Raw genomic sequence first — 143,058 nt, 5'->3', positions numbered from 1 at the left:
AAATACCAGTCTGGCCGCCGATGTGAAATGTAAGACATGAATAGAGGCCTCTCTCACTTGTAAAAAATAGCCCAATTCTGTACAGCGAAGAGGAAAGTAGAGCCATACTGGTACTGAACGAAACCATCTCTCATTCACAGCCATGTTCCACTTCCATTACCTGAATGCTTTCAACCCCCCTCCTCCCGCAAAGAACAGCACTAACTCATTTATACCACAATCACCTTTGTTCACGACTCCAGGGGAGGGAGGGGGGGAGAGAGCCAGAGAGAAAGGAAATATGGACAGATAGAGAGGGTGGAAAGGAGAGGGAAAAGGAGAGACACAGGGTAGGGGTGAGTGAGTGAGTGGGAAAAGGAGAGACACAGGGTAGGGGTGAGTGAGTGAGTGGGAAAAGGAGAGACACAGGGTAGGGGTGAGTGAGTGAGTGAGTGAGTGTGAATGAGTGACTGAAAGAGAGACATAAAAGCAGTGGAATGCCAGCAATGCCCCTGGGCCATCTCTACACCTGGCATCTGGACTCCTGCAGCTCAGTTTGAGTGGACCGAGCCTGCCAACAGGAACCAGAATCAGAACCAGAACCAGAACCGGGCCTGGTCAGGAAGCCCTGATCCCTGATCTGTATTAACACTGAGACGGAGCCAGGAGCCATCTCCACATTCCCAGCAGCCCCGGCTGCTCTACGGTCACTCTACACCTCTATAACACTGATCCATCCGTCACACACATACACAAGTGCGCACACACACACACACACTTGTACACACACACACACACAAGTGCACACACACACACACATATACAAGTGCACACACACACACACTTGTGCACACACGCGCACGCGCACACACTTGTGCGCGCACGCGCGCACACACACACACACACACACACACACACACACACACACACACACACACACACACGCGCGCGCACACACACACACACACACACACACACACACAGCTACTAAGGGTCTCATGTCCCTGCAGTGCACATCCGTCTCTTAATGGGACTCATAAAGCTGGGGACGGGGGGTGGGTGGGGGTCTCCAGAGGCACTTCCTGTAACCCCATTAGCACAATGACAGTAATTGGGATAAATGACCAAAGTGACAGAGGTAATAGCCTCTACTGCCCCAAAGAGTCGGGGTTGGGGGAAGGGGGCAATTGCCCAGTGAGGCCTTGTGGGGGTCAGAGAGAGAAAAGCTCCAGATTAGAGCAGCGTCACTCATAGATTAAAGATGTCCGACTTAAAGAAAAGAAAAGCAACAATTCACACGATGGTGTGAACGTGTAAGTGGAAGAGGTGAGGAAGAGGATGGATCCACTTCCAGCCCCCATAAGAGCTTCAGGGGTGGACCGGGGGAGGGAGGGGTCTGGCAGTCGTGAACTTCCTGCAGATTCAAAGATAGAGCACTGGGCAGAGATGCACACACAGGCGTATGTTGACACGGCTGAGGGCTGGGAGCGGATAATCAGGGATACCGTTACCAACGGTTCTAACGGCCAGGGACTCATCTGTGATAAGCGCTGTAATGCGAATAAGGCGTCCCTGTAAACAGCTCCTCACAGCGAGGCATACTGACACCATGAGGACCCACAGCCTCTTCAGAGTAAGGCCCCTGTCTGCACCTGTGTGTGTGTGTGTGTGTGACATACCCACTGCGTTCAGCGACTGGCCTTAACACACTGAGTCACGAGCACAAATCCGACCGGAATCCCTTTCGGGGTAAGTGAGTTCAAGCCTGCGTCTTCTTCCGTGTCTCCAACATCCTACCGACAAACATCCCATAATAAGCGCGCGGCATCACGGGCTGCCCTGCCGTAGAGCCGGTCGTCGGGTGGGATGGAATGCGAGGTTATTATGCGCATTGTAAATCATCTGAACAGACGACCGCGTGCATCGCATGAACAGAAGACTGATGCGTCACAAGAACTGCATTCGAAAGTTACGAGAGGCATAGTTCAGAACAGAAAACAACCTGAACTTTAACGCTTGTTAAAATTCAGATTTTGGGTTTTAGCGTGTCATTTTCCCATGCCCTACCACGCAAACCTCTAAACCAATGACTGCTAAGAAACCTGCTGCAATACTGCTGATCTAGTGGCAGTGCTGCCGTCATACATTAGCTTCATCTAATAATATTTTTGCCTCTGCTTTTGTTTTCAAAAAAAATAATAATTTCGATAATAAACAACAAAAAGCGAAAGTGCCGCGTACAACATTTAAAATATTTATTTTTTAATGTGCCGTCCCAAAAAGCACTTAAATTGACCTGAAAGACCTGGTTGAGGGATACGGGATGTTGAGAAACCAAAATAAACACTAACTGAACAGAAAGCCAATGCTTGGCGAGGAGTAATGGCACCCTTCTCTGCCTGCCATTGAGACAGTGAGAAAGCAAACGTTCGGCTCCTGGCGGGAGATTCTGCTCTTCCCACACAGGCCGAGAGAAGCAGCTGGGAGCACCGGGGCTGGTGCAGCGCGTCAGTCCTGAGTCCTCCCCAAACGACCCTGTGTCCCGACGCCGAGGCGTCCCTCTGTTCCGCCCCGCCCCTCAGATACGCGTCTGCGCGCTGTGCACGCACTTGTTGGTTGCTTAGCTACCTTAGCTGCGTAGCGGTGTGACTGCGCCCCTTTCTCGCCAGTGAAGCGAGAACACAATGGGCGTAAGCAGAGAGCCTCCCGGGGGGGAGGGGCTCGCGCGGCGAAGGGGGCGGGGCCGGCTGGGGCGGAACCAGGTGTGCGAGTATCAACCTGGGAATCAGGTCAGATGACATCAGCCAGGTGCAGAGGGAGAAGCGAGAGAACAACAGCAGCCTGCCTTCAGACAAAAAGAGAAAGAGCGAATTCCCATTATTCCTTCAGCGCATTGTTCAGAGGAGAAAAGCAGACGTCCACAGCTCCAACAGCCTCTTTAAATACTGAACGTGACATGGGGAAAGAGGAAGTCTAAAAAGACCTTTATTAGGCGCTGTGCAAGGGGAAGCTGATATCTGAAAGACACCTGCGATGTTGCACCTGCATTTCAGTGCCCTTTATGGGCCACAGAGACCTTGTGTACTTGTAAAATAGAGAAATACATAAAACAGAGCAGCCGGCAGAATGGCTTTTCTAGCGAGGGTGCTGGGGGCAGTGGCACGGACAGCGACACAAACAATGAATCACACATTACATGCAGATGGGGCCTGTGCCTTTTTGGAGAGGTTATCACCTTCTCTTCTCCAGCACCCAAAGCCCCGGTCCCCTTTCAAGATGGGGCTGTGCTGAACCAGCAGCACCCCTAGCCTCTGCATCCATCAGACAAAAGGCTAAAACACTGTACATGGGGGGGGATCTATGGTAATCTAGAGCAGGTGAACGAAACGCTGCCTCTCTAAGCGCAACAGGGACGCGCATCGTTCATTACTGCCTGAAGCACCGCTACACCGCTACACCGCCACGCCCAAGCACAACGGCCTCCGCTAACAGTCGCCAGCGCTCTCAGACCGAGGGCTCGTACCAACTCCTCCACAGGGGGAGGCTCTCCCAGCAAAGGAAGACAGAAAGGGGGGTGAGGAGGGAGGGATGGAGGGAGGGAGGGGAGGCAGGGAAAGGGAGGAGAGAGGAGAGGAGGCAGGTGTGGAGTGTGGAGGGGAGTTGTCAGGGGAAACGGCGTGTGTAATTTCTCTCTGTGCTGGTTGTGAGGAGCAGCAATGCTTCTCACAGAGCCGCACGCTGTACCTGCCTCTCAACAGCGCTACAGTAACCTGCACCACACAGGACACAGGGAGCCCGCCTGTGTGCGTGCGTGTGTGTGTGTGTGTGTGTGTGTGTATGTATGTACATGTGTGTGTGTGTGCGTGTGTGTATGTATGTACGTGTGTGTGTATGTATGTACGTGTGTGTGTGTGTGTGTGTGTACGTGTGTGTATGTGTGCATGTATGCGTGCTTGTGTGTGTATATGTGTGCATGTATGCATGCTTGTGTGTGTATATGTGTGCATGCATGCGTGTGTACGTGTGTGTGTGTGTGCGTGTGTGTATGTATGTACGTGTGTGTGTGTGTGTGTGTGTGTGTGTGTGTGTGTATGCATATACGTGTGTGTGTGTGTGCGTGTGTGTATGTACGTGTGTGTGTGTGTGTACGTGTGTGTATGTGTGCATGCATGCGTGTGCTTGTGTGTAGGGTAAAGTCCAGGCGGGTGAGGGATTCTGGCATGGCACAGAGGGCATCTGTCCTGGTGTGATCCTGGGCATCCTGCAGCATCATGGGAGAGGGACACTGGGGAAACTACAAACACACCACTGCCACGCCCCCTGGACAGCCCCAGGCTCTGAGACACTGTTACTAGTCTATACCCCCTCACACAGAGGAGGGAGGGGGGAGGGAGGGCACAAAAGCACAGAGAAAGGAAATGAGCAAAGATTTAAAGAGAGACAGAGGGATGAAGAAACCACCACATCTACAGAAGGAATGCAGTACAGTGACTAAGCTCTAGATCAGATTCTGCCCTCTCTCTCTCCCTCTTCTGTTTTTCTTGTCCTTCTCCTCCCTCCTCCTTCCCTCGAGCACTTTCTCCCTCTTCTGTGGTCAGGTCTGTCTGTGGCTGTGGGATCAGCTGCTATTCAGCCACAGCCCCTCATCTGCCTGAATCCACAACTCAAGGAGGGGCGAAGGAGGGGAGAATGAGAGAGGGAGAGAGAGAGAGAGAGAGAGAGAGGGAGGGAGAGTGTAAGAGAGCAAGAGAGAAAAAGAGAGTGAGAGAGAGGGAGGGAAAGTGAGAGGGAGCGCAACAGGGAGAGAGTGAAAGAGAGAGCCAGAGGGAGAGCCAGAGAACTAACACTGCTCTCCCTGTTTCCAGGTCCCAGTCACACACACTGTGAGGGATTCATCCTGCAGGCAGCACAGAGCGGGCGAGCGCGTGAATGAGCGTGGCCATCCAGTACCCGCGTCCTTTATAACTCAATCACACTGACAGCGTGTGCCGCCTGCGCTCCCTCTTCTGCAGTGTAATTACAGCCCCATACGTCTGCCTGCCCCGTTTCAAGGCAGAGGGAGTTTGTGTGCAAGCAGGGGGGGTGGGGTGAGCTTTCCTGGGACACAAGGGGCACGGAAGGAGGGCACATGCAAACAGGAAGTTCATCTACCTCCAGGACGTTATAAGCATAGACCTACTCAAATATTAGAATACACACTTAGATATGTGCACACCTATGTACACAAAAATACACGCATGAACGCTTGCATACACCCACACACATTTTTACGCCAGCAGTTCATTCCTCATTACTGCCTGCTCGAGGACCTATAAACTTCTTGCAATGAGAATTAGAGGGAAAATATATGTAGAGTGGAAAAAATAGGCAGTGAATGTTGGTATGCTGGCAGCAGGGTCGCTGATGCACAACTAAGAGGGTGCAGTGGGTTAGAGGTGTGAGCGTGCCAAGTGCGCACACACACGCTGGACACTAACATGGACACGTACACGCCCACACACAGAGCTCTCTGACACATAAGAACTAATACACAAGTGTAGAGACAGACAATCACTGCCTACACAAGCCCACACAGACATATGTGGAGAGATACACACATATGCATACTCTCTCTCTCTCTCTCTCTCTCTCTCTCTCTCCCTCTCTCTCACACACACACACACACACACACACACACACACACACACACACACAGAGCTCAGTTTGTAATTACTGGCAGGTGGATCAACAGCAATTACATCCCCAAATGACTTTGCTCCAGGGCAGGCTGGGCAGCACCATCAAACAGCCATAATGAAAGCGTGGGAGAGCCAAACCACAGACGCTACAACCAAACGAGTTTCCTCACAGCAACCAGAGTTACCAGCAGCCTCATCCCCCCCATATCACCACCATCCTCATCCTCGTACCCCACATCACAATGCTCATCTTCATCACCACCACACACAGCAATCAGTTATCATCAGCCTCATCCTCGTACCCCATATCATCACCATGCTCATCTTCATCATCATCATTGCACGCTGGGGTAAGCTCTAGCACCCCCCGCGACCCTGACCAGGATAAGTGGGTATAGATAATGGATGAATCGACGGATGTTACAGCACTTATTGCTCATAGGTAATGCAATCATTTAATTCTAATTAGTAATGGAATACCATTATTAGAGTTTGCCTATGGGCACTTTCACCCTCTTATATCATACAATACCTCACAGCAGTAACCTAACCCTAAGTGCAGCTCCCATCTCAGTGCTCTAACACAGACTGAAACTGTGAGCTGAGCTCAGTGCTCTAATACAGACTGAAACTGTGAGCTGGGCTCAGTGCTCTAATACAGACTGAAACTGTGAGCTGGGCTCAGTGCTCTAATACAGACTGAAACTGTGAGCTGGGCTCAGTGCTCTAATACAGACTGAAACTGTGAGCTGGGCTCAGTGCTCTAATACAGACTGAAACTGTGAGCTGGGCTCAGTGCTCTAACACAGACTGAAACTGTGAGCTGAGCTCAGTGCCCTAATACAGACTGAAACTGTGAGCTGGGCTCAGTGCTCTAATACAGACTGAACCTGTGAGCTGAGCTCAGTGCTCTAATACAGACTGAAACTGTGACCTCCTGTTTCTTTGAGCTAACCATCACTTAGTGCCTGACATTTTTGTTGTTTATTGATAATAATACTTACATACTTGTTGGTAGCACTGAGAGATTCAAAGAGAAAACCCTTCATTTGAATGAAAAGTTGGAAATACAATGTCACTCCCAAGCTAACTTGCTCAACCTGAGCAAATTAAAAGAAAAATCGCTCCAAGGGTTTTAAAAAATTTTATTGGCCTGTGTCGTGCCAAACCATTACTTGTAGCATGTAGTTGTCAGGACAAAATTCCATTATTTGTGTGTTCAATAGCTTATCACTATTTAAATTGTACCAGCAATAATACAAAATTATCATATTGCCGAACCCTAATAAACACACACACACGCACACAAACCCACTTTTGTCTGTTCTCAAGCCCAAAAGGCCAGATGCTGTGGAAAGCATATATTCATCACAGGAGCAGCTCCAAAACCCAAAGAGCCTGAATGCTGCTGCGGACTGCACCATCCACCACACTGGAGAGCCACCGTAACCCTGCCGCCATCTCTTAAAGTAATAGCATCTCTACATGAAAACACCCTCTGGCAGCAGCGTCATAATGCAAAGCGCCAGCTAAGGCCTTCATCTCTGGCTCTGCCGCTCTCTAGCCTGTTAGCGTCCGCTAACCACAGCAGAGGGGTCTGTCTGTAGCGTCCGCTAAACACAGCAGAGGTCTGTCTGTCTGTAGCGTCCGCTAAACACAGCAGAGGTCTGTCTGTCTGTAGCGTCCGCTAAACACAGCAGAGGGGTCTGTCTGTAGCGTCCGCTAAACACAGCAGAGGGGTCTGTCTGCCTGTTAGCGCCCGCTAACCAAGTTAGCCTGGACGTTAGCCGCAGCAGGGCCGCTCCCGGCGGAGCTGAAGAGGCGCTCCGGGCCCAGATGGCGCATGTTCTGGCGCGGCCGGCTTGCTGAGGCCCGGAGCCTGGCGCCAGCTGCCCGCCGGGCCACGCCCACCCGAAGGGGCGGGCACTGAAATATCGCCATCTTGCCCTTCAACATTCAGCTCCTGGCACCTCCATTTTTGTCTCTGAAGTCCCTGAGAACAGACGCCCTGTCGCCTGTAACAGCAGCTCTATGCATTCATGGATTCTGCATGTTATTTTAAACGCGTGACTTCCTAAAGGTGATTCACTCTTTCATGCAAAGCTAATTTACACGCAATAAAGGCAATAAACACAAAGTGCTGTCTGAAGACCTGCCTCGCTATTAGTCTCAAAATGTCTCGGTGCTTCCCAGCCCAGTTTCTGCCCCAAAGGACTCTCGGCCCGTCTGTCTTTCTGTCAGTCTGTCCCTGCTTCAGCGCAGTTCTGTCCCGCGGTGCGTAGCGACTCTCACATCAAGCTTCTTGTTTGGGCGGGACGAGTCAGAGCGGGCTTCGCACAGGCATTTGCATACAGGTCGAGCCGGCTCAGCCTCTGACTCCGGCTCCAGCACTCCCTCCCTCCCCCCCGAGCCCCACAGTGGCTTTCCCAAACAGCCGTGCTCCCCCCACACGCAGTGAACCCCTCTGTGCCCGCCCCATTAAAACCTGCTCAACTTTCCAAGCAGTGAGAAGGAGGGGGGGAGGGGCAGGGGGGGAAGGGGCGGCACACAAAACTGCGCCGACCCAGGAAAAGTCACAAAGGCACGCAGGGGCTCAATTAAGGCTTTGTCCCCTCCGTTAATTAGTCGCCCTGGCAACGCTCCTGCAGGCATTCCGCTGGCAAGCGCATAGGAAGTGGTTTAGGGGCCCTCCTCCGCTACCCCCACCCCCAGCAAAAAAAAGACATCCAGAAATAAAATGAAAGGTAGGAATTGTTTTCAGAGCTCTGGGGAGCGAGGGAGATGGAGGGGTGGAGGGGAGGAGGTGAGGGAGCGCAGGTATGCGGGAGATAAAAATAGGGAGAGAGGGGTGAAAATAAACCAAAAGGGGCTGAATGGGGAGCTGTGTCCTCCCCGAATCTCTGCTGAATGAGTGACAAATAAGGGGGCGGAGCCTGGCATGAGACCGCCCACTTCACACTGCGCCTCAATGGGAGGCAACACCCAGGCAACATGTACACACACACACACATACACACATAAAGTTACCCACACAAACACGCACCTGCGCATGCACACACACTGGTAGCTACACAAACACGCACAGATGCACAGGCACGCACACACACACATGCATACAAACACACGTACAGGTGCCCACACAAACACGCACATGTACGCACACACAGGTACAGGTGCCCACACAAACACGCACAGATGCACAGGCATGCACGCACACATACATACAAACACAAATACACACACGCGAAGGAACAAGGAACAACAAGTTGTTGGCAAACTCAAGTCCTTGGTCCCGGCCGCAGGATTAGAAACCCTAAGCAGCCTGCAGATTTTGGCCAGGTTCCCGGGCGAGTTTGTGCGTTAAGCAGGATAATGTACACCCCTGTCCTCCTAATCACAGACCCCCCCCTCCCCCCAAGCCCTCCCCCTTGTTCCACTTCTCTCAGCGAGCTCATCAAAGGAGTCTTTTGTGAGGTGAGGGGTCAAACAGATTTAAGAGCGCGGGACAGGCACTGGCTCTTCCTTGCTCGCGGGTGCTCTGGATTTTTTAGGGGTCAGCTCGTGCGCCTGTCTCTCGCGTGTGTGCAGGACCGTGCTCAGGCTGCTGCCCTCACACCCCACTAGCCCTGCTCTGAAGGGTGTTCAGACTCACACTGCCCCACCCTCTAAACTCACTCTGGCTCACACAATATAACAGCCTCACGCCACTTCACTTTGCCCATAGTCTACAGCAGTGGTCTCCAACCCAGGTCCTGGAGAGCTACAGGGTCTGCTGGTTTTTGTTTTCACCTTAAAATCAGCACCCAATCGAGATCCAAGACACCAGGTGAGTTGAGTTAACTGTAATCAACTGCTCTAATTGATTCATGAAGTGCAGAGTCACTATGAAAACCAGCAGACCCTGCAGTTCTCCAGGACCAGGGTTGGAGGCCACTGGTCTTCAGCCTCACACTGCTTTACTCTGTTCACACTACACACACCTTAACTCCGTCAAACACTACAGACTCCAAATGCTGTACAAAATAGCAAAATTGTACCCATTTGAAGAGCAGGTTTTTCAGAATATAAGTTCTAGAACTCCATTGTTTTCAAATACCAGTAGTGATTGTTACATCAGCATTAGAACAGTCATTCTAATCACATATTTGTGATGTCACACCTTAAACTATGTACAGAAGCTGGTTAGGTCCATGTAGCCTAAGGGTTAAGCACTATGGCTGAAAAAAAGTGCAGGTTCACTCTGCTCACCAATTCTGTGTCTATACAGAAAAAAAAAAAATTTCACAACAAAAATAAAAAAGCTTAAGGTTGAAAATTGTATGAGCTGGGCCATGATCTGAGTCAACGTAAATGAAACATTTAAGAGTTTTCTTCTAAATAAAAAGTCTAAAAAGCTCAAGCAGATTTTTTTAAAACAAAGCATGTTAGCAACCAAAATGAGTTTTGTTTTAGAACACTGTTGAAAGCAAACTTTTTCTAACAGTTTAGTGCCAATTCAGGATTCGGGCCACACCCTATTCTTTCACATGAGCACAGATGTAAACGTAGCGCACATCGCTAACAGTGAGGGCCCCTCGGCCTTTTACAAGTACTAAGTAACCCCACAAGCATCGTGTTACATGAACCAGCCCAGCCTGCATTCTGTCTGGACCGCCACACAGACATCCCAGGATTCCACACTCTAGACTAGGGCATGATCTGGGGTCTCTCTCCCTCACACACACACACACAAACAGACGCACGCATGCACACAAACACACACACACAAACACACATACGCAAACACACACACACACACACACCACACACACACAAACACAACACACACACACAAAACACACACACACACACACAAACACACACACACACACACACACACACATGCACGCACACAAACACACACACACACAGCAGAAAGCACTAAGCCATCGGCCGTTCTCCAAGAACAAGGTAAGAGAGAAGGCCCCTTCAAGCGTGCGTACCGCTTTAAATGCTGCCCTTCATTAAGTCCGGCTCCCTCTCCCAAACCCCACACAGCCTCCCAGAAGAGCAGCCTCGCTGAGGAGGCGCCGGGAGGAGCAGCGTTTGAGCAGGCCTCTTCCTCCGCCCCGGGGCCCGGGGCCCGGCGCGCAGCGGCGGTAATAAAACGTGTTTTTATGGCTCATATTTACACCGTTACCGTGGTGCGTGCCCTGCGGAAGCCAGCCAGAGCCCAACAGCAGCGTTGTGCAACGAACGGGGGAAGGTGTGTAACAGGGCCGCCTGCTCCAGCTCTGAACCCAGCCTCACTCTCCGGCGTGACACCCGGTCCGAGAGCGGCCGGGTTTTGGGTGGGTCCCGTGACGGAGGGTGTGGCCCTGCGTGGACGGACAGCGCGTCCCGCAGGCAGGGGGCCTGGGGGGGCAAAATGCATTTAGTATTGGCCTCTGGGACAGTTAGGGGAGGAGTGATTGGCAAAGTGAAGGTGAGAGAGAGAAAGAATAGAGAGAATGTGCGTGTGTGTGCGTGTGTGTGTGTGTGTGTGTGTTATGTGCCGTGAGGCACCCCGTTGGCCCAACAGCATTCCTGCAGGAACTCAGAAGAGAGAAATAACACTGCAGATGAGGTCATAAACACTGTGTGAGTGAGTCTGTGTTTGCGTGTGTGTGCGTGTGTGTATGTTTGTATGAGCGTGTGCCTGCGTGAATGCCCATGTACAAATCCATTCGGCTGAATTGGGTGAAATGGCACCGTGTCTCCAGGTTACTGTGGGGGAATGTTTATTTACGACTCTGCCCAAACTGCTTCCTTGTCGGTGCAACCTTTGACCCCATCCACTCCCCCCCCCCCCCCCAACTAGAGTGAGGTATTCACACTGCATCGCGCTGACAAGCCAAAACCAACAGATCAGCCTGACTGAACCTGGGACACACCCCAGAGAGAGAGAGAGAGGAAGAGAGATTATTCACAGGCCTTCACTGAACGCCAACACTTCATCTAAAACTTCTGCTTGAGCAAATGTAGGGAGGAGGAAGAAAGGGGGAAAGGGGGAGCAAAAGAAGAGGGGAAGATAAAGGGGGTTCTGTCACGGAAGAACGAAGAGGTGGGAAATGCTGGAGCCTGCAACGGCACTTTGGCTTCTTTCATCTATATCTCCCCTCATCCCTCTTTCTCTCGTTTACCTGTGCAATCTTAGTTTATCTCTCTCAATCTCTCCTTCTCTCTCAATCTTTCTCTCTCTCTCTCTCTCCCGTGCTCTTTCCACCCTCTCTCCTTCCCTCACTGCAGCAGGAACAGAAAAAAGAAAGAGAACACCTCTTTCCTGTCTCTCCCTCATCCTTCTGAAGGTTCTGGAGCAGCCTGTCAGCAAGACGCACCAGCGATGAGCTTAGAGCCCACCTTAATCCACAGCTACTGAGCATGGACAGAGCAGGCCACAGCGCTATTACTCACTCACTCACGTACGCAAGGGGAAAGAAAAGGCAAAAAAGCAGGGCTAAGCCAAACTGCCAGACGGCTGAAAGGCTCCTGCTGAGGGACGGGCATCAGCGGAATGAAGACAGGACCAGGGCATTTCCCGCAAAGAGAGAGACTCCATGCAAAGCAGAGGGTTTATGGGTTAAAAATGCTAAACATGCACATAAAGGGACCCCCGCCTCCAGAAAAGCATTCCAGAGCCCCGAAAGAGCAAAAAAAGAAAAAGAAATTCCACTCCCGGGGGGGTGGAGGGGGGTTAGAGAGGCGCCCAGCGGCCAGGGGAGCGGGGTCTCAGCCCTCAGCCCCGCCCCCCCTCCCCACGGCAGCCCCTCCCTGAAGCCCGTCCCGGCGGGCGGACGGCGGGCGGAGCTTTAACTCTTGGCGTGGGCGGAGGACGGCGGGAGTGGGGATTCCTGCGCCGCGCTGACGCAGGGCCAGGGGCGGGGCCCGCTGACGCTCTGCGGGTTTGCGCGTCGTTGAACGTCCATCGCCCGGCAACAGGGTTACCAAAACAGGGTCAAGACTGCCTGTGACGCTGACGCGTTTATGACAAAGCGGAAGTGGGCGGCTCCTGTTCTCTCACGTGGCTGGGTCATTCAGCTCCGGGTCTGGCACCGCGGCGTGGGCGTGTCACGGTCCGTCTCTGACGCAGGGCTGTCACACCCGAGCCCCGGAGGCCAGCAGTGTCCCTGGGGTTTCGGGCACCAATCGGCGGCCAAATTAAGCAAGGTGGAAACAAGGTGTTTGGACTCTGTGACTTAACTTGTAATCGTAAGTGCTGAGGTATTTAGAACCCTGGCCTTGGTAATCTCACTGGCCAGCTGTTGGCCATAGCCTCGCCATGGTAACCCAAGACCCAATCAGCTGGGGGAAGCGAGGCATCCGTCCGCTTGTTGTGCAGACCAACAACATTTTGGTCCCAAGACCCAAAGCAATTTTGCTGTGATCACACAAGACAGAATGGCAGCTCTTTTCTCTGTGATTCTGCCATGTTCCCTGGTTGGTTGCTACCGCTTTGCTCTGATGCATACCCAAAGACTCATGGCGCTTGGCCAATGGGAGGGAGCTGAGGTGGGAGGCGCTTGGAGGTGAAGCGGCAATCATGGGATCTTGTTCATTTGCTTAGCAGACTGGATGCTCTTTATCTTAATGAGAGCCAAGCTGAGCAGGGTCATGTGCTGACCCCCAACAGTGCTGCATTCAGTGTGTCTGCATGCAGAGAGAGAGACCCATGGGCACACTCACACACACGCACATACACACACGTACACACACACACAAACGCGCGCACGCACACACAGACACACACAGACACACGCACACATACAAGAGCACAAGCACACACACATACACGCACACGCGTACACACACACACACACGTACACACACATACACACACGTGCACACACACACACAACGCGCGCACGCACACACAGACACACACAGACACACGCACACATACAAGAGCACAAGCACACACACATACACGCACACGCGTACACACACACACACACGTACACACACGTACACACACGTACACACACACACTCACACACACACACAAACACGCGCGCGCGCACGCGCACACACACACAGACACACGCAAGAGCACAAGCACACACACACACATGCAAACACACACACACACACACACAAACGCACGCGTGCACACAGACACACATGCGCACACACACAGACACACGCAAGAGCACGAGCACAAGCACACACACACACACGCACACGCGTACACACACACACATACGTACACACGCAAGAGCACATGCACACACACACGCACACGCACACACACACACAGGAAAGGCCTCTCCATGTGCTGTGAGGGTCGGCGGGACAGGCATAAACCCCGGGCTGACCTTGCCTTCCCTGCATTCCAGAGGCTGAACTGTATTTCCGCCGCTGGTCCGCGGGCGCGCTCACACTGAGGGATGATTCAGAGCCTGTCATCTCCCAACGCTGGGACTCATTTCCTGTCCCTGCGTCTCCCCCCCCTCCACTCCCCCCGGGGTCCACCCTGACCCCTGGCCCCCACTCACTGGGACGGCAACAACGGCTCCGACAAACAACTTTACAATCTAACCTCAGAGCACCACGGGAACAGAGTCAGAAACAAACACAAGCACACCATCAGAAAGCCAGCCACTCCCCTCCTATAACCCACTACAGCATGATACTGCCATTAGGAACGCCGCTCCCTCACAGATCTCTCTCTCCTTCTCTTCTCTCCACCCTTATCGTTCCTCTCTCTCCCTGTTATCTCTGAATCTCTCCCTCTCTCCCCCCGCCCTGTCTCGCTCTGTCTATCTATGGCACAATCTGAGATACAGAGGAAGAGGAGAATGCAGTGCTGAAAAGACAGAGGCTTCAGAGCCAACACTGTGAGTGTAAAAGAATGTGCCAGGGTTTGATCTTTTGATCTTCTGTAAATGTGGTCGGTTTACATTACAGTTTCTCTTTCCCAGACACTGTCCTTTTAACAAGCCTTATATAAAGGGCTTGGCCCAAGTCTCTCTGTAACAAGGCCCGGGGAGAGGGCCTAAAACTTACACTCAGGGGTGCTGAATGGGGGGGGGGGTGAGGGTTAGGACGATTCCAAGGGCCCCGACTGACAGGGGCCCTCAAATAAACTGTGCTGTAATTGTGCAGGGATGGGGTAGCCTGGGGTGGTGGGGCCCAAAGTCCCTGGCGGCACCCCTGCTTAAACCTCCCACTGTCCCCTAACTGTGCTTTTGTCCTTTATACTGGGAGCCTGTTTTTAACCATTAGTTTAAGGGGGAAATCGAATTTAAAAAAGCAAATGAAACGATGGCATCTTACCAATTCAATTTTCTACTTAAGAGCGCTTCTGAAACGCCGCGTGCACAAAGCAGGGAGGCAGGAGAGCAGGGGCGTGGCCAGTCAGAACCGCTGCACGCTAAACACACATTAGCACAGCCTCCACAGGGCACTTCTGCACAGGGCTGACAGAGGGTACCCATGATGCATTAGGCTCCTTCGCTGCAGGCCGGCCCGGAATGTCACACGTGAACTTGGGAGAATAAAATGTTTCATTTAAAGACAAAAGATGTGCCATGGGCCTGGGGCCCAGTTCATAATGATTGGTATAGTAAGGCCAAGTTAAAGCACTCTCTCACTACCCCCCCAGTCTCGTCTCCTCCTCTCTTTCTCCATTCTCATTCTCCCTCGCTCTCGCTCTCTATACGGTAGAGTGATGCTGGGAGAGGCCTGTGGCGAGGAGGAACCCCAGCCTACTTGACATCTGTGTTTATCCTCCAGCTAAAACCAACAGGCTATATTTACACAGGCCAAACAAACCCAGCCATCCTGGGGCGAGGATCGCAGCGGCCAGAAGGGCTCCCTCCTCATTTGCATACCGGCTCCGCCTCCTCTCCGTGCCAAACTCACCTTCAGAGTGGAGTTATCTTACGGTGTGACCACAACACGATTCACTGAAATCCAGGCGCAGGGCTCCGCACCAGATCAATCCAAATGATTTGCTCAATATTACACTTAGCAGCTGGATTTTAACCTGGGCTAAAAAACAGTCTGAACCACAGCGAGGCCCTGGGAGCATTCCAGCGTTCGACTGCCAGGAAACACCAGCGCTGTACGCGCCTCTTTCACACGTTTCAAAACTTGACGAAAACATGTTATCCAAGAAGAAGGATTATGACGACAAGCACACGCGCTACTGAAATACTCACTTCTGGCATTTGAAAGGCTTACATTTTTAAACTGTAAGCAGTTTGACCAGGTTGGCGCAATGCTGAAGAGGAGTCATGCTCAGTGAAGTGTCTCCCACTGGTCTGGGCGCACTTGAGTCAGTTTATTTTACGTTTATTGGTCAGCTGGATCCAACCGCCACAAAGCTCAGAGAACATACCATTCACTCCTTGCGTGCCTCACTAGGTCAATAATTCATTTCGCTGCATTACTCACCAGGAAAAGCGTGGATAACTATGGAACAGTGTGCAAAGCACAAAAGACTCCAGCTTCCCTAAAGGCATGCTTATTTGGCAGCGGACGTCGAACGAGGTGAATGTAAGACCGTCCTTTTCTTCTGTGAGAATTAGAAACAGATGGACTGCGAGAGCTAATGCAGGATACGCTTCTGTAAGGATATACTCGCCAATTAATCAATAAAGAACTCACACGCTTAAGGGAGGCGATTAACTTTAACATCACATTTATGGGGGGAAGCCAGACCAAAGTTTCTTTTTTTTTGTCACAGGTAGACTACTTGCCCTGCGTTGGATTCCTTACGCCAGTTCGCCAGACCGAGAGGAATGCCAAATGCAACAGCACGAGGCACAGCAGGACGTGTGCGAGAGCACAGTCATTCCATATTGTGACCTCGCCTAAGTCACTCCATAAAGCTCCCCAACTTCCTGGTCCAGGGATGCACAAGGAACAAGGGCTGAGCCGTTTCAGGACTATGCGCTGACTTCTGCTCTTATTTAACTAGCTGATTCATATCTTGGTCTGACATTTGCATAAGCACTACAGCCACAGACTACAAGTGTATCCTAAAGATTTTACTGAGCTCAAGTACAGAAGCGAACCAGTGTAGTTCATAGAGCTGTCAGAAAACTAAAGCTAAGGTAATCGGTTGGAACAAAAACCACCACGCAGACCAGCCTTCCAGGACTGGAGTTGTGCGCCACTGCCCTAGTCCATTAAGCAACACAGCGTCATTCCTGCGACAGACCTTGAGTTTAACTTACAGGCATTTTCCCTCTGAATTAATTTGCATGTATTTAAATCTTTGCTTGTTTATAAGCCGTGAGATTTTTAGGTTAGAGTACAACCTTAATAAACCAGTGGGACTAAATGTGAAAAACTAAACACATTTCATTTGGCAATGTCATTTGTTTATCAACAGACAAGTTACCTGCAGTGTAGCTCTAATTTGCCTAACTGTCACTTTTCCAGACGATCACTTAGGCCTACTTATTTCAGCCAAGATACAAAAATATATAAATCTCAAAATCACCAGAAGATACATTTCTCTGTAGGTTTCCAGCTTTTATTTCCAATGGAGACTTTGGTGTTGAGCACTGAAGCCGAGTTAAACAGACATAGCATAGGCCCGCAGATGGATGTGAGAACTCCAAACACCCGCCCTTCCCAACAAGGAGTATAGAAAGCATTAGAGGCATTCGGGCCAGTGTATTTTTACATAACATCAATTAGCATACTCAAAACTTTCCAAACAGAAAATGACAGCAGATAGACGCAAAATGTCTCGGAATTAACTATCCACTACTTCCAGTAGTTGCATACCATAGCGTTACACTTGCTAAATAAAGCTATTTTTCTTTTTCTGTTCGTCTAGACTTAAGCCTGCTTAATCATCATCGTCAACTGTACTGCTCTCATTACAGTGTAGGCTAATTATTCGCAAAGCGGAAGACTGGACGAAATCCATGCTATGGACTGCGCGCCTGCCGTGTTCAATCATGAGGGGCTGATATTAATATTTGACGTGTTATTTCCTGGGGCGCCGTAAGCACGGCAGTTGGGCAAATACTTAACGACACCCCGCCGCTTACACGCAATAACAACACGCCCCCCACCCCGCCCCAGCCAAACTCAGACACTCACACTCTCCATCCCTTCTATGAGTTTCCAAAACTCGTTTGTCAGCTTCTATGCCCCGAGCATGACAGAGATTTTAAAGACATGCCACACGTAAATTTTGGTTCTAAACAGAAAAGAATGAGGAACACAGTTAAGACTATCAACACGCATCATCATTCAGCATTAGGCTAAAACGAATAAATGCTCCAGCAAAATACTAATTGAAATTTGCTTGACACTGTACATCGCATCATAGGAAGTTTGTCACCTAATTTGGACCTTCCAAACATAGTTTCACAGTATGCCCAGTGGAATCATAAAAAACAGAAACGAGCGCAACAAACAACTGAATTTCTCCTATTTGTTTCAACAGATACAAGAATGTTGGTCATTAGCAAGTATATTGTTTAATTACCTTAATGGCCAATACTGTTATTAAAGAAGCATTTATGCAGGCTACAATGTATGTACCTGGAATTTACCTGGTAAGGTAGCCTAGCGTGTTTTATACGTCGTGAACTGCAACTTTCATTGTTTGGAAAAGAAAAACATAAATGGTGGACAAAAGGAACCTCCGAGAGTGATTAAAAACTTTTCGCTTAAATTGCTTCCCTTTGCCGGACCCCAGAGAAGCACTTACACACTTTTTGTAAGGTTATTTACATTAACAAATAAGAACATCACATATGTCGGGTGGGGGCGCATTATTGCATGGAACATGTAGTTTATACGTTAATAATGTCAGTCAGAAAGGTAATTTTCAAACAAGTAAGAACTACAAAGTCCCAGAATACGCAACAGCGTTGCGCGTGCGTACTGAGATTACGATGGATCAGGAAGGACTACAGCAGACAGTGTAGTTAATAAAACATAAATAAGGCTAATGTAATCGAAAGCGAAAGCCAATTTAACAAAATAAAGTTGCAAGAACCACAACTTGTTATACAATCACACGCATATTTAGCATGAAAACATGAACAATAAAGGAGAAAACAGACCTTATGTAGCTCGCTTGAGTGAGCGTTTGGGTTAGCTAGATAGCTAACTGGCTAGCGTACTCCCGACTTTAAAGCGTTGCTAACAAATTCGCTAGCTTGCAGGCTACCGCTTCGGAGAATTTACAAAATTTAGTTTTAAAAAGGAACCGTTTGGGTTTATATCTTACCTTACAGTGCTCCCGGGGCCTTAGACTAAAACTTATATTCCCTTTCGAAAGAGTCGCAATCCTTTACAGAAGCATCTCATTTCACCGTTTGCCGACGTTCGCAAACCGCTGTTCTGGACTGAGGCAGCTCCCCCTTTCAATCGCCAGTCGCTAGTCCTCTCTCCCGACCAACCGAAACCGCGGCGCCCCGGTTGCACGCTCTCTCACACACACACACACACACGTACACCGCACTGCGCCTGTGCAAACTGCTAGTTGTACTGTCTATTTTGCGCGATAGATAGCGATTGTTCTCTGTGCCATTGACAGAAATGTATTTAATCTTAACAGCAGCGTATTCTTACGCATTTAAAGGAAATAATTCTAAGCCTTTATGTGAAGACAGAGAAGTCTATACACGAGAAGTTATGTTATTAAGTAAATAAAAAAGCGTGTAATAAAGCGCGTAACTTATTTTTGTGCACGTTTCAAATGTTTCAGCAATTTAGTTATTGTAATACGTTTGTAAACACTTCATTTTCTTAACATGTTAAATTGATATATGTATGCTACATATTTAAGACCAATGACGTTATGCTAGCTAAATACCACTGTTGCAACAGCTGAGACTTGACTTAAGAGAATATTAGTTTGGTCAAGCATCGTGTTACTGCACCGTGTTGCGTACCCAAGCCCACTAATTAAGATATCTTATTTCTTTTATTAGCTAGACGTGTAGGCTATCCTAATACAAATGCTGTAGACGTGACTCCGATTCAACAGACATGTACAATTGTTTTATGGCGCCCTCATGCGGTTGCATTTATACACTGACGTGGAAAACATTACGATAGAATATATGTAGCTTTCCTTTTTCCATTGTTAAAAACTTATTTTAAAAAAAAGGGTGATCCTGAAGTATTTTTATATCGGCATTTTTAAAGCAAAACAACCACTATACCGCCTTTCTATGACATTTTGTGTTATGCCGTCTTGCATGTAAATGTATGCATCCGCAAAGCGCCCTGGTCAACAGTAAGTGCATGCATTTGAGTAGCCTTCAAGGTGAATATACGATGAAGAACGTGATGGCGTCCATGATTTAAATTGCTTGATTAAATCCCAGAATAATTTTCTGAAGCTGAAAGCTGAAACTATTCTGTAAGCGGCTGCTTATTGTTGGGAATTCGATTTTGTAACGTGGCGACGTTGGACAATACGGCATCGATTACTGGTAGCTAAAATATTTTATTATGCGTGGTGGTAATTAAATTAATCGAAATGCACACAAAAGACTCCACACTGATTGTAATTTGGCTTTTTATGCATGCGCAAAGCATGAGCTCTTTTAGCGCAATCCAGTTGAGGGGCGTGCCTTGCATGTGCCTTTTTTATAATCATGACATTTCGCTCGCATTTCTTTTAATGGTTGTGATTGTTCTGACAATACTCTGTTTTTTTTTATTTTAATTGGCTAAGAATACCGTGTATTGTTTAATTATACGTTATCGTTGTCATCCCTTGGTTATCTTTCTATTACTGATCAGCATGGCTAGATTTTCCTGCCATTTTACTTGAACCACACACACACACACACAAGACATGCAACTTTAATGGAGAAAAGGCTCTGCAGATGGTAGCAATAACAATTATATATTTTCTTGTTAATCACATCAGGCACAATATTGCTGGCACCAGCTGTTATAACTTGTCATAGTGTATTTCAGGTCTGATATGTACAAAATGGTGCAAAGTGGTGGGTGTGGTCAATGGAGTAGTGTGCAGTAGTAGCCTGGCTCAGCTGCTCAGCTGGGGGCAAAGGTCAGGGACTTTTAACTTTGATGGTGGGAGTGGGGTTAGTCAGAGGCAGATTTCCTTGGATCTGAGTTTCCTGTGAAAAACACTCTGAAGCCCGATCCCTAGCGGGTCACTTGGTTATGTGCAACATGTACACAGTTCAATTTTTCCATTGTTTATCTTGCTTTCCCCCCTTTTTATATTGTGCAAGATGTTGTCTTCCATTTTGGCTGTTATGATCTCCTCAATAACAAACAACACCTTTCCTCTGGTCTCTCCCCTTCAGAGTTCTTAGATTAGACAGAGAAATCTTGGAGGCGTAGAACAATGAATATACTATTCACAATAATCTTATTGGAGTTGTTAAACTATTCATATCTTTTATGTACATATGTATTTTCTCTGCACAATATCCAATGGTATTCATCAGTCAAGCACTTTCCTTGAGAAAGCATGGATTTCCCCTCGCTGTACATGTTCCTCAACACCTGTGATCTTGTGTAGCGTTGTGTTGGCCATTCTGATCCTCTGGATCTTCAGTCTATTTTATTTCGTCCTGCTCTTCCCCATATCCCCAGGTTCAGGCACATACTTAAACTATTTCTTCCATTTCTGTAATCTCCCATTAGCCAAACTCTCTTGAATACAATTTATTTGCCTTTTTTTGTGGTATTCTTACATTTCTGTATTTTCACTAAAGATAAAGTGCAAAAAACCTTTCTTTAAATAAAATATTGTATACAATATTGTCAAGTGATGAAAAGTGCACAGTGTTTTGATTGTGTCTTGCCCTAAATGTCAGTCTCTTCATTTCAGAATGAAATGTACAAATGTAACTCCTAGCCAGTTTTTTTTTACAAAATGTGTTTGTCATCTGATAAGGCCAGTCTTTTTTATTTTTGCTAAAGACGACACACCCCTTTAAACATTACTTGTGCATTTCATCTAGTGTGTAATTTTTCTTCCATTCTCTCCACTCTCTTAGTGCCTTTATTTTACTTGACTTTAATCTCAGTAACCCTAACCAATGATTTTTCACTTCATGTTAATTATCTACACAATGGGAAATGACCTCATCCACTGTAAGTCGGAGAATTGGGGGATACAAAAAGACAGTAGCGCAATTTACCAAAAAAACAAAAATGTGAAAACAATACTGTCACATGTCACAAGGACTTGAAAGATCCTATCCAGCAGCATTGCACAGTTCATTGCACAATCTAAACCAATCAGTGCTTGCTGCAGAGAACTGTCCAGGAAAGATCTCAATTATGGGTGCCACAGAAGAGTTTGAAGAGGTAAAATTCTTACTGAGTTTATTATGCATTATCAGTCCTCCAGTCCTTCTCAATTCCTCCAAAAACACAGTAAAAGCAACATGGTGAAGTGTGCAAAGGCCATGCTTAGGTTATGTGCATGTGCCCTGATAACCCTTATGTACAAAGGCAAAATTCAGTATACTCCCTCTTCTCAGTTTTGTGATATGCAAGAACAAATTCAAGATAAGGAGAAATTCTGTGCTCCACTTTTGAGCTCTGGTGACAGATTTGATTAGCATGTACATATATACACACACACACACTCGCAATTTTGGCAGTAAATCCCTTGCATGAATGTCATTTTTTGCACCTACTACATACATGTGGACACATCGGTGCTTTGTTTATGTTAATAAATATCCACACATGATCGGGCATGGACGTAAATGGAAAAGGTGACATTAGTTGAAAAGGAGCTTTTCTATGGGACAGTACAGTTTGTTCAGTACTTGCCCTCCCCCACCCCCATCTTCCTTCAGAATTCCTTTCTCCGTGAGAAATATCCTCTTTTTATCTGGAGAGTGGTAGCTGAAAATACGCACTGTGCAGACCCATAAATTTTGGCACCCAGCACGAGGCTGCACATATCCAATTCCCACCTTTAATTGTAATGTACCGTTATCTGCAACCACAGCCAAGTTCAAGTGTGAACCCCATCAGGAGAGTACAAGCATCCGCAGTTCTCCTCCAAAACATGTGGTGTCACTACTGCTTTTGTTACACTGCAGACTGCAGCTAAGCACTCATAGAACCAGATGATTGTGCATTTATATAATAGTAGATTCTTTTTTTTACATTCCATTGCTATCAAAATGTTGGTATCTAGGTATTTGACCCTTTGTCACACACCTTGATAGAACCGTAAGGCAGCGAAATAATATTATTTGTTACTTAATGCAATAATCTAATATCACACAACTGGAGTTCCGACAAACAAAAGCAGAGTTTTGGCAGCAGGAAGTGAGCATCATTCTGCACCATGAGTGCCCCATCTCTTCTTCTTTATCCCCACCAGTAAGAAAGCTTTGAGACAGCTAGTTTGTCCAAAGATTTTGGCTTATTTCAGTGCCCCATTTGCCCTACCACAAATGACCCATTAGCTACAGAGGCTCTTTCACCCCCAAAAGTTCAGGGAAGGGTCGCCTCATCCACCCCAACGCCACATTTGTAAATGCAAAGTCACCCAGCAGCTATCTTCAGTTGCTCCTATGGTCACCACTCCTTTAACATCCTACCTTTTTCTTCTCCTTTTTGCTGAGTCACTCCAGGATCTGATATTATCAACTGTTGGAGATGCAAAGTCCAAATCAAGGCAACTAGTTACAGTGCAAAGCTGCTCAGCACTGCGTAACATACAATAGTAACTGCTTTAGTATACACTTTCAGTAATGCAAAACAATTATCCTATAATACTCACATGCATAAAAGACTTGATGAAGGAACAGAGATTAGGAAGATTGTGATTGGGGACCAGGGGACCTTTAATTCTTGGGTGTACCAATCAAAAACTGTGTGTGTACGTAGGGCACCCAGGACACAGTGTGCCATTCGCCTGTGAATCTCACACAGCCACAGAGTAATACTCATGCCAGAGTTATTATACTATATGATGGAAAAGAGCAACGTTACCGTGCTCATGTCATTGAACAGTGGTCCGTAATATCAACAGTAATCTACGCCAAATCAGATTTCATTCAGGATCAGGCACTAGGCGATTGGTAGAAGACATGAAATGATTCTGAAAAGGTGTCTTTTTGATCAGCATCAGATGATCACGTGTGGCTCCAGATTCACTGTTTGGATCATTACATAAATGACCACATAGCTTGACTGCAAGAGAAAGAGAAGAGATACGAACTGACTCCAATGTGCTGACCAACACGCAGGTAGTTCATGTGCCAGTGTTCCAAAACTCCCAAAGAAACCCTTGTGGAATCGGTCGGCTCCTGAGGGGATGAGTCAGTTGACACACAGACTGGTGATTACTAAGTCAGAAAGCAAGCAACTGGCTCCAGGTACCTCCAGCATCACAGCATGCTCCAGCCCTTTAATGCCAGCCATCAGTCTCCAGGGAGAGTAGCCATCCGAAATAACTAAAGTCAGAAGCATTTACGACCTGAAAGCTCTGGCTCTGTTCAAGAGTATACAAATGCTGATTTTCTGCCCTAATTAATAACTGCCACTGTTATATGGCAAGAACCTTCCAGAAATCTCCAGCAGTGGTGGGCGAATGGCTAATGTGGAGAGGGGAAGGGAGGTGGTCGTGGGTCTGGGAGGTGACCCTGTATCCACTGAAGGGCATTTATACTACAGAGCAAAGAGAATCATTGCTCCTACCTGGTAAGCAGTTTGGTCTTTCCAATGTTCAAGGAAAGTCCTGAAATAGCACACTGTTCTCCATCTGCCTGGTAATGAAGACTTGACATGCAAGCTGAGATGTATTGAATAGAGCACTACGAATTGTGGCATCTCTCTTTCTCTCACTCTCTTATTCTCTACCTCTTTCCTCAGGATAAAGTGGAAAGATTATGCCTGGACATCTCACCTATTCTTCTTCAGGACCTTTTGGAGGAGCCAAGAATCACTTCCTAATGTCTCCTTCCTAAAGCCTTCTATACATGTCTGTGCAGCTAATTAACTTTTTTCTTATCGGTACACCAGGACACACTGCCACTGCTCCTGCTCCCATTGTCACAATAGAGGATAAACCAAAAAAAAGTCCAAGCCCATGGCCAAGCTCACACAAACACGCAAATGCATAAATGTGCGCACGCTCAGCACATAAGAATGACACTGGCTGGGAAGTCCTCCCTCTGTATGGGCAGTGATTCTTCTCCCACTGGAAGACAATAGTGAGTCATTCAGCCCCCGTCCCCCTCCATCCCTGCCTGGTCCCCAGCCCCTTGCAGTGCCCGCAGCTGCCCAGGCACAGGGAAACAGAGACCAGGCTCCATTATCTCAGCAGATGGCAGACTGGCCTGGCAGGGGTTCCTGTGTCACCATGCATGCAGCTTGAGAGAGGCGGTACACTGACTGGGAGATCAGCACCACTGACACAGAAACGTACTGATAGATACACAGTAGATATAGGGAAATGAACATGATGGAAAATATCACACCTCCAGATGAACACACAAACACACACACATGCACACACACACGCACAAGCACATGCACACGCACACGCACATACAGGCTGAGGCAGTTTGAACTGTTTAAAATGAAATGAGCCCTGACCAGCAGAGGGGCTCCAAACGCCCACAAGAATTTTTGAAAAATGGTGATAGTAAGGGCTGGAAATGAAGCTCACCACTCGTCAGAGATGGGTAGGCTAGTTTATGTGTCGGGCGAATCCAATTTTAAGGTGAGTGATCGGTCTACCTACCAAAAATAGGTGGGGGTTGAGTTAAGGTAGTTGAATGACACCTGTCTAATCTGTAGCCACAAAACGTGTTCTCATGGCAACATGAATCTCCTCAGTATTTCAGAAAATCACTCAACTACGCTTTTTATTTCCAAGGACAGCTCCAACCTCATGTGGAGCTCCAGGCACATCATTCACATTTTCAAATGTGACATGTTGTATTTTATAGGCTTATGTTTCACATGGGGGCAGCATGGTGGTGCAGTTTGCGCTCCAAAACTATTAATTTTGGCAAGGTCCTGAAAATAAATGGAAGTAAATTGACAGCAGAATGGGAGTCTGGAGGTGCCAGTATACTCAAAACAAAACTGAAAGAGACAAACAAAAAGACGTGGTGTTTTGAGTTTGTTTGGCACGGTGTGTGCAAGGCCCCAGGGCAAACTATTCACAAGCAGTTCGTAAGTTCGCAGATCTCCCCCTGTCTGCAATCGGTCCATCCAAATATCATATGGTTGGTTGTGTCACGGTTGACTGGCCAGCAGGCAAAGTTCAACTTTATTTTTCTGGTCATCTCATCACTGTACTGTCCTGCAGTAGGTCGTGCCTGGATGGGCACAGGCAATTTTGGGAAATGGTGTCCTATCCCATAGGTTCGTCATGATAGAAGAATTAAATGTACATGTAGACCAGTGGCTCTTTTTCAAAAAGTTTGTATGTCGTTTGGAGTATAGTGCCTACTTGCCCCTTGCATTTCATCGTCGTTTGTGTAATGACCTGGAAGAAAACCACCACACCACACAAAACACACATTTTTAGATGACTGAAATTTCTGTTGATGAGTTAGGCAGGGACATTTCGTGTCCAATGGGGGCCCATTTCAAATTCTATGATGAGGCTCTCTCCTCTCTTCTCTCCGCTACCCCACCAGACAGCTGCCTATGTAGGCCTACAGAACACTGGAATGGTCGATGGTCTTTTAGAGGATCCTGATATCAAGTTTATCCCCCCATTTGTGCCATGTCCTTCTCTATTGATCTGCTTGTGCTGCTCATTCTGAATTTAAAATCAGTAATAAGGTATTTCTAGTTTCCTCATATTGTTTCTCTTTCCTGTAATACTGCCTGAGCTTAAAAAGAACTTATGGTTAATTATATTCTTGACTTAGAGATATGGAAAGATTTCTTTATTATGAAGATTACTTTTAATTATGAAAAGGGGATAATTTAATTGTTATATTAATTGTTATACCTTTTCCCTTCCTTTCCATGAAGTCTGTGCTAACGGCTTGTTTAGAATGGCTATCCAGGGATTATCCCATAACCTGGTCTTTTGTGCTGCAGTTAAAGGCTTTTTTTCATTTTACAAAAGCTTTGAATGGTATTATGAATGGTAAAAAAAATTCAGAAGAAATTCTACAATTGTCTTTTGAGAAAAGGTGACAAAATTGACTTTTTGATTGTAACTGAATATTTTCTATTTGAATCCATTTTCCTCATTACTGTTTTGTACTGTATAATGTTGTACCAATAAAAACAGCGTGGCTACTTGATAGATTTGAAAATTTGGTAGATTAAGACCCCCTTCAGTCGTGAGTACATGAAACTGTTTTTTGTGATAACCTATGCGTTTTATTGACCCATACAGGCTTATTATAGTGGAATAAATTACGTCAAGTTTTTGTTCCCCCAGGACACACTTGTCGTCGACATCCTTCTGCGTTTCCCTTACTCTCCCTCTTTTCCGATCGCATCACGGCCAGCCAACCAGTGAAAGCTATTGCAGTCAAACTGAGCCAACCATTTGGTGTGCCCCTTTAGCCCTGAGTATGCCTGTTTCACTATTGTTTAAGCATCTGCGCGTTGTTACACCCACGGGGTGAAAGCAATAAGGTTTAAAGATAAGCTAACCCTCCATGTTTAAAGGTAGGCTACTCAAATACACTGATGGAACTGGAATGTGTTCTTTTGTAAATGTAAATGCAAATGTAACAGGTGACATCCGGAAGTTGAGCAGTAGGAAGTGACAGGTGTGCTGTTTTTGTGCACCAGTGGATGTGGGTGAATTCGCTGCTTACAATAAACGTGGCGATCACAAATTATTCGAATTAACACGACAGTAAGACATTGACTTTGTAATTTGGTGACAATCGCACCATCGGATGCTATCGAAACATGAAAGAGCCCTCACCTTTTATTAGCACGGAACGCCCTCCGTGTTGACGGCACTGGTCCTTGTTGACGTATGTACTGCGCTGCTGCCTACTTCGGAATCCTGTAACTACACTTCCCAGCAGCCATCACAGTCCTCCACCCCCGAGTCCAGCCGGTGTATTTGGATACAAAGTCAGCCGTAGCCACTGACAGCTCGGTCCACTGAATGGAATATATCTTTGTGTGGGAAAATGTTTTTGATCGTAATGGACAGATGATCTTTCGAATGACCACGACAGGAAAGACTCAAACAAATAGCTCTCCTTGTGTATTCTAATTGGTAGGTTTATTGCATTGTTATTGTAAAAAAAGAAAAACAGTGGACACCTTCGGACATATTCACACGCCCATGCGACGAGGATATGAGATGGATATGACATAGCATAGCAAACTAGGCTATACATGTCATACAAAAATAATGAGAGTTTAAATATCTGTCATCTCTATTATTAGAACAGTGGACAGTAAACTTAAGGTAGGCGTCGCAGTTGGATTATAAGTGGTTGTCATTTGTCGTCGGTAACTGTTCTTTTTTATCCTTATTACAATGAAGATGGTGGATTCTTCTCCCACGGACTTCGCTACAGCCAAAGGGAACACATTTCTGAAGTGGATTTCATGTAATGTTCATTTCGCTGTCGCGATTCGTAGCGACATCACCGTCGACGCTGTACCATCAAGATACATTGATAACAGAAATAATAGCTACTCATTTCTATACAGATAATAGACTTGCATCCGTCTTGTCGTTACGTGGTTTGGGTAGCTATAGCTAACGGGCTAGCTGGCTTTACGCGGCTGTAAAGGAGAATAGGAACAAGAATATAAGGCAATGATATGTGCAACGGCGCTATCTTGATAGCTAAAATGAATGGATGATGATACATCTTACCTCCGAAAATAATAGTAGGCTAATGGGCAGAACTACTGTAAATTAGGCTATATCATATTGATTAGGCTGTAGTGACAGCAAGAGCGACTGTTCGCAGAGTGTTGTTGCGGTGGCTAGGCTTATTTCTGACATGGTTCTAGCTCAAATAAACCATTTGAAATATTAGGTGCACTTCATGGGTGTCGTTGGATTAACGTATTTATTCCGCTTAAGGGCAAACACTGGGATTCGTGTGTTCGGGTGCCCTACTATTTGCTTACGATGTCTGTAGCTCCAGGAAAAGAAACAAACGCATGCAACGTACATTGTGGCTGATATGCAGAATGAGCTATCAGTACTCAGTTCTGATCATGCAAATGCGAGATATTTAGAAACCGAACTGTGCTAGCTAGCTAGGTCCGGGTGCTTTTCAACGGATGTTTACAGGCATTAAGCATGCTTATACGTTTCGTGATCATTAGGATTTATCCAAGGAAGCGACAAGGGCAATAACACCCAACTAAAACATTTGAAAACATACGCGTCACTTCACAAGACTGGCTGTTTTTCGCATTCTGGCAAGATGCATCCACTGCCAGCCAACTGAGCCAATGTATCCCAACTTGGTGGGGGAACAGCCAAAACAAATCGAGTCCGTCAGGACTGTGCTCCAGGCAACGTAGACAAGCCACACAGCTGTTAGCCTAAATATATTTTTCTTTTGATACATCTCAAATACACACTTTGCCTAAAGACTATGACATAATTTACTGTTATAAGCTAAACCAAATCATTCGACCGAGCGCGCTCTCAGATTTGTGCGGGCCACCTGAAGTAATAAATGTAGGCTAGATGCTTCGTTTGGTACAATGCAATCAATTTAAATGTCATCACACACAGCGAGGCTGGATGAAGAGTCTCTAGTTATGTAAATTAATTAAATTGCGAAGTCTGACATAAAAAGGAAAACACCGCAAAAACACAAGCCGTTTCTTGGATGAATATTGCTCGCGCACCACCAACTTATATAGCTAAATAATCGTAGGGGAGGGGTTGTGGGGGGGAAAGAATAAGCACGTACTCGGTGGTCTTGTGGACAGACAGTAAAGCAAAGGACTACTGCATGTTACCTGTGCAATGCAATGCGGAGTAGGCTGTTTGTCCCATACGACTGAACACGTTGGGTCAGTTGTAAACTCAGTGAAGGAGCATTCATCTGTCAGGACAGTTGCAAACGCAATGTCCGTACCTTTATCTTTAACAAGCCAGCTGAGCTGTCGGTAACACATTTATTCTTTTGCATTACAATTGAACTTGCACCAGACTTAGGGGCAGGTGCTCGGCAGGCTCTTGTTTGCGGTAAAGACAATGGAAAAGCTGGAACCCTTTGCCTACTGCCTCCCGGATAGCTATAGATTTACAGTAAGCACGTCGTCTCCTGACAGACCAGTACACTCAGGAAACTGCTTATAAATGATAATACTGGGTGCATCAGCGGCAGCAGTGACTATCCCCCCACAGCAGCAAAAATAATGGAACAGAGCAACTTCTGATTTACTCATTGATATCTCCCCACACACCCTCCTTAAGCAAGGTTGGACTCAGTGCATGGATTCTGTATGGAATTTGTGCATGCCGTGAGACAGGGCCCGATCCAGCCTCTGAGCCCACATCGTTGAGCTGTGGGCCACCGCCGCCATGGACCCCTATGGCAGAATGAGCGGCACCACCGCCCCATTGCCCTGTGCGAGCTGCGGGGGCTGCCTGCCCCCCTCCGCCTCCTGTGCCCCTCCCCCCAGCGACGCCCAGCCACCCTGCCCGTCGCTGGCAGAGAACGGCAGTAGTTGGAACTCCTCCACGCTGTCCTCCTCCGGCTCGCCTGACTCCCACCCCCACCACCTCCACCAATGCGGCCCCAACCCCTTCTGGACAGCGGTGTTTGACTATGAGGCCACCGCAGATGAGGAGCTGACGCTGCGGAGGGGGGACGTACTGGAGGTACTCTCCAAAGACTCAAAGGTGTCTGGGGATGAGGGCTGGTGGACGGGGAAGATCCAGGACAAGGTCGGCATCTTCCCCTGCAATTACGTGACGAGGCGGGATGGCGGCTACCAGCCGCCGCTGCCCCCAGAGGGCCTGGTAGGGGGCGGCGACTGCCCCCTGGAGATCGATTTCGCGGAGCTGCGACTGGAGGAGGTGATCGGCGCAGGCGGGTTCGGGAAGGTCTACAGAGGGGTTTGGCGGAATGAGGAAGTGGCGGTTAAGGCGGCGCGGCAGGACCCGGACGAGGACATCAGCGCCACGGCGGAGAGCGTCCGGCAGGAGGCCCGGCTCTTCTGGATGCTGCAGCACCCCAACATCATCGCCCTGCGGGGGGTGTGCCTGAAGGAGCCCAACCTGTGCCTGGTCATGGAGTACGCCCGCGGGGGCGCCCTGAACAGGGCGCTGGCTGGGAAAAAGGTCCCTCCCAGGGTGCTGGTCAACTGGGCCGTGCAGATCGCCACTGGCATGGACTACCTGCACAACCACACCATCGTACCCATCATTCACCGAGACCTGAAATCTAGCAACAGTGAGTACCCCCCCCCCCATGTATGGTACGTCATTGCAGTGACAGTGAGTACCCGCCCGCGTACGGTCCTTCTGTATAGTGACAGTGAGTCCCCTCTGAAACTAGTCCTTCAGTGTAGTGACAGGGAGTACCCCCCCCCCCCGGTTATGGGTGTCCAGGGCCCTTGGCAGGGTTGGGCTGTCCTTTCTGGTAGTCTGACTTGTGGGGAATGTTGAGCTGCTTTTATTTAGCCGTTTGTGGTGTCCAGTCAGGTGCTTTTCCCAGCTTGTCTTAAGGGTGATGTGAAAAGCCAGCTTGTGCCCACAGAGAAAAAGAGAGGGGGAGGGGAAACCCCTTAGACTCCAGTGCTGTATTTCCTGCTGGCAGTTTAACAGTGTCTCAATCCAGGAGGGCAGGACAGGTTTCGACCGGTTTATACCCTGAAATATTCCCGGGCTGGAACAGCGTAGCTCCATCTTCCTCCTGCCGTTCACAACCTCATCCTCTGCCTCGCTCCATCTCCCGCCCCCCCCATTCCCCCAACCCCCTGGAGGATGGCTGCTCTGTTCTGTCGTCTGAGTCTTGAGCTATTTCAGTTCTTTTGTGCTACTCGGTGCTCAGACGCAACTGCGGACCGCGTATTGAAAAGCTGAGTGGTGATGAAGATGGAGAGGGGTGGGGGAGGGGGGCAGGATGCTGAGCCTCGAGATTTTGAAGTGGAGCTTTATACAGTATAAGTGTCTGGCGTGTGTTGAACCCAAAACTCCCAAGATTTGTCCCACCGCACCTCTTAGTCTCCAATTTTCACCTTCCTCTTCATGCTCCCTGAGATCCCTAAAACTTGTGACCCCCCCTCCAAAAGCCTCATCGAAAAAACCTGAAAATGTTTTTCGCAGAGATAGCAAAACGATGTACATATTTTGTCTGAAATGCTGTAAGCAGAAGCCCCTTTGTCTCCGGGAAGCTCTCTGCATCAGGGATGTTGAGTCACGCAGATGTATTCTTTGCCAGAAATGTCTGCAGCTTAGATAGATGGCTGGTGTGTGTGTACATGCCTATGTTGGGGTGTGGAAGTGCGGCCTTTCTACCGTGAACGTTTTCTTTGCCAATAGCAAGTGAGAGCCCCTGCAAAAGATCACTGTGGGACAAACGTTGGTCCACAGGCGAGCCCATATACCAATAACCCAGCTCCCTGTCCCAGGTAACATCTAAACATTAGAAGAAAGAAAACAGCGTTTAAAGTTTCACTCCGGTTCATTGTACAGGTGCGCGGGTTTCGGGTGTCTCCTGGCTCTGCACAGCCATGATGAGCGAGCAAGCCAGACCCCTGGGGCCATAACATCAAACCGCCACCCCCTTCCCCCCACTCCTCTGTCCTGTTCCCGTCACCCCCCCGGGTGGCTGGGACATGGGCCAGGCTCATGCCAACCCCTAGTGACTGTCAACACACACACACACAGATGCATGCATATGGGGGGCAATTCCCTGTTTGAAACAATTGCCTCCGTATCAGATGGAGGATGCCTAGCCCTGATGGAATGTCCAGCGATTTGGTGACCACTGGAGCCCTGGAAGTAGCCCAGCACTGGCAGTCATGTGTCTTCAATCAGCACTGTGTGTATGGGATTCAGTTCAGGAAATGTATTAATTTAAATGTTATTATTTAATTTAAAAATGTTCTGCATGGTTTCTTCGAAGAATGAATTGAATTTATTTGGCTTAATAGAAATTAAATTGACTCCATCTCTGTTAGGGCCGACTCATTAATGTCCTTGAATACATTTCTCGTAATAAGGACAATAACAGTGAACTACTGCTGCTGCTGTGACTACATCTACTACTATTAACATGGTGATGGCAATAATAACAGTAGCAATATTACTCTTTTCTTGCCTGGTTTATTAATGCTCGCGGTTGGGATCTTTTGGGGCAGGGAATTTAGCAGTGGTCCTTAGCCTACCTTGCCTCTGCAGAAGGATGCTGCCACTTCTGATTAGACTTGAGCACATGCTCAATTCCCACCTCAGTACTGACAAGCAGCAGCCGGGGGTGTGTTGTGCTATGTGCCCCGTCGTAGCCCCCGGCAACCGGGCCATGACTCAGCAGCAGGTAACGCGATCTCACTTGTCTCAGTGGCCCCCCCTCCCCCCCTCCCCCCTTCACCTGAGCGTGTGGCATGCCAGCTCCTGAGGAGGAGAGCATGGTGAATAAGGCATTAATCATTCCCCGGATTGTTCCAGAAAACCACTTAATGATGAAGGAGTGCGAGGGATACGACCCGCAGCCATCGCCGTTGGCAGCTCGGGTGACAGGGCGTTCCACAATGGGGCGGCAGTCGCCGTGGCGGTGGCCCCTTGCTGTCCTCCTGTTGGGACTGCTCAGGGACTGAGTGGAGGTGATGGGGGGGGGGGGTGGATCTAGGGATGTGATTGGTCCTGTGCCCTTGGTTGAGAGTTTTAGGGTCTGAAAATCTGTTTTTATCATGATTACCTGGGAAGAAGAAAAAATCACATCGGTGCCAAGCTCTTCGGGGGTTTCAGCAGTGTGGCTTTGCGTTTGATCTATAAAATCCATAAAATTTTCTCAAGCTGTAAATTAAAATCCTGTGTCAGCCCTCAAACAATGTGCTTTACCTGAATTTCCTCAGCACATACATTCTAGTGTACGGATATATGCTTTATCAGTACATACAACGAAAAAGTCAGGTGTCAGCTACTCGGATGAGTAATGTGGCGTGTGGTTAATGCAGCAGTTAAACCCTGCTTTATTAAAGCGTGTCGGAGGGGTCCTCGGTGTTCTCACGGGTGGAGGTGTTGGGGTTGTCCTCTCGGTGGCACGGGAGCAGCTCCGACGTGCTGCAGCAGTAGGTAGAGATGTGTGTGTGTGTGTGTGTGTGTGGGGGGGGGGGGGGACAGTACTGGGCGCACCAGGACTGCCAACAATAACCCTATTTATTGCCCTGCTGGAGACAGGGATGCATGGACAATGGCAGGAGTCACAGGGGGAGAGAGAGAGAGACAGGGAAGGAGATAGTGAGAGGGACAGAGAGAGAGCGTTAGAGGGAGGGAGAAAGTGGGGGAGAGAGAAGGATAGAGGGAGAGAGCGAGAGAGAGAGAAATACTGCAGACCTTGTACTCTGGACAGAGAAACAGAAAGTAAACACACAAAGGAATGTACCATTGTTATCTTTGTGTGCCGTGTGAATTTTTCTGCGGTCTAAAGGGTTAATGTGTTGAGTAATTATTTAAACCAGGGGTGACCTGCAGGTACTGTGCTCCTGGGTGTTCAGGGAAGTACGCTCCTGGGTGTTCAGGGAAGTGCGCTCCTGGGTGTTCAGGGACGTGTGCTGCTGGGTGTTCAGGGACGTGTGCTGCTGAGTGTTCAGGGATGTGTGCTCCTGGGTGTTCAGGGATGTGTGCTCAGCATGGTGGCAGGGGGAACACCTCCGTCTCTTTGGGCTGGCTGGAGCAGCAGGAACCTGAGAGCACAGCTGTTTCTGTCCCCTCCTTAGTTACTGTTGTCATAAGTAATTGATGCACCCCTGAAAAATGCATCAGGGCAGTGATCGGTGCACTGCTGTGAATTTTGGGTAGTTGGCAGCTACTGGGGCAGCTCAGTGTCTCTCTCAGCTTAAACAGTGACACAGATCAACGGTTAATCAGATAGCAGCAGCAGCCACAGACACACACACACACACATACACACACCTATGCGTGTGCCTCCATACAAATAGTGTATCAGCTCAGGATAAGAGAAGATACCAATAGCGGTCACTACACAGCATGACTCCACAGCAGAGTCCCAGAAAAACACACCTAAGAAGAACTACATTACCCCAAATACATCAGAACACATCAGCCAGGTGCCAGGCAGATTTGCTGATTGGTCTCTCAGTGTACGGAAATAAGTTGGGCCATTATACTACATCAGGGTGTTGCTAGGTGGTACTGCCACAGCTTTTCAGAAACACCATGAGACCCAATATGCCCATCTACAGAAGTCTACCCACACACCGGAGAGGCAACATGGAGGTGTCGGGGGGCATCTCCACAGAGCCAATGTTCAAACTCTCATTGGCTAATAAAGATCAGCATGTGCAGTATGACTAAGGTGATTGGTTCTGGGTTCCTGCCCTAGGCCCTTAGCCCTGAATGCCTCAGGGGGGTGGAGGGATCACATGCGGTAAAGCATATAAGTGGCTCTGCACAGATGGATTAGCAGGAAGTGTGAGAGCACTGAGGGGTGGGAGGTTAGGGAAATGAGAGCGGTGACTCACTGCAGTATGGCTGAGTGAGGGAGGCTTGGCAGTGCAGTGGGTTCAAGCACATCTCAGACAGGAAGTGGTAATGGCACAGTGGCATGGGTACTTCCTGCTCTCTCTGCATTGGGTTGCATTGGATTTATGGGGGCCTCAGGTCAAGTTGTAAGGTGTGTGTGTGTGTGGTTTGAGTGAGCATATTTGGATGTGGGTATGTGTGGGGCTTAAGGTGGTGCACAGGTTAAGCAGTTGAGTTTATAACCCACATGCTGGAGGTTGATTGATAATGAACCCGAGTGGCTTCAGTGACTATTCAGTACATTACATTACGGGCATTTAACAGACGCTCTTATCCAGAGCGACTTACATTTGTTACCGAAACCACAGTAATGGCAAGTAAATTACATTAACAAAATAAATAGCCTAATACTGTGTGTGAATGAGTGCATAATAGGAATGCATGATAATATTGGAGTTGTGTCACTGTCAGCCAATAATGGCTTAAAATGAAATGATCAGCATTGACTTGATACTGTGATTACGGCCGATATGATTATGCAACATACAAGTGCCAGAGATGTGACGCGTTTGATGTGCTTATACTTAAATTAGGTGAAAATGCCATTGGCTCAAAAAGTAGCCTTACCATAGTCATCTTATTTATTATTTATTTTGGTTTTTTACCAGCCAAAGCCACAGGCAAAGCTATACAGAGACTCCCTAGCTCTCTAGACTCATGCTCTCTGCTTATTAATAAAGTAAACAAATTAAAATATTGTGTCATACAATTTCATGCATATTTCCTTCATAAGTTCACCTACTTCTTCCCTGAATGTGGAAACTGTTTAAGTTCACATTTATGCTCTAATGTAAAATAGTCCAGCATTAGCATCAGCATCAGCTAATTTGGCCAGGCTGATATTGGTTAATTATATCAGCCTAGAACTTCAACATGGTGTATCCTAACGTATGCATATGTGCATTGTTCTGTGCATGCCTAATTGTGGGGTGTGTGTGTGTTTGTGTGTGCATGCATGTATGCATGCGTTTGTGTGTATGTACTGGAATGTGAGTTCCTCTGTGTGTGCATGTGTGTATATATTGATGTGCACTGTTATGGTCAGAAGCGCATCTCACAGAGCCATCCTGTGCCCTTGATTCAGTGCAGGCAAATGCTTATGCACATTTCCTGGACTTGGTGGTTTGCATTCCAAATAGCCTGAGTGAACACTATGGCACAAGAATGCTGCAAGCATGATACAAATATATAACTTCATTATCAAAGATTAATTTGATATATGGACAGCTTCTCAGCAATGACGAGGAAAGCAATGTGAATGTTGCTATGATAGTTAAGTTAGAAGCCTGATGAAAAAAAAAATCCCACATCAAAGTGCAGGTATATATTTCATAAGTCAAACCACTGGCATAATAGGAGATATTCCAGGGCCAAAAAAGAGGATCTCTATTACGTTAGCAGCTATGGATGAACTTGACTGAACTCATGGAAGAGTTTCTGGTAACAATTATGAATAGTTCTATGGAATTTCTAATTTTGATGGGAAACTTTCACCAAGAATGATGCCAAAATGCTTTTGTGAAGAAATAGGCTACAGTTGTTGACAGAGTAAAATATGAAATCCAAAATATAAGGAACGCATTCTACAATTGTCAAAATATATATGGTGTACATTAGAAACTGACATTTAGGCTATTATTTCTCAAAAACACAAGGTATATTCTATAAAATAGATTTTATTACAGTGAGCACCATAATGGTCGGCGCAAAGAGGATTATGGGTTTGCACCTTATTTAAGGGTATTTTTAAACATACTGTGGTTTCACTTGGTGGGTGCCATGGTGGTGCAGTGGGTAGCACTGTCGCCTCATAGCAAGGAGGTCCCGAAATACGCCACTAATCAAGCAAAGCCGAGAAGTGTTGATCACCAAAATTTGCATACATGAGCAAACATGATTGGGCTGACCAAAATGTGGAAAACAAACTGATGTTACTTTCAGACATATCAGTTTATGAACCACCTTCTGGTTAATAATCTGATAAGCCAGTTCAAACGTGCACACATCTCATTGGCGCGGTAAAACACCGGCTAGCAGCTAGCTATAAATAGCGGTACAAGACTCCCCACTGTCTTGCTGCCAGTGTTAGTGCCAACACTGTGCTAAAAAATTATTCTCTGCTGTGAAAACCCACTTACACCTGAAATGACATGAGGAACTGCAGAATCAGGTGAGCTTCAAGAGTAAAATGTGCAGGGTTGGACAGATTTATTGATTTCTCCCATGTGCTGATGTCACTCTGCAGATCTTAAGTGCTGGGGTGATCAATGGGCAGCTGCTACAGAGCAGCTGATTACAGAGCGAGAGGGAGAGAGAACGACAGTCATCACTTAGAAAACATCACCAAACCGTCTCTCCATGCCTCCCTTTCTCCAGCTCTCCATTCCGTCTCTATAGTTACTCCTCTCTCCTCTCTCACACGTCTCCTCCTTTCTGTGAGAGAGCTGGGATGTGGGAGAGAGGTTGGGTGGTGGATTAGGGGTGTTGTCTGTGCCGCAGCAGCAGTGTGAATCTCTCCAAAACTCCTGGGGGGGGTGGTTGGGGGAAGTGGGATGGTTGGTGAGTGGGGGAGGGGCAAAGGACAGGCAGCCCAAGTCACTGCACCCCAGTGCATTACTGTGTCCTGATGTCCGAGCGCTGAACATTTAGGCCTGCGTGACCTTGCTCACTGATCCACCAAGTGACCGCCATACCTCTCAGCCGCACCTTTACCTCCCAGTAACTGCCCGCCATGTTAGATGAGCTGGCTCCCGCAGTGTCGCGTGGCCTGGCATGGCTCAGCAGCACAAGCGTTTACGTAGCAGTTTTCAGCAGCTTCGCTCGCACTGAAATGTGACGCACACGGATACCCATCGGGTGGTGTTACCGCCATTAACGCCTTCTGATGCTGAAGTTGCGCTGAGGTGATCTTCTGTGCCTGGGCGGCTTTTTTTGGATGGTAAAAACTGTCAGAGGCACACACTCACAGCAAAGGTGATGTCCCCACTATTACTGGTAAAAGTGACTAGTTTACAGCAAAGAATGCCCATTGCTACAAAATATGAAATTCAAATTAGCAGTAAGGACGACTTTAAAGTCTAGCTGTCATTTCTCACTCATTTAACAGTGCTCTGTGTTAAACGCATATGTAAAAAGGGAAACAAAAACGTTAATAAGGTCATACACTTGCCAAGTGTCCTGTCCCAGATGGAGCAATATGATGAGGTATGCCGGGGGTGTTGCATAAAATGCCCCCGGTTTTTAAGGTCATTTTTGAAAGATAAATGGTCCGCTTTTTTCTATGGATTTATGGTCTGTGGATGTGCTCTCCTTTAAACAGAAATGCATCGTGGACACTCTGGTTAAGTGGAAGCTAAAAATACAGTTGCGTGGTACTTTTTTCCCCCAGAAGGAGGAGAGTTTGCTAACATAGCTGCTGTGATTTCAGAGCTGTAATGTTAACATCAATCACAGATTTCTCTTTTAAAGTTCACACGCAAACGCTGCAGTACATTGCATTACTGCAGGACAAGCTAAAAACGGTACACGGTATAAACCAGAATAAAGAATGCCTGCCATAAAAGATGAGGTTCGTGTTCAGGCCAGCACAATAGCGATGTCAGGCCAGGCACCGGAGGGTTGGGGATGGGGTGGGGGGGCGGTGTGTGGAAATTGACCCCTTGGGCAAGATACTCTGCTCCCATTTCGGTGATGAAAACCCAGGCGCATGAAAGGGTTTTCCAGCCTGGGAGAGACGTCCCACTGGGCCTGGGTATAACTGTGAGAAATGTGTGAGAAAATCTAATTAAGCAGAGCGGTGAGGCTGTGAAATACTTCCTTTCCGGAATTTTCCTTTAGATCAGGAACGGCAGTTATTTTCCTTTTGGATGAGCTGCAGGTATAGCACAATCAATGGACCAAAAGCAGAGGAAAAAGTAAAGAAGCAGAATGTTAACCGCAAATGTGGAATCACGGAGAATATGCCCCTGTTGTTATACGTCACAGTCCCTATACAAAAAAATCAGAGACACATTTTACCCAATGCAGAGCCATCCATGTAATCATTAAGCTGGGGAAGTCATTCTACTGAATACAGTAATCAATGCCCAAACTCTGCCAACCTATACAAAGCACAAGTCAAATTGGCTCTCTTATAAAACAAGGCATGCCATTTACTTTAGGTTTACAGACCCTAACACAATCATTTTAAAAAGGTTAAATTTGCTTGTTTTGTGGACTTTCAAAAAGGATTTTTTTGGATACACTGTTACCGATTATCGGTGAAGCATCTGACATTTTGAAACCAATCTACTCCAAATACCAATTTTGATTTAAAAAATGTAGCAATCTTTACAATGTGGTATGAAGTAAAACAGGACCAGTCCAGAATTCACTATCTACGTTGATCTGTTGACGGTGATGACCTGGCACCACGGTGCCCAGGGATTTTAGCAGAGTGAGGATCTGGACATAAACAAAACTTAATCTTTAATCCCAGGAAAACTTTAATGTTCCCCAGACCTCTGTAAAACACCATCCTTTCTGTTCTGTCTACTTACTGTGCTGCTGTTGATAAGGTTAAGCTGTTTCTTATTGTAGCTGGGATTGCCTGCTGTTTTTATTTTTGTGCTCATAAATGCATTTGTTTTGTAGTATACATTTTGATTTCCATCAAAGCCAACCCTATTATTTACCCATGTTGGTTCCGCTGTCATTTTTGTGGTCAGATCAATAAAGCCAATTTGAGCTTGAGAGAGAGAGATTTATCAGGTGCGAGTCTGATAAAATGTGAGGAGGCGGGAGGGAGAGAAAGAGTGACAGAGTGAGAGGGGGGAGGCGGGGCGAGGGGGTAGATCTGAGTAGATGAGGTGCTTGTTCACATTAAACCCTGTGACTATGTACAAGCTGCTTTAGTGACGGGGCCTCCAAGGTCACTGGGCCACTGTCCCACGTAAGCTCCTGGCTAAGTGAGCTCGACCCGGGAAGGCCCTGTGCCAGCTCTCTGAGGGGGAACTCCCAGAACACACACACGCGCACACATGCACATGCACACACGCACACGCACATGCACACACACACACACACACACACAAGCAAACACGCACACAAACATGCACACACAGACACACAAATACAAACACATACATGCATGCACACAAACATACATACCAATACGAACACATGCACATGCATGCACACAAACACACACAAGGCACTGTACATTCAGCCAGACATATATGCGTGTTCCCTGCCTTGGCATTAACGCACACGCACTCACACAAATACAAACACATACATGCATGCACACAAACATACATACAAATACGAACACATGCACATGCATGCATGCACACAAACACACACAAGGCACTGTACATTCAGAGTCAGACATATATGCACGTTCCCTGCCTTGGCATTAACACACACACACATACGCATTCAAGCACATACACATACACACACACGCGAGCAGTTGTGCCTCAAAATGACTGAAATAGCAAAAGAACAGGGGAAAAACAATGGTGTATTATCATGCCCATTCTTATTTCCTTATTTCCACACACATTGAAACATGCGCACACACTCTCTCACGTACACGCAAACATACACATACAAACACACAGTCTAGTTTCATGTCACAGGCCAGTTACACAACGTTTGCCCAAAACTGATGGCCCAACTGATCATGCTCTGGACTACATACAAATGAGAACTGAGTCTAAGACGGGCTAACTGCACTGTGTGTACATTAGCACAGTCACGCAGCAGTACGTGGCTATGAAACACAAACAAATGTATCTAAGCTGGCTATGGTCAATAAAGTCACCACAAAGGTACTGCACGCGACTGCCAAAAGCACATACCTGCCACATGAGACAGCTTAGCTGAAGGTCAGCTCTACCTGAGTCGAAGGCGTTTCTAAAGCAAGCTAACCAAGGCCGACCGTAAAGAAGGTCAGCAAATCCCACACACATTATTAGTCTTTAAAGTTTTAAACCTGTGCATTTCAAGCCAAAATGGACTTCTTTGTTCTGCGCAAAATATTATAGCCTGAAAGTATCTCAAACAGTGCTGAATCATATCTCAGCAACGTCGTGTTCAGATCATCACTGGTTGTTGTCATCTCCAGTGCTGTCCATCAGGTCTGCATATCGTCAGCAGAGCCTGATGTTTTTGGTGTGGTGTCTCCAGAAATAAGACTAACAGAAACGCAGGAGTCAGAATGCCTTCCTCCATTATACCTTAGTGAGCTGAAGCACACTCATTTGCTGTGCTGTGCATCAGACACAGTAGAGAGCGGGTGTAGTAGCTACCACAAAAGCACATTTTTTAGGGTATTTCACGTTCACTTTGAGAAATAAGGAGAGGCCGAAATTTCCCAGCTGATTTAGAACAGCCCGGTAGAGCAGGGGTGGGTCAGAGTAAACATGGGTTGTGTTTCCCTAACATATCACCTGGAGGAGATAATATGTCCTGCCCAGGGCCAAACCTTGCGTTTGGGCAGAATTCAGGTACTACAGAAGTGCTGCTTATTACAATGTGCCAAACCAGAGATTTTGATACACCTTCATTATTCATTTAGAAACACCTCATGCGTTGTTGGTTTTGTGTGTGTGTGCTTGAGACAGCATGTGGGCAAAATCGGTTCAAATAAACTTGTTGGGAGAAATCGAATGCGGTTCAACCAAAATACCTGTACGTGATCCGTGGTGATCCTTTCTGTCTCTTTTTAGTTACCGTCGGCGACGGCGAGCGAGACACGCGATTTACTAACAGAGTGGCGACTGAGTGGCTGCGTATGTACGCAGCGTTAACCGGGCAAACCCAGCGCAGCAGCGCTAAAACTCACCTGACACCGGTCAAACAGTGCGGTCTTGTTCAAACAAAAGCTTGACTGTGGACTCCGGTGTTCCTTTTGCATACGCTCAGAGATAAGGGCAAACACGAAACCTCGACTAAGCCGCCCCGCCCTGTTAACACTCCAAACTTTCCCACAGCCAACCAGTGCATCGAAACTGACTGGGAAGCGCCGTGTCGGCACCGGAACACCGACGGTCAGGGCTTACGAGCTTCCGGCTCAAACTGAGACCGTAAACGACTAATTACAGAGTACGCGGTTATGACATGCCCTTCATTCTTTTCAACCAAGCAACTCAGAAGCATACAAACTATACGTGTTACCATGCTGCGTTCCATATTTGATTTAACCTTTAATTGATGCATTTTATGATGTGGATGCGATGAAACAATAATTGGCAAGTTTAGAAGGGCAACATTTCCTTGTATGAAGTACAATATTCAGATAATATTTAAATAGTTAAATATTATCTTTGTACTTTTTGGTCTAATAAAAATATAGTATTGGTCTTTGTTTTATCCTGACATTAGCTAGCTCAACTACGGGCTCATAACTGTTCAGAATCGTAAAACATCTGTTTTCTGGAAAATTATCCACGGACTTTGCTTTCTGTGTGACTGTAAAGGCGTACCTCGGACTGAAAGCATTGCGCTTGCCCTTGTAAAAGCTGAATGCTGTTTGAGGTGCTTTTGTTGTCTCTGCCTTTCACCTACCCATTCAGAGCTTCTGGCTACAATTTTCTACATGGTCCGCTGAAGGGAAAACCATCAGCCTGGTATCATTAAACTCACACTAGTCGCAGTCAGTTCATCTCCATTGCCAATTTCAAATCACGTGGCCCAGAATGGCACTCATCCCAAGGAGGAGTCAATGTCCCCACGGTCATTTAGTGATGTGGTGGTCAGCATTTATAACCCCGCAAACAGTTTCACTCAGTTATAAACTGTGTGGGCGTTGACTTGAAAGCAGTCCCCACAGAAATCAATTACTTCCATCGTCCAAGTTGCACTTGAGAGCACCCCCTTGTTGCACTGCTCAGCCGTTACAGCGATGTGGTGCAGCTCACATGCGGGGTAATGGCCCCATTAGCCTTGGGTAACGGCCCCATCTGCTGCCTTCCTGGTGGGGTAATGAACGTAATGAGGGAGGGAGTTTTCACAAACCCCATAATGGGCGGGGCCACGACTCTGCTGCTGTCAATCACCAATTAGCACAAACCAATCAAAAAAGCTGTCCCTCGCAGCATGAAGCGGGGCGGTAATTGACTGGACGTGAAAGACCCCTGCGTTGATTTGAAGTCCGCAAAGTGTCTCAGTTTCACATGGGCTGTGAACAGTAAGTGGAGGCAATCTACAGGCCAGTTGCACTGGCGCAGGGGAGTGCTTGGGGCTCGACGGGACCCTGCATGTTTGGAACAAGTGCACTGCTGTCTGATTAATATTTTATCACAGCGCAGTGTGTGTGTTTGATAACACTGTGTGTCTGTGTGATTTACCCTAATGAAAAAGTAATGCAGGCTAAAATTTCAGCTTTAAAACGCAAAGATGATTTTTAAAAAAAATGCTTTCTCAGCACCTAATGTCAGGTGCTTCACAAAGTAGGAAACTTATTAATACAGTATGGTAGTGATCGCTAATTCAGTTATGTTGTGCATACTGTTGTGCATACATATACTGCATACTTTGAGCACTGCATATAGGCCTATTTGTCATGTGGTGATTTTCAAATATAGGATATGTTTCATATGTATATTTCCCTTACAGTATGGATTATATATTGTACTATGATTTCTACACATACATTGTATCAAACTGTAGCTTCAGTTCCAGGGGTTGTACAGTGTGAGGAGGACAGGCCAGCCTGCATGCAGAGTTAGAGCCTTTACCTCCCTTTACCCTCCCCAGTTATCAATTACCACAAACCCCGCTATCGATTTGAGAGAGCACAGACTAGCATGCACTGCAAGAACCAAAAGAAAAGTCTATTTTAACGAGTATTTTGGTCATATATTTGCACCTAAAATCTCACTCTATTATTTTTTTGATAAAAAAGACAAAAGAATTGCCAATGAGGAGAGACAGTTTTACTCATTTCAATGTTTTCATTGGGGTATGACATTTGCACTTGTCAGGCAAAAAGTAACTTAAAACAAGCCAACATTTCCTGCTTGAGAGAGAAAAATAGGATTTTAAGTCTCATTACTAGACTAAAACACTTGTTAAGACAGACTTTTTTGCAGTATGTGCTCTCCTCAGAAGCATGAGCCGCTGTATATTGTCGCGCCACAGTTCACAAGGCACGCTCGCACACACACACACGAGGAGGAGGAGGACACTTCACATCTCCACAGACCAACTGCATGCACCTGTTCCACCAGCAGAGACGCTCTCGTCCAGGCCGACTGAAACTCTCCCATCAGTGGGTGAGACGAGGCGAGTGCGTGCCGCCCTGTGGGGTTCTGGCCCTAGCTGGCACTGGCACGCTGGTGTGCATCTGTTACTGGAAGTTAAAAATAAAGCACAATGTGGAGCCCTCAAATGGAGGGCTCTGTATTAAAAGTGCTGTAATTTCTACATTGGTGAAACCAAAATGTATTCAAAAAAATACACTTAAATAAAAGCCGAGAACGTGCACTTTAACCAGGAGTGAATTGTTTGTTTACAAATCTAAAATTGTGGAGTACAGAGCCAAATCAAGAAAAAAATTATTTGTCCCAAACATTATGGACGACACTGTATATCATGAGTACAACTGCGATATACAGTCCATCACTCGTTTTTCTGTAGCAGCTCTGTGTAGGTACCTTGTGGGTTCGAGCTCAGTTCATGTGACCTCAGGTCCTGATCACATGTCTCCTCCAATGGGGCAGCTGAAAAGGGGGGGGGGGGGGACACAGTTCTGTCATCTTCCAGGAAATTTTCCTTTCAACTCTCACCTTGCTTTGTGGGGGTGAAAGCCAGGACATATTGTGAAGTGTATAGTCACAAATTATTTTTAAAATGCACCATAAATAAAATTTGATTCATTGATCGGAGTAAAATGTTCCCAGCATGCCGACTTTTAAAACAAAGGACTTTCCTTTAGAAGAGAATTAAAAGAAACAGTGTTTAGTTGGTACATGCTTGGAAGGTCTAAGAATTTACTTAAGAATCTTTTTCAGGAAGTGAAAATAGCACAGCAAATACTACTGGAAGGAGCTTCCTTATCAATAGCAGGTATGCCTGAATTACTGACTACAAAGAGCAGCAGCTGCAGTAAAACATCTTGACCACTAGAGGTGCTAGAGGATTAGTTTCACTCATTATCCATGTCAGGCGTGCCTTGTTTGATCAGCCAGTCTTGTGTACAGTGGTGACAGCTGCGCATGTCACTGAGATTAGTGTGTGCAAACCCATCTTAATTACAGGGAGGAGTTTCCCTGTCCCTTCTATAATGCTTATCATGTTCTGACAGAGCAGGTGAATCATATGATGCTTTTGTTTCTTGGCTCTACATTTGAGCATACATAGAGCTTGGATTTTCAACATGGGTCCATGGACCCCTGGGGGTTTCTTGAAAGTACTGTCGGGGTCCCTGGCCTGCTGACACTTGCACAGATAGAATCTCGCCCCCACGCGACTCTCCCTGGACCATGATCACAATGTCAAATTCACTTTATTATTCGTAATATGTTTTCTTTACCTAGCAATATGAGAAAATGATATGTTGTTATTGTGTTACTCATATACATTGCTCAGGGCAAACACAAAATCATTTTCAGGGCTGGGTGGAGTGTGCTCTGATCATTTTCTGAAGATAGGAAGGGGGAGTTCCATTTGGAGCCTGTTCTGCTGGGGGGGGCACTTCGAAATAATAAAATGCAATTTTATTTCCTCATTATGCCAACAGAACACAGGAGAAGAACCTGTGCAGTAAAACCAAAAGGTTTTTATTAGTGTTGAAAAAATGGCAAATTGCTAAAGAGCACTCCCACGGGCTTACATTAGTGAAGGTCAAGTACTCTTGTTTTTTAAATATTTGACAAGACTGTTTCTAAATACTTTTCTTCGTCTGTCGCTTTCCCCCTCTGCCCCCCTCTCCCCACTCCTCCCTCCCACAGTTCTGATCCTGGAGCAGGCGGACAGGGAGGACGTGTGCTGGAGGACGCTGAAGATCACGGATTTCGGGCTGGCGCGAGAGTGGCACCGCACCACCAAGATGAGCGCGGCGGGGACCTACGCCTGGATGGCCCCGGAGGTCATCAAGCTGTCCCTCTTCTCCAAGAGCAGCGACGTCTGGAGGTGAGGGCCAGGAGCAGGGCTGTGTGAGGCTGACAAACAGACCGACAGATTACTAATACTGCTGTTTCTTTGACAGACTCCATTATCTGATTTACAAGGTCATGATGGTTAAATAGTCTTTTAAAAGACATTCTTTTTTTAGCAGGCACTTATATGCAGAGCCATCAAAAATATGAATCGCACAAGTGAATTCAATATGTTTACAAAAGCAGTATTAACTACAGAGAGAAAGTATAATTAACACTGTTAGAGCCAGCACCAAGTGCTACAACCAACTAATGCTGTCAGGTAATAACTAATGCTGTTATTATCAGGTAAGGTGTAATGACAACAAGAGCAAAGAACAGCCAGTGACTCAGAACGCAAATTGCTTACATAACTTACATAAATGTCCATAAACATCAGTTGAACAGTATAAATTCAGTCAAGATGTCACTGTATGAAACAATGATAAATATATTGTTATGCAAGTGCTTGAGTGAATTGGTGACATAACACAAGCCAAAAGTAAATGGTAAATGGTAAATGACCATGGTAAATGCCAAAAGTAAAAGCTTACACTGTTATAATATATAATTACATCGTATACCAATTAGAAAGGGCACTAGCACTTACACCTGGCTGAGTAAGTGCATAAACTCTGTTTATAATAAATTCTAGTTCAACAGGACACCCCCATTCAAGACTCAAGATTACACGGTCGACTCAATATAATGCAGTGCAGTGCAGATGTCTCGTTCCAGCAGAAGTTTAATCTGTGTGTTGAAACAAAGTCTATGGAATAAACTGAATAAATTACAGGTTTATGAAAGACAGGTGGAATATTTAAAAGCATGAGAATGGTGTTGCAGCACTGGTAAAGCACACGATTTGTAGCAGGAGTTAGAAGGTTAGTTAGGGATGTTTGATAATGGAGGGAGGATCCGATGAGAAAGAGCTGACAGAACAAAGCAGAGAACACACACACGTTCTCCTAACAGCTTTGGAACATGAACATCCTTAGATCATATTCACTGTTCCAAAAAAGTTCTGTCAAAGTCACAGAATAACATTCCAGGCATGTCATAATATAGCTATACTGGTGACACCTGCTGATGGTTCTAATTTAGTCATGAAGATATACCCACGTGAGGATAATGTTATGAATGTTTCGAATGTGAGTATTGAAATTCCAGCTCCATTGAACATTGCCAACTTTCCTGATAAATGTCCAACCACAACTCTTTTAACCGGAATAATACTCGGTAACATTCCCAGACTGTTCCTGCAACATTCCCCCTGACTTAAAAAATGAACAACGCTGAAAGGACATTCAGAAAACTGGACAAATGTCAGATGTATGCAAACTTTCTGGGGCTGCCCCAAAAAAAAAAAAAAAACAGATAGATGACGTAGGTTCCATAGGCCATCTGGGGAGAGCAGCACCTAAGCCAGAGAGGGCAGATGGTGTATGGTACGAGGATGCAGTTACACACGTCTACACACTGCATCAGTTTTGGGTGCACACCGTTTGTTGGGTGTTAGTATATCACTTTCATGGGTGTGCCTTGTGTTCAGTAGTCCATCATGTTTGTGGTGTGAACATCCCTGGTGAGGTGTGTAAGACGCAGAATCTAAGTTCCTCCCCCTTCTCCCCCCCCCCAATATAGTTTTGGCGTGTTGCTGTGGGAACTGCTGACAGGCGAGGTGCCGTACCGGGAGATTGACGCCCTGGCGGTGGCATACGGCGTGGCCATGAGCAAGCTGACCCTGCCAATCCCATCCACCTGCCCCGAGCCCTTCGCCCGCCTGCTGGAAGGTACGACCCCCCCTGCTCGCCTGCTGTCCTAAAAACAGTCCTGGGTGTCTGTAAACTTTAGAACTTTATGTGCTACTGAGACCCAGACATTTAAAAAAACCCTGAAACAGAGCTTGAGGGTCTTGTTTTCTGTATTATTTCAGGAGCTATGTTTTGTGTTTTTTGTCTTGTCAGTGACAAATGGGGGGGGGGGGCATGAACTTCTTTCAATAAAAAATCCCCTTTCTCACTGAATATCCTTGCTGATCTCTCGAGACAAGCGCAAAGCATTAAAGGACATCCATTTAATCTGTTTCTTTACCTCTTTTGCCATACCTTCCTTGCCCCCACCCCCTGCCTTTCTGTGGCCTCAGAGTGCTGGTGCCCCAACCCGCATGGGCGCCCAACTTTTGATAGCATTCTGAAGCGGCTGCTGTCCATCGAGCAGTCGGCCATGTTCCAGATGCCCCTGGAGTCCTTTCACCTGCTGCAGGAGGACTGGCGCGTGGAGATCCAGCAGATGTTTGACGAGCTGCGAGCCAAGGAAAAGGTCGGAGGACATGGAGTGACAAAGGGGCCCGGGGTGGGGGGTGACTTTAGCGTGCCTGACTGTTAGCCAGGTCCTCACTACTGTCTGTGGCCTGAGCCCCAAGGAGGCTCTGTGGTTTCCTGGTGGACTGGAGTCTAGAAAGTTCTATTTTTTCTCCAGATTCCCAAGCATCTGAATCAAATAATTACCACCTTAATTTTATACTCACAGACCAGGGACTACTCCCTGACAAAAAAAATGCTGGAGAACCTGTTGTCTTGGGACCGGGATTTAGCATGTCTGGTCTAATATTTCTTTTGTATCTGTTCGTGTGACCTGTGCACTAAAGCACCTTCTATAAAACTACAAACTACATCTTATTTGTACGGATTTGCCTTACGTTTCTCACTGCCGTTCCCTGGTGTACATTCCTTTCCTAACCTCCCTGAAGGAGCTGAGGTCCTGGGAGGAGGCGCTAGCACGGGCAGCGGAGGAGCAGCGCGAGCAGGAGGAGCAGCTTAGGCGGAGGGAGCAGGAGCTGGCGGAGCGGGAGATCGACATAGTGGAGCGCGAGCTCAACATCATCATCCACCAGATGTACCAGGAGAAGCCTCGAGTCAAGAAGCGCAAGGGCAACTTCAAGAAGAGCAGGCTGCTCAAGCTGGGCCGCGACAGCAACCGCATCAGCCTGCCATCTGGTGGGTGGAGGAGGGAACTGCATGCAGTTATGCATTATATCATAGATTCTCTACAGCAGAGAACTCCTTTGGAACTGTGGATATGTTCTAATGCCGCTTATGTTGTAAGGCAGGGGTGTCCAATCTTATCCAAAAAGGGCTGATTTGGGTGCAAGTTTTTGTTTTAGTCCAGCACTAAGACATCTAATTCAACTTACCTAATCATGGTCTTCAGTAAAGTAGAATCAGGTGTCTTAATGCTGGGATAAAATAAAAACTGCACCCACATCAGCCCTTTTTTGGACACATTTGCTCTATAACAACCAATCATGCTCACACTACAACCTCATGACTTTCTTCATTGTCCATTTAGGAGAGTTTAGACAAGCATGTGCTCTCCTCTGAAGCATGTGATGTCAGTGGCTGCTTCTTATCACAACACTCACAGACACCAGAGGTTGTCACTTAAAGAGCAACTTAGTGGGTGGATTTGCAGGTGCCCCATTGGCCAGCAGGGGTCACTGGTCCGCGATAAGACACTGTCATCCTGCCTGACTGAGACCCTGCCTTCTCTAAGTGAAAGCCAACAGTTCTGATCAGACCCCCTCCCTCCCTCCCTCTCTCTCTTTCTCTCTCTCTCTCTGAAATGTTCCTGCTGGATTTGAGCATAAGATCAAAGTGCTGATCAGACTCCTCTCTCTCTCTCTGAAATGTTCCTGCTGGATTTGAGCATAAGATCAAAGTGCTGATCAGACTCCTCTCTCTCTCTCTCTCTCTCTCTCTCTCTGACACGTTCCTGCACGATTTGAGCATAGGATCACAGTGCTGATCAGACCCCCTTCCCTCTCTCTCTCTCTCTCTCTCTCTCTCCCCTCTCTTTCTCTGAAATGTTTCCTGCAGGATTTGAGCATAAGATCACAGTGCAGGCCTCCCCCAGTGTGGATAAGAGGAAGCCACAGGGCAGTGAGAGCACCACCCCTCCCGCCAGCCCTGGAATCATTCCCCGACTGAGGGCCATACGCCGTGAGTCTCTCTGGGGGGTAGAAAGAGTGTTTTGTGTGCTGTGAGTCTGTGTGGGGGGCAGGACAGGGGCAGGAGGGGTGTTTTGTTCCCTGTGAGTCTGTGTGGGGGGCAGGACAGGGGCAGGAGGGGTGTTTTGTTCCCTGTGAGTCTGTGTGTGGGGCAGGGTGGGAGCGGAGAGGGTGTTTTGTTCCCTGTGAGTCTGTGTGTGGGGCAGGGTGGGAGCGGAGAGGGTGTTTTGTTCCCTGTGAGTCTGTGTGTGGGGCAGGGTGGGAGCGGAGAGGGTGTTTTGTTCCCTGTGAGTCTGTGTGTGGGGCAGGGTGGGAGCGGAGAGGGTGTTTTGTTCCCTGTGAGTCTGTGTGTGGGGCAGGGTGGGAGCGGAGGGGTGTTTTGTTCCCTGTGAGTCTGTGTGTGGGGCAGGACAGGGGCAGGAGGGGTGTTTTGTTCCCTGTGAGTCTGTGTGTGGGGCAGGACAGGGGCAGGAGGGGTGTTTTGTTCCCTGTGAGTCTGTGTGTGGGGCAGGACAGGGGCAGGAGGGGTGTTTTGTTCCCTGTGAGGTCTGTGTGTGGGGCAGGGTGGGAGCGGAGAGGGTGTTTTGTTCCCTGTGAGTCTGTGTGTGGGGCAGGGTGGGAGCGGAGAGGGTGTTTTGTTCCCTGTGAGTCTGTGTGTGGGGCAGGGTGGGAGCGGAGAGGGTGTTTTGTGTGCTGTGAGTCTGTGTGTGGGGCAGGGTGGGAGCGGAGAGGGTGTTTTGTTCCCTGTGAGTCTGTGTGTGGGGCAGGGTGGGAGCGGAGAGGGTGTTTTGTTCCCTGTGAGTCTGTGTGTGGGGCAGGGTGGGAGCGGAGAGGGTGTTTTGTTCCCTGTGAGTCTGTGTGGGGGGCAGGTGGGAGCGGAGAGGGTGTTTTGTTCCCTGTGAGTCTGTGTGGGGGCAGGACAGGGGCAGGAGGGGTGTTTTGTTCCCTGTGAGTCTGTGTGTGGGGCAGGGTGGGAGCGGAGAGGGTGTTTTGTTCCCTGTGAGTCTGTGTGGGGGGCAGGAGGGGCAGGAGGGGTGTTTTGTTCCCTGTGAGTCTGTGTGTGGGCAGGGTGGGAGCGGAGAGGGTGTTTTGTTCCCTGTGAGTCTGTGTGTGGGGCAGGGTGGGAGCGGAGAGGGTGTTTTGTTCCCTGTGAGTCGGTGTGTGGGGCAGGGTGGGAGCGGAGAGGGTGTTTTGTTCCCTGTGAGTCTGTGTGTGGGGCAGGGTGGGAGCGGAGAGGGTGTTTTGTTCCCTGTGAGTCTGTGTGGGGGGCAGGACAGGGGCAGGAGGGGTGTTTTGTTCCCTGTGAGTCTGTGTGTGGGGCAGGGTGGGAGCGGAGAGGGTGTTTTGTTCCCTGTGAGTCTGGTGTGTGGGGCAGGGTGGGAGCGAGAGGGTGTTTTGTTCCCTGTGAGTCTGTGTGTGGGGCAGGGTGGGAGCGGAGAGGGTGTTTTGTTCCCTGTGAGTCTGTGTGTGGGGCAGGGTGGGAGCGGAGAGGGTGTTTTGTTCCCTGTGAGTCTGTGTGTGGGGCAGGGTGGGAGCGGAGAGGGTGTTTTGTTCCCTGTGAGTCTGTGTGTGGGGCAGGGTGGGAGCGGAGAGGGTGTTTTGTTCCCTGTGAGTCTGTGTGTGGGGCAGGGTGGGAGCGGAGAGGGTGTTTTGTTCCTGTGAGTCTGTGTGTGGGGCAGGGTGGGAGCGGAGAGGGTTTTGTTCCCTGTGAGTCTGTGTGTGGGGCAGGGTGGGAGCGGAGAGGGTGTTTTGTTCCCTGTGAGTCTGTGTGTGGGGCAGGGTGGGAGCGGAGAGGGTGTTTTGTTCCCTGTGAGTCTGTGTGTGGGGCAGGGTGGGAGCGGAGAGGGTGTTTTGTTCCCTGTGAGTCTGTGTGTGGGGCAGGGTGGGAGCGGAGAGGGTGTTTTGTGTGCTGTGAGTCTGTGTGTGGGGCAGGGTGGGAGCGGAGAGGGTGTTTTGTGTGCTGTGAGTCTGTGTGTGGGCAGGGGTGGGAGCGGAGAGGGTGTTTTGTTCCCTGTGAGTCTGTGTGTGGGGCAGGGTGGGAGCGGAGAGGGTGTTTTGTTCCCTGTGAGTCTGTGTGTGGGGCAGGGTGGGAGCGGAGAGGGTGTTTTGTTCCCTGTGAGTCTGTGTGTGGGGCAGGGTGGGAGCGGAGAGGGTGTTTTGTTCCCTGTGAGTCTGTGTGTGGGGCAGGGTGGGAGCGCAGAGGGTGTTTTGTTCCCTGTGAGTCTGTGTGTGGGGCAGGGTGGGAGCGGAGAGGGTGTTTTGGATTGGTGGTGGGGGTTACATTGTGGGGGATGATGCTCGGAAACATACAGACAGTAAAATGCCAAGTGTTACGTCAACTCTAACATAGCCCAATAGGGACCATATCTGCGCAGTAAGAGTTCATTTAACACTGAACATTTCAAAGTAAACACATGGAGGCACAGGGAAACAGTAAGACTTGAGAGACAGAAACACTGAGACTAGCACACCTGAGACTTAGCAAATTAGCTGGGTCCCTGAAGCTGTTTAGGACAAGAGTCATCAGATGCAGCACCCTGAGACTAAGCACTGATACTGGGCATATGCACACACTGAGACTCAGGTAAACACTGATACTGGGCACTGACACACAGAGAAACTAAGACTGGCTGACAGAAACACTGAGACCAGGGCGCAGGGACTCTAACCTTGGAACGCTACTACCAGAACCCTGCAGCCCAGGGAACTGGGCATAGTCTAAGACTATGAGAAACACTGAGCCTGTGACACTGATTAATACTGAAACACGGGAACAGACGCATGATATGCCTTTGCAGTAATAGTGTGTTATATCAATCCTACTGTGTAGCGTGAGAGTGTGTGTGTGTGTCTGCCAGTATGTATGCTCTAATACTGACTTATGTTGTATAGTGACACCCAGTGACGGAAGTAAGACCTGGGGCCGCAGTGCCGTGTGCAAAAAGGAGGACCTGGCAGCCAATAAGAAGAAGGGCCGCACCTGGGGGCCCAGCTCCACCCACCAGAGAGAGCGGCTGGGCGGAGAGGACAGGTAGACCCACACACCTGCTGACCCACCTGCACAGCACACACCTACACACTGTACACTTCTGTTCACTGTGCATGCACACAGCACTGAATGTTGCACACAGGTGTATTCTGAGGTTATTAAAAAGCAGCTATGGCCATTTTAGATATAAGCTAATGAGACAAAATTGACCATTTTCATAATTGCCATGCCCTTAGGTTTTCTCTTAATATGTTATCAATTTCCTACTTACTTTATGCTCATTGACCAGGACTGCGACTGGTTAGCTGTGCTCATTGACCAGGACTGCGACTGGTTAGCTGTGCTCATTGACCAGGACTGCGACCGGTTAGCTGTGCTCATTGACTAGGACTGCGACCGGTTAGCTGTTCCTGGATCACTGTTTGTGGGGAGGAGGCACAACCCACCCTGAGCACCTCTGTTTCAGGCTGAAGTCCCTCGGCGAAGGGTGTAAGCAGTGGTCCTCCAGTGCCCCAAATTTGGGCAAGTCCCCCAAACACATCCCCATGAGCGGCGGTTTCTCCAGTCTCAACGAAATGGGTAAGACCGTGCCTTTCCGAAACCATGCCGCTTCTCTGTCTGTGTGGCTGCTGATTTGGGAAGTGTGCACATCAGTAAATAAGTATGCTGGCTATAAATAATGCTGCTGTGAACTAACCAGATGCCCACAATGATCTTGTTGTGTCTGGAATCATAATTATGATGTCTGGACTGTTGAGGCTTGTGTGTTTTGTGCAGATGGGAAAAGACAGCAATAATAGCGAATGTTGCACTGTATGAATTAGAGCTTCTCTTCACTCACACTTACTCTATTTCTGCCTAACAGTCATTTGTATGGTAAAATACAGAACTCTACATAGATCACACAGATCTCAGTGCCTCAAGACATTGGTGTAATGCAGTGCTCCTCCAACCCTGGAGAGACACCGGGTCACCTGGTTGTAGTTCTCACCTTAAATCCAGTTTAGACCCAACAAACCAGGTGAGGTGAGTTAACTGTGTAGTCCACTGCATTCATTGATAATTGCTGAAAAACCTGCACACCCTGTATCTCTCCAGAACCAGGGTTGGGGATCCATGGTTTAGCATCTTGTCCTTGTTAATATTTGGGAAGGTGAACGCTGGCGTATTTGTCCCCCCTTCCCGCCACAGAGGAACACTCAGACTCCCAGGAGTCCCCGGTGTCCCAGCAGCCCTCGGAGGCGGACAGTAACGGCGCGCTGGAGGAGGGCGGGGCCTCGTGGGTGGGGGCGGGTTCTGGGACGGGGGCCCAGGATTCGGCCCGCCGCTGCGGCCAGCGCAAGAAGAGTGACCTCATCCTGCTGAGCTGTGCCTCCCTGCTGGCCTCCGTGGCCCTGGGGCAGGACCTGGCCCAGCTGGGACGCCTGCAGGTACGTCCCAGAGAGCGGGCGAGAGACAGAGGGGGCGAGAGACAGGGAGAGAACGAGTCTGTAAGAGTGACAAAGGAGTGTAAGTGGGAGGGCGGGGGTGAGAGAATGAGGAAGAGAGTATTAGGAGGGAGGAAAGGACAGAAAGACGGGAAAGGGGGACAGAATGAAAGTATGCATGAGTGTGAGAGAGAAAGGAAGAGAAAGAGAGGGAGTGCACAAAGGTGGTGAGGGAGAGAATTGACCCCCCCCCCTTCATGCCCAGGTATGCCAGGATGAACAGGAGCAGAGGGAGGAGCAGCGTAAGAAGAAGGAGGGGCTGTTCCAGCGGGCGGGGCGCTTCCGCCGAAGCACCTCCCCCCCAAGCCGCACCCTGTCGCTCTCTCTGTCCCACGGGCGGCACCACGAATCCACCCTCCCCAACCTGGACCCCTCGCCTTCCGTCACCCTCCTCTCCCTCTCCTCACTGTCCGACTGCAACTCCACCAAGTCTCTACTGCCCTCCGACCCTGACGACCCCTTCCTGACCCCCACCGGCCCCGCCCTGGGCCCCGCCCCCTCCCCCAGCCCCGCCCTCAACCCCCTGCTGGACCTGCGGGCCGAGAGCTTCAAGCGGGAGCCCAACCAGTCGCTGACGCCCACGCACGTGTCCGCCACGCTGGCCGTCAACCGCGGCCACCGCCGGACCCCGTCCGATGGCGCCATCCGACCGCGCGCCCAGACAATGGGTCACCGACGCACCCCATCCGACGGCAGCGCGCCCCTAACCCCCACCCCCAGCCCCGCGGCGCCACCTACAGGTGACTAAAGAGAAGCCCCCCCCCCCACTCCATCATTCAGTGCCAGACAAGGGCCAAATGCGTGTAAATGCTTTCTTCCTTCAGTTTACTGGTGAAATTTTAAAACATTCTCATGCAGAAAGTTCAGTGAACATGTCATTAACCAAAACTACAGCCCTGCCCTGGGCATGTCGAAGTGTCCTTGAGCAAGACACCTAACCCCTAACCCCTAACTGCTCTGGCGAATGAGAGGCATCAATTGTAAAGCACTTTGGATAAAAGCGCTATATAAATGCAGTCCATTTACCATTTACCATTTACAGTCAAGTACCGTCAAAAAAAATTTGTTCTGAAGATCTTTCTTTTAAAATTCTAAGTAATCTGCAGGAATTTTAATCTGTTGTATAAATGACTAAACAGTTTAGCTTTTAAAATGGCCTTATTTGCTCAAGAGACTTGCACAACTGTTCCTGTGAACTGGGCCAAGTTGCTTTGTCTCGAGTCGGTGGTTCTCCTGAAACCTGGAATCAAGTCCAATCAGAATAGTGTTCTGATGAAAGTGAAATCCAAACTGCAGTGAAACCCAAACCACGGCACCACCGGTGTGGTCATCAGTCAGTAACCACGCCTCTGTCGTTACTCCCAGGTTCCCGGGACACTCTGGAGATCCCCCGCCTGCCCGACCCCTCCTCCCTCTTCCCGCCGGCGCAGCGTCGCAAGGCTCCCCCTCCGCCCCCGCCCGAGCGGGAAAGCCCAGCAGGGGGCGGGGGCACCCTGGAGCGGCCCAAGACCCTGGAGTTCGCCCCCCGGCCGCGGCCCACGCCGGTCCGGGCGCGGGCAGACCCCTGGAGGCTGGGCTCCCTGTCCCGAACCCTGAGCTCGTCCCCCGGCAGCAGCTGCGACAGCCCGCTGGGGTCTGCGGATGGGGGCGTGGCTGGGGGCGGGGCTACTACAGGTACGAGCAAGCCCACCCTGCTGGACATGGACACTGAGGGGCAGAGCCAGGACAGCACCGTGCCCCTGTGTGGGCAGAACGCCCCTCCCTCGACCCTCTGTGGGCAGAACATCTCCTAGCGAACACCTCCAAACCCCTCACCCCCTCTTTTCCTGTTCATTGCTGCTTACCCACCTTTTATCCCCCAACCACCCAGGCCCATCTCCGTTCTCTCACACACACAGACAGCATACCAAGACTGCACGGGCTCGACCAGTGTTGCCTCTTGTACTTAATGTTAATTTATTCCTTGGGAGTGGACTACTCTTATTTTTTATATATAAATATAATAGTCTGCATTTTATTCATTTTTCAAGCATTATTCCTGCCAGTGTGTACATGAATGCTTTTGAAAAGCTGTTTTATGTTGGCTAGGTAAGGGCGTTGTGTGCGACAGTAAATCGAGGGTTTAACACACTGCATCAGTAATCTACTGGAATGCACTCTTCACAAGACCTGGAACGGAATTATTATCGTTATTTATTAGCATAAGCTGAAAGAATGCAGTGTGGATAACCCTTGTGTCCATAAGGATGTACCGCTAGTAGGCCTATTCGTAATATGGATATATGTGTGCCTGTGAGCGTTATGTAGCAGAAGACACAAGCGTCAAGAATACCCCGTCCATAATTTTCATTCCTTAATTATACTGTACATTTTTGCTGTTTACATACAGACAACATTCCCTCGTTCTCTCCTATCAAAAACCGCGGACAGCTTGGCAGTAGGGTACTGCACAGCTAAGCCGGGAAAAGGGAGAGGGACATGGGGGGGAGGTGGGCAGGAAAATGAGGGTTTTATCACAACGCACAATGCGTGCATTTCACAGCAAACAGCTTTCATAGCTCTTTGAAAACTACCTGTTTTCTACGACAACTTACCAAACATTCCTTTCGGAGAACGGCACCTTCAAATGGACGTTATTCGTGTTATTCTCCCACCAAGCACTCTGGAGGAGTGAAAAAGAGGCACGCCGACACAGCAGGAAAAAGTGTTTCTGGCCAACACCGGGTGAAACCATGCGCGAGACTTGCGGATCTGGGTTCTGCGCAACTTCTGGAGCAGCATGGGGACTTAAAAAAAAAAATGTATGGGGGGTATTTTTAATTGTCATTATTTGTACGAGATTATTTTAAGTAGCAGGATCTAAGGAACTGAACCAGTTATATTTTCATCTGAGTGAACTGAGAACACTGAATATTTATTATTACTGTAATGATCAAGAAAATCGTCGTTCATCATTGCTGTTGTCTTTAGCCTCTTCCCAGGAATTTCTGTATATATTTGTAGATACAACGGAATCCAACCAACTACCCAAGCAACAACTACCTTTGTTGGACACCTGACTGATGTTCATATATGGAGTTTTTGATTTGAACTTGTGACGTTTGAGGCTAAATGAGTGTGGCAGTCTGATGATAAAGATTATTAATTAAAGTGTGAATAAAATAAAATGTAAAAAACAGGCAATCTTTCCGCTGGTTGTCTCCAGTCAGTCCCAGATATTTTAATATAAACGCGTTAGTCTATAATGTTTCTGTAAGTGTTCGTAATCCAATACGAATATTCTGTGATATCTGGTTGTCGGTCAGTTCATAATCAATGCGTGACATTATCTTATTTCATTAAATGTGCTGCGAAACTTTAACAGGTGTAATCTGAGAACTTTCCGGATGCACAATTTATTTTAGGAACCAACAGTGTCGGTCACTAGAGGCCGCCAAAGGTATTCATAGTGTAGTGTACATTTTAATTTTTTCCGAACCCCACCGAGAACACCGCATTTGTGCAGATGCAAATTGCTTTCAATCCGATCCTGCGGAAATCACTTTCTGTTTTGCACATTTAAATATGCGATCTATTCCTGAAATGTCTTGATCTTCTTTCGCAGTGGCTGGATATCTTTTGAAGGTTGTGCTGAGGCTTTTGACTTGAAACAGCAGGAGAGATTTATGAAAGGAAACGTCACTGTTACGGCTGTGCTTATACGATATAATGTACATTTAGCGGACAGTTAGACGCTGGAATTACCGCGCTTGTATACATTTTATTAGGAGAAAAATAAGACCGTGGTAGGCAATATACAGTATCCGTTCCTCCCCACTCAAAAACAAAAACCCTGTAGCCTATTGCCAATGTCATTTGAGACTGAGAATTCCGTTTTTTTTTTGTGAGGATGAACTTAGGCAAAACGCGTGCAGATGGGTGGGAACACACAGCTAATTACAGTAGCACGGACACATCTGGAGACAGAATGATCCACCGTAGACAGACGAACACACACACACACACACACACAGGCAGACACATACAAACAGACACACAAATGCTGGCAGTCTCACACAGACAGACAGACATGCTCAGTTCCGCTCCACTCCACTGCTTGTTCTGGTGGTACAGCCGCCACTCAAACACTCTTCCAGACGCCAGCTAGTTACCTAGCAACCTGCTTCCATTCCATGGCGATGCTATTAAAAGCAACAAAGAGAGGGAAAAAGAAAGGGGGGGGGGGTGTTGGAAATATAGAGAAGAGATTTGGTAGTCAAAATCTCAAAGGTACACCAAATGAACTGTGGGATAGCCAGCATGTACAGCATAGGTGTGGGTGTCTCTACGTGTGTGTGTGCGTGTGTGTGTGTGGGGGGGGGTGTTGTACCTGTGCTGAAATCACTGAACCGCAGCTCCTGTTACTGACTCAGGTGTGACTGCACGGCATGACTGACTCCATACTGCAGCATTCACACACACACACACGCATGTACACACATACACAGACATGCATGCATGCACACATCCACACAGACACATTGAGTGTGCAGTCACAAACACTTTCTTTTGGTCTCAGCAGCGCATCAGGGCAAGGCTCAAGTGAAAACCATTGTGGTCATTTGTTATGGGATACGTTTCTCTGTCTCTCCCTCTCTCTCGTTCCCTCTCTCTGTCTTTCCTCCTTTCTCTTTGTCCCCATTTCCCGTATTTCCTTGCCCCTTCTACCTTGTCTTTGTTTCTCTTGTTCCCTTAGACAGTCTCCCTCTCTCCTTCTCTCCCTCCGTCCTCATGGAAGAGCAGTGGGGGCCATTAAGATGGCCAGTCAGTAGTGACAGACTATTACTACAGATTATTACCTTTGGAGAGAGAGAGGGGGGAGTGAATGAGGGAAAAAAAAACAGCGCTGCAGTATCTGAAACAATTCCTCTAGGAAGTGGGATATCAGGGAGAGGGGAATTCAGCAGAAATCCCCTCCTCAAATTGGCAAGAGCCTTCTTTACATTATCATCACTCTACCTTTGTACCTGACATTAAAGCACCAGGACGCCTTTTGCATGCCTGCAGGTAAACGTGCCACAGGGTTCTGCTAACAAGCTGCAGTTGTACCTCACCAAAGCCCTGTGCCTTTTCATTCCGCCACAGGCTGAAGCCTCATTTTACCTGGAACATGTCCCTGTGTTAAATGATCAGTCAATATCAAGTCGAGTGACCTGTGTTGAAAACATCCTCAGCTATATACACATGTGCAGGGCACTGGATGCTGTGATTGCATGCTATGCGTGTTATCTGTGCCTGTCTCTCGCTATTAAATCAGTTTAAAAGGGAAGCAGGATTGAAAAAAAAGACTAATAAGATTGTTTAGGACTCCCTTATCCAGACTGTGTTACAGTTTGCATTTTAAAACATTTTTACGAAGCAGGACTGGATTAGTAAAATTTAAAGAGCACTTCAGATTATACAACTTGTTCAAGGATATATAAATGCAGTACTCCCCTCGGGTTTGACCTTGCAACCTCTTGAGTTACAAGCCCAGTTTCCAGACATTTATACTTGTTACTTGAATCGGTCCTCGAGGGACAAGAACTGCTGGTTTTTCACCCTCCCTTTACCTGGGAGTCAGGTGTGGCAGTCAAGCCAATATAGATAATCAGTAGCACTAATTTTTCAGTGAATTGCCCAGAACGAAAAAAAGAAAAGAAAAAAAACAGGGCCAGATTTGGATTGGAGAGCCAGATTTGAGTATCCTGTTTTATACTATGTCACTCTGTCGCTCCAGTTGCCTGCAGATCTCTGGGCTGGGCCTGTCAGGGAGCTTCCCTTTGATGAATGACTACTCATCAGGACCAAGCCCAGACTGTGAAAGTGTAGGCATCGTCATGGTGTGGGAGAGTGCCACCTCTCACTACCTACACACACTGGCAGACTTGGGCATTTGGCTGCTGATGTCTCCTCGGATCTTCCTCTGGCGTATCGAGCGTGAGCCAGATCAGCATGAGTAAAGATGCGTCTGTACGCGTTTACACAGCATGCCGTATTTAGGATTAATGGTGAGACGCATTCACAGACGCACAGACGAAGCAGGAACTCGCACATTATTTTCAGCTTTATTTTGGATATCCATAGTGCATTCCTGGGCTAGCAGTTCCACGTAACCAGTTTGTCATGGTTTGGTTTGAGATATTTTCCCCATTTATTTATTTTTTAACTGTAAATGCTTCATCCATAGAGATAATGTGTGTTCCACGTCCACCAAGGAAATTGATCCGTATCCGAGATTGTCCTCTGTTCATGATTCTATTGTCTCTCTCTCTTTCTCTCTGAGACACAAATAAACATAGAAAAAGGAAACGTGGAATGGTCCAGGGTGTTCTCTGTCTTCTGATCTCACAGAACTCTCATCCCCTGTCCTTCACAGATATAAACGGACAGACCCCTGGCCACTAAACGCCGGTCCAAAACTCTGCAGTGATTAAGATTCACATGCGCTCATGTACACCAACATATACCCACACCCTTATCTCAGAAATCAAGTCACTTAAAGCTTGTAATTATCACATCCATTTAAAAAAGGAAACAATCTGTTAGGAAAGCACAAGGAAACACCGACATTAAACAAGCCTCAAGCACCACAAGTGACGACAGCCAAAGGAAGGAATCCTGGGATTTGAAGTTTCCTTGTGTCTGCAGTTGTGCTTTAGTCTGAAGATGGGTGTAGCTGTGGATTTAAGGATGAAAGCCTCTCTTTTAACACAGGCAGAGGACAGCCCCGGGGTGTGTGTGTTTGGGTGGGGTGGGGGGCTGTGAGGGAGATGGTTCGGAGGGATATGGCTGATGAAGCAGAAAAAGACAGGGTGCCAGACTGTGGGGTTTGTACAGGACCAGAGAGGAGCACAATGTCCCAAAAGACAGATGGCAATACTCAGCTCAAGGGATGTGTGCCTGCTTTATCACTGCCTCAGCTTCTCCCACAAACAGAGAGAGAAAGAGATAGAGCAAAAACAGAAGGAGAGAAGAGGAGATGGGGAGAGAGAAGGATGAATGTTAGAAAGGATGGAGATGAGAAAAGGAAATGAAGAGCTGGGCACACAAAGACAGAGGGAGGGGCCAGTGAGGAAAGGGAGAAAAAGAAAGAGAGAGGCAGAGAGAAAGAGAAGAGGCAGCACTGCCCTGGGCCCCTGTCCAAATCTGACCCAGCCACCATTTCCCTGACTGCCGCACTCAGCTCCCACTGCAACCTCCCACTATGTTCTCACATCCCCCAAATGCCAAATTAACATTTGCCATGTCCCTACAGTGTCACAGCAATCTGCCGGCAGAACCATCGCTTTCTTGGACATCAATTTAATGGCGGGGTTATGTATTCTCCAGAGCCAAACCAATATATTTAGATCGCAAATACTAGGACACTCGAAAATGAGGTGATCCGTTTTCTCATTAATTGCCAATGTGTTCATCTAATTCAGAGGCTGTGCAGGTTGACACAAGTTGCTAGGAGATCTTGACCATGGCTGCAGAGGTCACTGACTGACGTGGCAGAACTCAAGTACGGGTGTGCAGCCTGTAAATTAAACTCACTGAGTCAGCGGTGGAATTAGTCACTGAGCATGTCCCTGAAAAAAACTCTGTCAATTTGCACAGCTGGTAACTGGCACTGAAGGGCTGTATTTGCTGTGACATGTGAGTATAATTAGTTTGTCTCTAATTGGGCCCCATGTTTGTGATTTTAAAGCTTTATGGCATGTATTTACTCATTTATTCATTTTTACATGTACAGTTCCTCTAAGAACAGTGCATTGGAACCCCTCCCTCCTGTATGGCAATTGGCACAGATTACTTAACACTATATTAGTCATTTATTTCAAATTTGTTTCACATGGGTGTGAAGGGGTTCAATGATGAAGATCACGGATCATTATAGCAGTGCTATTTAAGAAAGGTCACTCAGCCTGGGCTAAAATCACAGCAGTAATGAGAGGCAAATGTCCACACTTAGCTAGCTCCTACAGCTATAGTTTTGTACCACCTTAAAGATTTCACCTCTTTTATTGTTGCTATTATTCCTATTTTCAATCATTAAAATACATAGTTTTTTGTTTTGCACAGGTATAGACTTAATAAAACTTTCATTGTACTTTGTTGACAGGTAACGTTTAAAATACACACTTAAAACTTAAAAACAGCAAAGTGAAGCTGATTTATAGATCAACTGGTTCAAATATGAGACACATTTCAGATAGGTTAATAAGATCCACTTCAAATGTTGACAGTCAAATTTTCCAGCACAAGCACTGCTATAAGTATGACTGTGAAAACTCTGCCTTGTGATAGATGATTTATGATTCAAGGACAGTATGGTGCAATGTACTATGTGCCAGAGTAGTGCACCATTACAGTACTTATAAACAGGTCTAAAAACATTTTCCATAGTGGACCATGGAGGGTGGCCACAATGACTGGACCACACTCCATGCAGTTAATATTCTTTACCATGTAACATATCCAAAATAAGGACAAAGGCTCAAAACACAGACTTACTAAACACATCTTTTAAACAACAATGCCTTCTCTGTTTTGCTTTTGTACCTTAAAGAGAGAACAGACTCATGCTTGCTTCAAAAAAATGATAATTACCACATTGAAAACAACTACCCCCCCCCCCCTCAAAAAAAAAAAAAAACACAAAACAAACCAACAAAAAGTTAAAGATTTAAACCAGATATCAAAGAACAAACTAGAAACACTGTATTAGCCCTTGAATTCAGACAAATCAGAACGCACAGGGAATATTTAAAAAAGAGAGATAGAAAAAGAAAACAAATCCAGGCCGATGGGTATTTTACAACAGTAAAAAGACAGGAGTTATGTTCTGGCATGTCCACCCACCTCCCTCTCCTGATTGGTGGAACTGCTTGAATTAAGAGAGTGGGTGGAGTCTCTCAGAGCAGGGGTGAAAGACTGTGCTGCTCATCTGTGTTTAAAACTAGAGTCTTGGTTACTGTGAAGGGCCATGGCTTGCTCAGCTGGTCCAGGCCACGCCCTTCCTCCCCAAACTACCACCATACTACAACCACAGTCACCAGCAGGTATGTTTACTTACCTAATTAACTTTTTTCTTTTTTTAATACAAAAGAAAGCTTACATACAGTACATTAATATTTTTCTCTACATTTAGTTTTTTGTCTTCAATAAATAAACGTTAAGCTGTGTCCTTTCATTTTCTTCTTCTAATCATTAACATTTTTTACAACCGGAACTGTTACTCTGTTACTATAATTATGATTCAGCATTATTTTTTTTATATTTTATTGGCTTTCGCATGTAGTCAGTCAGTGCCTGGCATTGTTCCAGAGAAAAGGGGTGGGGTTGGAACGTTCCGGAGGGGTGTGGGTGGAGGAATAGGGGAGGAGTGAGGGGGGGGCAGGCAGGTAAGGGAGCGCAGGTGGGCGGATTGCATCCAGCCTTGGAGGTGCCAGGGTCACTGTTGCCCTGGGGCGGGGGTGAAGGGCAAAGAGGGATATTTACTTGAGTGGGGTAGGGGGTAGGCGGCAGGGGAAGGCGGGGGCTGGGGCTTTAACCCATGGCTTCTTTGCATGGCTCTCGATCTCGCTGGCCACTCTTGCTCATCTTCATCTCCGTCAGCTGAATGTAACGCAACACATTGGTGTCTGAGAAAGAGAAAGAGAAGGAGACAGAGAGAGAGGAAGAGCAGTTATACCGCAATATTAGCATAATGATCCTGATTATTTCTACTGACAGCAAGAGCTGTTGGCCCGTAGCATGTAAGATGCCACTTCACAGTGCACATATGGAGATGGGCTTGGCACATAAAACATCAAACATGCACTAAGACCTTTTGTTCTCATGTGTTGGAGGCTCTGCTATCCCTTGTGTGTGCACAGTTACGTGAATGCCCACGTATCCCTCCTACAGTGAGCGTACCTGTTTGAGCCAGCGCGGGCTGCGTTCCATGGGCAAAGCGCCATAAATCATTTTGCACAGGGAGGCTACTGAGAGTCCAGGCCTCCAGGCCTGCGGAGAGTTCAATATTCAATGAGCTCTGGACTCCACCTCCCATCACCCCCTCTGCCGGTTTAAAGCGGCCCGGGCAGCCTGCGGAAGGCAGGCGCAGTACCTGTGGGCTCGCGGTTCTTGGCGTCACGCAGGTAGCGCAGGGCGCACTCGTAGTCTCCCAGGTGGTAGAAGGCGATGCCGGCCCGGTACATGGCCTTGAAGTGGTCCTGCTGGTGGCTCAGGACCTTCAGGCAGTACTCCTTCACCCTCTCGTAGTTAACCAGCTCCGACTGTAGGAGGCATGCTGGGAAAACAGGGGGGGTGGGGGTTCAACAGAGACGGGGAGGGAGACGAGGAACAGTGAGCTTATTTCTGACTGAGTTTGAGAGGGGGGAGAGAGAGCGACAGAAAGAGAGAGAGAGGGAGGGAGAGAGAAGAAGCATGAGAAAAGAGCATACAGGATTTGGTCGATACTGTGAAAATTATAAGAAAAACCTGTGCAGAGAGTAAGAATTAGGCTACATTATAAAAACTGTTTCTTTACAGCTGTCTTTCTACACACCCTGGTCCAGGAGAAATCTGCTCAATCAGAGCTCTGAATAGTGTAATTACAGGACATTAGGGCTCAATTACACCTTTTCAGCCAATCTCAGCTGTTAAAACGACTGGCCCTGGTGCCGGTCAGAATTTAATCAAGCAATGGAGCACTTTTCCAGGAGAGAAAACAGCGGAGACAGCATCGCTCCCAGAACAGAGCTGAGGGGGTCTCCTTCAGAAAGATTAATGGCCGTTGAAGATAACAAAGATGGCGCAGTGGTCAGAGGCTCAAACTCCGGATCAGAGAGCGGTTTGTGAATTTCTGTCTCGGGCAAGACGTGCTGCCAGTGCCCTCGGGGAAGGTGCTTCATCTCTTCTAAAAACAAGCTGCATAAATAGGTCAGTGAATATGCAAAATCATGCGCTGCGCAGCCAGGGGCAGCATTCGATGAGCAAACGCGTGATGAAGCACTCTGCTAGCACGAAAGGGTCGCCTGGCTGCAAGTTTATTTGGGTCGGCCGCGGGTGCGTCTAGCTGCACTGGTAAGACTGCTATGCTGGCTCTGAGCTGGCAAGGCCAGGCCTCTCCATTTCATGTTTCTAGTTCTGCAGCTGGAACGCAGCGTGTAGCCTAATCCCCACGTGCCTGTAATCTGGATTTAGCGCTGACACAAAAATCGTTGACAACTTCACCCCCCCCCCCCCATTCCAGACAGAAAGATCCCAGAACAACTGCGCATTGTGAGTGCATGTTGTGAGTTAGTGCTCATGTGCACAGTTTGAGGGGGGTGACAGGTAACGCACAGGGATGAGCATTACTTCAAATGCATGCATTTGACATGGCCAAAAGTATGTGGACACCTGACGTCCAACATCTCATCCAAAATTATGGGCATTAATATGGAGTTGGCCCACCCTTCGTTGCTATAACAACCTCCACTCGTCTGGGAAGGATTTTTACAAGACGTTGGTCCCCATTTCTGCATGGATATGCTTTCATTCAGCCAGAAGAGCATTAGGGAGGTTGGGTACCATTTGAGCAGTTAGGCCTAGCTCGCAGTTAGCTTTCCTAAGGTGTTGGGTGGGGTTGAGGTCAGGGCTCTGTGTAGGCCAGTCAAGTTCTTCCACACCGATCTTGACAAAACCACCTCTATATAGACTTCACTGTGTTCCCAGGGTCATGCTAAAACAGGAAAGGGCCTTCCCGAAACTGTTGGGGAAGCACAAAATCATCTAGATTGTGATGGTATGCTACAGCATTAAGATTTACCTTCACTGGAACTAAAGGACCCAGCCCAAACCATGAAAAACAGCCCCCAGGCAAAGGGGTGCCCAGATACTTTTGGTCATACAGTGTATGTATTTTTTCTGTATTTCATAAGTCACATCGGTTTCCTTCCTCTATTTTGTATGGCTTATACTCCTGTGCCACCTGCAAAGTAACCTAAATCTCCACCATTTTCACTGTAGTTTAGGTACATTTATTTTGGAGGTACCTTTTTCCTTTCAGCGTAGGCTATTTTTACCCATCCCAAGTGACGAATTCTACATCGCCCAAAAAATCCCACTCTTTTTCTCCAGCCCCCTCTTTTGGCTCACTCCTTTTCTCCCTCTCAGTCTCTCTGCCCCCTTTCACTCTGGCACACAGAGACCCCTGTGAAAGGGGGCAGAGAGAAAATCTGGCCTGAGAGACAGAGCAGGAGGGGGACACACGGGGGGGGGGGGTGGATTATGCAATGAGATGGTTGTGTAACAGGGCTGTCACTGCTGAGTAGCTTCCAACTTCCCCCCAGAGCTGGAGGTAGGGAGTGCGAGTGGGGTGCAGAGTGTGGGGGTTCAAGAGTCCGGTTCCTCCATGCCACTGCTTAAAAATCAAAGGCTAAGGTTGAGAAAAACTGAACAAAGGAACGCTGGATTCAAAATATAAAATCGAAAGAATGGAACGAAAGACGCTTTGAAATGAGACTGTGTCAGGGATGCCTGGGCATCTGCAAACCTGAACTACAGGATGACGTCATGTCATGTGACACAAATGGGGCCGGAATGACACCTCGGTCACCATTACAGCAGGAGGCAGTCGAAGTGTGATTCGGTATTGTCGCTAAGTTGCTGCTGTTGCTAGGGAGTCATCACAGTGCTGGGAACACAGGTGCTCTCGTGGAGACTACCCTCACTCTCTCCCTTTCTCTCCCTCTCCCTTCCCTTCACTCTCCCCTTATTTCTCTCTATCACTTTCACTCTCCCCTTCTCCCCCTGTTGTTCTCTCTCTCTTTTCACCTCTCTCCCCCCTCTCTTTACCCCTCTGTCCAACATCCTTTTTGTGTGTGTAGTGCACATGCATTCTATTCACCACAAACACTGTCCAGAAAATGCAGAAAATGCTGTGACAGTGCACTTTCACCTTCTGAATAAAGAGAAAGGCCAGGTAGAAGGGGAGAGAGAGAGGGAGAGAGAGAGTGCTCTTAGGAGAATGCTCGGTCAGCAGACAGGAAGTTACAGCTCTAGGTTAAAGGGCAATGGAAAGACATTACAAGCCAAAATCGCGCTATAATCAAATGCTAGCATGTGCAAATGTACAGACAAGAGTGCTGAAGCATTTACGAAAAGCTCCGCCCGCAGACTGGCCTGAAGGGCCTCTAATCAAAATCAATCAACCCCCCCCCCACAACTACAATGCAAAAAAAAGAACAACTATCCATGTCTGCTCCTATCCATCCATCCATCCATCCCTCATTTCCTCTCTCCCAACCTCTCTCATAAACTCACTTCATCTTTTCCCACTGGAGTGCCTGAAAGCTTTCAGTGGATCCAGTTTCAGCCTGTAATGGCTAATGGCCGTTAACACATACAGGTCTCTGTACTTTCCCTCGCTCCCTCTCTATCTATCTCTCTCTCTCTCACACACACACACACACACACACACACACACCAGAGATCAAGCAGGCGTCGGACTGACGGCAGTGAGAATCGCTCGCCAGCACTTATTGTCCAGCAAACAGCGTAAGCCCAGAGAGGACTTCCAGGGTATAGAGCTGAGCTGTAAAGCGTGTGTCCTGATTATGAGCATGGATCCTAATGGGGAGCTGCGCAGTACGCCCTCCCAATCTCAGTGAGAGAAGAGGCAGTGGTCCTGTATGGGGATGAGAGAGGGTGGAGCCGCTTGCTTTCTGGCCTCCACATGCGTCCAAACCCCCTCTACAGCTGCTACCAAAACACAAGCTGGGCTAATGGACTTGCTCGCTAAGGGAAACTGATGTCCTTGTTCAATCAGTGGTGCAGCGACGGCCGTGCGCCCCACCCAGCAGCTAATGTGTCAGAGTATAAATATTTATTTCCTCCCGTTGCTGTTGCCTGCTCTCCTGTCTCTTCGCTCCTGCTTCTGCACTCCGAAGGAGCGGCCCAAAACCACAAAACAAACGACGAATGCAGGAGTCTGTTGTCCTCAGAGGGCTCGCGAAGAAAATGAATTCATTTAATTATTAAGAGCTTACGTAAAGGAAACTGGGAAAGCACTAGCTTTCAGGTTTTTTGTTTGTTTTTGTTTTGCAGTTTCGCTTAACCTTCTGGCCCACATTTGTTTTTAGAATCCAACAGGTGCAGAGTCAGACAGGTGGGTGGGGGAGCACATGAGCACGCACACTACTAGATAATGTTCTTGAATCTGTTCAAAATAAGATGAGAACAAAATGATCATATCTGCGTTTCGGTAGAACGACTGCAGAAAGAGCAGACCAAAAAAAACACCAAAGAGAAGAGAGGGAATTAAATAAGGGAGGAAGCAGCGGAAATTAAAACTCATGGAGCAAAGACTGCCGGCTCTCTGTCTCACTTAGTCGCTACACATCCATTTCCAAGGCTGGACTCAGGAAACCGTTCATCTTTTTTTCAGCATTTAAAAAAAGTCAAGGCCAGCGCTCGCGGCGATGTAAGCGGCGTGAATCTAAAGCCTGTCTCCGTCGGCAGCGATTACGCTTCTGTCAGTCTCGCTGTAATTACCTCTCTCTGGAAAGTTAAAGACAGATTTGAGTGGGCGGGGGGCACCCCTCTGGCCAGCAGCTCTCACCACCCTCCTCCCCAGCCGATATTCATCGGCAACACAGACCTTGCCCAGAGAGAGATGAACCAATATCACAGATCTGTGCCGCTTCAAGACTCCTGATCTCACACGTTTCTAGCCCCTGCATATTCTCCATTTGCCACCTCTTGAAGACTTAGCTGGCTTCACAGAATTAAAATGTTCAGTGTTAAATCAACTCTTACAGAGTACGTATGGTCCCAGTTGGACTCATATGTTACACTGTTAGTGTTTAATTAACACTGTACATTTTACTCTGTATTATCAAAAGTAAATCAGTGAACAAATTTTTTTCACAGAAGTGTGATAGCAAATCCTATCCAGACCTAGAATAGCAACTGTAACTCATATACTATAATAGTGCATAATGCTTAGTAATAATAATATCAACAACAACAATAATAATAATATTGCTCTATCAGGCTAATAATAATGATAACAATAATAATAATAATATTGCTCTATCAGGCTGATAAAAGTTATCCAACAAATTGCCAGGAGCTAGCAAATGATGGTTCACTATTCCTCATGCATTGAGCTTGAAATGTAGACATTTCATACATTTCATAAAGTATGGGATGTCTCACTCGCACCTCAATATTATTCCTGGAGACAGGAGACTGCAAGTGCAAAAGGAAGCCATTTACGGCAAGCATCGGATGAGGCAAGCTCCTTGATGCTGGCACGTGCTTGTAACTGTACTATCTCTAGCTCTTATGGTGTTTGCTTACCATGTGAAACTGACTTCTGTAAGCCGCTAAAAGCATCTACTAAATGGCTAAATTGTAAATCGCAGTTGCTGGTTTAATTTTTAATAGCATTAAAGCCGAGTGCACATTGCTGCTAATGGCAAAAACAAACTACTGAATTGGTGTCCAACGTCAGCTCAGAAATCTAATAAGGCCAGCTACTACACTGGGAATACGGTTGAACCCCGCAGGCAGTTGGACAGATGGTATCATAAAGTGCCTTGTCACCCAGTGCTTCTCTATGCAGACAGGGATCTCTTTGACGTTAACAACGCAGACAGAGGTCGTCAATCACAAGGGTTGATACAGAGATCTCAGCTGCCATCACACTGCTGCTGCTCAGAACTCATTCACTCACTTACTGTCTTCTCTATGTTAAACCTGTCTTTCGTTCTCTCTTTCATGTCATTTTAGTCAATTCATTTTTCCCTTTTAAATTTGGATACCTCCGACTCACTCCATCATCCTTTCTCTGTCCCTCCATTCCTCACTCTTTCATTTTGCCAGTCTTTCATGTCTCTCTCTCTAGCCCCCCTCAAATATTTTTTTCCTTGCTTTCTCTCACTGACTCCCCTCTCTGTTCAGGTATGATAAGACCCAATTCCACATTAATAATGGGCAGCTCCGGTGTCAACTTGACTTTCAAACACAGAGCACATCAGTGAAAGTGACTTTCATGCAAGACCAAGAATATGATTATTTTTCCATCTCTCCCATTTCCTTCCTTCCTGGCTTGATGAGCATTCACTAGAACAATACCAGCTCCTAGATGGGTAATGTCATACTGATAGTGTGACCTGAAGCAGCTTGCTGGGGAATGTTTCCGAAGTAGAACCCTCCAGGACAGCAAGTGTGTAGAACAATCTCCAGAAAGTAAGCTCATTGCCCACGCATGTTTCTGATACTCAGTTTAGGTGAACCTTGTATTTTACCTGGCCTTGTGCCTGGCTGTGGATGGGGGCATTGTCATCTTGGAAGAGACCACTCCCATCAGATTCAAACATCATCATAGGATAAAGGTGAACACTCAGAATAACTTTGTATTGATTTTCAGTTACCCTTCCCTCCAAGGACACAAGTGGACCCAAATAATGCCAGAAAAATGCCCCCGCCCCGTACCCCCCTTTTCCTCTTGCCATCTTGATCCAAAATCGAGGTCAACTGGGCCTGCTCAGCATGTTTATACATGCCACAGAGCATGATAGGATCTTACTTGCTTAATTGCATCGTGCAGTACACCTGTATGGAAGCATCTGCATTCACATGTTTCTCCAATCATTTATTCAGGTTTTTCCTTTGTCATCTATGTGTGTATATATATTTATGTGTGTATGCATCAGACCTGGGTCAAATACATATTTGTTTTAGATTCAAATACTTTTCTACATTTTACTGAGCTTGTCTGGTGTATTGAAACCTATGACATTCTCTCAAAAAGTGCAAACCCCACCTTTTGGTCCTATTGGCAGGCTCAGTTGCACCAGGCAAGATCAACAGAGGACAGAAAAGTATTTGAATCCAAAACAAATACATATTTGACCCAGGTCTGGTATGCATGTATTTCTCTCTCTCTCTCTCTCTCTCTCTCTCTCTCTGTAATATGTTCGAAAAATCAGTATGTTTTCCAAAACAAAAGTGATACCTAATGTGGCACACGCTGACCACGCAACATGGAAAATTCAAATAGTCACACATGCATGTGTGTTGGTCTCCATCTGACAAAATGTTCTCTCCATATTTTCTGATATTGAGGCAACATGACATTTTGCCTGAGTTTTCCTGTTTTCACAATCATTCCGTCAGTCAGTCAGATCACAGGAGAGTGTACCAATTCTTCTGCTTATGATTTTTCAGTCGTTGCACCACATGCCGCTCTGAATGTTGACAGACGCACTTGCCAACATGTCGATTTCGCGTCTGGCTGCACCTAGCAAGTTCATGTTGTGAATGTAAAAGCAAAAGCTTAGCAAACAAGCCTTTCAACAGGTGCTTGCACATTGTGTTTCTAATTGGCGTCCCTGGACAACGCGGGCAGCGCTTGACGGTTTCTCCAGCCGTGGTTCCCTCATTAAGGTCGTGCGCTCCGTCGTCCGTGGAAACTGACGCCACAACAAGCATATTTGCATAAATCATCCCCCGAGACAGCAGCAATCACAGCGAAAAAAAATACCCCAATTATTGTGTCAGATTGCAGTGCGGGTTTCTTCGCGTTCAGGTACTGAATGTGTTCTTTTCGAGGGCCATGAAATATGGTTTATTTGCCTGCCATAACCCTCCGGCACTATAACACGAACTTCAGCTGAGTCACTTCACCGGGCAACCACTTCATTATTAATGCGAATGCAGCTCAGACACTGGCTGTTGTAACTATTAACAGCAATGTCGTCATGTCTAAAATCCGTGTCCTTCCGCATAATGTCGTCACGTACGAAATTTGTGTCTTTGAAGGTATAACAGCGATTGTTGATTTGATTCTTTGTTGCTGCATGCTGCCAAACCGCAGAGGACATTTTCTGTGCAGATTTAGAAGGGGATGTGTTCACATCAAGCATCCGGTCGAAATGCCACGGTGATGAAGCAGCAGGCAAGGCAGTGCGGACGCTGTCCCTGGTTGACCTGTTGTCCTAGAAACAGCAGGGTGCTTTCACTGGTGCATTCACCCGGACATGTCTGGAAAACGTGTCCACAGTAGCCTAGTCATTTCTGGATTTGGGGGGTTTTCTGTAAAGCATCTTTGTGGCAGTCCGTCTCTAAAAACGTTACACAATCAAATTGAATCTACCTGAACTGAATACACGGACACCCCCGAACGCTGGTAAGCGTGGCATCGAACGTCACCGAACGCAACTGTATGCACCACTACAGCATTTAACAACAACTGTTTACTAGTGTACCTAGCACCGAACACCACCGGGCATTCGCATTAGCATTCACAGCACAGAACGCAAATGGAAACAACTGTACTAGTAGAGTGGAGAAAAACTCCCAGTTCAGCATCACAGTCCATGACTAAACACACACACTTGCAGTAAAACTGAACTTTGCACATTACTAATCGGTAATGCACACTGCTATGCACCACTGTATTTCAGCATTACAACCACATAACCCTGAAGGACCATAACCATCTAACTGAGGAAACAAGTTCAATTCAATTCAGTTTGAATCCTTTATTTTCACTGTACTAGTGCAACAAAACTGAGTAGGCTATGCTACGAGTTCAATGAACACAAACTAGACAGACTAAAATATAGCCTAATTTAATTCTGACATTAAGAAAAAATAAATTAACTTAAGGAAAACCTAGTGAACATTGTGCAGTTCAGCATGCAAATGGTAGAGAGGTGATTCACCTTAAGATTGCAGGTGGATGTGTAATAATCAGTAGAAGAATGTTTTCAGAACAGAAGCAAGATAATTTCCTTAGGGTCAGAGGTCATGATCCTTACCTTCCTCCCTTTCTTTGTTTATCACAAAATCTGAAGGTGCATCTGTTTCTGCCTGTAAGTGCTGCGGTTTGATTTTAAATTGCAGACCTCTTTCGCCCTCACTCCTCCACTCTCTCCGATCTTTATTTACTGCCTTGACAAAGCTCCCTAACCCTCCCTGGCTCTCAGAACCTTGAAATAACAGCCAGTTTTGGACTTGATTTCTTATCAGCCCTATTACCCCCACCCCTCTGCCCCACTTATGATGAAAAACGACCACAGACACAACGGCAATGAAAATAAGAAGCTATGCTCTCTCTTTTGTTGCAAAGGTGTAGAAAGGTTCATTGAAATGGCCTATCCTTCCTTTTTCGTTCCCTCCATCTCTCACTCTCTCTCACCCCCCTCACCTTCACCTTTTCCCTTCACCATCTTCTGTTCTTCTACCCCTCCCTCTGTAACCTTTTCTTCTTCCCCATGCCCACATTTTCTGCACAGTTCCTCCACAGTTTCTCTCTCTCTCACTGCACCCCCTCATTGGCTGCTTTAGACGGTGATGTCATACAGTACAGTACAGTAGACCCAGTGGCCATTAGGGACCTGCAATGATACTGTGCCATCTGTGGACCTGGCGCTCACAGCTCCTCAGCCGCAATGGCCAACTGCCATGTCCATCAACATGAGCACAGGAGAATAAGCCCCGCCCTTCATCCTCACACCACCACCCCATCATCCTTTGTTTATCAACCTGTCCTCTTCCCTTCTCCATCCTCTTTCTGCCAACCTTCTCCTCTCCTCCCGCTTACTTCTGTCTTCCCTCCCTCCTCCTCCCTGCCATCTCTCGATCTCTGTCCGCTCCTCCTCTATCCCCTCTTTCCTTCTCCTCCAGTAGCCCCCTCCTCTACCCCCTTCTCGCTTTCTCCCTCCCTCCTCCAGGCTCCTTCCCTCTCCTCTGCTCATTTGAGTCTTCCAGCTTTTGCTCCATGTGGTAGTTTTTGGCAGCAGATGAAAAAAGAGGGGTGGCTTGGCAGTTTTGTTTCATCAGCGAGGCTTGGAGGGTTGCGATAAGTCCAGGGCTGTGATGAATCTGACATTATCAGAGTTCTCTCTGCACACCAAAAACACCATCAATCAACAATGAATAGACTAAAAAACTACAAAAATCATAACTAATATCATATAATAACCACCAGTAATAAAGGTATAGCCATCACCAACAAAAGTGTAAATATATATTAAATTTATTGCCAGCAGGCGAAGAGATCTAGATTGACAGACTGACAAAAAACCCACAGAAAATGTCTGTGTATTCTTGTTTATGTGTTACTTGGCTTACATTACAGGGCTGTAGTGTTTCCTGTTTTTGGCTACCCAAAGAATGGGGATTTAAGTGAAAATACCGGAAATTACATTCTGGCTGGGGAAAGGAGAGCATATGATCTATGACATCATCTCACCATGCAACATCTATAGACCTATCACACATAGACCTATCACATATGTCCCAGTGTGTACAGACCTATCACACATACATCACTAACATGGATATTCCAGTATCTATAGATTTCTCACACATACAGTAAATCAGTATCTATGGTGTGCTTCATGCGCAGATGAGATCTAATCTGAGAGAGCCAAACATAATGTAATGTAATATTACATTATTGTATTTCAGAGTTGGAAATAAAAGATTGAAATAAATGCAGGTGAACTACCAATGCCTATGCACTTATGCTGTGTTTTATCAGCAGCGAACCCTGATAAGAGTGAGTCTTTGTTTGCAACTTTTTTAACTTTGCTAGTGAAGTTGGCTACACATAGCTAGATAGCATGCATGCTGTAGAGACTTCAGTTCCCCTGATTGAAATAAATGCAGGTGAATTACCGATGCCTAGGCAGTCATACCGTGTTTTATCAGCTGTGAACCCTGATGAGAACGGGAGTCTTCTTTTGAAACTTTTTCACTTTGTTAGTGAAGTTGGCCACACATAGCTAGACAACATGCATGCTGTAGAGAATTCAGTTCCCCTGATTGAAATAAATGCTTAGCTAGCTAAGTTGCAGCTATGAACAGTAAAAGCAGTTCCCATATGGGGGAACACAGCTTGATGGGACATCAGAATTTGATACAAAAGCTTCCCAAGCTTGGGCATCTAGCTGCCTAATGTAACTAGCTAGCTAAAAGTACAGTCACTTATAGGCCCAACAGAAAACAAGCCAACTCCGCATCACTTTTCATCCCCTTGGCGAACTTCAGCTCAGGCCACTGAGGAAAAACAATTCCAAGGCTGACACTAGTTCTTGTACGAGCCCTGTTGGCTTGTCTTTTTTGCCTCGCTTTATCTAGGATTCTTTGCATCCATTGCAGCAGCTAACAAACAACAAACATATAGCTGGAATCAGAACCCAAACCACAGCCTCTGTAGCCACACCCATCCCTCCCCACACAGAAAAAAGCGCCACGCCCAGAATCATCCCGAACACATTCTAGAATAACAAATACAGATAAAAGGTGCGCAAATTTGTCTAAAGTGTGTAAAGGCTGAGGTTGCCAGTGCATAGTAGATATGCCTTAACATACTTATTTTATAATGTTTAGAAGTAAAACAAATCCTGCATAGTCTGCCTTTAACTTTGAATGTTTCATAGAAAGAAAATCTTGACAAGATGGGTGGGATACAAGAAAAGAAATGACTAACTAATGACACAAATAATGACAGGAAAAGCACTGCTCTTTTTACATGGGGCACGTGGAATGGATTCTAGAAACACGCTGCTATTTCGACCTCATTGCTTTAGCTTCCTTTATCATCTTCTTCTTTTATCTCTCCTAGAACCACTTGCTGTCAGACATATCCCAGCACCAAGCGGCCATTTATTTCCCTTTCTATCCTTTAACATTCTCTCACCTTCTTCCTCTGCCACTCCCCTGCCTAAAGCTATGCCACAGCACAGTCCGTGCCATGACCCCTGTAACAGATGATTTCTCAGAAAATCATTAATAAGACTTTTTTGAAGTTTGCCCATTTATAAAAAGTTGTCACTGCCAATGTAAGCGATGGGTCACAACAAAGAAATGATCAAGACTGACAGTCCATCCCTCCCCCTCCCCCCCTCTCTCTCTCTCTTCCACTTGCACACATGCAGAGCAATGTCAGCATGGACAGTGAGAGAATGAAAGGTCACATAGCATTCTGTCCATCATCCCCCTGCATAGACCCGCTACAGTTCATTACTGCTGCTGAGACAGACAGAAATACTAGACGACCAGTGCCACTTGCTCTTTCCCTTGATTGCAGGCCTACTGGCCTGGTGTGCAGTTTCACCCAATCGAAACGTTCCTAGGGAGCGCGCCCACCATCCTCTCCCCTGAGAGGGCAGAGATGGCACAAACAGCTCAAGAAATATCACTACGGTGATCGCACTAGTCAATGTTTCCCTACCCCCACAGAAAAACAAAATACAGACCAGTAGAGCAAAAAATCTCCAACTGACCTTCACCCTACTGTGACACACACTACAAACGGTTACAGTGCACCAACAAAACAAAATCACTTGGAGCATCTGTGACGCATTTGCACTGAACACAGGGAAGTCTCTCTTCACCCTTGAAAGGAAATTCCACTGAGGCCAGAGGTGATTGAGACTCTGAGGGGGACACTAATAAGCTTAGGAGAACTAGTACCATCTGACACTTCGTATCTGTGTAAATCTTTAAACTAAAGTGAAGACTGCAAAGCTTTCTCAGCCTATGACAGGACATGTTTAAGGTGCTGAACAAGCTCAACATTCACAGCATCCCTTTGACAGTATTGCAATTTTGCAAGAACCCTGGGCGTTGAAACGAGACAGCCTTAAATTTAGTGCAACTGACACCCGATTAGTACCGTTCCCATCCCAGAACAATCACCAGACACGATGGTAGCCTACCTCGTTCATAACAACTGAAAGCTGCTGGTCATAGAATCTCCCTGGATACTCGTCGCGAGCAAATCTTTGAGAATAACGACGTGTCGAAGGCCTGTAAAAGGCAAAGTGACCGAGGACGAAACCGAGGAGAAGCAAGAAACAGACAATGAGGGAAAAACTCAGAGAACCACCTGGGCCAACCATCCTCACCTCTCCCTCCGTAGAACCCCCCAAAAAGCAATATGCAAACAAAAAAATGATTGTGCGACTGCAGAGGAAATAGAGTAAAACTCAAATCAAGCTAGGTGACCGAATAAATCTACGACTGAAAAATCGTGGTAAATCTCCAATTAATTAGGCTACCAAATTACTCCAGGTTTTGTAGTGACAGAATTGACGACCTTTTATGTTCAGGACAACGTATTCCCATTATTTGTGTAATGCATGATCAGTGTAATTATATCTCACAAGCAAGGCAAAGCACACAGCGGCGGCCTGCATAGAACACTTACACAATCATTCCGATTCCGACTCGTCTCTCTCCTTCGACCGCTCTACCGGAACGAACAATGGCATTCGAAATTTCTCAGTCCAAGAATTTCTGGGTTCGCGGACCGAAGGAGGTCAGCTACAGCGACTCACCTGTCAGGCTGTCGTAGCACTCGATCTCCGTGCTCTCCACGGCTCTCCGCTGATCATCGGTCAGCCTAACTGCGGCTTGGTTCAGTAGGTTAACCTCGGAGCCAGTGGTCCCCTCGGCTACATGTACCCCCTTCAGCTGCAACAGAGCCCGATGATACTTCCCTATCGCTTCCCGGAATTTCTTCTCCTTGTAGCAGCGGTGGCCCTCCACCTTAAAGTCCACCGCTTTCTGTATTTTTGCCTCCATCTCCAGCTCCGCCGCACCGGCTCGGTACCCGACGCCTCCACCCACACCGCCGCTAACGTCCGCACCCGCAGCCGCTGCCAGGCTTCGGCCCCCTGCCTCTGGGTAGCTCTTCAGGCTTTTGATCGAGTGCTGCTTGGCTTCCATATCTCTCAGTGTGCACGACAGCTGCAGGCCATGCTGTTCCGACACGAATGCCTGTTTTCCTTGGGAGGACTGAATCAGCGTGCTGTGCATAAAGGATGCGATGAAAGCGGGAATGGAAATTCAGCAAAAAAGCAGAGCTCGACCAAAAATAGGCTAACATAAATCCTTACAAAACAAAATAAATTAATTTTGACTATATACAAAAAGACAGATGAGAACCTTCGTGGTATTGTGGGATTGGCTCCCCCCTTCACTGCGCTTTTGTCCCCGTCTCCCCTTACTCGGTGGTTTTGCAGAGTGATCTTGGGTGAAGGCGGATCGCTCGATTGTGCTCCGCTTTTGCGCTTGAGTCGCCGGCACGCGCAGCTTCAGCACCACAGACAGCGAACTAACCCTTCGCCCGCGCTGCATTATGGGAGCAGGGGGGGAGTCGTGTGGTCCTGCTGCATCACGAGCGTAATTTCTCACACGTCGTGGTCCTCACACGACAACGGCTACCATGGTGCTTTAACATCGATTAGCTGAAGACGAACTACATATTTTCATCAACAATAACAAGTGAACAGCATTTGCTATATTATATTTCTTGTAAATAAAATATCGAGCATGATTTATGCTGGAATAATGCAGGTCTAACCAGTTATATCCTATTTTACAGTAGTACGATAGTAGAGCATCTTATTGTTGGCAAATTCGTGATGAAACAAATGTATGTATGCAGTCCGAGTGTGGTTTCACTATTTGTAGCCCATGAAATTAATTTCTCTGTGAAAACATTGAACACAGGGTATTTGGATAATGCAATCGCACAATAAAGATAAATCGAACATTATTTTAATTCCACAATTTAAAAGGACTGTATTTCAATAATGTTTATCTGGACCTACAATCTTTAACTTCACCGGATTGTAGAAAAAGTCTAAGTAACGATGAAATTGGGTTATTATTATTGTGTTAGTAAGGAGCAAGGCAGGGGAGAGAATACTCTAGACATAACCTAGATATACAGTATTGGTCTTAGGAAAAATAGTGCTGAACAAGGTGAACTCTAGATGCTTCAAAAAGGTCGCTTCAAAAAGGCAACGAGGCATGTTTGAATTTGTGCAAAGTCGTATTGCGTAAAAGGGCGAGTTGTATAAGCGCGCAGTATGACCACATACTGTCTGGACATATAAGTGAACCTACAGCACCAGCCGCCTCGGTTTTATAACAGCCGACCCAGAGCACAAACTGCCCGTAGACTGAATCTGTTTTCATAAGACAGCATAACATACCTATGTAGCCTATAGAGGACATTCTTAATAGACAATGACACAACAAGTCTACTTAATCATCAATAATTTTCTACTTTGCAAGTTGTTAAATTTTACTTCAATTTGTTACACCTATATATTTTTTTTAGGTTTTCTTAGTTTCTGAATTTCAGGTTCATTCAAATGAACCTAAAAACTTTCAATTCAGAAAACCTAAAAATCTAGGTGTAAGATAAATTTAGGTTTATCTACTGAAATATTTTTTCAGGGGAGGTAATTGCTGACCAGTAAACTGAGTTGATTGATATTCAAAGTATGACAACATAATATTTATTAACCGGGTGGAAGAGTCTGATTCCAGTTGTGGGAACTGCGTTGCAGCTAAAATTATACCATTCTTCTGATGGAGATGAGCTCTCATCTTTGCAAAGCTGAGAGCTCATCTCCATCAGAACCAAAACAGTGAAATATACAAGTTCTCTAAAAACATGGGGTCCAAGCACACACAGTCAATATTACGCCACTGAACAAGTGGTCAATCAGTGCCAAAATCACAGTGGTCACAGGAATGCACCTTGTACCACTGTTTCATAGGTTTCACCCATGTGTTTAGGCCAAAACTGTGCACAGAGGAAAATTCATATTAGCATTTACAAAATGGTGAATAATACAAGAGGTTGTCAATATTGAAGGTACAGATCAATGCATCAGATGATGAAATTGATCACTACAGCAAGTTTTACATCTCTAAAAGACAGCAGTGATTTTTCATGAATTTATAAAAAATACTATGCTCTAGAGTGCCGCCATACATTTCAATTGGGCCAATCGTGTTTGGCTCTTGATGTTAGTGCCAATATAGCAACCAACATTTATCAATTTCTGTTGAGCTGTTTTAAAGTTAACATTTTTGTCACAAGCCATGCTCACAATGCTATTCAATGGCTCCTTATTCATCCATATTTTAATTTTGAGCTTGGTCTACAGAGGATGCATGCCAAATTCTGTGCAAGTGTCAATTTTTGCTGTGCAAACAGTTTTAGGGCAGAGAAATAATTTAAAAAATAAATATAGCTGGAAGCAGCAATATACAGGGTCCAAACACACAGCCAATATTGACCAAACAGAACACATTTTAAATGTGTCCTTGGTTTGACAAGGAAAATATGCATTAAGTTGTGTGATGATCAGACATTGTATTCAAAAATGAGCATTCTTCTGCTAAGCCACACCCACATCAATTTTACTGGCTTGTTTTTCATTCATATTTTACTGTATCCAAATTCTGTGTACGTTTTTCAAGGAGCTTGGTTTAAGGAGGCTGTGCATCAGATTTCATTTTGCAGGATAAGCATTTTAGCCATTTAAAAAAAAAAAAAAAAATGCAAAATTGCAATATATATATATATATATATATATATATATATATATATATATACACACACACAATATGGTGGACTTCATGGTGGTCCTTGAGGCAGATTTATTTGTTATGAGCCAGGAAGTCTGAGGAACAAAATTCTGACCATAGGCCAAACAGTTTAAAAGTTGTAGCCCAAAAAAGATAGCGCCTTCCTATATTGCCTCATAAGGTTAAATTGGGTAAGTATTGGGTGGTAATGGGAACCTACCCAAATTTGGTAGCTCTATGATGTACAGTTTCTGCTATGCACACACGATCTCAGAAAAATAATAAAAATCTGAACAAAAACAACAGGTTTCCAGCACTTTATGCTTGGACCCCTAAAAAACATAAATTAAAAAAGTTGATGTCCTCAAAGATTAAATTGAAATATAATACATTGTTTTATAGAATGTATTGATCTTGTGAGTGAAAACTGAAAATCAGCTTGTGGGCTGATGAGGCTTCCTAACACCAAAATTGAGTGATACTACCAGACAGTATTAAGAACGCAAGGATACGAACCATAGACTGTAGGCAAACATGGAAGAAGTCATTGTGATGTCACCCATTGACTCCCCATGGGCTTGTTGAAAAGGATTTTGAAGCCCGGAAAGTGTAGTCCAGAGATCAACAACTCACGGTCCTCGAGGGCCGAGAACTACTGGTTTTCCACCCTCCCTTTGCCTGGGAGTCAGGTGTGAAGACAGTCTGGCCAATCAGTAGCACTAATTACCTGGGAGAAAAGAAAACCAGGGCTGGATTTGGATTCGAGGGCCAGAGTTGATGATCCCTGGTGTAGTCCATGGGCGCTGCCATGTTCGACAAATTGGAGCCAGAGACTGCGCAGTAAAGACTTGAACTGGACTTGAAATCCAGTTGTCCATTAAGCGTGTGCGATACAGTGACTCGGTAGTGACACAAACTGTACCACAAAATATTACCGGCTTGTCCAAATAGCACAATAACTTAACAAATTGGCATATTGGGAGAAAAAAAACCCCACTTTTTCCACTTTTTCTTGTGGAAAAAAATGATTGACTTCATATTTTGATAGTATTGTTGCCATTGACTTACATTAAAACAGGTGGCTGAAACACCTATACTGGAGAAACCGCAGTGGCACTAGTGAGCAACGTCTCTCAACAAGACAAGGAAGCGAGCTTCGGTTTCCCCCGCTTGATATGAACAAAAAAAAAAAAAAATGTTTTGCGAAGTGGAAAAAAAACAACTTTTGATTGGTTCACACACAATGACTGGCAGTGTGTTCTTGTGGAAGCTCACAACCTTCACTTCCTACATCAAGCAGTAGCAGAACTGGCAGGGAAGATTCATTTAAATGGATTCTAAAAAGAGGTAGAATTACTGACAAATGGTCAGAACATCCATTGGTAATTGGTAAAGGATCTCTGGGGTTTTCTGAACAGAGAAAGATTTAGGCCTCAAACAATCAATATTTCACTGTCAAGAAAACCATTTCATCACGGGGAGACATCTGGTCACCCAGCAACAATTAACTTAGAAGCTGTGTGTGTGTGTATTTCAATTTGTTGCATGCACACCCCATACAAGGTAAAATATATCTTACCTGTAAAACTCTGGTGAGCACAGAGTGCCTCAATAATTCTTTCATTACTGAAGCACTTCCAATAATAATCTTAACCAGAAACCACTGCGCCCAATGTTAGGGTTAACACAGTTAAGGCAGACTGGCATCCATTTTGAATAACCGTCTAGACCCATTCTGAAAACTGCGTGCGGCCAAGAGAGCTGGCTTTGAGGACATCAATTGGCAGGACACAAGGTCAGGTGGGGGAGACTGGTGGACCCATCACTGGTCCTCTTCCCTTTGCCTGCAAGACCTGGCAGATCCCAGTGCCAGCTCGCGAAGGTCTGCTATCTCGCTTAAGTGTGCGCACGCGGCGCACGCTTTCACGCACACACATTCACACACACATACTCACACTCACGCATTCATGCACACATATTCACACTCACACATTCACGCACACGCATTCACGCACACATACTGACGCACACATATATACGCACACATTCACGCACACACATTCACGCACACATATTCACACTCACACATTCACGCACACGCATTCACGCACACACATTCACGCACACATACTCACACGCACCTTAGCACATCCTGCTGGATGTTTGTCTGCACAACAGCAGGACACTGCAGCATAACGGCCACAAATACATGAGGGGAATCAAATTATAGTGCGCAGCTATTTCAGTAGCCAAACCTACACACCTTTTTTAAATGTGCTATAGTGACATGTGTACTAGCGCTGGGACAGGGCCCACAGCAGAATCACTAAACCCAGCACTACTAATGGGTTCAAACTGTGAGACTGTGGGGAATAAAAGGCAGACAAGTCAGTCAGTGTTTACCCTTTTTTTTTCCTCAAGAAAACTTCTGCAAGACAAGATGTCTTGTGCCATTACTTAAAAAAACACCAGCCCGCTAAACACTTTTTTTTTTTTCCCTGTGGCAACTTCGAAATCTGCACAGTGTAGCAAAGGTCTGGTGTAGCATTACATTTATATTAAAAAAGTAAAATGAAAATACAAAATCTGCGCTTGGAGCATAAAACACGGTAGAAGTGAGTCCGTGGGTCTGTAGGCCCCCCCGCTGGTCACCCGTCCCGTCCGGCACTGGAGCTTCCAGAGGAGAGGAAACATGGCAGACTTCCAGCTCGCAGGTCTGCCCGACGAGTACAAGGGTGCACCCTTGATGAGGCTTTGCTCCTCCCCCTTCAGAGGTATGGGGGGGGGGGCTTGAAGCTGCCTAGTTCATCGAGGTATTAAAATGATTGGCCACGTCTGCATGGCTGGCAGTTCAAAGGGAGGGTCCTGACCGCAGCAGAGTGGTTAACAGGTGAAAACTAACGCCGGGGGGAGGGGGAGGTAAAAAGATGCTCCTGCGTGGTCGAAACCGTTAGCCATTCCCAGCTCTTAACTGCTGTTCGCAAGACCACACCTGAATACTCCAAATGCAGGACATCTTCAACATTATCTTTTTAGAGCAAGTGGGCAAGTGTCGACTTCAGTGAACAACAGTGCCTTCACCATAGATACTTGAGTGCTAAATTGGACTTGCATTTGAAAAGAACTAGTTGTATGTGAGCCAGAAAGCCCCAATGCCGTTTAGTCTTCGTAATTAATGCGAGAAACTGCACTGATTTTTATTCTGTTCCAGAATCTCAGGTTCTCTGCATGCACACCTCGTAATGAACCAGGGCTGGAAATGCACACCAGATTGCGCCTGATCTAGCAGCTGTGTATCTATGGTTTCCAACACCGAAAATCAAAAAGGAGAGGGACAGACAAGCATTCCCGTGTTAGTTTGTGCCAGGCCACATCAATAATCATAAGAACTTTAACCATAAGAAAAAAGACACCTTATCAGGGTTCGTAAGTAAAAGAGAAAAGGCAAAAAAGTAGACATCACTTCTGTGGTCACCAGGAGTGAGGGACGAGCGTGTGTATCACACGAGGCGATGCTACAACCTTTGGGTTGGCTGCCCAGCAAAGTGCTCAAGCAGCAGAAGCTGTGCCCCTTACTAAAACACATCAAATGCTTTTTAAAAATATTCTAATTTCTGACATGGCATGCTCGGGGTCCCTGGTGGGGGGGGTATGGGGGGGTTGCAAGTCCCTGTAGGAGGAGTGTGAGGTGAGGTACACTGCTTGTCCTGTGCGTGACGGGTTAAGACAGGGGAGGGTGCGGGACGTTTGGGATACGGGGTTAGGTCTTCTTGGTGCCCAGTCTCTTGAAGACGCTGACTGTTCCGGCATTGTCCATCTGGGCCCCCCCGCAGTCCCCCCCGCCGGTGCTGCTGCTGACCTTGGAGCTGGCCAGCGCTTTGGGCCGGGTGCTGGTCACGCGGCTGTCCTGGGTGTCGGGCTGCAGCTGGGGGGCGGGGCCAGGGGGAGTGGCAGGAGGCAGCTTGCCCAGTCTCTGCAGGATGCTGAGTTTGGAGGGTGGGGGCTGTTCTGGAGAGGAGGAGGAGTTAGAGGGGGGGGATGGGGAGGGGGGCGGCTTGGCCTTGTTGCCCAGGCGACGGAGGGTGGTGGGGGCGGTTTTGGCGGGCGGCTTGGGCGGGGGTTGACTGGAGGAGGCGGCCGCCCGCTTCAGGGAGGGGAGGGGCCGTTTCAGGACGCCGGCGTACTGGAGCACCGAGCCCTCACCGTCGCTCTCCTCTTCCTCATCCTCCTGCTCACCCACATCCTCCTCTTCCTCATCCCCTGGCCGGCGCGCCCCTCTGTTCCCAGCTCCGACTTCCTCATCCTCCTCTTCGTCGCCCCTGCCCAGCCGGCTGAACACTCCTGTGGGCTAAAGTGTGTGGGGCACAGAGAAGGACATTCAACACAACAGTGACTCACAGAAGCTGCTCTTGCAGCGAAGCATTGCTTCAGTGCCATTATCCAAAGCTGCAAGTCGCCACGTCTCATGTTTCCTCACCTTGCTGCCGGTGGTAGTGTCTGCTTTGGATTCTGCCCCCAGCCTCTCAAACACTGAGGTACGCTTCATTCCCTTGTCTGAGAAAGATGGACAAAGACAAACTGACAAAGCAATAAAAGCTCTTTGTGCGAGTTGTCTGAGAGAAGCTACGGTTGCCCTATAGATGGTTGACCTGCCTGAGAGTAGCTGTGGTTGCCCTACAGACGGTTGACCTGCCTGAGAGCAGCTGTGATTGCCCTATAGATGGTTGACCTGCCTGAGAGTAGCTGTGGTTGCCCTATAGATGGTGGAGCAGTCTGAGAGAAGGTACAGTTGCCCTATAGACGGTTGTGCCGTACCTCTCTTGGCCTGCTGCTCCAGGATACGGCGTGTGCGGGCAGTGGTGCCCTTGGGCATGTTGATGATGTATTTACCCTCCATTTCCGCCGTCACCCGACGGCGCTTCACCGGAACGGCACCGCCCTCGTCCGCCGGCCGGCTCAGCACTGGGACGGAGGGAGGAGAGGAAGAGAGAAACAGAGGAGGGAGTGATGAGAAAACAAGAGGCGGAACTAACAAACGACAACACCTCACAAGAGACAGCATGAAATCAATGTAAGAAACTAAATTCAGAGCGGGGGTGGGCAGGGGGCAGAGAGACAGGTACCCGCTTTTGTGCTCTTGCCGGCTTGTTTGTTGGACACGGTCACAGAGAGGCGGTTGTCAGGGCGACGGACGGGCGTGCTCGGCGGGGAGTCCCGGCTCAAAGCGTTGGCGATCATACGTGTGGCGGCTGTTCCGAGAGGGAGAGAAAGAGAAATATCAACATTACAGGCGCAGGCAGCCTCAAACAGGAAGCGTGAAGAATTTATTCACAGTCTCTCAGACACGCACACAAGCGCACACGCACGCGCGCACACACACACACACACACACACACACACAAAAAGGCAAACGTCGGAAAAGCGGACGCCTCGATACAGCTGGTGAGGTTTCTTCCATCTCAGCTCCAGAGTGTCAGAATACATCGACACTCCTTCCCGCTGCTCGCCTGCAAGGCTTTTTCTCATCTTAGATTCGCCTTCTCCTTGATGTTATCAAGCGGTCATCATACTTTGCAATCAAACTGACAATGTTCTAACAGGGGAAACCGACACCAGCTCTCCTAACTTGAAATCCAAGATGGCGTAAATGGCGGTGAGCTCGGACTCACCAGAGCTTATTTGGCTATGTGCTGAGCTGTTACCGCCGGCTCCTTCTGGCCCCTCTCGGGTGAAATGCGCTTGAGCCGACGCGCTCGTGGGCGCAGGCTGTCCGCACGCTGCAGCGGACGTTCGCCTGCGCTTCCCCAGCGCCGCGCCCGCGCCAGGCAGCGGGGACAGCGCTTCGCATATCTGCAACCTCCGGGGGCTTCGGATACAGCCGTACCGACGCTTCTCACATGTCTTTTAACAGCTTATTGCTAAATTTTGTCGGACCACACAGAGGTGATCCTGGACTCTGCCAGCAGCAAGCTGTATTTGTTTGGGTGTTATCTAGCTGACAGGTGGTAGCTTACTATCCTGGCAGAATGCGTATGTGTCACTGCATTTCACACAGTGTCCCCCAGGGCACAGTTTGGGACCCTCTGTAAATCATCATTTAAAAAAAACAAACAAAAAAACCCCCTCCCATACAGTTCCACAGCAGTGCTCGCAGGTTACGTTGTCACAGCAATGACATAGTAATCTATATCATCACAAAATCCAATTCCAACTGCAAGCAGTACACGACTGCCAGCGGGTTACCAAAGTGCAGGGGGAGTAAGAGTTTAACAAAGGGACCATTTTGTGGGGAAGAAAAAAGGAAAATAACGGATTCCTTCTTTAAAAATGTAATATGCAAGCGTTCCTTTCGATTCAAACAATTCTACAGATAACAGCACAATACTGGCTCTGATAGACTGAATTGTGATACATGAACAAAAGCCAGTGGTGGAGAGGGGGTAAAAATAATAATTATAATAATAATAATTTAAATAAATACATTTTTGCTACCATTTTAAAAAACACGACAGGCTGGGGGGGAGTTTTAAATGAGGTTCCGGTCCATTTCCGGTTTTAGTACCCTTGCTAAGTCAGAATCAAGGAGACGAAAGCATCACGACTGCCATCCTGGCTCAGGGATGCAGCCTAACTGCCGAAAATGAGCCGGATGACTCAACCGCTCCATCACCAGGGGGACACAAAGAGAAACGGAACGTTGCATCACCGTGCGGCCCACGTAATGACGACAAACTGGGAAATTTCCACCCGCCGTGTTACAGGCCCCCATGCATGCTGGCCCGCAGAATACGCCATTACATTACATTCAGAGCGAGCACCTCCATTTAAACTGTCCTGTAAAGTGGTCGGTGCCTACCGAATAAAAGCTCTAAATCTATGTTTAAATATATCAGTCTTCCTACATTTTCAGGCTGCTTAATTGTCTCTGTGTTAAAGCAAACTGCAAATGCTATGTTATGCACCTTTGTCATAAATTATTTTAAATACGCATCTTAAATGCAATTTATTGTCTGTACAAGTGTCACCGTTACAGCCTATCACAGCCATTGTGGTGAAATTAGCCTCAGTGACCCGATCTGCACCGCTTCGTAGCCTCAGTATTGTGATCTGTTTTTGCATAGGGAGCTCAGTCTGTATTACAGAACACCTTTCATACCACTATGTGTGCTATCTGTGTCCTTAGGGGGGCGCAAGAGGCCACGGCAAGTCACGATAGCACGTCACGATAGCACGTCACGATAGCACGTCACAGTCAAACTTCTCCCGTAGAGGTTTCACTCGTTAAAAAAAGACACCTGCAGCTGTCCTGTTCCACGCCTCTGGACTCCGGACACATTTTTCTATTGTAAATGGAAGATGCATTTTTTAAGCTTGGCCTTCAGACTTGCCTCATTGCATTACTTTAACCCTTTTCTTACCTGCAGTTCTGTTATAATCTTCGCCATGTTCATTCCGTTACCCTTTTTTAAGGCGGTTTCATTTTCAATCCCTCAGCTACGGGCCCCTGTGCGGAGCTCGGATCCGGCGCGCCGGCGCTGTATGACCACTAGGTGGCCCCAGATTGGGAGGTGGGGGAAACACTCACGCGTGTTGGCGGTCCTTCTCAGCTCTGCCTGAACACTGGTTTGTCCTGAGGTGATGGCCTCGGTGGCCATCTTACACATGTCCTGGTGGGGAGGAGGGAAAAGGCCACACTCAGCAGGGCTCTGACCCGTAAGAGAGCTTCTCTGAATCAATGGCAGGCCTGATCATCATTTCATGCAGGAACAAAGGACCATTTGAGATAGAACCCAACTCATTAATAAATAATAATAATAATAATAATAATAATAAATGCGGTTTACAAAGATCCCATTTATTTCCAGGTTTTAAGTCTGTTGTCCGTAGCCACAGCTTATCCACCCAAACAAAGAACTACGGCGTAAATACAAAACAATTCAAACAGAAATGAAAGAAAAATGTGTAAAAATGAAAGTGCGAGCCAAAAAGAAAATGGTATGTTTACAGACATTTGTTGTATATAACAACCGCCATTTGTTTCCATAAAACTCCACTGACTTACTCTACAAAATTGAACCTGGAAAAGGACGCCTGCCAAGTGAATTAATAAATAAGCAGCAAAGAAAGAGAGTGTGATAGAACATTGAGCCATTAACTAATCAATATGAAGAAATATGAGCCATACCAGCCACCTAAAATGAGTGCATCTACTAAGGAAACACACTGGTACCCAAGTAATAAACGCTGGTAAGAGGGAAAGCCTCAGGACATATATGGCTCCATTAAAGCAGTACAATACAGAAATGAAAGTGATCCCTGAAAGTGGCCAAGCAAACCTTAAACCTAAAAAATGAACAAACAAGTATGTGTCTGCAAGACTGAGAGCTCTTTACTAAATATCAAGCTGCACAAAGTAAGTAATCTATGCTGGCCAGCTTAAACAAGGAAATCTGCAAAGGAAGCGAATGGACACGTGATCACATTCAACAGCATGCATGCATGTGTGTGTGTGCGTGTGTGTGTGCATGACCATGTGTAAGAGTATGCGTGCGTGCGTGTGTGTGTGTGTGTGTCTGTGAGCAGTGCGCGTGCAGCAGTGTGCTCCACCCACCCTCACCTGTCTGTGCACCTGCTTGGCATGCTTGAGGATGGCGATGATGTCACCGATGACCGTGATACCCAGGTCCATCATGATCTCCTTGCTCAGGTCCATCAGCATGTTCTTCTGGATCCTGTACGGCACGACAGACACACAGAAAAAGCGTACAGACACTGGCAAACCGGAATCTGCACTAGAGAGCTCACTGCCTATGATTCACACTCTAACCACAGTGACCTCACAGATGGTCAGAACTGCCACGCGTTGGAAAGCAGTGTCCAAATGCTTCTGAAATGTAGGATGTCACTTCATAACATTCTCCAAAACATGGCATGGATATATTTTGGGGTATTTGTAGGGGGGAGGAATTGGAAAAGGCCTGGAAGTCTTTTTCAAGACGATAGAGGGAAGCATTTTAGTGTCACCCACACCACGCAGTCTGATTGGCCAGTTAGCACAGTCTAAATGACTTGTGAAGTCATTGATGATGATCCAAATACACAAGATTATTCTGTTTTCAGGGTAAAAATAGAAAGTTACTGCAGTTTGTTCCTCGTATATGCAGATAAAATTAAAACAGAAAAATGAATTAGTGTCTTAATTATGTGGTGTATGTACAAAAAAAACAGGTTTGAGGCCGAGAGAAAAGTTTAAAGGACCCGGCAGGAAAGTGCTTTTACATTGAGAGCCTGGACTGTGTTCTAATTGCATACTGAATGGATGAGATCAAATGCCCCATTCACAGACAGCAGTTAAGAGTGACTAATCATAGATCCTATGACAGGGGGAGAGCATGTGCGTGCAATGACTGGGGGAAGGCAAATTTCATAAATGGTATGCATATGCTCTTCAAAGAGAATTATGCATAGGGAATGTCTGTCTGTTCTGGTCAAATAGTGGTTACATTTTGCACATGCTTGGGGAGTACGGAGCGAAAATGCCCTGCCTTTTAACTTTGGAGCCTAAAGGCAACAAAGGATTCCATTTGTAAATGAAGATGCCTCTGGTTTATAAAGTTCTAGAAAACCAAAGTAAAGATAGTCCTTGATCTACGGAATGAGGCTTATGTAATATGAAGGGGGAATTATGGTTGGTCTAAATAACTCCCAACACATATATACTGTAATACTGTTTCTAAAAAAGTTAAGATATTTGTAGTACTATATAGAACAATACTCTTACCAAATACTCTTTTTCCCATTCTGTCCTTTGTGTTTATCAAGCAATTATTATTTCAGCTGTAAAATTAACTTACAATTGTGTTGGTTGTCCACCCTGATATGCGTTTGGATTGCTGTGTATAATTTTTGTAGTTCCTCTGACCTAAAAATGTCTTTAGTTATACATTAATTTCCGAGTTACGCCTAAATTGAGTTACGAAGTGGTCCCAGGAACGCAGCCATTGTGTAACTTGCAGTATATCGCCGCAGGACACAAGAGTACACACAAGACCACCACCAATATCAATAATGGTACACCGAGTCTCTTCATTCAATGTGCACCTTAGTAATGCGTCTGAGATGACCGGACGCAGCCAGTTCTGTTCTCACCATAGCAGAGCAGAGATTCAGCCACATGACCCAACAACTCCAGACCAATACTCCTCCATGAACTGAGTTTATAGTTTCGAAAAGAGAGCAAGTCTGCCACAGAAAGTGAAGTCATCAAAGAGGAATATGTCTGGTTGCTTCAGCGGGGCACATTCAGTCTAGGGAACCAATCCTGTCTCTTGTCAAAGAGGTTCTGAGGGCCAGGGTCTGGTTCCACGCTCGGACAGCATCGCTTACATCAGAAATGGCCGGCTGTCTTACCTGTTGTCCACAAAGGACAAGGCGTAGTTCACAGCCAGGCTGGGAGGAATTCCAGCATCCTTGAAGAACTGGATCCATTCCGAGGTGGCTGTGGATAGGAGGAAAGAACACGTCAGCATGGACACACATGCAACTTTAGTACGACAACACAATGGCCTTACATGGTTCTAGACACCCAAGAAGAACTGGAGCAATAGGGCACCAGTCTTATTTTCCTGTTGTCTGACCTTACACAGACTTACAGAAAAGAAAACTGAGGCAATATGCATGGTTATGCGAAACATCCGGTAAAGTGCATAACACTGCTGACATATTGGATTTTAGCTAACTGCCAAAAAAGGTCCAGCTAAGTACACTGCAGAGAGTTCTGGCATATAAGTAGCATATAATTCACACCACCTTTATTTTCCATAACTGCCGCAAGTGTAGATCACACAGTTTAGCTCAATATATTAAAATTAATCATCACTAGCCCCAAACAAGTACATACATCTTTTGTATGGATCTGTGGCCATAAATCATTGAACATATTTTGAAACACCATAATGTTAAATCGCTTTTAAGATTTACAATCGATCAGGCAGTAGACTGATAAAACTAAAGCCTTCTTAGCTATTCTGTCGCTCCAAGTCTGTTTGTAGATATTTTTAAGTCACATTTATAATAATTACTACACAAAGGTCTCACAATGAACTGAGGAAGCTTTAGCCAATGGTGATGAATGCTGATGCAAAAATACTGCAACAATTAGGCTACTCCCTAGGTGAAATGTGGCAGTGAGGTATCACGTTAGACCAGCTGGGAGATATATTTAGAGCTTACAGGATGAGTAGCTATATCTTCCGCATGAAACAAAATTCCAGCAATATTTTACCCATCAAACGCTGATCCTAGATCAGCATCCACATGTGCCTAAAATAGTTGGAGGATTAACTAAGTCTGGCTGGCTAATTCAGCCAACAGGGTTTCATTACTAAATCGACTGACACTGTGTAACATTTGTTATCGACTAGAGATTCAGTGATTGACGAAATATCAAGCTAGACCAAGACAAATGTGTAATATTATCTAGTCAGCGTACCGTTGGCAGACTAGTATTACATTTGGTCGATGAACACTAAAGTTAACGTTAGCTAGCTGTAATTCGACATGACCAGCTAGCATGCCCTACAGTTATAGGTAACCAATTAAAAATCGGTACTTATGACAATGGGAGATGAAAACAATATTTGCTAATTACCGCTAACTGGCAATCATTACCTAGCCAACCAGGCTAGATGGCCAAAAACAAATTCAACAATGATCTCAGCACAGAACAATTCTGAATACCCCTCACTGGAGCAGCCAACTAGCCGCGTAGCCAAGTCGTTGATGTAGCAGAGCAGTGTGTAAGCGACAAAAGCCGGCTGTAAACCTCGCCTTCTGCATTTAGCAACTTAGCTAGCATTACACTAACCATAGTTATAGCTACTACAATCGCTAGCTCACACCAGTAAGACCCAATATTCTAGTTGGCTAGGGCCCACTAGTTCATTTGCCAGATACACCAATTCATTCAAATAACGAATCAACGCAAGCTATTCTAGCTAGTTCACGTTAGCTTGGCAGCTCAGCGTTTCGATTTTGTCCAACAGAACCAAGTAGCATCAATAATTGACGCCGTCTTCTGCAACTATACTGACAAAATAAAATTACCTATATTTTACGATTCTGTCGACAACTCTTGGTTCTGGAACTTTTAATCAGAATTTAAGCAGACACACAAGGCCCTGTGCCACTCACCTGTTGTTACAGACGCCATGTTGGAAGAGAAACAGCTGCTTCCGCTCGACACTGTGACGCAATATCCAGTGTCATCTATGAAAATCAAGTTGTTAGCGAGAAAACTAGCTCTTTCATAAATTTAAAACAATTACAAATAAAAACGACCAGTTTACTGACTGCTTCCTTTCACTTAATTCAGACTCAAAGCCAATTCACGGCGGAAATTTTCGAACAAGAACTGAGAAATTGAATTTAGCTATGTTGCTAATCTCAACGCCCAAGTCGCTATTTTGCCTTTGATTAGTTGAGACACGTCACGTTTTTGTCGAGGCCAATGAACCTTGAGTGCGTATTGTGAAGGAGAATTCTTACAAAACCTCTTCGACAATCAGAATATAAAGCATAAACATTGCATTAAACGAACCATATTTAATTTATATTAAAACAACGCAATGTATAGCTAAAATCAATTGCGAAGCCATACTAAATAACATAACTTACAGATTAATTTTATTTATATAGCACACGAAAAGCCGATAAGTGTGAATTGACTTGTTACCGGCATCTTGTTGTGACTGAGCAAAACATAGACCTAAGAATCTTCAAAATTAGTCCTCAAAGACGCTTTCAAATACAACCACAATGAATCGTACCATTGCAACTGCGGTTATACGCTATCCTGAAGTGGTAATATCTACTTAGTTCCACTAGAGTGTAGTATAAGACCTTTCTTTGTGAAATAAATGTCCCTTTGCTGTGGAGGTTGATATGGCTGGCATTGTGCATTGAAAATACTGGAAGCTCTTGTTATGTACTCATGTACTCACATATCTATGGATAGAAAAGAAAAAAAATCTAACGAAACCCCTGAAAACAAATAATTCAATGTTAACAGAATATACGTACAACCTAGACAGTGAAACACACAATGAACTGAACAAAATTTTATTTGGCAATAAAATCATACATTAAAAACATACATATACATGAACATTTCCCATTGGTTAACAGAGGATAAGTTCCATTATGCCCAGAGGTGTATAGTTCCAGAATCTATCAAATGCAAGACAAGAAATCTTTCTGTAAATGTTTCTAAGTTCCTTTTGATTTTGATGCACACATGCACACACATACATACACACACAGACACACAGTCACACATGCAGGCGCACGCGCACGCGCACGCACACACACACACACACACACACACACATGCAAAGACATATTACAGTAATAGAGGGTGGATGCCCTCTTATTGTTCACAGTCTGATTGAAAACAAAGGTGATGCCCATCCTATATTTTGAAGAGTAAACAGGAGAGGCAGTTATACAGCTTACATCATTATATAAGCTTTCTGAAGAAAAAATATTAAATAATGAAGAATAGTATTAAAGGGATGAAGACTTCAGGTTAATGAGAGCTCTGTTCAGACAGAGTGGGCCTTCCCTTCCCATATTTTATCAACATCATAAAACAATCATGTATTTGACCAGCATTAAAATGTTGCATTTCAACAGCAAATGTATTTTTAGATACAGGGACACAGAGGAGCCAAACACCATCCGCTGCATTTGTTCAATTCAAGCAGTCCATTGGCAGCTGACAACCTATCCCAAACCACCACTTGGACGTCGTACATGCTGCCATTGTACATTTGTTCTGCCAAATGCTTGAAATGTCTTAATACAGCTAAAAAAGGAAAAATGAAATCATAATAAAGTCACCATTCATATCAAGATTTTTATATTTTTATTCCAACGGGGAAACCAAAATGTAACCCCTGTGATGAATAAACTGACAAAGGCAGTAAAATTATATTTACATCAACAGGTGAAGGACTCCCAAAGAGGGTTACCCATAAAATGACACAGTCTAGAATCCAGAAGGGACATAAATAATTGATGCACATTCACAGATTAGTACGGTGCGTCACCGTCACACAGTACCCACAGTACCATTGGATACACTTTCTCTCTGATAAGGCTGTAGTGGGGAAGATATGGCAAAAGTTACAATTAAGGGTTGCAAACTACATTTATAAAAACCTTATGGCACTGAATACACATAATATACAGTGTGTTATTAGTCTAACTGTATAAGTTCTTCAAATAGATTAGCTACATATGTTTCAGAATATTGCATTTCAGTGGACAATGGATTTATAAAGTGCATTTGGCAACTCACAAATCATGGCAATATTACTCCCACTTCTACCCAAAAAAGTTCAGTATGATTTATAGGTATTTGTCTGAAAACCAGACACAGGCTCACAGGAACGACACATAAGAGGAATAAATGTCTGTCTTTCGCCCCCCCCCCACATACACACAAACAGACAAACCTACAAACATCCTGTACACACCTTCAGTCTCCTTTGATTAACTTGCCCCACCCTCTTTTCATTACACACAGAATCGTATGGCAGCCCTTGAGGGACAAACTCCCCAAGATTGAAGTCATTAACTAAAGGCTCCAGGACTAGAGTGTTCAGCGTTGGAGGAATCTGATGTAGCCATTCATTAAAGGAATGACAATCAGTCTGCGGGGCAGTCAAAGGTTAGTCAAACAACAGCATCACAGAGAATATACAAAAAAGATTGATGTACAAATATATATATATATATATGTATGGGTATATACACATTTACATGCACATAAGCACTTCAATTTTGTTATGGATCCACTGTACACATATAAATATGTAAGGTCCTACAAACCCTCACATTAAGCAAATGCACTCTAGCAAACAATGGTGTAACTAGACACACCTGTCCAAAACAACGGCACTGATACAGTGGTTAAGGCCTTAGACTCTGGACTTAGGGAGAAACAATCCCATTGGTTTGAGGTGTGGCTTGCAATAAGCTGGCTCCTGGGTGACATCATGGTCTCAAAACAGCTATGAATACAATCCAGGAGTGGGATCACACATTCTCTATTTTAACCAGATGGTCAGCTCCAGTCTGTCTTCTTCCTTACTCCTGAAAGTTTAAATTTGCTTACAAGACTACATTACAGTTTATTCATAAAGGGGTGTAACCAGAACACAGAACATACATTGCCGGTTGGTACAGTCCTTGGTCGTGGCCCATTTATGAATATTTATAAGATACAAAAACCGGTTTCAGATTCAGCAGTCGCTAACACAGTTCAGTGTTAGGAATACATATCTGGAGTTGCTGGGTGGCTCATCCTTTTATGGCACTATTCTAGTGCATGGATGGGCCCCATGGACTGGTATCAAATCCAGACCATGCCAGTGCCACCTGGCTGGGATCCTACAGAGGGACATACCACGGGCTCACTCAGGTATGGAAGGGTTTCAGTTGGTCAGGATCACAGGATCACATGCACATCAGCTACCCCAACAGCTCAGTACAGTGGCAAGTTTGTTGACACATGAACTCTGGTCCTTCAACTCATGTCTGTGCAACTGCAACTTAAGATACAAAAACTGAACTTGCTTTGGACTAGAGCACATACTTGTCTGCATTCTCCTGAATTGACAATTGAGGTTGCCATGAGCATTGCAGTGTAAGCATGATTAGGCTTTTCAAATTGGGGAAAAGAGGAAAAAGCATTAAACAAAAGAATACAGATCTAACCATCTGGTCAGTAAAGAGAATGTGGAAGAATCCCCCAGCTCTGGCTTCGTGTTTGGAGCATGGGGAGAATCTGAAACCTATGTTGCATGACTTCTCGAACTCGAATAATAGTGTTTTGCTTTAAAGAGCAAGTCTTAATTGATCTTTACAAATTGTTGATTGACAGTATACAATTCCCAAACATTCAAATAACAAGGCCCCATAATGACCACACTCTGGCTGAGACCGCATCTCAGAACTTTATCCATCACCTACTAAAGGCTGAAATAACACACTTCTGTATGGAAGCATGTCTGAAACATGACATCATATACCATTGAGCTATATCAGGCATGTATTTGGTACAATATAAATGTCATGAATTACAATGATCATAATATTCCCAAGGACATGTTAAGTCATGAACTATAAAATCCATATTTAGTACTGAAAATCAAAAAAGTAACTGTGTTAAATGTGTCAAATATGGAATATTAAACAGAATGATTTTAAAAGGAAAACCAAATTTCCATTTTGTTTGGGAAACCATGGGAACCAAATTTGGGATCCCCAATTAAGATCTAGATGCTGCGCGAGTCTCCCATTGCTACCTCCGTCTACATCTGCCCCCCTCTCTGCACTGACCCCTTGAGTCTGGAAGAGAACAGTGCAGGGCTCTTGAGAGGGGCATTGAGGGCAGGACTGGGAAGGACCCAACAGGAATGTAGGTGCCGGGAGTGAGAAATGGAAGGAGGGTGAGACAGAGGAGGCTCCACCATGTAGGGCCATACCACTGAGTGCAAGTGATTAAGGCTCCAATGAGCCCACAGCCACTGCAAGCCAGCCTTGCATCACAGATTAAGCAGAAGCAGTTTAGCCGTATCCGACACCACAGACTGTGGTCCCAATAGTGTTGTCACACTCACGGTAGGCCCTCCTAGGGTATCTCCCCTCTGTATCACAGTCACTTGCACTCACCATTTTAAAGCTCACAACATCCCATATTTACATATTTGGATTCATACTGTCGTTTAGATTACTTTGATCAAAACCAACCTTTCTTCAACCAAACCAATTTCAAAATAAAACACATTATTATGCAGCACTTGGGAAAATGAAATGACCCAGTGCACATGTCAGTATCTCACCAAACAGAGTCAATGATACAAAATGTATATCTTTATTGTGTGTACAGCTGGTCCCTTCTTTTATGAGTGGATACAGATTCACCCTCATTTTGGAGATGACATTGAAATTACTCCTGCAATTATAGTTACAGTAAGCCTGTTACCAGTTTTATAGAAAAGGGCCAGTTCACTTGTTCAACTTACTTAATCTAATTTCAAATGGAATTTAGGAAAACTGGCTTGAGAATCAACTTTAGTTTGAATCTGTATCTCTCCAGTGGTGTGACTGGATATCTTAAAGACCTTTTAATGGCTGTTTTGACAAACTGCTGCAACTTCAAATATCAGTTTGTACATTTAGTTTTTAATGCAAGCAGCCTTATTTTTTTGGTTACAGGGCACAAATTGGTGCTGAAGACCATGGGTAGGGTTGCAATAATACCTCCAGGCACCCTGAAGGTCTGATTCCAGATAAATGGTGGAATATTGGCACAGACATTGAACAGACAACAGGACCTGTTGCAAGTCACAGGACAACCCCATAGACAACAAACCCAACAGGTCTTCTCAATTTCTTGTAGCAAGAAGGCACCAATAAACTTGTAAGGGCTGTAACATGTTTTACAAAGGGCAATACACATTTGCTGCAAAGTTGAAAAGAAACAACAACTGGGTACAAGGACTCCAAATGTTTTTGGAACAGACATGCCAGTTCAAAGTTTGTCCAAAAGAGAGCAGAGAAGAGCAACTGCAGACAGCAACATGAAATAATTTAATTAATTAGACCTCTTTGTGGCGCAAACTTCTTGTAGCATTGCGTAGCACCCCAAAAAAGGAGAAGCCATTAACAGGTTGATTTCAATAGGATTTGAGCACATTCAATTCACATTTTTGTGGTTTTGTGTAGGATGTACATTGCCCTTGATATTGACGTTGACCAGCGGCAACAGGTTCTAAGGCCTGCCAGCGGACCAGCCAATCAGAAAAACAACCATTATCAAAGCTGAAATACAACGGCATTCCCAATGTATGTATATATTTATACACATACATATATATGCATATATACATACGTATATATTCAATGTCGGTATATTCATACATATGTTTAATATAATTATACAAATTGCACATATAAACATACAACAGGGGCTTAGGCAGTGATAAGCTCCTCATCCATGGGAGACTGTTGTTTATTCATTTATAATTTTTTAAATAATTTCATTTAGAAAAATATCTATAATAAATCTAAAGCAAACAGTGACCAATTTCTAACAGACACATCTCCCTTCTTCATTGAAATATGGTAATTAAGTCAGCCTTTCCCCCAAACATTCATACTTTACAATCAATGTATATATCCGAACATCCATACAATAATGTATATGCGTATGCATATTGTTTTTATGTTCCTTTCTCCATATAAAAAGGTTCATAGTGCAAGACGTGCCAAACTTATATAAACAATAAAATAATTATAGTGACAATAATAGTAATAGTTACAATATAAGATAATAGCAACAACGACATAAAAAGCTTCAGGTCCCATCATGCCCGTTGGCTTGACATCATCACTACAGGCTAGAGCAAAGGGAATATCAACTTCTTTCCCCACACCCTATTTCAAACTTAAAAAAATAGATTTCACAGGTAAATGAAAAATATATATACAAAAATATACCTCTCTCCTTCTCCGTTCTCTGTCCTCCTCTCTAACTCTCTCTCTATCACAAAATATGCCTCAGAAAGAAATAAAACAGGGATAATGGTCTGCAGTTTCCCATCACAATCAAAAAAGGCTGCTCGTGCAGTCGACACGTTTCCCCGGGACAGGGCGGCTGACGGGGTGAGCAGGCAGGGGGCCCTGAGACCACTTTCCCCTGCATTAAGAGGCGTCTAAAATCCTTCCCCTCCGACATCGCAATTAAAAACAAAACCAAGGAACGGAGCAGAGGCAAAGAATATCTATTCACTGTACATCCCGCTCAGTTTTTTGGCACCACTTAAGTCAAAATAACACATAAAAAAACAAACACACGCACACACACAAAACACAACAAACTGACAACAAAGTGACCAAAATGTACTCATTGAAAATGGAAAGGCAAAGACAAGGTGCAAAAGAATACGTAACTGGTGGGCAGGGCCACAGTGCAGCTGGAGAAGCTGGGGCATGGGGGGGTGGGGGGTGGGAGGTGGGTCATGCTGCAGGGTTTGCTTGAGGAGGCAGCCAACCTCAGGTGGCTATTGCGAGTGCACATATATAGATTTTTTGTCTGTGTGTTTACCGATCCAGAGCCCTGATAGGGCAAAAGAACTGCCTGCTGTCTCGCTGTCAGTCCCTGGGTTGTGTCTACCACCCTCCTTCTTCATCCAAGACTTCACCTCCTTTTCCTCATTCCTGATTGGCTGTCTCCACCGCTTTATAATGAGTAACATTCCAAATGCAAAATAGTCTCTGAATTTTCCCCCCCGCATCCGGCAAAGCCGCTTTTAGGAAACAAATAAAGAGTTGTGTTCCTTTTTGCTTTATCTTCATGTTTTATGTCACTTGTTTAATTCTTTTTTTATTTCTTTTTTTGAAATTGCTAGGTTTGCGTAATACTCTGCAGTTCCTCTGGGACAGGGCGTGGCATAGGAAGGGGTGGCTGGTTCAGTCGAGGTCCCAGGAGCTGGTCAGGCCCAGAGGGCTCTCGCTGGCTGGGGGCTTCATAGAGAGGGAGAGACACAGGAGAGAAGAAACAGAGATGGAGAGATGGATCCGAGAGAAGGGGCGGAAAGTGAGAGCACGAGAGACGGGTACGAGCGACCCTAACATCCGAGGTCCCAGCAAATGGAGAAGAAGCAGCAGCGTGGATCGGATGTGATCAGGTGAAGGGGGGAGGGGGGGTAGGGGAGGCAGAGGTGGGGTGGGGTGGAGTTTGGCCGAAAGGAGTCCTTTATCCTACTTCTGCATAAGCACACATATTCTGAAGGTGGTCACCATGGGGGAGAGGGAGCAAGATAGAGTGAGAGAAGCCACATTAAGATCAGAACCAGCAGAAGAGAGGAAAGGAGCAAGAGACGGGTGGTTGAAGAAGGAGTTTGGAATAGGGGGAAGTGCGCTCGTATAATAGCAAGTTAAGATATGTGTTCCTGCAAGCATGTGTCTATGTGTCTAAGCATGTGCCTGTGTGTGCGTATCCGCATGCGTGTTTCTGCGTGTGTGTGTCTGCATGTGTGCCTGCGCGTGTGTGCCTGCATGTGTGTGCCTGCATGTGTATAACTGTGTGTGTGTGCCTGCGTGTGTGTGCCTGCGCGCGCGTGTCTGTGTGTGCGTGTCTGCGCGTGTGTGCCTGCGCGCGGGTGTGTGGCTCTCAGAGCGCGAGCAGAGAGGGGGAGTTTAAGGAGTCAGAGGACTGATCACTGCTGCTGTTCCGCTGGTGCGCGTTGACCCCACAGGCTCCCTCTGGGTAGGTGAACACAAATGAAGAGGTGTATGAGGGGGTGCAGCTGCCGATGTCATGACTGCAAGCGCCGGCCGCCAGGCAGGAGCCGCCCAGTACCGGCTCGCTCTGCGCATAGAAAGAACTAGAAAAGGCTACCTCCTGCATCATCCCCGGCTGGGGGGGCGCTGGCGGCGGTGGTGGCGGGGGGGGCGGCGGCTGAGTGGAGGGGTGGGGCGTGTAGGCGGGAGGCAGGTAGAAAGTGTCCTCTTTCACAGTCAGGCCCACCACGGACACGCCCGGCTGCAGCTGCGCAGACGCCTGCTCCTCGTGGTACGGAATCTTGCAGCCCGGCTGGTGGGCGACCAGGACAAACTCCAGCCGCTCCTTCTCCTTCTGTAGCTCTGAGATCTCCGCCTCCAGCTCGGCCTTTTCCTCCTCCAGGATATCCGTCTCCTGTTGGGGGAGCGCAGAGGCACAAAGCCAGCGTGAGGGAGGAGGGACCAATCAGGAAAGAGTTCTCCGCTAATTACAATAATTGCGCTCTTTGCTAATAATCTCCTACTCTTAATCATTAACCAGTCCGTTAATGTTCCTAGCAATTACCACTGCTGACACACTGATTACCCCAAAACCCTATTACATCTGCACTGTAATATAATTACAAGTCTTAAATATATTGTTTATAAAGGTAACTGTTATTTTTAATCGTCGCCGCTGCAGTAACTGTAGTATGGCTCACCGACTGCAGCCTGTCCGTCAGCTCGCGCCGTCTGTTTCGGCACTTGGCGGCAGCCAGCTTGTTTCGTTCCCGCCGGACGCGTCTCTTCTCTTCCTCCTCCGGGGTCAGCTGAGGGGTCAGAGGTCGCAGTGAATACACCCTCGCATGCAGACACGGATGTGCAGACGCACAGGTACACACGTGCAGATGCATGGAGGAGTACGCACAGGGGCATGCACGTGCGCTATGCCACAGGCCATCAGACGGCTTACTGCCTTTCCTCAAACAGGTTACGCTTGCGTCGAAACCAGAAGGATTTCATAGACACAAAAGAGGAAAAATGAGAGGCAGCTTAAAAAAATCTGAAAACTGACAAAGCAAAACCACACTCACAGACTCATCACGTGCGCGCCGGCTGCGGGTTCGAGACTGGCGAACAGGTCCAGGGGCATCGGTGCCAGTGCTGGGCGGAGTGAAGCCAGCACCCGAGGAATAGCTTGTGCCCGGCAGCTCGTAGGTGTCCAGGGGGGCTGGCTGCGCCATGGTGGACGTCCCAGCCGCGCCCTGGCCCGCGGAGCTCAGGCTGGGCTGCACCATCCACTGCAGGTCATGACTGGTCGTGATGGCCGTCACTGTGGGCACAAAGGAGCCCGGCATCTCCCCTCCTTCCCCACTACTACAAGCCCCAGCCCCCACCCCTACCGCCCCACCTGAAGTAGATGCACACTCCTGGGAAACGTGCACACACACACACACACACACACACACAAAGACAGAAATAAGAGAGGATGGGGAGGGGGGAGAGAATGTTGGGGTTATTTTCTGGCTAGAATTCAGTTTCCCAGTGCCTACTACATTCAGAGTAGACCTGGGTGAACTATGTATCTGAGATACTTTAATTCTTTACATGGCAGTAAAATTTTACGAATCTATGCAGATTTCCAAAAGTAAACATTTTGCTAACCAGAATCTATTAATGAAAGTCTTTGCACACCAAAAAATATCTTAAATCACAGGTACATATAGGAGAAAAACTAATAATGCAAATAATGAAAACTTTTACCAGAACAGTTTTAACCACAATCTACAATCATATGAAAGAAAATTTCATATGATTGATAAAAATGGTCACTAATATGGTGGAATTGTATTAAGTCAACAGAATTAAAGTATTTTAAAAAATGCACCACATGGAAACTGCACACAACTGTATACAATCCTGTTCAAGGCAGAGACGGTATATCCATGGAGTCTGTAATGAGAACTCTTGTACTGTGCTGTGTATCACGTCTGAACTTCTTTACTGTACGGTTGTAAAAGTTAACTAGAGATATGATTTTGGTGAATGCTTGAAATTGTAAGCACTTATAGATTCAACGTGATGTTAATACAACCAGCTGTTATTACTGATAATGTGCGATTTATTAAATGTAGCATGTTTTTAAAAACGGTTTCAAATGTAAAAGTTTAATATTTTCTCTATAGGCTGCAAGGTAATGAGCTCAATATTGAACTATTATACTATATTATATTATAACTATATTTAACAAATATACCGAGTTTTTCGGTATATTTGTACGAAAAGGAATAATATTTTAACTCTTCTAAGATACAAACTGAAAAGGATTTAGATACCCCGTCTCTACGGAGGACACTGCTTTTTTTAGCACAGCGGTAAACTGTGATACTACAGCGCACTCAGTTTTTCATTAATATTAATATTGAGCGACTGAGAGAGAGGGATGTGTGTCTACGAAGACTCTGTTTCGACCAATCAAATTTCTAGAATATTCCACCCCTTTCTTCTTCCTCATCCGCCCCCCGGTGTTCCCCTTAGCAACGCGACGTAACACTCCAAAATAGAACGCATGTACGTCACAGCGAGGCCAGAGAAGAGAGGCGATCGAGGGAGGAGCTATGCGTGTGCGTGCTAATCGTCAGTCGGAGAGTTCCAAAGCCTTGTCATCCGTTGCGCAGCGTGGAAACCAACCACGTTACTGTAAGAAGTCAGTATCAGTTCATTTGCCGAGTTGACAGCCTCCACAGCTTAAACATGAAAACACCCGTTAGCCGGGATAGGAGACGGACTTTGCGGGGGAGATTTTGAACAAGCTCTACCGCCCTCTCCAGCAAAATAATATTTTAAAATAAGTTGGCTGTATAGCCTAAACACTGCAAGCGGAAAACTTTGGCTTCGAAAACTAGCACCGTAGTTGTCTTTATTCACCAACATGCAATAGTAGTCTGCGTTTGCTACAGTAGGTTGCATTCGCTGTCAGAGATTCGTTTTGATACTTTCTGTTTTATAGACTGCATTTTATCCGACTTTCGAATGTAGCCTAATGATTAACAGCCAGCTTACCAAGACGTTATCGGGAAGTTTCTTACTTAGCACATATTTAATCCTCTAAACTAGGATTTATCGTCTGTCACAGTGGCAAGCGTAGTCGAGGCACCGACAGTATAAGAACGGGACTTACTTGTGGAGCGCTGGTGGTTGGCGGGCTCCCAAAGGAGTCCACAGAGGACAGATATTGTGACTCAATGGACGGAGACGAGCTACCACGGGAGCCAGAATCGAGGTCGCCGGGGAACCCTTGGAACATCTCCCCGGCAAAGCCGAGAGACACCGAGGCACCTGCTGTTCCCGGATACAAATCGATGTGCCCTGTGTGAACAAGTAAATTTCTAATTTTTCCTGTATGTAGCGTACACAAATACGTTCAAAGGAGAAACACGTAGACTGCGTTAGTTTATGTTAGGTCGTTATATTATGCATTTGGATTCATACTATTATATGTGTTTTATCTTACAATTAGGCTGATAAAATGCATATAGGAACCGCGTGCATGAAGATTTAACCAAAAATACAATAGCGAATAATTAGCCTACATAAGTACCCTATAGTAATTCGTATTACAATGATATTTACTGGTGAAGCCTAATAACGAAAACGGTAACTTATAAATAGACTGATGTACATACATGTTACAGAAATAGAGTACCTTACCTTTACTAACTTTCTTGGAGTATTCCGGAGAGATGTTCTCGGTTCCCCTCCAAACAAGTTGCATTAAGAAGGCAAAATAGGTCTTTACTTGAAAGAAATTCCTTCAAGTTTTCTTGACCTTTTTTCACAATACACTCCTTGATGCGAGACAAAATAAGACCCAGTAAGTTGATTCTCCTTGCGTCAACCTTAATAAAAAGTAGAAATGTGTTTATAAATCCAGAGAATAATCCACGCGTTGCTGTAGGACCGACGGTATAAAAGCATGAGTCCAGTGCAGTGGCTCTTCGTCTTTATGAATGAATCTAAGCGAACACGAAGTAAAAGGAACTCCTAGGCCCGCCCTCGGAGTTCCGATGACGTACGTGTCCATATATGGAGCAATATTGCCTGTGTTTTTGTTTGGTATCCAAGGCGATGACGTTTAGGGATTCCCTCTCCCACAGAAATGGTAACACGGCTTGCTGGCGGTTTAATAATAGAAAATTTTACTATCAAGGACACGAGAGCTTTCTTTCTGTTTTATAGGTTTGTAAGGAAAGTAAAATAATGCGATGCGCATGAACTTTTAACAGCTCACGAAAATATTTTGATGTTAGAAAAGGAAACGTACCGCTCATTCTGAAACAACGGACAGGATCGGAATCAGCGAGGCAGCCTACAGTGCATTAATTTTTACCATAGCTCTACGATCAGCATGTTGTGGCCCGCTTAATTGAAATCTACATCGGATGCGAATTCATCATTTCATGCTTACTACAGGCTTTTGACAAATATATATTTACAGAATAAATCATATATTGAAGAAAGTAAGAAATAACTTTTTTCATTGTTAACTCTATTAACTGCTTTATGGACGTCTTAATGAATTTATGCGAGCCGATAGTTAGCCAACGCCACTAGTTTTCATACTAAGAACACACATTATGTAGCATAATAACAATATACACATTCAATGTTCTGATGCCTACAAGTAATTCAGACAGCACGCGTGGGCTAAGACATAGACTCGAAATGAAACATAAACTTGCTATATTTACAACAAGTACAATATTTCCATTTCGTTGCTCACAACAACGTTGCTCGTAACCCACATTAAGCATGAAGCCAACATACTCAACACAAACAAGAGAAAATGCCCAGGGCAATATTAAGAAATATTTCCAGTATGCTCTCCCACTGACACACCCTCCACAGTCCCAGGCCGTTGGGAACAGGCTTGGTGTCTCCCAGCCTTAAGTCGGCGGTAACCGGTCTGTCAGAACATGGCGTTACTTCGCTCTGGTAAGGAGCCAAAAACAAGAACAAAAACACCAGTTTTATGGGGTATCAAATGTTATATCTGGATTTAAAACTGATTGCAGATACACCTTTCCGTTTAATTAGGCAAAGGGTAAAGATGTAGACATAATATGCCTAGCATCTAAACACTGTAAGCCAATCTTTCAGGGATAAATCAAAATATGGAACAGCTCGTTTGCTATTTATTGGTTGCTTTGACACATTGTCTAACAAAATCTTATAGTCTATTAGCCTAATGCAGCAACTTCCACTATTGACTGCTTTCCCGTTCACCCTTAAGGTCACTGGCGGACTCTAGGGGCGGGGGGGGGGTCTGGGGGGGTTGGAGGGGGCAGGGGGGACAAAAATGGTTGAAAAAGCGTCGCTAAAGTGCCCTCTAGAGTGGTGAAAACGAGAAGAAGTGCCCTATTGGCTGCCCTTTACATGGGAAAAAAATGATTGAGTGTCCTCTAGGGTGCCCCTTCATGCAATAAAATATGATGATGTGCCCTCTAGAGCAAGAAAATTTGATTATGTGTCTTAATGAGTGCCCTTCTAGTGGAGAAAACGTGATGCAGTGCCCTATAAGGTGCCCTTACAATGGTCTAAACTTGATGTTCCCTATGGGTGCCCTTCCAATGGAAAAGGGTGCCGTTATGAAGTGCCCTCTATGCCACCCCTACATGACAGTGTTGCAAAGGGTGCCCTTTCCAGTAGAGAAAACGGGATGCAGTGCTGTATAGGGTACTCCTACAGGTGAGAAAACATCATGAAGTGCCCAATTAGGTGCTCCTCTAATGGAGAAGTGCTTCTCCAGTGGATAAAATGTGATGCAGTGCTGTAAAGGGTGTCCCTTACATGCGTGAGAATGTGGGGAAGTTTCCTACTGGATGCCCCTCCAGTGGAGAAAATGTGATGTGGTGCCATATAGGTGCCCTTACAATGGGATAAATTTGAGGTTCCCTACAGGTGCGTTTCTGATGAAAAAAAACTCATGAAGTGCCCTCTTAGATGCCCTTCCAAGTGAGAAAACACGATGCATCATAGTTTTTTGCGCGCTGGTGGGGCCCCATGTCGTGCAGTAGGTGCCCTTTTGAATTTTTCGCCCCTGCCTTTCAAACAGCCTGAGTTCGCTGCTGCTTAAGGTTGATAATTCAATAGGCCTAAACATATGGACCACATGGCTCAATTTCCGTGCAATGTGGTAGGCAACAGATAGTCTAATAGAATGGTATGAATGCATATAGAATGAGCTGGACTCAAAAGCTAGCAGGCGAATGTAAATAAGAAATGTTATTTAGGCTCATTCACATATCTAGTCGAAACAGACATTGTCGCCTGTTTTCCGTCAGTTCAATAAGCCAAACAACCATAAATAATTAGGCTACATTAAGCTACTGGCCTGTCTTTGTTCAGCTTCACATCTTGTGTAGGCTACTATGAATATTAGCTAATGTACAGTAATGTACGTTATGGAACATCTTGCTTCAATAAACAAGACGATTCAAGGGGAAATGTTTTTTTGCTTGTATTATCCTGTCCTAGTTTAAATAGGCTTGTATCAGAACTATGCCATAACAAGATCAGAAAAGACAAAAGCTAATTTATCATAAACTGAATGTCTTTGAACGAGAAAGGAGCACGTAAACACGTAGCCTACTGGGCAGGACGTTCAAAGAAAGTGGGATGCTGTGACGGAAATCACTGGCAAGCTGTCACTGAAACATCCTCTCCCATACTCCAACGAATAGAAAATGATTCATTTTAAGTACTTTGTTAGCCACATGAATAATATGCACACGGCGATTGAAATATGGCAAGTAGGAGGCGAAACGGGGACTAAAGAGAGACAAATGCGGGGATATAAAGTCGGGAGGGAAAATACGTGCGGACTAATGCAGCGAAATGTCACCTGTACGAAGTAGTTTATAACGGCGCGAGGGAAGACGGGGATAACGATTACTCAGCAAGGCAACGTCACCAACAAGGAACGTTCAGTTCTGTGTGAGCGTTCAAATCAGGATGAGTAATCTGGACAGACGAAGCTAGTGAAAATTGACGACTGAGACAGTAACAGCCCATCCAACCGTGTTGTCCACTCCAAGATACCCGTCGTAGTCCAGGGCACGTCATGTCGTATCCAAGGCTGTTCACAATGGTGGGACTTCACTACAGCCTTTTTCATGGAAGGTAGTCAGTCCGGGCACTACGGTCGCATTGTGTTGCCATATTGCTAACTAGCTATACTGAACAACCGTCCTATATTGGCCGTCCTATATACCATTTGTAAACCATGTAGTTGGCTAAAATTAGCTAAGCAATTTGGCAGCTGTGATTGTCTTGAGCTTTAAACTTGCAAGCTAGGGAAACTAACCCGTTACCGTCGCATACTGTTTCGTAGGTATTATTAAATACGAATGCTAACGTTAACATTGTGCGTCTGATGTTTTTTATTTTTTATTTTGGTATGGCAAACCAGCAAGCTAAACTGACCAAATAATATGTTGGTTACCTATATCTAGATAAAAGAACATTGCTCGGGATGGGCAGCTCGGTCGTATCAGACACAATCTTTCTAAACGTTTGTACAGCTTCCTTTCTATTAATATTACCTTTTGTAACGACCAGGTAATGTAAGCAAATATTATTGAATCGGGTGTCGCTAAGGAGTTCGTTTTAGTCAAATGTGGTGTCTGGTCTACAAAAAAGAGACTAGAACTATCTGAAACCCTCCGGGTTTACTGCGCTCCATGTGGTCGCACTTCAGGCTCTCGCCGCATCGAGACTGCGTGTATATACAAGGTTGCGTTGTCTAGGAAACGCCGTTCCAACACGTCTGACGTACGGACGTTCGTTGAATCTTTTTTTGTTTTTGTCGCTTGGCAACCAGTTTCCGCGGTAACGGGTTTGGGGAGGGTCACACGAATTTTGAGTGACAAGTGTAGTGAAAGCGATTGCTCAGTAGAAAGCGTAACCCATGCGGCTAATTTTCTCTCTAGCTAACAGCAGTTTGATGGTTAACTTTTCCTGTCTCGCAAATATGATATGAAATGCAGCATTTTGAAACGTAGCGATTTTAACTGAATGTTTACTAATTTGCTTGTTGCAACCTCAGTGCGATTGACATTTGCACTTAAACAGAGAACAATGTCAGGCTAACTAGCTAAAGTTGGTAAACACTCTGACAGCGTGTGGCTTGCTCGCTGTCTGGAAACCAGTATAACCTTAATGTTTTGGGTAAATGGGCGTGCGGAAACAGAATATTTACTATTAGACGACAGAAGTCCGCTGGGAAGTAGCTGAACATATCGTGAACATAGTGTTTTCTTCGCTTCACATCGCTTCACAACATTTCGCGATTTATGTGAAAATAGTCCAGATGGCTGGCTTTTTATTTGGGCTGAAATATACCGCGTGATCCACGTTTACCGTAAATTTAAACGCTTTAGTGGCATTAACTGTATGGCAAGTCCTGTTGATTTTGGTTGTTGCTGCCAAGCCAATGACCTCGGGCAATATTACTTGCAATAACAGCATACCATCTATAAAGCGAATCGGTTGTTTCTAGTACGTATATTTAAAAAGCGTTACTTTGTATAGCTGACTATGGAATTATACCCTGGTTGCAAAAAGATTATGCATCTGTAGACCTTAAATGAAGAACTGATCTTTGTGTCGACGTGAAAACAAACTACGCATGAGCTCAACGTAGCATTGCATTAAAACTATTTTACTTTTAAAAACTAGCTGCCTCATTCCCAACATCTTAGTATATTAGACGCTTATCATGTTTTGTGCCCGTATCAACCATTCGTTTTAAAAAAAAAAGTTTGACAGATACAACGGTGGTCTAGGACTGAAAGATATCTTGGAATATTGTATTGGATTTTAGCCCGAAATACCCATTAAATGGGGTTAGGACTTAAATTACCAAGGGAGAGGTAAAAAAAAAAAAGTGTAATTACAATAAAAAATCATTTATAGAACATAAGGATTCCAAATCACTTAGATATACCACAATTAATATTTTAGAATGTTTTAAGGATTTTAGAACACACTGGCTTCTGAAATAATAATTTCCTGTTCCATGGGATACATGCAAACAGTTCCCACATCAGTTAAGCAGGGTCTCCCCAAACGCTTGAAAGGTCCATCTGTGTTTTCTATGCTGATGTGTTGTTTTGATATGTTTTCACATTCATGAACAGCTCAGAAATATTTTTTAAATGATTCTTGCAAAAACAAACAAACAAACAAACAAGCAAAAAAAGTATAAAAGCCTGTGTCGAAATGGCTGAACTTGGCTTGCTTTCCCCCTTGGGAAAAATGCAGGTTTTCAGTGGGTGGGGTTAACTGGGTGTTAGTTACGTAACACAAACCTAAGCCCTGTCCTTTCTACATGTAATATGCAAATGCTGCTCTTGCCACTGCTTTGTGCCGACAAGGCAAGCTAAGTGGAAAATGCCTATAAGCATTACCCCTTCTCTGGATGCAGAACAAGTAATATGCATTTGGCTTTTCCCAAAAATGAAGAGATACGCAAGAAATGGGTTTTATTTCTGGAGCCCACGAGCACTGCAATAGTGCAAGAACTGGTACAGTTAGTATTTGCAATGGCCATTTTCGCCCAGAACAGACGCACTGTGGATTGGTAAGTAGGCCTACCATCAGCTAGGGATAGTTAAATAGCTTTCAAGCTCAGACGTGTGGAATCAAGCCATTCTTTATTTGGGTGTAATGTCCGAAGTTCCAGATTGCTGTAGGGTCTAATGTTAGTGTGAAGTAGCTCACTGTAACATTGTCACACATTGAATGATCTTATGGTTTAACTATGCGATGGTAAAGCTTAGTTGATGTTGCTTTCTTTCGTTTTGTCTGGTAGTGTAATGTTACTGCATGGGACAATCTGCTCTAACCGGCTTTAATCTAGAAACAAGGAATGGTTTACATATATGTTTTACATAAGTGTTTTACGGAATGAATGTTAATGAGCGCAGGATACACGCCAACCCTGTCCTAGTCTGCTGAACAGGTCACAATAATCTAACAGAGTTTATTACAATTTAAGGGTTATAACTGGGTTAAAAACTTGAAAGAAATATTAAGAAGACAATCATTTGTCACTTCTGGGAAATAGAACCACAATTTGAATCCCATTCTCTGGACCTTTTAAAGAGCTACAGCATCAAAATGAAGATAAAAGTGCAACACGAAAGTGCATGAAGATCAAGAAACAACTGATACATGAGAGTGATACTAGATTGGGGGTAAGCTTGCAGAGGAGTAGCGTTGGAGTTAGTCAAGGCACGGCCTGAAAAGAAAAAGTCTGGTAGCTTGGAGGGATTTACTCTTCTGTGATTGCACTAGTAAAACAGCTCTGGGGTGCTTAGGCCAGAATTCATATAGGTACAAACGTTATTGTGCAGTATGTTTGAACATAACCGCCTCCCTTCACCACACATAGGGAACAGGAAGTCACATTACTTTCCGATGCTAGTGGTGTTGTGTCGTCATGGCTGCCGCCGTGAAGCGCTGTAGGCAAATGAGATGTACAGTATATGTTTGTGTTCCCGTCCTGTGCCAGCGGTTGGTGTGTTTACTGTGTGTGCAGTGCAGTTTGTGTTGACATTACGTTTCTTATACAATGTGTATGTTTTATCTGTGCTTTTATTTGTGGGTGTTTTAGGAGAGAATACAATGCAATACTGTGCTGATTATTATGTTATTTTTTTACTTGTCTATATGAATGCTGTAAACAGTGCACACGCATCTTTATCAGGCTTAATTTGTGCCTGCATTATTTAACAGGAATCTAATACGTGTGATTGTGCAGTTAACGTCCCTCCCCACTCCCCTACTTCTGTTTTTCAAAGCAACACGAGAAGCTCCAGTCCACAGAGTCTTTCAGTGGTCACGTGACCCACCCCACTGTTTCAAGAGGGGTGGGGGGTTAAGGGGCGGGACATTGCAAGCGAGTTTTCCTGCCCAAATGTTTGTAACCAGGCAACAGGGCCAGTCCGACTGCGGTGTAGTGTAGTGTTATTGACACCCTTCTGGCTGCACATGCAGGCTATGTTGCTTAACTTTATACTCTGTCTCTCCCCGCTCTCCCTCTCTCTCTCTCTCCCCCTCTCATCCCCCCTCTGTCTTCCCCAGCCTCTCTCTCCCCCCTCTCTCCCTCTTTTTGTTTTTCCAGGTTTTCCTCTCTATGCACACAGACATTCATATTTCTGCCCCAGACTGCAGCCTCTCTCAGAGACTCACACAGGAGGACAGCGGAGCACGGTATAGCTGTTGTGTGGTTTAGCACCGCAGGCGGTAGCTTTGCTCGGCCTGGTCGCTGCCCGGGGCGACGTGGCTCCGTAACTCTCCTGTCATCTGTTAGCGCATTTGAAGCCGAACCAGGGGAGGCCTGCTCCTCTCTCTTGCTGTCCCGCTTGCTTTTTCTTTCTGGAACCCAGCTCTGCTTTATTTGGCTGGGGCAGAAGCCCAGTGTCTTTGCCAAGGAAAAGGCAAATGCACATGTGGGTTAATAAATGAAATATTGTGTAGGAAAGAAAAATAATAATCATGGTGTAGCTTGTACTTCCCCATATCTGTTCACTGAATGACCCTCAAGGCTGAATAGTCCCCCTCCCCAATTGCTCCATATACAGACACACACACACGGACGTGCACACACACACACAATACAAACGTGTGTGTGTTGTGTGTATGTAAAATATATACAGTACTATGCAAAAGTCAGACTTTCTTTATTTACTTTCCAGTGAAAACAGCCCTCATGTGCAAATTATTTATTTTTCAATGTCAGAAAATAATGTAGAAAACATATTTAACACAAAATTACCGAAAAACCTCCACAGCTATATACAGTAAAAACTCTTTCAGCATTTAGTGTACCCACCCTTTTCCTTTATTACAGCTTCCATTGTTTCCGGGAGACTTGCTTTGAGTTTTTGGCTGGACCGCAACAGCGGGGCCAGCCCTACAAACGTGAATGTCTGTGACTGAGTGACTGAGTGAATGATGAAGTTACACCATTGGTTGCCCGAGTTATGAAGTTACACCACTGGTCGGCCGGATCACGTGTTAGGTCCAGCCATATGCTAGGTTTTGACTTGGTCTTGTTTTTAAAGAAATCTGCCAGTATATTTTTCCATGCTTCTGGTAAGCACCTCCAAAGTTCAGTCTTAGAAGTTGGTTGCATTTTCTGCCGCTATTGATCCAAGTAATCCCAGATGCATTCAGTGATGTTGAGGTCTGGACTCTGTGGTGGCCAGTCCACTGTTCTGAGAACACCAGCAGCTTGATTTTCTCTGCAGTGTGCTTGGGGGTCATTATCTTGCCGTAGAATTCATTTGTTCTCAATGAAATGTTGTCCAGGGTTATTGCATGATATGGTAAGATTTGTCGATATTTTTCAGCATTCAGTATGTTCCAGTGTAACTTATTTCGGGTCAGTTTCCATGAAGTATCCGGGTAAGGAGTTTTTCCTGAAGAAAAAATACGTCTTTGTCTCAAACATTATGGCATGCACTGTATGTACACAAAGAAACACGTGTTTGTTTGTCTACTCTTACGTGCGTGCATCTGTGTGTGCATATTTGCTTATCTGTGTAGCTTTGTGTATATTTGTGCATGTTTTGTGTGTATCTGTGTGAAACTGTGTGTGCAGGTGTGCATGTATCTGTGTGTGTGTGCTCATGCTTTCTACTTTAACTGCCACTTCACCCAGTCAGCCCAGCCCCCACACACTGCCCTGCCACCTATGTTTTTTTTTTGGGGGGGGGGGGGGTGGGGGTCGGGGGTTTCGGGGAAGCACATTGTTGGGGTTGGAAACATCTGCCCTGGCAAGGAACGGGATTAGCTCATCCCTCTCCCTGACTGTGTTACGCTTGGCTGATGGAACAATATGCAGTGCATGTTGTGTGTATCGGGGGGTGTGGGGGGGGGGGGAGGTGGGATATGGGTCTAAATATAAAAAGTGCTGCTACTCTTGTCTGGCTCAGATGGAGTATTAACTATATCCAGGTGTGGTACCTCTTAGTAAACTGTCCAAACAGGGGTTTAAGGCCTGTTGTCTTGCTATCAGTTACAATATCTTGTTTTTGGCATGTATGTTTGGAAGTTGAGCCATGCTTTTGAAAGCTAGGAAATACAGGATACCGCTAGATTACTAGGCTCTGTGAGTGAGAAGCTGTTCTGAACATCATACTTGCCTGACTGCCAGAGAATGTTAAACTGTTAAAATGTTTATGTTGAACCTGTGATTGAAGTTGGAGAAAGCAGGCCTCCGTTAGATCTGTTAGATTGGGGGGCACAGGAAAACCTGGACAGGACTCAAAGATGACGACAGTCTTAGTACTGATCCAGTTGTCGAAGGCCAGACCGGAGACGCCAAAGCACAATGTACGGACATACAATGTTGGACTTTCCAATTACACTTTTCCATTGTTTTCATTTTTATAATTGTGGCTTATGTAGGTGGTTGTGACTGATGTGAGACTGTTCCTCAGTTCATATTATCTCATTCTGTTTCATTTATTTTGCTTTATTTGGGACCCCACAGGAACAGCGAACAGAATTCAGCATGCATCAGTCTTTTTATGCTTGTTTTCACATGTGAATGTGCTACGGTGTATTTTTTACAAGCTCTGTGGGTTTAACTACCTCTCCACTTCATGTATACCTCATATTTAAGTCATTTTCTGTTTAATGTTTTTTTTTACTTTCTGTTCCTTTTCACTATTCAAAGTTTTTGGGTGATTTACTACACTGGATTGACTTGGTCCATCTACTAAATAAGTCATTTATTGCCAGTAGTATGAATAATAAACAATAAGATTTTGTAGAACAAAATATCTGCTTGTGCAGTGCATCTTGTTAACTTTTTCATTCCACGTTTTCCTTTTGTCATGAAGAATGAGCAACATGGTTGCAGTTATGGGTTCAGCTGCATGGTTGCAGTTATGGGTTCAGCTGCATGGTTGCAGTTATGGGCTGAGCTGCATGGTTGCAGGTATGGGCTGAACTGCATGGTTGCAGTTATGGGTTCAGCTGCATGGTTGCAGTTATGGTTCAGCTGCATGGTTGCAGTTATGGGTTCAGCTGCATGGTTGCAGTTATGGGCTGAGCTGCATGGTCGCAGTTATGGGCTGAACTGCATGGTTGCAGGTATGGGTTCAGCTGCATGGTTGCAGTTATGGGCTGAACTGCATGGTTGCAGTTATGGGTTCAGCTGCATGGTTGCAGTTATGGGCTGAGCTGCATGGTCGCAGTTATGGGCTGAGCTGCATGGTTGCAGTTATGGGTTCAGCTGCATGGTTGCAGTTATGGGCTGAGCTGCATGGTTGCAGTTATGGGTTCAGCTGCATGGTTGCAGTTATGGGCTGAGCTGCATGGTTGCAGTTATGGGTTCAGCTGCATGGTTGCAGTTATGGGCTGAGCTGCATGGTTGCAGTTATGTATGTTGCAGGTGGTGCAGTTGTCATTGATGTGTAGTGAACACCCAGTTGACCAGAGCTGTCACCATCGAGTAAAGGAATACAGGGCGACAGTCCCTCTCAGATACATTTCCAGAGCTGCTGGGTGGCTCATTTGGTTAGGGCCCCATGCTGTGGTGCACGCTGTGGTGCGTGGATGAGCGCCATGGTCTCGGATTGAATCCGGACCGTGCCAGTGCCAACTGTGCCTGTTAGCTCCATAGGGCGATGTGCAATTGCTGATTGCATCACCCAGGAAACAGGAGGGTTCAGTCGGCTAGGGGTCTGGCTTTCATCACTCTCTAGCGACCCCTGCGGGTTTTCGGGTGCCAGTGGACTGCATGGCAAAGCCGCGTATGAAAGCAAAGCTACGTAAGCACAATGCTATAGTGGAGTAGATGACTTTATATATACACGTCAAATATATTTTTAATATATTTGACGTGTAAATTAACTGGTGGTTGAAATGTGTCAATGTGTTGAAATGATCAAAATAAATACATTTTTTCTTGCAAATATTAAAGGTCCTATACTGTCTTTGGACATAAAATTAAAATAAAAATTGAAAACGGGTGTGTAAAAAAAATAATAAAATGTAACCACTGACCAAATCATCGTGCTTCTTGTTTGCATTACTGGCTATTATGATCATATCATATTGCAAGTCATGGAATATTGCACATAGTCCCATGTAAGAAGTGGTACACTTGTGAAACAGTGGTGAAATGTAATCAGTGGGATTGAATAGCTGGGTTTTTGGTGTTCCGCGGAGTTCTGTGACTCAGACAGAACCCAGCTGAAGCGCGTCAATTGTAGCCTACTTCCAGCAGGCCTACTGCCAGGCAAGCAGGCGCAGATTGATGGAAGAGGAAAAGAGAGATAGAGGGAGAGAGACGGGTGTCAGCATGGTACAGGGTCAAGAATGCCAAGTTGACGCATACCCCCACTCCCCCTCTCTCTCCCCACTTTCCAGTTTCCTCCCTCTTTTATGTCTCTCAAAGCTCCTTCTCCCCCCCCCCCCCTCCCTCTCTCTCCCTGGTTTATGTAATAGCTGTCCTACATTCTGGAGGATTAAGGAGCTTGACAGATACAGAGAGTTTTTTTGGGGGGGTTGGGCGATATGAAGTCAGTGCACACGTCAGGTAAGATGAGCAGTATCCCCCCCCTCCCCAAGCCTGGCTGCACCCCCACGCTCTCCTCTTTCCTAGCAGCGCTGCAAATGCCCACACTGTGAGCCCTTGTGACGAGTGAATGTCACTCCGATACGAGCCAACATGGAAGAGACTGACGGCACACAGTGGGAGTGGGAACAGCATGTGAAAGAGGTGACCCCCTCGGTTTTACAAACAGGGAGGCTGTTTCGCAAACCAGAGGGTTACGTGTTCTAATCTTGGCCTGTGCTCCAAGCTTACAGCTCAGGGGAGAACAACAGCCATTTAACCTTTATATATACTGTTGCTGTTATATATACTATGCATATACATATATAGTTATATATACTATACATACGTATATATATATATATATATACGTATATATAGTGCCCTCCATAATGTTTTGGGCAAATACTTTTTCTCTTGATATGGCTATGTACTCCACAATTTTTGATTTGTAACCAAACAATTCTCAGCTTTTATTTAAGGGTATTTCTCTACATTTTAGTTTCACAATGTAGACTGTACATTCTGTAAACTGAAGAATCTCAGGAAGGCAGCTGCTTCTGAGATGCTGGGACCGCAAAGTCTGGCACCAAAAATCATACCATGGGTCAGTCTCTTAGATCTTTCCCATTCTAATGTTTCGTTGAACAACAAATAAACCTCTTCACCATGTCTGCATGCTTTACAGCCCCATGATTTGCAGTGCCCTTGTGAGCCATCACGTGTAAACCCTGGCACAACTCTCGCCGCTGTTTGCTAAAAGCAGCACACATTTTCCTATATGACTGAGAAGACTCATACCAGAATCTGAATTTGTTTTTGAGACATGGTAGATAGTGGTTGTGTAGTGCACTTGTTTTGTTGCCTACCCATCCCTTTTAGTAATAAGTTGTAGGTTAGGATCTACTTATAGTGTATGGATAATGTTCACATCAACAGTCTTGTTAAACAATCCTATTAAATGAGTTCTGTTCAGAAAGCATAAATGTAAAACATAAACATGAAAATAAACATGATAACACACACTATCAAGGAACTGCTGCTAAGAGGTGTTTGTTGTCATTGTGACTGAATTTGGTAGAACAAGAACATTTTTGCCATATAGTCTGCTGCCTATCTTTTAAGTTTTTTAGGCACTCCTTCATTGCAATGAGTGAAGCTGGGCAGAATAATTATTCATGAAATGGTATCATATTGGTTGGAGAAATAGGAAGCCTGAAATTCTGATTGGCTGTTGATGGGCATGCTTGCAAAAAGATAAACCGTGGGCAACATTTTTTGGGCAACTTTCGTCGCTCAGTTGGCCACTTGCTTGGGTTGCTGGCTGTCACTCAGCTACATAGAGAATGAATGGACTTCCGACAACTGGTCATTCGAATCGCTAGCTGTGTGAAAGAGGGGTTAGATATTTCATTAGCTGATTATGGCAGGTCCACCGTGATGGGACAGTGTTGATCTCATACTGGTAGTATGTGGATGGATTTGAGTTAGCCAGACTAACAATACAATATCTGGGGTTTTCAACCCTTTCTGACCCAGGGAACCTCCACCCAGGCATCCAGGGGACCCCCATCGTAAGTGAAAGGGGTTATATTAAAAAGCTTTTATGTCTTCAAATATTTTCCCAAATCTATATATAGTCACTGCATATCAACTCTGGCCAAGGGCCTCCTACAGTACCTTGAAGTACCCCTAGAGGTCTGCGGACCCCAGTTGAAAAACCAGGCGCTAGATTCTCCCAACATCATGTCAGAAGCTCACAGTCTACCAGTCGTGAGAGAACCGTCTCTGCTCTGTTCTGTGCTTACTCTCTCCTGTACAACTCTATACACTGTAGGCTTTAAATTTGGCACAGGAGAGCGAATCAGAGAAATGCATGCACGTCAGCTGCAGCACTCAGTGCCCTGGTGTGGGCGGCACACCGGTGAATTGAGAAGCGAAGTGGGCCAAACCAGCGTCGGACCTCCCGAAGAATTTAATAAATCTTCAGCCCCCATGTGCACAGCGGTGCAAGTGAAATAAATGAAAATCTTTGCAATAATCAGTTTAAGGAGAGGATTCCAGTCTCCTCCGTGTCCAGTTCATAAGCCACCAACGACGCCTCGATTCACCATAAATTGGGTTTCATCTAAAAGGGGTGGAGTTTCAGTGCTTTAGTTTCTGCAAACTTGTTGTACTTTTCTGTTGTATTTCAGTTATAAATGAAATGTTCAATTGAAACAGAATGCTGAATGGGGTTATATTAATTTGGAAGATGGTACGCCCACTTTCATTGGAACTAACTCATAGCCTGGTCTCATAATGTTTCTTCATGCTGTTAGATAGCTATAATCAGCTCCTCGCTAAATGAGCCATGTTCAGCGTCCAAATGACACCCTTGCTTTCTGGGGGGTCTGGGCGATTGTGGACCGGGGGGAGCTCAGGTCTCTTTTTGGCCGGGTGAGCTCCCCCTGGCTCCCCTGTAATTCGAACCCAGGCCACGGTTAAGTATAATGTCATCATTGATATGCTCCCCTGCAAGGGTTTTCTTGAGGAAGCAGAATGTATCCGACAGGTTCACATAGGCCTGAGCGGCAACACAGATGGTCAAAACTTATTGGCTAATCTAGAGACAGCCTGTAGCCTGACCAATGGAGACGAGACATTAAACCATTTAATGGCCAACATAGACAGATTTTTCCCTGTTTGTTCATATCAGGTAATATCCAACTGTTTGTCAATGCTGGGCCGGGACATAGGGCCAATTTGTTTTTGTTTTAATTTTTTTTTCCCCCAAAGGGTGTGGACAGTCCACCCGCCATTTGCATTTTTTGCTTTACTCAGACAGGGAGAAAGCAGAGAGGGTAACAGATAGAGACGGGATGATGGGACAGAAGGCGCCATGCCGGGGCTCAAACCCCCATCTTTGCAGGGGGGCTTGTGTATGGCTGAAGAGTCAGCCGTCCGACAGACTGTGCCACACGGCTCGCCATCGACCCAATTAGATCCGCCATCGCTTTGGCACAACTGGCCCTGAAAGCAAAAATGTACGTTCAGTAGAACTGAGTGGAGTCAGCTACTGGCTGATGAAGCTGGACAGCAGTAAAGCAGCACTGTGTTGGCTGCTGATTAATTAATGCTTACTGATTCATTACAGTAGAAACCGACACACCAGAGTTCGCCTCTGACAGTAATTGTTTCCCATTATAATCAAAATATATACATTTTATCATTTAAAGAAAAGTAAGTACGGAAGTAAATGAGGTCATCCACTTGGAAATGTACCCAACAACCCTCTGGTTACAAGATGTTTTTTTCTAACGACCATGCCACACTGGCACCTGATATCTGCTCGGCACAAAATTGAACCTAATGCATACGATGACAGAAATGTAATTACGATAATGAAAATGTGATAAAAATGCATTTTTATTTTGTCCGTCCTATCCTAACGCTGCACAGAAATAGGAAAGCCTCACAGCTGGTGAGTCGTCAGCACATTAGCAATCTAGTAAACATGCGTCGCACTCGCTGAACTGCGGCTCATGCGTCCATAAATACACGCTCTGACGACACTTTAGGTGTATCTATAAGCACTGTTTGTGTGCTCAGACGGAATTTATAACTTGGCAAGATCCTTATTATCTCTCCCCCCGACACCCAAATCTCACAGCCGCATACCCTTGACATCACCACCCCCACATCGCACTACAACTCCAGTGATATTCTTGTATCCGCCCCCGTTTGGTACTTTACGGAAAACCCAGCTGGGCTGAGAACCGACACTGAGGATGTCAGGGGGGCACTGTGCCTGAAGAGAAGAGCGATTCAGGAGAAAGGGATGGGAGGCGGGGGAGAGGGAAAGAAGGAGAAGAATTTATGGGGAGGGGGAAGGACTGAGGAAGCAGAGAGACAGACATGGGGGGGGAGGACATCAGAAGAATGTTGAGGGGTATGAGATGGGGATGGCTGGAAGGTAGAAGAGGAAGGGATGGAGGTAAAACAAGTGAGGGGTTGGATGGAAGGATAGGTGGAGGAAGGAAGAACAGGGAGAAAGGGTGAATGCATAGGAATGTGTGGAGCAGCCAGAGAGGGCAGTGTTTCGGCCATACCCCTGTTATAATGGGCTGCTGGGAGGTAAAGAGAAAGAATAAGAGAGGAGAGAGGCAGAGCCGCCAGGAGAGAAAGGGTGCCATTTTGGAGGGGATTAGGGAAATATGATGTGGGGGGGGAAGGGGTTCACAAAATGTTCCGTGGTTTGAATGCAAAGTGGCGGTACTGCACAGTCAGGTTGAAGGAAATGTTCTGTGTCAGCAAGTCCAGACCGTGCCTGGGCACCAGTCCTTTCTGTGAGGGACAGGTGAGGTGCATGCTGGGATATGGTACTTGGGCATAAGCTCCCTGTGTGCACAGTACTCTTCATTTTAAATGATTTGGGCAGACACAACCTGCTATGACCTGGAGACTGAATCTGATGGAGAGAGAGAGAGAGAGAGACGGAGAGAGCATCACTCTCTCTCTCCCTCTCTCTCTCTCTCTCGCTCTCTCCCCCTCTGCTTCTGTCCTGAAGTGGCTGGCTGTTGCTGCGGGCAACCTGCGCGTTGCCACCTGACGACGGGGAGGAAGTTATTTGAGGAAGAAGGTCTATAAATAGGAGCTCCGGGACTCGAACGAGAGCGCGTGTACGCGAGCGTACGTGTGTGTGTGTGTGTGTGCGTGTGTGTGTGTGTGTGTGTGTGTGTGTGTGAGAGAGAGAGTGCTTAAGCGTGTGCCCATAACAGAAAGGAGCGGAGGGAGGAAGAGAGCCGCTGCGAGACTGAGACGGTGCGAGGGAGGGAGGCGGGCCGTGCGGGACGGAGGGAGAGAGCGTAACGGAGGAGGGGGTGGCGGCGTGCTGACGCTGTGCGTGGCGTCAGCGCGATAAGAATAGAGACGGTGCGTGCGGCGCTGGAGAGGCACAGCTTTTAATATCCTCTGTCACTCTCACACCCTCATAGGGCACACTCGGCTCGCTGTGTGTGTGCTCGCGCATGTGTGTGTGTGTGTGTGTGTGTGCGTCTGTGCGCGTATGTGTGTGTGCACGCGTGCGTGTATGCATGTGTAAATATAAATCTCTACATGTATACATATATTTTTGAATGCAAATAATAATTTGAACTAGTTCCTTTCGAGCAGCATGTATGACTGAAGCAAATGGTGACATAACGGTTTATTGGTATTTAACATTCATGCACTTTGTCACGTAACTCTGGAAATCCAAAAGCTCAATGTGTGACATACGATCAAAGCACACAGAACGAGATGAATAAACATTGACATATTACGCTATATTACGTCACTCAGTTCATGCACGGGTAGTACTTATTAATTGGAAGCATCGACTCACATGACAGCTGAATAACCAGCAGTGACAGAAGGCGCTATTTAATTATATCTCACAGAAAAGCTGCAGTCCTGATGTTCATCACAGCTGGTTATTTGCTTTAATAGGATGTAGCAGTGGGAGTATACCAGGCCTCGCGGTAGTGACCAGGCAGACTGTGCTGAGGTTGACCGTGGTCAGCAGCTGTGGTACTGATGGTGACCGTAGGTGGTTGAAGGCTGAGAGCTGTTCCGCGACTCGGAGAGCGTGACCGCGCTGACCGTTCCACTCTGAACTCACACCACCAAAAACTTGAGCAGCCACTGCAATGGATGGACAGTCAGACAGTCAGCCAGACAAGCAGCCATGGGGACAAGCGGACAGACAGACAGGCGATACGACTGCCGCGACAGTCTCAACACGCTGGAGAATGTGTGGCGTGGTCTGCAGTCTCAGGCAGCTCTTAAATGCACCTGAGCTAAATGTTTTGCGTAGATGATGTCGTATATTTCATATTTTATGTGTGTCTATACATTTGAAACAGAAGCCAATCTAAGAACAAGCATTAAAAATTAGCTTGTGCTATAAATGCTATGATACATGACATCAGACTATTTGTTAAATACTCTATGTTTATGTATCAGTCCCTATTCAAATAAATTTTAAATAAAAAAATATTGATTGAATTCAGTCCTGTGAATCTTTTTTTTTTACATACACTGCGGATTCATAAAAAATAAAATGTGAAAAGAGTCACAAGACGGAACACTTGAGTGCTCGGTTTTCTTTAGTTTCTGAAACAGTCACCACCGCCTCAATTGATCATATTTAGAAAAAAAGAGACCGGAAGTCCGGAAGGGAAACACTTTTAATTTAAAACCATGGGCCAAGACCCCCGTCATATGAGTGTACAAAAGAGAGGAAAAAGGGAGGGAGAACAAAGGAAAGGAGAGGGGGAGTGGTGGAGGGGAGTGAGAGCGGGAGGGGGAGAGGACTCACTGCGTGGATGCCACGTTCCTTCACCTCAGTGCTGCTCTCTGACTCATACAGAGCTGGAAGAGAGAGAGAACATTACCACCTTTCAGTCTTTAATCATCGCAACCAGCTATAGCACTTTACCTCACACAACCATAACACACTACAGCACTTTACCTCACACAACACCGCAACACACTACAGCACTTTACCTCACACAACCACAACACACTACAACACTTTACCTCACACAACCACAACACACTACAGCACTTTACCTCACACAACACTGCAACACACTACAGCACTTTACCTCACACAACACTACAACACACTACAACACTTTACCTCACACAACCACAACACACTACAGCACTTTACCTCACACAACACGACAACACACTAAAACACTTTACCAACCACAACACGACAACACACTACAGCACTTTACCTCACACAACACGACAACACACTACAGCACTTTACCTCACACAACACGACAACACACTACAGCACTTTACCTTACACAACACGACAACACACTATAGCACTTTACCTCACACAACACGACAACACACTAAAACACTTTACCTCACACAAACGACAACACACTACAGCACTTAACATCATACACTGCAACACACTAAAACACTTTACCACCCACAACACGATAACACACTACAAAACTTTACCTCACACAACATGATAACACACTAGAGCACTTTACCTTACACAACATGACAACACACTAAAACACTTTACCTCACACAACACGACAACACACTAAAACGCTTTACCAACCACAACACGACAACACACTACAACACTTTACCTCACACAACACGGCAACACACTACAGCACTTTACCTCACACAACCACAAAAACACAACCGCATTGTATGTCCCTGGATACATGTAATACAGTACAATGTCATGGCTGACTGAAGGACGATGTTAAACGCGGGATACGAGGACACTCTGTACAATCTGTGAAGCTGACGGTGGGGTGCTCAGCCCTGCGTTTCCTGCTCAGGCCTGATTTGGAAAGGGCTCACGCTGTCGGTATAGAGCACAGCGTCCTGCTGGGGAACGCAGAAATCTGCAGAGTCCACAGACCTCACGACCAAGGGACGGGACGGGACGCGTGTGGGGGGGGTGAGGTCGCGGCACGAGCTCACCGAAAAGCACGCGCAGTCTGGCCACGCAAGCGACGAAGCGATGGAAGGGCAGGTGGAGCTCGCCCGCGCCAGCTCTCTCCCACAGCACCTGCATGACCTCACCATCGCACTTCAGCCCTGAGAGGGGGGACCAGTCGGAAGGGAGAGGGGGAGGGGGGAAGAAAAATTGAGAGGTATGGAAGGAAAAGGGGAGAGAGAATGGGAAAGGGAGAAAGAAAAATGGTGGTCACTGTGAGACTGACAGGTGAGATTGACACTCCTACGCTGAAAAATACTCTTCAGTGAAAATATTTTATTTTAATAATAGCCTTGCAACATAGATCATAGACACATAGATCTGGATCTTATAGAAGGAGAGGAAGGATGTTTTATTTTGTATTATTTTCTTTTCACCCCCTTTTCTCAAATTCTGTTGATATTCTAGTGTTCTCTTTTCCTGTATCATTGATTGTAGCTCTGCACTGCAGCATGAAGTACTCTCACGTGCTCAACCTGCGAGCCAGGTGACATTTTTGCTAGGACAAGGACACGCTGCACTATAGGGGAGCCACTAAGGCTACGTTTACACCGCAGATCTTGATGCCCAGTTCCGATTTTTTTAAACCACCTGTTTACATCTGCTTTTTTAAAGTGACCCATATCCTATACCTGTGCTTGCACGGTTTATACATCCCGCATGCACACACAAGGGTTCGGTCACCAATATGGAAGTAAACAACCTCGCCGCCATGGCCATATCGCCATCTACAATGGACACGAAATGAGAGAAATAATTATTCAAGCTGTTGCTTTTTGGAAGCATCTTATGTTTGCTAGGAACATCCCTTGTATGTTGGCCTATACCGACTCTTCGCCACACTGAAAGGCCGCAACCTTGGTTTTCGCCGCTGGACTGATTCTTCGTCCTCCGTTTAACTTCTTTTAACATTCACCATTACCAGCAAGAGTGGTTGTGATTATGATGTGATATACGTTATGTGTCATTCAAATGTGATAAAAGTATGAGAATATCACATTTCGAATGAAGTATGAATCGGAATGACCAGGAAATTCCAATCTGCGCATTTAGATGACAGTCGCATTGGCAGATTTCCGATTCCTATCGGATTTATATCCACATATGCATGTGGCCCAAAACGGATCAGAAAATATGCGATTCCATGTGCTTTTTCCTGTTTACATGTTCATAGTACATAGTACATCCGATCTGCGCCACATATGAGGAAAAAAATCGGAACTGTGTCACTTTTACCAGGTGGTGTAAACGTAGCCTAATAGGAGCAGAGTTGAACACCTTTCTGATTTCAACTGGCAACCTGTAGTTTCTGGGTGAGCCGCTAGGGGGCTTGTGTGAGGTTGACGTGAGAAACTCTTGGCAAGTGAATGCCTGGTCATTGGCAGCTAATGACAGTGCCCGGGCTTGAGCTAATTATGTCTAAGCTGCAGGGCTCAGCTTTTGCTCTAGGCTCATTAAGTCTTTATCATTAAGACTGCTACATTTAAAGTGATTCAGTTTATTAGTCTGTCTGTAATAGTGTTGAGTACATTACTTATCGCTCTAACTTTGTATCACATATGTGCAGTGCACAAGTACCTGTCTCTGTGTGTGTGTATTTATGTGTGCCTGCACGAGTGCATGTTTGTGAGCATGTGTATGTCTGTGTGTCTGTGTGTGCATATGCATTTGTGTGCCTGTCTGAGTGTGTATTTGTGTGCGTGTGTGTGTGCATGTGTCCATATGTGAGTGAATGTGTATGTGTGTATTTTTGTGTATTTGTGTGAGTGTGTGTGTGCGTGTACGTGCATGTGGGTGTGTGTGTATGTGAATGTGCGTGGGTGCATGTGTGTGAGTGTGTGTGTGTGTGTGTGTGCATGAGAGTGTATGTGCATGTGAGTGAGTGAGTGTGCATGCGTGCATGTGAGTGTGTGTGTACGTGTGTACATACCAGCAGCTTCTAGGGCCAGACTGAGCTCAAAGGGGCTCATAGTCCCAGATGAATCTTCATCAAACTGGAGGAAGATGGACTGATGGATGAAGAGACAGAGTTTGAGAGTATTCATTTCATTCTGGTGCGGGGCAGAGAGAGGGCAAGTTCTGCTGCTGTGGGGTTCTGTTTAGCCCTTAAAAAGATACAGGCAGGTGCTCTAGCTAAACTGTGACATACAGCATCGCCCCCACCCCAAAACCCCCCTCCCCAACCCCCAGGCTCCTGGATGCGCAGCTCTACCTGCAGACTGCGCAGCATGGACACCAGCTTCTCAGTCTGCAGCAGCGTCAGTCTGCTCCTGCCTGCGGTCTGATAGCTGGGGTCAGGGAAGAGCTAACAGAGAGAGAAGGAGAGAGGGAGGGACAGAGAGAGGGGGTAGAAGGGGGAGGAGAGAGGGAGGGAGCGAGAGAGAAAGGGGGTAGAAGGGGGAGGAGAGAGGGAGGGAGAGAGAGAGGGGGTAGAAAGGGGAGGAGAGGGAGAGAGAGGGAGGGTGATAATCGACAGGACAGAAAGGAAACCCTGAAAATAAGGCTGTTTTTGAAAGGGTACATCTTCTGTCAGGATGAGCTGTCTGCAGGTGTCCAGGGGCAGCTGGTAATCCTTATCAAAGACTGAGGAAGAAGGGAGAAAAAAAGAGGGAGAAAGAAAAAAAAAAGTTATTTTCTGTGCCATGGCAATATAATAAATCTCTTGTTGTGCTAATAAAGCATTTTGAATTTGAAAGAAAAAAGGGGAGAGGGGCACAGGTGTTCATCAGATGTACCAGGAAAAATACTATTTTAAATTTTAAAGCTGATTAGATTATTACAAGAGTAATATGAAAGATTATTGGGCATTTCAAGATGTGCGACACAATCACATGATGCTTCATATTGTTTGAGTTTTGACCACATAAGTAACATGAATGGACATTTCAGGTAAATACACACATTCCTGTCAGCTGTTGGTGGGCAGTTCTACAGCAAGCCCTGGAAAGACCAACATTTTGTGAGGACACAGAGAGCATGCTGGACCATCTGAGAAACAGCATGAAAATTGCTATTAGGGCCAGAACCGTAATACCAATAAACCAGTAAGACTTGCAAGGTGTCAGGAGGACGGGGGTACTTCAGTAAGACAGAGAAAAGTGTAATTTTAAACAAAGTAGATTTAGATATTATTCAACTGTTTTATTTTCCTATTTGACTATAATGTTACATGCTGTGGATGGAAATCCTTACACATTACTGCTTTAAGTGGATGTGTCTGTATTCACTTATATTTGAGAACCCACCAGAAAAAAAACTGGCATAAAGTTAATATTTCCAGTTCAGACACAGGCCCCAGAAATGCTTTGGGCACTGGATCAAAGTGATGTATGTCTGAACTTTTGCACTGTAACTGAGCTCTAGCATTTTCAACATTTCATTCCAGAGAGACAAAAGAGCACTTTGCTTCCATCTTGTGGCTAATACTGGTACTGAACCCAGAATTCCCAGAATGTCACAGAACAATTATGCAGGATACACCTTCATGCCAGACTGACCACAGAAAGAGCAGTAATGAACGGTTGCTTCTGCTTTGTGCCGCATTTGATTTTCAGTCTCTCTTTGTTGCTCACCTGAGTTCACCAGCTTCATAAACTCCACTGCATCAAGTCTGTTGTCCTGCAATGCAAGAGAGCAACACCAAATCTACACATTATTTACTGAGAAACACAGTACCAGCAATACAACGCAAGCAATGGTTATTTAATACAAAGCTAGTATGCATGTACATGTGCCAATGTTAGTGAGAGGATATCATTAGGACATGATAATGAACTGGGTCCAGTGTCTACCCAGGGTCTCTCAGAGGTTGCAGGTTTGATCCCCAAGTAGAATACTGGCATTGCAGCCTTATGAAAGACACTTAACCGGAACTGTTCCTGTAAATATCCAGCTATATATATGTATTGTATATGTGTTGCGTGTGTGCGCGTGTGTGCATGTGTGCGTGTGCATGAGTGTGTTAGTGAAATTCATTTACAGTCTCCCTACCGCTCCAGCCTCTTGGTCAAACAGCTTCTGTAATTTGCTGCGATCCTTTTGCATGACCGGCTTTGACTCCACTGCCTACAACAACACACACACACACAAACACACACACATGCATGCACACAAACACAAACAAACACACACACATGCATGCACACAAACACACACACAAACACACACACATGCATGCACACAAACACACACACACACAAACACACACACATGCATGCACACAAACACACACACACACACAAACACACACACATGCATGCACACAAACACGCACACACAAACACAAGCACACACACATATAGTTGTACATACGCACACAAACATGCACACACACACACCCACAGTGCGTTAATAAAGCCATGTCCATTTCACAGTAGAGATACAGGTGGCAGGACTAAGGTTAGTGCTGTAGCAAACACCATTTCCTCCACAGGGGCACCATAGGGGTAATAAATGTTTTGTACACTCTTTTTGTAGAAAGTTCTTACCGATTATTGTGTGTTCTCAATTTAAGTCCAGCTAGCACAAATGAGTCAGTATTCTAGCAGGGAGCTCTTTGCATGCTGAGCTGTGATTGGTCCACTCACCATCAGCAGGTTTGAGGAGCAGGTAAACTCCTGACCCCTGAAAGAAAGAAGGGCACAAATGCTCACACCCTCCTTATACCTGCTTCATCCCAACCTAATCATTCTCTATCCAACCGTCTCTCTTTCACACTCTCTCTCTCACTCACTCACATTCAAGTTGCTTTATTGCCAGGAAATACTTTTGTAGATATTTTTAAGTATACAGTAATCAACTTAAATATGAATACATATGTATAGTTATAAAACGAATTAAATAAATAATTTATAATGATGCAATTATCCATTTATATTCATCAAAACAACTCCCCCATCTCTCTCCCCTCAGCTGTGCTCTGTGCTATTTTTAAAGACGGTTGAATAGAGATGATTTAAAATGTCTCTCTATCCATCCCTCCCTTTCTCACTCCCGCCTACCCCAGGTGGTTCCCGGTCTTGGTAAATATGCGCAGGTAGAAGTCTCCCTGCTGATTGGGTCGGAAGCTGGACGCCACGATGACGTAGTGCCCGGGGTCCAGGTGAACCTTCCTGCGGACCCCGCGCACGGCCTGGTACTTCCCTGAGCGCGCCACCGGCCGATTGGTGGAGAAGAAGCTCTGACCCAGGGGGGCGGGGTTATCCTGGAGCTGCATGTGCAGGAGAGACGTTCTCAACATGGGGTGTGTGTGCGTGCGTGAGAGAGTTTGTGTGTGAGTGCACATGTGTGTATATGTGTGCATGTGTCTGTGCGTGAGAGAGTGTGTGTGTGAGTGCGCATGCGTGCAAGCGTGTGTGTATACGTGTGCATGTATCTGTCTGTGTGTGCTTTTCTGGGCTCTTTTGAATGAGGACAATGGACTCAGGAACTGTAACTGCTGATAAAAATAAAAAAGTGTAAACAAACGTACACCAGAGTGCACATTTGGAAACATGGTCATTGTACACTGGGGAAATCGCTTCTTGATTTCTGTACTTAAGCTACTGTGAGATGGATAAAATCATTATACAGAAGATATCGTGGTGACAAAAAAAAAATCACTAAAACAGGAAGCTACCAGTTATCTAAACCGCACTCTCCGCACTGAAAATATTTTCATTGCAACATGTTTTGTCATCCAAGGCACTTGTATTAGGTCAAAAAATGTAAATACTTTTTTTTCTGCCGAAGCTCAGAAGTTCAGATTTCTATGACACTGACAGGAAATGGTAAGGGTATGAATGTGAGAGTAGAATGGGTTCTCACCTCAGGAGGAACCTGAAAAAAGAACACGAGAGTGACTAAGAAACACATTCACAGCAGCAGTGCCATCATCACATCTGCACTAATCTCAGCATCTATGTGAAACTGCTCTCACACTGAACAAACTCATGTACAAGCTGCTTGTGAACTTATTATCTTGCTTTTCGACCACAAATCCCTGAATGCCTTTATATTTGCAACTGTGAAGCAAATTGTCAGGAAGTTCTCTAAACATCTAAAGTGCACACAAGACTATGGACTGAAGGAAGGGGAAGGTCTGCCTTGAAATTTCACTCTCTAGTTCTCTTTTCCTCTTTCTCTGCAGCCAGGCCAGGCCTGAAGTCAGGCCATGCCTGAAGTCAGGCCATCCAAGTCAGGGATGTTCAGTCTGAACGTACTCCTGTCAATCTGCAGTAGGACAGGGGTTTCCTTTTGCCACATCAACGGGCAAGATGGGGCCATGTTTTACGCAAAGTGAATGGAATTCTGATCCATGATATTTCCTGTGCGATACAGACACACAGTATACATGAGCTCCCGCACTCTCTCACCCGGTAGATGTGGAAGCCGATGTAGAGGAAGTGGACCCTGTCCCTCTTTCTCCGGTGTTTCTGCAGGACCTCCACCAGCACGGTGCACTGCGTCCTCCTCTGCTCCTGCTTCAGATTCACCTGCTTCCCGGGGGCCTTCGCCCCCGCCCCCGCCCCCGCCCCAGCCCCCTCCTCCTCCTCTACGCCGTCATCATCACCGATCTCGTCCTCGTCATCGTCGTCGTCATCGTCTACATCCTCATCCCTCTCAGAGAGGATGAGGCGGAACTGTGGGTTCTTCCAGAATGAGCCTGAGAGAGACAGCAGTAGAGGACCTTAACTGTGTGTGTGTGTGTGTGTGTGTGTGTGCGTATGCTTGAGTGTGTATGTGTGCGGGTGGGTGTGTGAGCATGTGAGTAAGCGTGTTTGTGTGTCTTTGTGTCTGTGTCCATGTGTATTGTGTGAGTGCAAATGTGAAAGAGAGTGAGTGTGAAATGGAAGCAGTGAGTGAGTGAGTGAGTAATGATAGGAGTGAGTGAGTTAGTGAGTAATGGGAGTGACTGAAAGGCAGTGAGTGAGAGAGTGAGTGAGTGAGTAATGGGAGTGACTGAAAGGCGGTGAGTGAGAGAGCACACGCTCACGGCGGTATCTGCGGCTCCCTCCAGCGGAGCACCCTGGGACCCAGGAGCCATGGTGCGAGCTGATGGTCCAGGCAGAAGACGGTACATCTTGACCTTCCACAAGACAGTCTGGATTCACGCTACACAGCTCCACCGTGTCAAACAGAGTGCTGAAGTCCTCCACATTTATCCTACCAAGTACAGCGTGAGACAGGGCTGTAGTTTCAGCTCAGCATTATTCAATATTTATAACAATGAGTAACACCTTGCAGCTCTTTTCTGGCCGCTAAACAACATTAAGTCAAGTTGGTGATCAACACAGATAACCAGATACTGCTGTCACCAACACAGGCAAACTGCTGAATCTGTCTCTGCTGGAACAGTGCTGGCAGTAAAAAAAGAAAATTAGTAAAGAACCTTTCACAAAATCACATGATATCAGGAATGTATATTTGTCTGTACCCTAGCAAATCACACCATACAGTTTTCACAGTAACACTCTACAATAAGTGTCTATAAAGTAACACAATTTAATGTCTTATTTATCACAAATAAGCCATTAACTACAGCATATGAACAGCATGATTGGAGCATCAGCATTTGTCAAGTACTGAAAGCATTAAAATTGCTGGCATTCTAAACATTCCGGTAATTATCTGATAAAAAGTGTAAGATACCAAATGTCTGAGAGGGAAACCAACAGATATGGGACAGTATGACCTGTAAATTTGTGAGCTTAAAACGTTTGCTCACTCAGATGGTCCTGACATTCACTATAGTAATCCATAAAAACAGCTTCAAGTCAGTATGGCTAAATAACTGCCAATTACAGTCAGCCAAATAACAAATCAAAATGCACTGCCTGGATCAGTGGAGAAATGAACCTCAATCCCAGCATAAGCTAAATAACTATTATGGTGGCTTAAACAGAAACTGCACCTTAGTAAAGTATACATCACTATTGTTAGTGACAGAAAGAGGAGACTGTTCCCAACCAAGCACAGGCTTAGTGCCCACAATTTAGCCATTGGGAAAGCCCGACACAAGAAACCTGGCTTTTTAAAAAAGAGGATGTGGTCAGTATAAGCAAGTAGAGGTACATTTCCTCTTTCATTGAAGTAAATATTCTGAACATTTATTATGAAAGCATTATCACCCTTTGCATACAAAATAATGTCTATATGTGCATGCAATTTTGCACAGTTATGCGTGTGTGCGTACAGTATGTCTACATATTTTTGTATTATTTTGTTCTATTGTTGTTATCATCACTGGGTAGTTTACTCTTCGCTTTGATGTTCTGTTTTAAAATGTATTATATTTTTATGTAACTATTGTACTTCATGAAGTATGATGTACAGTATGCCATTGCATTTGATACTCCCTGCCTGTTCAATTGAACTTTTAACAAACTGAAAATGGTGTGGGTGTGTTTGTGTGTGTGTATGTGCCTGTGTGTGCATGTGTGTGCGTGCCTGTGTGTTTGTGTGTGTGTGTATGTGCCTGTGTGTGCATGTGTGTGCGTGCCTGTGTGTTTGTGTGTCTATTCTTGCGCATAACCCACCAGAATTCTCCATCTTCAGCCTCAATCAGCTCAATCCTTTTCTTTTCAGCACTGTCCACTTTCTCCCAGTCCTTACACCTGCACAAACACACAGCGACTTACAGTCCTCACAAGTCCACAAACACACAGCGACTTACAGTCCTCACAAGTCCACAAACACACAGCGACTTACAGTCCTCACAAGTCCACAAACACACAGCGACTTTACAAGTCTCAAAGTACCACAAACAACAGCGACTTACAGTCCTCACAACGTCCACAAACACACAGCGACTTACAGGTGCCTCACAGTCCACAAACCACAGCGACTTACAGTCCTCACAAGTCCCCCAACACACAGTGACTTACAGTCCTCACAAGTCCACAAACACACAGCGACTTACAGTCCTCACAAGTCCACAAACACACAGCGACTTACAGTCCTCACAAGTCCACAAACACACAGCGACTTACAGTCCTCACAAGTCCACAAACACACAGTGACTTACAGTCCTCACAAGTCCACAAACACACAGCGACTTACAGTCCTCACAAGTCCACAAACACACAGTGACTTACAGTCCTCACAAGTCCACAAACACACAGCGACTTACAGTCCTCACAGGTCCACAAACACACAGCGACTTACAGTCCTCACAAGTCCACAAACACACAGCGACTTACAGTCCTCACAAGTCCACAAACACACAGTGACGTACAGTCCTCAAGTCCACAAACACACAGTGACTTACAGTCCTCACAAGTCCACAAACACACAGCGACTTACAGTCCTCACAAGTCCACAAACACACAGCGACTTACAGTCCTCACAAGTCCACAAACACACAGTGACTTACAGTCCTCACAGGTCCACAAACACACAGCGACTTACAGTCCTCACAAGTCCACAAACACAGAGGGATAGATCCACTAAGAAAATATTCTGAGAGCAGTTAGTACTGCTAATTGTGCAACAGCTGTGAACACTGTATGTGGCATATTAACAGCTGATTAACTGAAGTATTGGCAAATCAAGTAACTGCGCAGCCATGCTCAAATAATTCAGGAGAGCACTCCACTAGTGCAAAAGTATGTCAGATCAGCCTTCATAATATATTTTTTTCAGCAAGGGCCAAGTGTCATCTTCGCTCCTGCAGTAATTTGCATTTGTCTTTTTTCACAAACGGGTATCGATGTCAAGTTAACTTCCAAATGCAAAAATTAAATAAAATAGTGGTTTGCTCACACTTATTTGGAGCCAGCACTGATTCAAAAAAGAAAGTTACTTGTTATTTTACAAGGGATTACTTTAATTAGACTTGAACTATTTGAAATTCATATTTTTTTTAACATGGTTGTTTGAGCAATATCTGTAAATATATATAATATTACGGCAGAAAACAGATTACAGGTGACATATCATCCTTGACATCAAGCAATTCTAGTATCGAACGACTCGCCCTGAATTGACGAGTGATGTCTCAAAGAGGAGTCATGGAGGATTCGTGTAGCTTCAGACACGTTCCACACAGCCCACTCCACACAACCCGCCTCACTTGTCACTCCAGGGCCCACAGTACTCCACAAATCCCCAGGGGTTCCTCAGTCTGATCAGCGACACCTCCCCCGACTCCTGCTGCACCTAAACATACACACCCCCACACAACACACACACAACACACACACATGCGCACACAAGCATTTGCATGCATACACGCACATGTGCATGTATGTGTGTGCAGGTGTACATATGTGTATGCACACACATGCATGGACACACATACACAGACCACCCGCATTAAAAAATATATATACATACACACATGTATGCAGACCCACAACTGGAAACACATAGAATCATTACTCATGATGCACATTCATAACTCAAAATAGGAATATTTTGTCCTTCATACCCAGCCATTTCTCTCTCTTTGCAATTCCCATGTAATACAGTGTGTCAGTCCAATAATCAGCCAATGTGTCATTCCAATACACAGCCAGTGTGTCAGCCCAGTACACAGCCAGTGTGTCAGTTCAGTACACAGCCAGTGTGTCAGTTCAGTACACAGCCAGTGTGTCAGCCCAGTACACAGCCAGTGTGTCAGCCCAGTACACAGCCAGTGTGTCAGTTCAGTACACAGTCAGAGTGTCAGTTCAGTACACAGTCAGAGTGTCAGTTCAGTACACAGCCAGTGTGTCAGTTCAGTACACAGCCAGTGTGTCAGCCCAGTACACAGTCAGAGTGTCAGTTCAGTACACAGCCAGTGTGTCAGTCCAATACACAGCCAGTGTGTCAGCCCAGTACACAGCCAGTGTGTCAGCCCAGTACACAGCCAGTGTGTCAGCCCAGTACACAGCCAGTGTGTCAGCCCAGTACACAGCCAGTGTGTCAGCCCAGTACACAGCCAGTGTGTCAGCCCAGTACACAGCCAGTGTGTCAGTTCAGTACAGTCAGAGTGTCAGCCCAGTACACAGCCAGTGTGTCAGTTCAGTACACAGCCAGTGTGTCAGTTCAGTACACAGTCAGAGTGACAGCCCTTACCTTGTTTGAGTTAGTGATGGCATAAGCATGGCCCATCACCAGCCCCTGCGAATTCACCTTCCCAATCTCCCGCCAGCTTGGAGCCTGTATATGGAACAGAGAGACTGGTGTGTGTGTGTGTATGCAGATCTGTGTGTGTGTGTGTTTGTCCAGATCTGTGTGTGTGTGTTTGTGTGTGTGTGTGTATGTACAGGTACCTGTATGAAGCAGCTGATCAGAGTGCCCCGGGACAGGGCAGCAGAGATAGCTCTCCAGAGTACCCTGGGGGTGCGGGATGAGACAGGCAGGGAGTTGGCAATGCCCCCCATGAAGTCCTCCATCCCCTCCGAAATATTTCCCCCCTTCAGACTGGAGTAGGACCCAATCAGCCTGGGGGGAAGGTGGGGGGCACAAGCAGATTTGCTTAATAAGCATGTGTGAACACTCAGATAGAAGTCATACAGACAAGCAAAATCACCCATTACAGTCATTAAGATGGTATATCTGATTCCTGCACAGTCAGGCCAGGAGAACTCAGGGATTATAGCTCTTCCATAAGCCCTGAGGGGGAGATCAGACACAAAATCCCTTCAATGCGTTTGACACTCCCTGCCTTTTCAACTGAACTTTTAACAACAAAAAAACACACACAAACACATAGGCACATACACATGCACGCACACACATGCACAAACACATGGACATACACACACACACACACGCACACACATGCAAAAAAACACATGCTCACATACATGCACATGCACACACACACAAACACACACATGCAGACGCACGCGTGCACACACACACACACACACACAAACACGCACATGCATAGACTCCCTGGGACTGACTTAGCATAGGCTTTCTCCACCAGGGCGCTCCAGAACTCATTCTGGGTTCGAGAGTAGCTGAAGAGCAGCCGGCCGCTCCGCACGGGCAGCCTGTCGTCCACCACCACCTCGATCCACTCACCATACTGCCAGAACTGAGCAAGAGAGAGAGAGAGAGAGAGACTGCGGTTTAGATAACCAGCAGCTTCCTGTTTGTGTGAGCTTTTTCTGCTACCACAATATCCGTGTAGAGCGATTTTATCCATCTCACAGTAGCTTAATTGCAGATATGAAGTGATTTTCCCACTGTGCACAGTGACCATGTTTCCAAATTTGCACTTTGCTGTATGTTTGAGAGAATGAGCCATTCAACACAGTCCAGTATGGAAGAGTCTGCAAGCAGCCCATCTACAGAAGTGTAACCAACTCGTGTGCTTCGCGTCTGCTACCGGTTCCGTTGCGTGAGAAGTAGATTTTAAGTTTTTTACTTGTATTGCGTGCAGTAGGGTTTTACGCGGTTGTCGAATATTTTAGAATATATAGAATTGCTTGTAATTGAGGTCACGTGCGTCGGTTAGGAATTTTAGGAATTCTATTGATTTATTGTTTTAATGGTGTCATTAGTTTCAGGTGCATTTGCACAATAATAGGGCTTTTAGAGCGACGTGGGTATTTTAACTGTGGTTCTCTGGTTAGACACCAGAAGTGTAACCAACTCGTGTGCTTCGCGTCTGCTACCGGTTCCGTTGCGTGAGAAGTAGATTTTAAGTTTTTTACTTGTATTGCGTGCAGTAGGGTTTTACGCGGTTGTCGAATATTTTAGAATATATAGAATTGCTTGTAATTGAGGTCACGTGCGTCGGTTAGGAATTTTAGGAATTCTATTGATTTATTGTTTTAATGGTGTCATTAGTTTCAGGTGCATTTGCACAATAATAGGGCTTTTAGAGCGACGCATAGCGTCGCTCTGTCACATTTTATGCGCTCCCTCCCCATCCCAGTATGCTCTCTCCCCTTCCGAACCCGCTTCCAGCGTCGCGGGCCCCCACGACAGAGAAACCCATCGAACCTCCGCGACCTGCAACCAGCTACCAGCCAGAATGCCACCCTCGCTGGGGGACTCTGGAACTGCCAGTCGGCAACCCGAAAAGCCGACTTCATCTCCGCCTACGCTTCCCACCTGTCTCTCCAGTTCCTGGCCCTCACAGAGACCTGGATCAGCCCTGACAACTCTTCTACCCCAACCGCGCTATCCTCCTCATTCTCATTCTCCCACACACCCCGGCCATCAGGCCGTGGTGGTGGCACAGGTTTACTTCTCTCCCGCTCCTGGAATTTCTCTGTTCTCCACTCTCACCTCTCTCTGTCCAGTTTTGAACACCACTCTGTACTGCGTCTAACCAACTTTCCTCTTTTCTTTCTAAACATAACCTCCAAGACCCTCAGCAGTCTGGTTTCAGACCCGGTCACTCGACGGAGACTGCCCTGCTCTCCGTCACTGAGTCTCTCCACGCAGCACACGCAGCATCCCGTTCATCTGTCCTAATTCTTCTTGACCTCTCAGCTGCCTTCGACACCGTTGACCATCCTACACTTCTGTCTTCCCTGACAAAATTGGGAATTTGCGGACCAGCCCTCAACTGGATTGCGTCCTATCTCTCCGGCCGCTCCTTCCAGGTTGCCTGGGCCGGTGCAGTATCAGCTCCTCGTCCCCTCACAACTGGGGTCCCTCAGGGCTCTGTCCTTGGTCCCCTCCTCTTTTCTCTGTATACTAGGTCCCTTGGCCCTGTTATTGCCGCCCATGGCATGTCATATCATCTCTATGCAGATGATATTCAACTTTTCTACTCTTTCTCTCCCACAGACACTCAGGTCTCCGATCGCATATCCGCCTGCCTGAGTGACATCCAGAGCTGGATGACCAAACACCAGCTCAAGCTCAACACAAACAAAACGGAACTTCTCCATATTCCTTCTCTTACCTCTCCCACTCCTCATCTCCCCATTTCTTTAGGAGACACTCCCCTACACCCTTCACAGAGTGCCCGAAATCTTGGAGTTGTGCTCGACAACAGGCTGTCACTCTCTGAGAATATCGCGGCAACCACCCGGTCGTGCAGGTTCATCCTGTACAATATCCGCAGAATAAGACCACTCCTCACCAATTATTCCACACAGCTCCTGGTCCAGGCCATGATACTGTCACGTCTGGACTACTGCAACTCCCTCCTGGCTGGCCTCCCAGCATCAGCCACCAGACCCCTTCAGCTCATCCAGAATGCAGCAGCACGTCTGGTTTACAACCTCCCTCGTGACTCCCACGTCACTCCCTCCTCATCTCCCTCCACTGGCTACCAGTGCAAGCTCGCATCCGGTTTAAGACACTGGTGCTTGCTTTCCAAGCAGTCAAGGGGTCAGCTCCTGGTTATCTGCAGAAGATGATCAGACCCTACAAGCCGGCCAGATCGCTCCGATCGGCTACTACAGGGCGGCTGATTCCTCCCCCTACACGAGCAGCAACAAGGTCTCGACTCTTTGCAGTTCTGGCCCCACGATGGTGGAACGATCTTCCAGTGGAGGTCAGAACAGCAGAGTGTCTGAGCACCTTCAAACGAAAACTCAAGACGCACCTCTTCTCTGTGTACCTCTCTCCTCTTCCCTAAACCCCCTCCCATAACTATAAAAAAAAAAAAAAAAAATTTTTGTTCAGACTATCTTGTTTCTCCTTATTGTATGCATCATAGTAAAGGCTTTTTATCTACATGTTGTTCAATGGACTTAAGCGGACTTGATCCTGAGTTTGGTTACTCTGTTGTAAGTCGCTCTGGATAAGAGCGTCAGCTAAATACCTATAATGTAATGTAATGTACATGACCATCAGGTCTCATTTGCCTGATGAATGTGATTTAGACTGTATATAATGGCACAAATTAATTGGTTACCATTGGTGTGTGTGTGCATGTGCATGTGTGTGTGTGTATGTGCGCATGTCTGTATGTGTGTGTGCATGTGTGTGTGTGTTTGTGTGTCTGTGTGTGTGTGCGAGTGTGAGTGTGTGTCTTTGTGGGTACATCACTGTGCCTCTTGACTCCGGACCCCGTAGGCACAGTGAGTACAGGAAGGCCAAAGGAAGTCAGCAGCACCCACAATGGCAGCCAGCAGAAACAGGCCTGCACCTGCCCGGCAAAGGGCCAGTGGGTGTGTTCGTACCCCGGGGCGACAGGAGACGTGCCCAGACTCTCCTAACCCTCGGCAGAGTCCTCAGAACGCGGCCTACCGTCGCATAAAGTCACGGCACGCATGCCTTCAACAGTGCCCGAGCGAGCAAGCCCCTCAGCTGCGGAACACCTCCGACTCATAACTCAAAGCAGCAGCCTCACCCCCCGCTCTGTAGCTGCCTGATGGGTACTGAAGTTTTCCCAAGGGGATTCTACTCACATTCCTGGTAATAAATTCCCCTTTACACAAACAGATTATTATTAGGATCCGTCATACCGACACCTCCGGGAAATACCTGGACTTACACTATAATTGCTTGTTCTGTTTCAACACTTTATTGCAGGTGCCAAGAATACAATATTTCAGTCGTGTCGGCACTCATGTAATGGTACAGTACTGTACTGTATACCATTCTATCAGTGACTACACTCATGAGCATCTGTGTGTGGACCTATATAATCTGTGACAGTGTCCAGCTAAAGCACTAGGGTTTTGTTCAGTGATACGCCCCCTGGCCCATAATCTGATCCTGGCCGTACGTACCAGTGATGACTGTGCCTGGGGAACCGATATGGAGACCCAAAGTGTCTCCTGGGGACTGGTGGCTGGGAATTAGCTCCAGGGACAAACATATGCGCATGGGGTGCTGCTTTAGCATCGTTTCAGTGCTCACACTCCTTTCTCCCCAACAAATAAATGCATAAAGACAGATGGGAAAGTAGGAGGGGCCTTCGCTTAAGAGCGACTCCTCCGTTCGGCCGGCTACCCGCAGTCTCCCGGCACTGACTGTGTGTGACGAGCAGTCGTCTGGTGAAGAGTGTGTGGCTCAGCCAGGTGACTAGCAGAACACGACTTGCACACTCATACTGACAGGGGGCACTGTAGCAATGTGACAGACCTACAAGTACGACTGGGAATTCCAAATTTGGAGGGAAAAGTAAAAATAGCTTGTAAAATAAGTGCTTAAAAAAGATATTTTTTAAAAAGATAAAATAGAGAATCCAAACATTCTGCATTGCATAACAGTCATTTTAGCAGATGTTCTTATCTACATCAATTTACAAAAAGAGGTACAGACATGCTATCATATAGGATCAAACATGTACTAGTGCTACAGTAAAAGATAACTGACATGATTAGGGCCAGTGACTGTGCAGACTTGCTAGACGCAGCCAAACTGCTAGTATAGCCAACTATCCTGATGAAAATATTCAGACTAATCAACATATTTGATACTAAATAAATATAAAAATTTTAATTAATCTATTCTAGCTGTTTGACATATTCAGCCAAGTCAACTATTCAGAAAATTCAGCATATCCAACAAATTCAGCACATCCGATAAATAACATATTTAATAAAAGAAGTGTGCAGGTATATGCTAGAAAAATGTAAAAGAATGTACTGTGCCCTTGATACGACCAGTTAAACCATCTGAGAGAGGAGTGCGGAGGGAAGGGCCCAGCATCTTCCTCACTGAACAACAGGAAGTGATGCGCTTCAGACTGCTGTGGGAGGGGCAGGAATGGGTGCCAGCTGGTAGCCGGGGTCAGGGGTCGGGGAGCTAACGAAGAGTCCCGCTCATTAGCGGTGACGGGAGCCGTAAATCCCGGGGGGTAATTATGCAGCTGCCAGGGGGGTGTGGGCCCGGCCGTAAATCTGCTGTCTCATCCGCCCCGCTCTCTCATCTTTCTCTCCTCTGTCCTCCTCCTCTTCTGTGCCGAAGTCTTCTCTGCACACTCCCCTCTTCACATCGCCCCCCCTGTCCCTCTGCCCTCCCCCCACACTGCTGACTCTTCCGCTCCCTTACGGACAAACTGAAACCTGAATTTTGTGAGGTGCTTTGAGTCAGTAGTTCCCAAAGTCAGTGTTTTAATAAGCACTGCATATCTGAGTAATGTACAGAAATAAAAATATGGTGTGAATGCAAGATAGTACAGTGCAATCATATTACCAGAAGATTACATATGTCAAAAGATAAATCAGTTAAACCCCCCCTCCCATTTTACCCTGAAGTGGTAGATTCCAGCATAGGGTTCACTCAGGCTCTGATCGGTTGGTACCACCTTGGCGAACAGAGTGGGGTGCAAGGTAAGGCAGGACAGCGCAGCCAGGAGCCAGCAGTCTCCTGTTGGGGGAAGAGAAGGTAAGTGATCACATTGGGTCGTAATGCAGCTGACCTTCACTGAAAATACACTGCTCAAGTCTAAGAGACAGTGGTAATCACTGCAAGCACAGAGAATGCTCAGCCTGCGGGACTTTGTGTTGTGCAACAGACACACACTCAAACACACGCATTCCACACAGAGTAAACATCTGCTCCACGGGTCTAAATGACCATCTTAAGTCCTCTGGCATTTTTGTGACATGATTGTGTGTGTGTGTGTGTGTGTGTGTGTGTGTGTGTGTCTCCTGACTGAAAGACCACCAGCTGCCCTCTCAAACCCCCCCCCCCACCCCCACCAATGCGCATTGCGTTATTTCTCTCTGTCGCCGTTTCCCCACTGTGTTCTAATAATATCCACATGTTGGCTAGACACAACAGCACAGACACACACGCACGCACACACATCATCATAAACAAAAACATGCGACACTAGACCTTTAAACTAACGACCTTAAACTAAAGCAGACTGAACAGCGCACTGGTTCCGCCTGCAGGGAACCCCTCAAACAGGCCGGTAGCAGCGATGCTGGCATGCGCTGAGCGCCAGGGGCTCTGAAACATCCTGTCCTATCCCCACGCAAGGCGTGTGGCGGGGTACTGGGGACGATGCGCGCTGCAGGCATCAGTGTGTCATACTGATTTAGCGATTGCAACCAGGTGGCTGTAGGTTCAAATCCCACTGTTGTGGAATCAAAAAATGCACTTAACTTGCATTGCATCACCAAACAACCACCAGCATCGCATAAACAGCTATGAGTTGCCATGGAGTCAGCAGATGTAATCCGTAACATGCACTGATCAGAGGCAGGAATGGGATGATTGGCAATTGTCACAGTGGGGAGGGCTGGAGTGAGGCCAGCAGGATGCCTTTCTGTACACCTCTCCCTGGACGACCCAGTTTGCCCTCTCAGGGTACCGCATGCTATCCCACAATGCCTCTACCGCAGGGTAGAGGGCTAAGAGGTGGCAGGCTCACCCAGCTGGCCCTGGCAGATGTCGGTGGTGCCCGTGGTGCCCTCGATGAACACGGCGCTGCGACTGA

General features: G+C 46.1%; 6 protein-coding genes and 2 long non-coding RNA genes across 17 annotated transcripts in view; 1 reads left to right on the top strand and 7 right to left on the bottom strand.

Moving 5' to 3' along the window:
• sipa1l3 (signal-induced proliferation-associated 1 like 3) overlaps positions 1–19,075 on the bottom strand; it is a 78,527-nt gene extending 59,452 nt beyond the window's left edge. For both annotated transcript variants that reach the window (XM_064302226.1, XM_064302227.1), the window contains exon 1: positions 18,877–19,075. The gene's annotated coding sequence lies outside the window, so the exon portion shown is untranslated. The remainder of the gene's footprint in view (positions 1–18,876) is intronic.
• Positions 19,076–27,249: 8,174 nt separating this feature from the next.
• map3k10 (mitogen-activated protein kinase kinase kinase 10) lies at positions 27,250–58,099 on the top strand. 2 transcript variants are annotated; one of them, XM_064302230.1, is made up of 11 exons: positions 27,250–30,988; positions 46,242–46,422; positions 48,072–48,220; positions 48,574–48,749; positions 49,180–49,426; positions 50,306–50,428; positions 53,329–53,467; positions 53,892–54,004; positions 54,617–54,855; positions 55,118–55,631; positions 56,251–58,099. In XM_064302230.1, exons 1-11 carry the CDS (start codon positions 30,115–30,117, stop codon positions 56,703–56,705), a joined length of 3,210 nt encoding a protein of 1,069 aa, XP_064158300.1. In that variant the 5' UTR covers positions 27,250–30,114; the 3' UTR covers positions 56,706–58,099. The 2 variants fall into 2 exon arrangements, with proteins under 2 accessions (XP_064158300.1, XP_064158299.1); XM_064302229.1 differs by having other exon boundaries at positions 27,251–30,988; positions 55,118–55,652; positions 56,278–58,099.
• LOC135236068 (uncharacterized) lies at positions 36,965–42,350 on the bottom strand. Its single transcript, XR_010324504.1, has 2 exons — positions 42,134–42,350; positions 36,965–39,061 (listed from the first exon to the last, which is right to left on the bottom strand). It is a non-coding gene; the product is annotated as an uncharacterized LOC135236068 (long non-coding RNA).
• Positions 46,050–57,643, bottom strand: LOC135236067 (uncharacterized). The gene is made up of 2 exons (XR_010324503.1): positions 57,507–57,643; positions 46,050–46,451 (listed from the first exon to the last, which is right to left on the bottom strand). It is a non-coding gene; the product is annotated as an uncharacterized LOC135236067 (long non-coding RNA).
• Positions 58,100–60,986: 2,887 nt separating the features above from the next.
• On the bottom strand, positions 60,987–79,196 carry ttc9b (tetratricopeptide repeat domain 9B). The gene is made up of 3 exons (XM_064302236.1): positions 78,246–79,196; positions 65,027–65,209; positions 60,987–64,559 (listed from the first exon to the last, which is right to left on the bottom strand). Exons 1-3 carry the CDS (start codon positions 78,724–78,726, stop codon positions 64,465–64,467), a joined length of 759 nt encoding a protein of 252 aa, XP_064158306.1. The 5' UTR covers positions 78,727–79,196; the 3' UTR covers positions 60,987–64,464.
• A 4,496-nt stretch (positions 79,197–83,692) lies between these two features.
• Positions 83,693–93,643, bottom strand: c12h19orf47 (chromosome 12 C19orf47 homolog). Of its 5 annotated transcripts, none has more exons than XM_064302234.1 (8): positions 93,493–93,643; positions 91,711–91,798; positions 89,918–90,032; positions 88,886–89,006; positions 86,424–86,549; positions 86,191–86,262; positions 85,778–85,854; positions 83,693–85,648 (listed from the first exon to the last, which is right to left on the bottom strand). In XM_064302234.1, the coding sequence occupies exons 1-8, from the start codon at positions 93,509–93,511 to the stop codon at positions 85,061–85,063; spliced, it is 1,206 nt and encodes a 401-aa protein (XP_064158304.1). In that variant the 5' UTR covers positions 93,512–93,643; the 3' UTR covers positions 83,693–85,060. The 5 variants fall into 5 exon arrangements, with proteins under 5 accessions (XP_064158304.1, XP_064158301.1, XP_064158303.1 ...); XM_064302231.1 differs by having other exon boundaries at positions 86,116–86,262; positions 93,493–93,634; XM_064302233.1 differs by having other exon boundaries at positions 86,116–86,262; positions 88,886–88,967; positions 89,930–90,032; positions 93,493–93,631.
• Positions 93,644–98,223: 4,580 nt separating this feature from the next.
• Positions 98,224–105,721, bottom strand: fosb (FBJ murine osteosarcoma viral oncogene homolog B). 2 transcript variants are annotated; one of them, XM_064302331.1, is made up of 6 exons: positions 105,343–105,720; positions 104,813–105,000; positions 102,726–103,061; positions 102,354–102,461; positions 101,771–102,067; positions 98,224–101,634 (listed from the first exon to the last, which is right to left on the bottom strand). In XM_064302331.1, exons 1-6 carry the CDS (start codon positions 105,404–105,406, stop codon positions 101,569–101,571), a joined length of 1,059 nt encoding a protein of 352 aa, XP_064158401.1. In that variant the 5' UTR covers positions 105,407–105,720; the 3' UTR covers positions 98,224–101,568. The 2 variants fall into 2 exon arrangements, with proteins under 2 accessions (XP_064158401.1, XP_064158400.1); XM_064302330.1 differs by having other exon boundaries at positions 98,224–102,067; positions 105,343–105,721.
• A 16,720-nt stretch (positions 105,722–122,441) lies between these two features.
• Positions 122,442–143,058, bottom strand: part of capn12 (calpain 12) — a 23,766-nt gene continuing 3,149 nt past the window's right edge. The window contains exons 3-22 of one of the 3 annotated variants that reach the window (XM_064302341.1): positions 142,993–143,058; positions 141,859–141,977; positions 136,652–136,785; positions 136,013–136,184; positions 135,816–135,899; positions 134,830–134,915; positions 133,295–133,372; positions 131,752–131,921; positions 131,132–131,421; positions 130,584–130,595; positions 129,779–129,987; positions 129,365–129,401; positions 128,769–128,843; positions 128,351–128,396; positions 127,300–127,361; positions 126,991–127,059; positions 126,709–126,787; positions 124,763–124,879; positions 123,609–123,661; positions 122,442–122,932 (exon numbers count right to left, since the gene is read on the bottom strand). The exon at positions 142,993–143,058 is cut by the window's right edge and continues 4 nt beyond it. In XM_064302341.1, the coding sequence (XP_064158411.1) occupies positions 122,906–122,932; positions 123,609–123,661; positions 124,763–124,879; positions 126,709–126,787; positions 126,991–127,059; positions 127,300–127,361; positions 128,351–128,396; positions 128,769–128,843; positions 129,365–129,401; positions 129,779–129,987; positions 130,584–130,595; positions 131,132–131,421; positions 131,752–131,921; positions 133,295–133,372; positions 134,830–134,915; positions 135,816–135,899; positions 136,013–136,184; positions 136,652–136,785; positions 141,859–141,977; positions 142,993–143,058 (1,985 nt within the window). In that variant the 3' untranslated portion in view covers positions 122,442–122,905. Of the gene's footprint in view, positions 122,933–123,608; positions 123,662–124,762; positions 124,880–126,708; positions 126,788–126,990; positions 127,060–127,299; positions 127,362–128,350; positions 128,397–128,768; positions 128,844–129,364; positions 129,402–129,778; positions 130,007–130,583; positions 130,596–131,131; positions 131,422–131,751; positions 131,922–133,294; positions 133,373–134,829; positions 134,916–135,815; positions 135,900–136,012; positions 136,185–136,651; positions 136,786–141,858; positions 141,978–142,992 lie in introns of all 3 variants that reach the window. The other 2 variants (XM_064302342.1, XM_064302343.1) reach the window with 2 other exon arrangements.

This window comes from Anguilla rostrata, chromosome 12, assembly GCF_018555375.3.
Source record: "Anguilla rostrata isolate EN2019 chromosome 12, ASM1855537v3, whole genome shotgun sequence".
Classification (NCBI taxonomy): domain Eukaryota; kingdom Metazoa; phylum Chordata; class Actinopteri; order Anguilliformes; family Anguillidae; genus Anguilla; species Anguilla rostrata.
This window is presented reverse-complemented; position numbering and strand designations above follow the sequence as displayed.

What these genes read in the sequence shown, in the direction of transcription:
- map3k10 (XM_064302230.1), top strand. Translation starts at nt 30,115, where the DNA reads ATGGACCCCTATGGCAGAATGAGCGGCACCACCGCCCCATTGCCCTGT. An exon ending in AGACCTGAAATCTAGCAACA is followed by an intron (nt 30,989 to 46,241) that starts GTGAGTACCCCC and finishes TCCCTCCCACAG; the next exon opens with TTCTGATCCTGGAGCAGGCG. An exon ending in AGCTGCGAGCCAAGGAAAAG is followed by an intron (nt 48,750 to 49,179) that starts GTCGGAGGACAT and finishes ACCTCCCTGAAG; the next exon opens with GAGCTGAGGTCCTGGGAGGA.
- ttc9b (XM_064302236.1), bottom strand. Translation starts at nt 78,726, where the DNA reads ATGCACAGCACGCTGATTCAGTCCTCCCAAGGAAAACAGGCATTCGTG. An exon ending in GTGCTACGACAGCCTGACAG is followed by an intron (nt 65,210 to 78,245) that starts GTGAGTCGCTGT and finishes CTGTTTTCCCAG; the next exon opens with CATGCCTCCTACAGTCGGAG. An exon ending in CAAGAACCGCGAGCCCACAG is followed by an intron (nt 64,560 to 65,026) that starts GTACTGCGCCTG and finishes TCTCTTTCTCAG; the next exon opens with ACACCAATGTGTTGCGTTAC.
- c12h19orf47 (XM_064302231.1), bottom strand. An exon ending in GAGAAGGACCGCCAACACGC is followed by an intron (nt 86,550 to 88,885) that starts GTGAGTGTTTCC and finishes CTCTCGGAACAG; the next exon opens with CCGCCACACGTATGATCGCC. An exon ending in CGGCAAGAGCACAAAAGCGG is followed by an intron (nt 86,263 to 86,423) that starts GTACCTGTCTCT and finishes CCTCCGTCCCAG; the next exon opens with TGCTGAGCCGGCCGGCGGAC.
- fosb (XM_064302330.1), bottom strand. Translation starts at nt 105,406, where the DNA reads ATGCAACTTGTTTGGAGGGGAACCGAGAACATCTCTCCGGAATACTCC. An exon ending in CAACCACCAGCGCTCCACAA is followed by an intron (nt 103,062 to 104,812) that starts GTAAGTCCCGTT and finishes CACGTTTCCCAG; the next exon opens with GAGTGTGCATCTACTTCAGG. An exon ending in TGACGGACAGGCTGCAGTCG is followed by an intron (nt 102,068 to 102,353) that starts GTGAGCCATACT and finishes CTCCCCCAACAG; the next exon opens with GAGACGGATATCCTGGAGGA.